At 40.7% G+C, this 144,179-nt stretch overlaps 5 protein-coding genes and 1 long non-coding RNA gene across 12 annotated transcripts in view; 3 read left to right on the top strand and 3 right to left on the bottom strand.

Moving 5' to 3' along the window:
• LOC134859159 (uncharacterized) overlaps positions 1 to 2,476 on the top strand; it is a 21,793-nt gene extending 19,317 nt beyond the window's left edge. The window contains exon 3 of the mRNA XM_063875495.1: positions 2,169 to 2,476. Coding sequence (XP_063731565.1) covers positions 2,169 to 2,476 — 308 coding nt within the window. The remainder of the gene's footprint in view (positions 1 to 2,168) is intronic.
• A 31,438-nt stretch (positions 2,477 to 33,914) lies between these two features.
• col13a1 (collagen, type XIII, alpha 1) lies at positions 33,915 to 87,791 on the top strand. Of its 7 annotated transcripts, none has more exons than XM_063875022.1 (35): positions 33,915 to 33,945; positions 35,869 to 35,895; positions 40,275 to 40,325; positions 42,596 to 42,631; positions 43,958 to 43,984; positions 44,244 to 44,270; positions 45,891 to 45,917; positions 46,032 to 46,058; positions 46,288 to 46,314; positions 48,820 to 48,861; positions 52,983 to 53,072; positions 54,000 to 54,041; positions 54,154 to 54,171; positions 54,672 to 54,698; positions 55,077 to 55,121; positions 57,734 to 57,760; positions 63,061 to 63,147; positions 63,251 to 63,277; positions 63,369 to 63,404; positions 63,487 to 63,543; positions 63,637 to 63,660; positions 63,748 to 63,801; positions 64,303 to 64,347; positions 64,530 to 64,664; positions 66,521 to 66,562; positions 66,789 to 66,839; positions 66,989 to 67,015; positions 67,163 to 67,249; positions 68,919 to 68,954; positions 70,661 to 70,714; positions 70,810 to 70,863; positions 71,895 to 71,930; positions 76,644 to 76,730; positions 80,142 to 80,180; positions 84,018 to 87,791. In XM_063875022.1, exons 1-35 carry the CDS (start codon positions 33,925 to 33,927, stop codon positions 84,048 to 84,050), a joined length of 1,572 nt encoding a protein of 523 aa, XP_063731092.1. In that variant the 5' UTR covers positions 33,915 to 33,924; the 3' UTR covers positions 84,051 to 87,791. The 7 variants fall into 7 exon arrangements, with proteins under 7 accessions (XP_063731092.1, XP_063731090.1, XP_063731091.1 ...); XM_063875020.1 differs by having other exon boundaries at positions 54,000 to 54,056; XM_063875021.1 differs by having other exon boundaries at positions 52,980 to 53,072.
• A 1,023-nt stretch (positions 87,792 to 88,814) lies between these two features.
• Positions 88,815 to 97,132, bottom strand: LOC134859156 (uncharacterized). Its single transcript, XM_063875492.1, has 7 exons — positions 96,290 to 97,132; positions 95,049 to 95,630; positions 94,838 to 94,945; positions 92,764 to 93,019; positions 91,715 to 92,175; positions 89,292 to 89,543; positions 88,815 to 88,934 (listed from the first exon to the last, which is right to left on the bottom strand). Exons 1-7 carry the CDS (start codon positions 97,061 to 97,063, stop codon positions 88,815 to 88,817), a joined length of 2,553 nt encoding a protein of 850 aa, XP_063731562.1. The 5' UTR covers positions 97,064 to 97,132.
• A 1,898-nt stretch (positions 97,133 to 99,030) lies between these two features.
• LOC134859100 (uncharacterized) lies at positions 99,031 to 101,580 on the bottom strand. The gene is made up of 3 exons (XR_010165044.1): positions 101,031 to 101,580; positions 99,931 to 100,690; positions 99,031 to 99,320 (listed from the first exon to the last, which is right to left on the bottom strand). It is a non-coding gene; the product is annotated as an uncharacterized LOC134859100 (long non-coding RNA).
• Positions 101,581 to 103,752: 2,172 nt separating this feature from the next.
• Positions 103,753 to 106,251, bottom strand: LOC134859155 (uncharacterized). The gene is made up of 5 exons (XM_063875491.1): positions 106,057 to 106,251; positions 105,022 to 105,216; positions 104,826 to 104,911; positions 103,947 to 104,529; positions 103,753 to 103,794 (listed from the first exon to the last, which is right to left on the bottom strand). Exons 1-5 carry the CDS (start codon positions 106,153 to 106,155, stop codon positions 103,753 to 103,755), a joined length of 1,005 nt encoding a protein of 334 aa, XP_063731561.1. The 5' UTR covers positions 106,156 to 106,251.
• A 6,505-nt stretch (positions 106,252 to 112,756) lies between these two features.
• LOC134858881 (cGMP-dependent protein kinase 2) lies at positions 112,757 to 132,687 on the top strand. Its single transcript, XM_063875079.1, has 20 exons — positions 112,757 to 112,840; positions 113,227 to 113,388; positions 115,149 to 115,511; positions 117,236 to 117,402; positions 119,557 to 119,670; positions 120,681 to 120,786; positions 121,498 to 121,561; positions 121,664 to 121,741; positions 122,257 to 122,351; positions 123,225 to 123,293; positions 124,829 to 124,927; positions 125,017 to 125,152; positions 125,549 to 125,685; positions 127,197 to 127,286; positions 128,280 to 128,421; positions 128,529 to 128,692; positions 129,001 to 129,123; positions 129,440 to 129,502; positions 129,804 to 129,870; positions 132,137 to 132,687. Exons 2-20 carry the CDS (start codon positions 113,267 to 113,269, stop codon positions 132,230 to 132,232), a joined length of 2,295 nt encoding a protein of 764 aa, XP_063731149.1. The 5' UTR covers positions 112,757 to 112,840; positions 113,227 to 113,266; the 3' UTR covers positions 132,233 to 132,687.
• The last annotated feature ends 11,492 nt before the right edge of the window (positions 132,688 to 144,179 follow it).

Below are 144,179 nucleotides of genomic sequence, written 5' to 3'. Positions count from 1 at the left end.
AGCAAAATCAATCAAATGTAGGTCAATTATTTTTGATGATTGAATATGCTTTACGAAAAAAAAAGCCTACATCACAGCTCTCCATAGGGTTTCATTTATCTTGTTAGCAGTTCATCCCTTAAAACAGAAGCCTCAGATTGCTCACAATAAGGGGAAATATGGAGGGTATATTTCAAGCGTGTTATGCAAATAAGTTATTGGGCTTTTTCTTATCAACTAAGATTTGGTTGAAAATCTTTTCAGAATGTAATTGGCTGAATTCATTTGAAAATCGGGCATATGTAATATATTTGTTGATATATTCAAGAAGTACAATATGAGAAAAATAACAAGTTTCAGGTGGGCCATATCCCATTATACTTTTAGAATCTGCTGAGGGCCAATTCAAAATGGAGCACGGGCCGCATTTTGAAATTACATGCTTGTTTGTATCTGTGATCTGCAGAACAAATATAACTTTTCATTTGTGTGAAATTACAAATTTGTAGGTGACCAACACCTAGTCCTTTCTTTGGCATTCAGCCACCATCCAGGTAAACACTGTGCTACTGTATGAGCGCTGTTCAGCTAATGAGAGTCATTAAGAAACATTTATTCAATAATAGCTGTTTACAGGAAACACAGAGCCAACACTGATATACTGTAAGTTGTTAAGAGAGTTAGCTATCCACAGCTCCCTGACCGAGATCCCCTGACACACACACACACACACACACACACACACACACACACACACACACACACACACACACACACACACACACACACACACACGCACACACACACAGTCTTTGAGGCATGTATTGCTTTGCTCCAGACATCCTGTGGGTATCAGAGTGATTTGGCAAACCCACAGGGAGCGTGCTCTTATGTTAACAGAGCTGGGCTGCCTGCCAACAACAGCACGTTTCAGAGGCAGCTTCAGGGACGCAGAGGAGAAACTGTTTCAGGGACGCAGAGGAGAAACTGTTTTTTTTCAGCGGGCTGGAGGAGGGCACAGGGAATGGTTAAAATTGCAGTAGCTCATTTGCAAAAGGTCATGTATCACTCCAGTGAGTTCAATTGTCATTATGGGCACACACACACACACACACACACACACACACACACACACACACACACACACACACACACACACACACACACACACACACACACACACGCACACACACACACAGCCCTCTTCCCATTATGGTGTACATAAACTGACGAAAAAGGGACTCATTAATCCTTAAAATGTCTGATAGAAAATCTAAAAGTATCACAAGCAATGCAGTGAAGACATTTATTAAAAGTACATCACTTTGATTTTAGAGCAAAGCTATAGATGGTAATTTAATCTTATTAATGTAATGATGGTTTCTTTATTATTATTGAGTAGCTGTTAATCAACTGCTAGATATCAATAAGGGAGGGACTAACTGCTTTGGATCACTACTTCTACTTGTCCAAAAGAACTGAAACCTTGAATAATATTATGGCGGCCTATAAAAGAAGTCTCTACATACTTTGGTCCAGGAACGGATTGTTTCCCGGTCTCTCTCCAGCTGTAACATCAGCAGTCAGTTCAGGAGGAAAAATTTATGTGGCGTGGTGACAAATGTTTCCCCTCTATGTGGGACAGTAGAACAGTTCTACAAAAGATGTTATTGCTTTGGATACATCTTTTCAGTAATGACACAGATCTAAATCAAATCTCATGTTTGGGAGGCTGTTTTGGGTTTGCTCAGGACTGATGTCTGTCTTTATGTTATTTTTGCACTCCAGTCCCCATATTTTGCTTTGAAAAAAGGTGGAATGTGGAAAGCTGAAACCTACAACCTGGCCTACAGGATGTGCCAAACATGCCTCCAATGTGCAGCACTCTCCTGAAAGGAGCTCTAGAAGTGGCAAGCTCCTTCCAGACAGGTGATCTTTTTATTTCCACAAACTTTTTCCACTTTATAGCAACAGCAGTTCAGAGTTTCCTTTTTTTAACCTCCTTTTTTCTTTAGTTGAGGCAAGTAACCTTTCCTTTATTGTATGCCTTCAATGCAAACAACCAAAGCTTTTACTCAATCCCAATCATAGGTTATGAAGAAAAATAGTTAACTGTACCTCAGTCACTTTTAACTTCTATTTCTAGGTTTACATTTGAATATTATTCATCTGACATAATATTTATTCAGATCAGAAGCTCAAGAATCACAACCAGTCTCAGGCCAGATTTGACCATGTGGTCAACCTCACAAAAGTCCTTTGGGCTGTGCCATGGGAGGCTGCAGTCGATGAAGCGTACGAGTGGAAACTTTTAAAGTACTCGGATATAGCAGCCGAGGAAGGACAGCGGGGAGGGAAAATACAGGTTCTCCCAGTGGAGGTCAGCTGCAGAGGCTTTGTAGCCAAATCCACCACCAAGCTTCTTAAAAGCATAGGTGTCCGAGGGCAGGCACTCCAACCAGCCATCAAGTCACTAACAGAAACTGCTGACCGTTGAAGCAACTGGCTGTGGCTGAAAAGGAGAGATTCCATCTGGGCTGCAAAGTAACCAGCAGGAGGGGTAAAAACGGAGTGGGGCTCACCTGGGACGTAGCCGTTGAGCCCTCTGCAGGTGTCGCGGGCCTATCAACCAAACACTGAGGGAAGGATGGTGCCCACCTGATGACCCCTATGATGTTATTACCCCTTCATCCTCTCAAGAACTCAAGAAGGTGCCAATTATTATTGGGGATTGTAAAATCAAGTCCTATGAGTTCAACTCAACTTAATGTCCTTTTGGAACTTAGGGCTTGATGTCTGGTGCTTCCACCTCTGTTAAAGTCCTTCATTAGGGAATGGAACACAACCTTCCCACCTGATTGTCCCAACCCTAACATTGTAACGATATCCCACATTGTATCATACTTGTGTGTGGCAACTACATTAGGCAACCTTAAAACTTGGTAATTATTAGCAAAATATCAGTATAAAGTTGAATAAAACTGCAAATAGTAATTGCAGGCGTGTGGCAGAATATTCTCCTGTTTGAAAATCAAAGACACACGGACCTTCTGCCACCATGACCTTCACACTTGTGCCTCTATTTACACTACGCTATATAAAGCATGCACTCCTTCCTGCATTGGACATGTATCATCAGGTGCAGAATTGTCCAATAGGAATGGCATTCCTAGGGATATTGGGCTTCATTATCCACACTTAGATCATGTCCTGACCTCAACCAGTTCAATTCAGTGATAAAGACACAAGATTTAGTTTCAAGCTAAAGAAAAGCTGATAAACGGACCTTGGGTTAGGATCATTTTCTCACATACCCTGACTCCATCTCTAGTTTTAAACATTTGTGCTCCATTATCTTTTCTTTTTGTATGTGGTTTATTAAAATGTATGGGAGTAAGAGTGCCAAGAAGTGTAGGTAATGCTGTTTGGACATCATAGAGAAGTCCTGCCTCTCATATTTCAAAAGTGGAATCAATGCGCTTATCAGTCACTGTGGATCAAACCCCTGCGTTTATGCTGCCCTTTATACTAACAAAGACTTTTCCAGATGCGCACAGTATGAGAGGCTTCACCCATGGATGGTTTACCTTTTGTGTCAGACATGCGGCTCTGATTTGTCCGAGGCTAGGCTTATTCCATTTTCCCTCACGCTCAATGGACTTTTCATATGAAGCCGTAAGCCACAGGGCTTGTGGGGCCACTTCATTCAGTAATTTGCTCTCACAGTGACAGGCAGAAATGCAGGCTTTTATTGCATTCAAATCAAACTTCAGACTTGAGATGAAGGCTCCATCAGTGCGACATTAAAACAGCTTGGCTAGTTTACCGACATCTCACACTTTCAGAACAAAACATTTCCTGTGTTACATACCACAAAATGAACCGGACATCAATACTAAACTCCCTTTTGCACTTAAGGGAACAATATCAATAAGGGAGTTGCTCCGCAAGAATTAAAAAGGGGGAACCAGATTTTGGGATATTGCCGGGTAAATATACACTTTAATGCTCAGTACACCAGAACACAAACACAAACAGCTTGGCTTCATGCCAGATCCTAACCTTTCTAGGTTGACAACTGTGGCCACCAATGGTGGGGTAAATTTTCTTGATCATCTGAGACTGACCACTTGAAAGAAATCATGCATCAATTTGGTGTGATGATTGATAATAACCTTTTTTTATTCATTTTTTTATCCAATTGGTGCAATTTTAGCCAACATTCTTATTGGGCAGCATTTTTTTACTTTGAGTGCAGGCTGTTCTCATACACTGGGTATACCCCAGGTAATGCAATTTTTGGCAGGGGATTGGGAAGCAGGAAGTATAATTAGAAGTAAAGTTAAGGCTTTGGTTCCAATTGGGATTCCCGATTGGAACCAAAACGCTAACCCTATAATTTTCACCTAAACCTCACTAGGTTATGTCCTGTGTTGTTTTGTCGTTGGACATTAATTGGAAAACCTACTAAACATATGGAATTCATTCTTGTTTAACATCATAGAAACCATTGTAAGCTAATATGTTGGGTCTTGACGATGAGTTACATAAAGACACAGCCAGCAAATTCGCTTTGCTAAATCAACCATGTGCCCTCTATCGACTCATCACTGGGTCTGTAGGGGGAAAGGACAGGAGCCAATCTTTCTACCCCTTTCACAGTTCTCAGGATCTTTTCAAAAATGGATATTGATGGAGCAGTGTGGCGGGTTGTGCAGAGTGGGAGGTGTGAATCAAAAGTGTTACATCGGAAGCCCCCTGCAGAGAGGGGGATCCGTTACAATCTGAAAAGACTCCGCAACTGGTCATTCTGACCCCTGACCCTCAACCTGTACCCACCCACTCTGGCCCTAAAATGATTTGTGATAATCTGGGAACAATATCAGTTACTATACCTGAGACATGGTGATGGACATGCACACATTGCACTGCCTCTGTCCCTGTCTTTCTTTAATTCCCAAGTCATAGTGCTGTTATTTAGCATTATACATTTTAGTAAACGTAAAGTAATACTGTCAATATTTCACAAATGCTGAGAGAAAAAGGATTTTTTTTTCGAGTCAGTGTTATATTACAGACATGTTTATTCATTTAATTTTCAAGAAGTCTGCCTATTTCCTTGTTGGAGATAACAAGACCTTACCGTCATAATTCTACAAGATGTATTTTTCCTTAATCACTCTCATCTCAGGTTTCTCTTGGATGAGATCTAGGAAGGAAAGCACGCCTCTCATTCTGTGACTTATTGATGCTGTGAAAACAAATAGTGAGGATTCCTGTCGACCGTGCTCTTCCTCCGGTTCTTAGTGTCGTGAGGTCACTTCTCTTTTCAGGATGCTTTGCTAAATGTTCCTATACATCACACAATTGAAAGGCTTTTAAAAAACAAAACCAAGAAACACAGTACCTCTCTGCCCTTTCTTTTTCCTGTTCAGTTATGCAATGCCATCCACTACGGAAATAATGCTCTTTGTCCAAAGGGAACACTGATAATTAAAGCTATTATGTCTACAAAATACATTAGGTTAATAATATTAATACTTAATATTATTGCTTTCAACTAACCTAATACAGTTATGTGAAATCTGTTGACATATTACAGAGATTCAGTGAATCTATTTGGTTGTATGAATTTGATTGTGGACCCAAAGTGCTTCAGATTCCTCTCAGTAGCCAGAGAATGTGCCTGCTCCCACGTAGGGGCTTCTTGTTGTCTTGTAAAGACGTTAGCGTGTTGGGTCTCTAAGGTGAGTTGAAGAATGCAACAGGAGCTCTATGGTTTTACCAGAGACGCTACGTCTTGCACAAGGCAGTGAAAAGCTTAAAACCCGGAGCAGTGGAGCCGAGGATGACTGGAGCATTGTATTGTGAAGAAGGAAAAGGCTGTATGGAAGCGCTCAGGTTGCATGTGACACTCCAGTAGCTGCAAAGATCTGATCCAGACGGATAGTCCAGCTGTGCTCTTACACAACCAACACTCTTGTCAACCCATCATTCAAAAACTTTGGTAAAGCCACCTTTGGTGTGGTCCTCCATATACCTCCTAATCTATCTAGCTCTCTCTAGTGCTGGTTTCAAACACATCAGCAAACTTAAAGCTTAAAGCTTCTACCAGCGAGTTCTGGTACCACACTTCATCTGATGCTGAAGTCAGGTTTTGTTTAAAACTGATACTTAACTTTCCTAAACTTCAACACACACAGTTGCAGTAAAAGCCCCCCCATCTAAGAATAGTTGAGTGTTTGTTGGGCAGTAGTCAGTCAGTCTGTGAAGCTGTGAGACTGACTGAGGTCCTCCCAGAGTCCTTCCATCAAAGCCACTTCAAAAGATGTCAACATGCCTGCTAGCCAGCCGGGGGTCAGCTTTAAAGAGAGTCACATTGGGAAAGCCATGTAAACCTATATGTGACTGATGTGAATAATAACTGAGCACTTTCAATAAAAGTATCTTACACCCAGGCATAGCGTGCTAAAGCGTTTGTATGTCAGACTGTGCTTTTCATAATTATAATTATAAAGAACAAGTTCAGTCCGTAAATTCATTAGCAGAATAAAGATTTTTGTTACACTATGACACCGAATTAGTAAGTCAAACATCTTGGATATTGTGTTCATCTTTACTATCATTATTCACTCTCTGTGGGTTTATAACTCACAATGGGGGATACGTACCATCTCAGGGAAAGCGTTATTAATGAGTATAATGTTGGTCATGTATGGGGATTACCTTTGCTAATAACATAGATAAATAAATTAAAATGGAAAATAATAACATAAGACAACTCACATAAATATCATCATTCACCTTATCTAAAGGAAAGGTCTGTAGCCTTATGAGAAGACTTCCTGAAGTAAAGGTTGATGTTGTAATTTGACTTCTATTTCCTTTTTCCTTGCCTAGAGGACAACATAAGTAAAAATTGGTTCCTATATGCCCCATATCTCCTGAATGCTCTCAGATATTTCACCTTTTCTTTTTTTTTTTGTTCATCAATACTTGTCGATCCCACAAGGCATGACCTTTGAAATGGAGGTGAATGTGCTTTGTTTTTGTGAAGTTTATTTGATTCGCTTAGCACTTTTCCCAAACTGCAAACACAGACTCTGTCCCGTGGTAAAGTGAAGAGTACTAATCCCTGCTTTTCAAACTGCCATCTCTGGTGGATGATGTGACAGGGCTACTGCTAATTGGAGGTGAAGTGATCTTATCAGGTCTGGCTCTGTAGTCAGCAGGCCTCTCATCTACAGGTCAGAGGTCAAACCTGTTGCTGGATCACCCCCGGGCTGTGTTTGTGTGTGTGTGTGTGTGTGTGTCTGTGTGTGTGTGTGTGTGTGTGTGTGTGTGTGTGTGTGTGTGTGTGTGTGTGTGTGTGTGTGTGTGTGTGTGTGTGTGTGTGTGTATGAAGGCAGATGATGACACCATGCATCTGTGCATGATGACTTCCCCAGCTGTAAATGACAGAGCGCTGTGTGGTAGTGAAGGGGGGAAAGGCGGAAGAGAAGGAGTGAAAGAGAGAGGTGGGGGGTTGAGGGGGGGAGGACAGTTGGTTTGCTCATCTAGCTGTTACCCGGCCGTTTGATGTCACCTACACAAACACACTCGCTCTTTACTACAACCTCCAAACCAACAACAACCCCCGGCAAGAGGGCCATCAGGCAAATGTATGTTTTAGTTGTTTACTCGGGGAAAGTTAAGTGCACACCATGCGGCTTCTGCTGCTTTCTGCGGATTCTTTGTGCAACGTTCTTCACATTCACACACACAGACAGTATGCATCCACAGCTCTCAGTCCCACAGCAGTCAGCATGTCGTTGTGTCCCTGGGCAAGACCCTTCACCCCAAACTGCTCCTGTGGGGACTACCAACAGCATTGAATGCGATACAGTCGCTTTGGATAAAAGCGTCTAACAAGTGACCTGTACTGTGAAAAAACAACAAAAAGAACCTGGTTGCATGACACAAATGTGTCAAGCAGTATACGTCTCTTTAGATGAGAAGTCGTCGTCCCCCTAAAAAAAAAAAAACCCTTGGAGCTCCAGTGCCAGGTCCTGGGGCCCCATGCTCATTAAAGTCTGCAGAAAGAACAGATCTGGCATCGGAGGCCTCACATCACAGCCACCACAACCTGATATCATTATAACTAGAGAGAGAGAGAGAGAGTGTGTGCGTGTGTGTGTGTGTGTGTGTGTGTGTGTGTGTGTGTGTGTGTGTGTGTGTGTGTGTGTGTGTGTGTGTGTGTGTGTGATAGAGAGAGAAAGAGAGGACGAGGGGGAGAGAGAGAGAGAGAGAGAGAGAGGCCATGAGGGGCAGTGTGTGTCAGTGTGTGTGAGTTGTTGTTATTATTCACCTTGTGTCAATATGGGGAGGGGGGATGGGGGGTGATGACTGAGACTCATTTAGAGGAGTTGAGCGCGAGAACACTACTGATGCTCCTTCTCCCATGGTGCACTACAGCCCGAGCAACCAAAGTACTGTAACACCTGCTGTGTGTGTGTGTGTGTGTGTGTGTGTGTGTGTGTGTGTGTGTGTGTGTGTGTGTGTGTGTGTGTGTGTGTGTGTGTGTGTGTGTGTGTGTGTGTGTGTGTGTGTGTGTGTGTGTGTGTGTGTGTGTGGTATTTTATGTTATAATGGTATTTTATTTATCCATTCATATTTTCAAATGTTAACACTGGTGCAGTGCGGTCTCTGTGACCTTGATGTGGATAGTACAAAGTGTCGCACCATAACCTGAATACACACATGAATATTATTCAAATGATTACAGAGGTTACATTGCGCTGTCCTAACCTTTACAGGACTTTACTGCATGAACAGACTGCTTGTTTTGTTTTGATTGTGTCACAGGACACATAAGGGTGAGAGCCTTGCATAAAGCACTGAAAATGTTAAGTGACTATTGATTGAACCTGCTGCTCTGTCAGAGCAGAGCTCACCAGTGTTGGGGGAAACGCGCTACAAAGTAACCTGTTACTGTAACGCAGGCATGTAACACGGTACTGCTGAAAACAGCAGTAATTACAGTACAGTTACTAAGAACAATGTTATCTTGTTACTAGCGTTACTTTAAGCTCTTCAACGGGAGGACAGAAAAAAAATCAAACATCCGAGTCTCATAGCAGAGGTAATCCGGCTTGTCGCAGCGTACATCGTGGAGGAAATGCTGCCTGTATTGACGGTGGAATCTTTCCTAATCATATCGAGCGTGATACAGGTAACGGGCCCCTGGACCAGAGTCATGATGGGAACTGAGCTAAAGACATGGCTGATGTTCAAACAGAGAGCAGGACAGAGGTCTGTGTACAGGGTTAGATTAAGGCTGGGTGCTGATCTGGGCATACATGAGGTTTAACTTTATATTGTTATTTATCTATTATTTATGGTGCATAGCAGAGTAGTCCAGAAGTAATGTTACTAGTAATGTGTCATGCGTTACTTTTCTTGAGTGACTACATCAACACTGGAGCTCACACACCTTTATTCTCCACCACTTCTTGTAAAAGAGCTTCTAATTTGCGGTGGCTCCTGAATTTACTGTCACGGTTGACCTCATGTGCCCGTTCACATGTGATGACATCGATATCCCAGATTATGAGGCGTATGGTACTACAGGGCTTTGGACAGCCAGTGTGTTGCCGCAGTGGCTCAGCCTCGCTCCAGCGAACAGCACAGCTCCCTGCCTGCATGGTGTCTGTGGTCCTGCAGGGAGAGCAGAGGCGTGTTTGCTCAGAGGTTCTACTCTGCTGATCTGAGACACAGAGGGAAACAGTGGCCTCTAGTTTTTGATCTCCAGGTGACAATTGAATAGCAGATGGTTGATCTGGACCTACATGGGGAGCTGTGAACAGAGGCTCCGAGCTCCCTCTGACTACACGTACCCCCATGGATTCTGCAGCAATTTAGGATTGGCAAATCGGATATTGTGGGAGGACTAAAGTCCATGCTGTGAAAGAGTTGAAGTTTATGCTGGGGGTGCAGGACCTTTGATCCTTGTATCAGATAGAATTGTAAAATCAGTTCACTTTTACCTTGTGTGTGATATCGCCTCCACTCTGCTCTTCAGTGGGGAAAGGGGGTTAGAGTTTTCCCAGCCAATGACAGACACCAACTCAACAGCCAAAATCTAATGTCATTTTAAGTCCAAACTAATGCGTAGTCATGCCAACACCCTGTTTTGCTGGGGTTTCAAGCAGAGGAACGTCAAACACACCAAAATGTCACATCATCTTGAGAAGACATGCCATCTATAAACGTGTTAATGAAGGGTGTCCTATCATATGCAAAGTTCGGGGCACAGCGTGACAACTGTTTGACAACATGTGCTGATTGGCTGATCCCTACTGAGATTACCACCACAGAGGGTTTTTTTGTAACTTCAACCTCAAGTGATTTTGTTATATTTCAATATGCATTTTACCATCACATGAGAGTGTATACATGCTCCAGTCTGCATCTAGTCTCTACTGTGCATACACTATTTTTGTGTGTGTGTAAAAACATTCCTGCATGGTGTGTCACATGTCAGCGCTACACCTTTACAAGCCTCACATGTGTGGTCCACATGAATATTTGTGCTTTATTTTGTGATCAGATTTGTTCTTTTCTGGATAGAGGGGTAGAAAACCAGGAAGTGCAGCAGGGGTCGCTGGTGGTGAGATGGAGGAATGTGAGAAAGGCCTGTCAGTCATAACTCTGCCAAGCTGGAGGTAAACTGACGTTTTTGTGGCCAGGCCTGTTTTTCTCATTATGGGCTGCTCCGTACGAAACCTGATCCTGTCGTGTGATTGAGCTTTTCATTTTGTTTGTCTTTGCAGTCGACATGCCATCCCTCATCAGCATTTACTGTTTATTTTGAGAGGCTGTTTGGGAAGGGGAATGAGACAATCCACTGAGCATTGACCTGAGGTTTACCGCAGGAATTAGAATGCCTCCCTATGTCAGATCCTCATTGACTACATGCTTGCTGGTGTTAAAGCCAATTTATGCTAAGTAAAGATGCAGTACACTCAATGTTGACATCTGAACATTGTCTTTATTTCATTTGACCATCCTCCTTCATCTGTGCTCCATACACACAGGGAAGCTCAATGTGAGTCCAACAGTCTAGAACCCAAAAGCTCACATAGTTTGGAGTCCAGCTGACTAATGTGTCCGATGACAGCTCCAATTCTGAGCCTGGCCATGTGACATTCAAGTGTACCGACTAATGACAAACAGCACACTTGTATGTTGATGGAGGCTTTTACTCTATGGAGGGCTGGAGGTTCTTGACTAACTCAAACTTAAGTGGAGACCTTCATGGGAGGGTTCAACCAAACTAACAAGGCAGTGATATGAGTCGATACTCAAGCTAACAAATAAGTGTTTCAATTCTTACTACATTTTGAAATGTCAGTCAATATTTAGATCATGTTATATTTGAAGTTTTCAGAAAAAGGAAAGTTCCAGAAACCGATGGCTAGTTGTGACATTCACAACATTAGACATGGACGGCAGCCCAGACCAGCCCTCAAGGAAAATGAATATGTCATTTAAAGTAAAGAGATAAAAGGCCATGGAGATAAAAAGGCCAACTCTAGTGGTGACTTTAACAGTGGTTGTGTATTGACGTAGTCCTAAAGTCTTGTTTTCTTGTGGTGATCAGTCAAATTATTGGATATAAGCGACTTTGACTTCCAAAACTCTATACATGTTTCATTTCAGGGCTTTGAAATAAATCACAGTCCAAATTCTTTTTATTTAGAGTTTGTTTTTCAGCCTGACTGAATGCATCTTCTGAAACACAGGGAATGCAAACTATATTCTGGCTTACGTCCAGATATGTTAGCAGGCACACTGGCCTCCAGAAAGGGTAATGGGGGGGCGGGGTGAATCTCAAGCTCATCTTTCAGCTTTGTGGAGCCTCAGAAACACTTCAAGGCCTTGGCTGTACATTGGTTGCCAAATATCATTAAAGGCTCAAAGAAGTCTTGGGGAGGTGCTGGTTTAGAAACTCAGGCCTAGATCTAATCTTTTCCATACATCATGCTATCTTAAAATGCTTCATAATTTGGGATTGTATTTTCCCCCATATTTTTCTTTCACTTCCTTCTCCACAGTTTGGGTTAACCCTCTCTGATTGGAGCCAGACCCCGCGGTCCTGAGGACCTGTGATGTTTATGTTGGTGGTTCTGCTTTTGTTATTAGTCTAACAGGGGAGGGCTATTAGAGTGAGACCCTTCGTTTTAACACTGAGAGTAGTGTGGAGCGTGAAACCCCTTCAGCACACATGGTAAAAGCATTCACTTTACCTCCATTTATTTCAGCAATCTCTCTCCCTCTCTCTCTGTGAGCTTCTGTTTTAATAGCTCGCATAGCGTAGTGTGTTGGCTACCAATTCTCCTGCCTGGTAACTCAGTTTAAGAATGAATCACCTCTTTAAATCCTCACTGCACCTCATTCTTAAAGTTGGCAGAAGAATGACTTGAAGAATGAAGTCACACAGGGTCCTGGGGTTCCAGCCTTGCAGGGGCCTCTCAGCGACATATTTCCCATTAGCGATGAGACGAAGCTGGACTACAAGTACTGGCCTCACACACCGCTGTAAGATGACAGATCAGAGTACACATCGGGGAACCTGAGGAGACCAAACCGGAGTGTTCGGGTTGATTTAAGACCGCAGGGTGTCAGGAAAGCGACTAATTGTCATGTTAAATTCATGCTTTGATTACATTTTTCGGAAAATCATGATGAATGCCAGCGGCCCCACGATGAATAACACTGATAAATTAACTCACAGGTGAAAAAGAAAAGTTAGCTCATAAAAATTCCTACAGCTCAGAGTATCTCTAAATGAGTTGGAGGTGTATTGAATCCATACTGTAAGGTCAATAAACAAGATTGTGGAGTGGAGACTTCAGAATTACATGACGCTAACACCTCTGAGTCTGACTAACATGCACCTGTCAGGTTCCAACGGTGTTCTTTCTGAATGTATTCAAGGAATTACTGTAAGTAATAATGTGAAGATAATAGTGGATTTTATATATTGTTTTAGTACAAACTTTAACATTAGTTTAAACTATTTTACTACGTTTGAGCTAATTGTTGCCGCTTGTTTTTTGTTTCATAATTTCCACAGTCTGGACCACATGATTGTTCAGCTCATACTGTTGTGTTATATTATGGACACACTTAAATCAGATTGTGAATTCCATTTGAAAAAATGACTTGATTATTTTTTTTATTGTGAGGCAGCTGCAGATGTAACCACTGGTCTAAACTGAACTCCAGTAGTAGTTGGGAGAATATCCAAAAATGCACTTATTATTTGTGTCTTTGTACTGGCCCACATCCCTCTGTGAAACACGAGGAAATGAACTGCAGCTTTCATCTCCATGTCACAACACATGGTCTCTTGCACAGATGGACAACTCTGTCAAACCCGACTTCAACGATAAACTACAGCCAAATTACAAAATAACACCTCAGTTAAACAAAGAATAAGGGATGGTTATGAATTAAGAGCAGAAGACTATGCCTGTAACTCACATCTCTACCTGTTGACTTGAATGAGTGGCTTGTTTATTTTAATAAAGCGTTGTATGCTCGACTTCTGGAACCCATAACTCTATTTAAAGTCCCAGAAGACTCTCTTTATCAATATATGGTGGTGAAATTTATGAAGGAAGGGCAACTGTACAATCTGCACAATGCTCTTACTGTTGTGTTAACCCATACGAAAAGCGCTCATGGGTTTACCTCTGCAAATTTGTTGATTTAACCTTTGCTAAGTCTCCATTTGTCTGGGCTAAGTGATGTGCGGCGGGTCAGGCAGAGGTGGGGTTTCCCCCCCATGACGGCCTCAGTCTCCTGTTAATGCGAGGCAGAGGAAGAGAGTGGCGCCTGCACACTGCAAGCATCAGAAGTGCAATGAACTCAGGCTATTATTGGAAACAGCATTCAAGAGATGATTGAGAATAATGATATCATGTCTCTCAGATGGACTGAGGGGAAGTGTTCCTGCATGGGGAGAGCCTGGAATATATTAGGGAATCAGATGTTATGTTTAAAAATCTTAATAGAAAGTAGAGTTGGACCATGTCATTTCACATTATCCAACATTGTGGATATAAGCGGCAAGATGTCTGTAAAAATCCATCATACTGAATAAAGAAAAATCTCTCCGGCAAGGATTAGTGAAGTGTAAAATGTACTTTCTGAAGTATTTGCTATCTTGCCAATAGATTAAAAGGAGTAAACTTCCTGAACAAAATACATGTCACACTTTCTAAAGCTCAGCAATTTATTTATGCATTACATTTTTTAATTAACTATTGGGCTGAAGAAAGAGGGGAGATGTGGGTAAAGACTCCCGCCACTGGGCGCCGCCTACATGTTGTGTTTCTATTTTAACATTCATAAACATACAGATGTGTGTCCGACCAATTCTGCTCCATGCTTAACCATCAACATCAAACACTTTCATTTTTAGCTTGCAGTAAGAAATTCCAAGTATATTTCCCAAAATGACTGTTAAAAAAACCCAAAAAACTGTTAAACGTGTCCATTCTATTATTTGACTCTTTCCAAGTGAATAACTTTGCATTTAGAAACAAATATAAATCAAGTAATACATTGTTATTGGTAAAGCAACACATTAGGAAGACATTTTATTGCGTGGCTTAAATGAACACTCAATTCTGATTGGTCAATTCAGAACATGTGACACGTTGTTAATCCAGTAGTACAGACCGCTGTCAAGGAATATGTCATTTGTTAAGGAGGATCAAGAAAGAGAAAGAAAAAGAGGTTAAAAGACGGAGAGCTGGACGTCAGATAAATCACAACAGGGTCTGGGCTCTGCAGGGTTTAAGGACTTGTTAGTGGATCAGAAGCTGTGAACATACTTGAACAGTGACAAAAAACCTCGACCAGTGCTGCTGTAGGGTTGTTGTTGTTGTTGTTGTTGTTGTTGTTGTTGTTGTCGCAGTTCCAGCCGTTGGTTCGCTGTGGAATGGAGGTTTTATTTTCATAGTGGAAGAAATACGATAATGTTTGAGTCAATAAACTAATATCAATTAATATTGAGAGTCGAGTCATTAGTTTTTTTAGCATCTGGCTGCGTAATAAGCGGGTTAATGTGCAACAAGGCATTCATTATGGGGAAAAGAACACCCAACAGGTTAAAGAACACTCAACAGTTTCAAAGAGTGCTGCACATTACCTCTTACTTAATAAACCCCATTTTTAAAGGGATCACTGCGTCACTGTTTACATTTGCTAGACAGTATATAATGTGAATGAAATGCCTGTCCTCTAGTCGTCTTCCTCTGGCACAGCTTCAGCCCATTAAAGCTTCTCCACCCCAGAGAGCTTTTCACTTCTCTCCTCAGACCTCCACCCGCCACACCCACAGCTTCAGGGGAACGACTCCAAAACCCACAGGATGCATTAGAAACACTCTTTCAAAAGCCAGATCAGATTAATTGCTGCTGCTGTCTCTCTGTTTCCACACTCCCTCTTCCTTTAGCTGGTGACACTAAGCAAAGGAAGCACGAGCTGGATGACATATTGCTTTTTATGACAGGGGCCCAAGGACTTAAGGAGGTTATTCAACAGCAAAGGGGCCCTCTTGGGTTACAGTGTGGGAGGTGAGCGCATCACAGTCAGAGGCGTTGAGAAGGAGCCTTTTTCCGGTGGCAGTGTTAGTGACATTCTTTGCTTCTTCCTTTTGTTCGATGTGTGAATATCCCAAAGTTTTTTCACACATACCCATTCACTAGAAGAGGTGTCATTCTTTCAGCATGTCTTCATTTGTCAGTGAATGATCCATCAGAATCCCTTATTTACAGAGGTGTAATGTAGGGAGGAAAGTGTACTTAAGTAACATTTTACGGTATTGTAATGTACTGTTTTTATTTATGCTACTTCATACTTCTACTCCAGTACGATTTGGAAGCCAATATTATACTTTTTACTCCACTTCATTTATTTCAAACAATTAGCTACTAGCTAGTTATTCCGATTAGCTAAATCAAAAAAAACAAACAAACTACTAAATAAACTCTGTTATATTATTATAGGTTACAATATTGAGTGGCAGTATATAAAGTAGCTAAATCAGCTTCACTGTGTGTGTGTGTGTGTGTGTGGGGGGGGGGTTACTGCACTGGTTGTGCAGTAAACCAGCTGACCTCTGTCTGTTTCCTGATCTGCTGACTTTTATCCGTTGTTTCACCTATCTGTTGTTTCCGGCTAATTCCTTCCCTGATGTCTCACAACTCACCCCTATGCAGGAAGGATAATTAAAACATCATCATTTTATACCATGTACAGTTTTTATTTTAATATAATTGAATCTAATTTAATTGAATCCATTATGATGTGCTATTAGTATTTAGTATTTAGTGTTTTTACTGAATGTGCAATATGACTTGTCACCATCACAGGCTACTACTTATTTTCTAAGTTTAATACATGTGTATACCACTTTGTATATTGCATATTTTCCATACATGCATCTGTGTTCTCTGTTTTGTAATTTTGGAGCAACCTGGCAAAACAAATTTGCATCGGGATGAATAAAGTTCTGTTTAATCTAATCTAATCTAATCTAATCTAATCTAATCTAATCTAATCTAATCTAATCTAATCTAATCTAATTTTATGGAGAGGGAGAAACTAAAACTATGGAGCAGTGAGTTCTCTAAAATCCACAGTATATTCCTGAATCCCTGCTGTCTCTTTTGTATTTAAAGTTTTGACATTAGCTAGTACAATCCAACTTCATGCTATGAATAAATAATGAGATGAGTACCATTTGTCACTGGTGTTGTAGTTCTCTGAAGTCTTTATTTACCTCTTTGGTTCGGCCTGGCCCGTAAGGGAAACTGTTAGCGCTGAAAGTCCTTTATGTGTGAAAATGTGAGTGTGTGAACATTGTGTAAAAAAGTACTTATTCTGATTGAAGTACAGGCCGTAATTTGAGAGAAAAAGTCAAAACAGAAGTACAATTTATAAGCCCTACTGCACCCCCACTCTGCCATGAACTGGATTAATAAGCATGTCTTCGGTCCAGACTGGATTGGATTTTCAGAGAATAGCCAGGTTAATAATAACTGGTCTGTAGAGAAAATATATATTTCTTTGTGGTTTATTGTTTCTTGTATTTATTTAATCCCTAGTTAAGTGTTGTTTTTTGTAGTAAAAGGCCGGTTGGAACATTTTCCAGTCACTCACTTTGGTACCAAGAAAAATAACTGCACTCATTCATTTGTTCCACTCTTGGATTGACAGAATGACGTGAAACAGCTGGGCAGGTTCTAATGAAATGAGATTCTGTTTGTATAATACTGGGCAGGTTATTTGGCCCCTAAATGATTTAATGCATCAGATATCCTGCACAACGGTTCCTTTACAGTCTGCACATGGAGATTTCATCAGTGCAAACGGTGTGTTGTTCCCAACCCTGAAACATATTGGCTCCACAGTCTGGGATCTGAGGGTGTCATATCCCACGCACCTATGGACGCTAACGTATTCCCTGTGTGACACCTTTTGGCTGCACAGCCCTCTTCTTTTCACTTAATGACATGTAGGAAATGTTGCTGAATAAGCACCCTCTGTCTGACAGCAAAAACGATATCAATCCCAGAGTTTACAAGCGGCTCTTGAGCAGTATTCAAAAAAATATTCCTTTCATGTTGGAATGCTACCTTTTTTAGATTTTCTTTTTGTTGCAATACATCAAATAAGTGTAGCCAAAGAACTCACAGACAGCTTTTAAAGTTTGACTTAATGTTTGACAAGGCAACAAATCTGTAAGGCTCCATAGGAATGGATGAGCCCTCTTTAATATGCAGTATGCAGAGGATGAGGATAGGGAAAGGGAGCCTTTGTCCTAACTCTGCTGCTCGGGACAGGCTTGAAGGAACAGGGAAATGCTCTTTGATGAACTGTTAGTTTGTCTCAATGAAGGTTTTTTTGTGGGAGACTCTGAACCCAATATCACCGCCGTTAAGGTTTATTGATCCCCCTAGGATGATGAAAAGTCCGTACAATTCGATTTTGAGTCCTCACACTTCACTTCTTTACAACGGCTGTCTATCCGCTCTCTCCATTGGGAAAGTGAAGGCCTTCTTGTCAGGCTTTTCTTTTCCCCGCGAGCGGGGTGCAAAAGTTCATTGAGTTTTATCCTTTGATAGTTACACACCCCTCAGAAAATCCACCCACTATTTGCAAAGCTGCAGCTGGAAATCCTTCAAGTGTGAAAGGGAATTAGCATAGCATAATATGTTTTTTTCCGATAAAACACACCTGTAAGTTTGAACTATGAAGAGCAAAGTGACTGTGAATGTGATTGGACATGCTCTGCTGACAAAGCAAACAGGCCTGTCACCGTCCACTCACCATTTCTAAATAACACCTTTGACTTTAGGCTGGATTGAGTTTTATAATCCCAAGCTCACCCCACACCACCTGTACAATTCATAATTCCAAGCCATCAGATTTACAATAAAAAATAGCAATGTGTCCAAGTTACGGGAGTGTTGCATTTCCGTTTCTACTGGCAAGTCATGTTTACTTCCGACTTGGACATTTCAAATAGAATGATGGATTTGAGACTCTCAAAGTCAGAGAACCATTAACCAAAACCTCAACATGTAGCTAATCTTGCTAAAAATGGCCTAAGAAAGATAATAAAGCTAGAATTTGGTTTCCAACTTGTTGTGCTGCACTGAAACAACTGAAACTTTGACTTTAATTAAATGTTTTATGTCATCAGATTTCACATAACTGTATTAGGTTAGTTGAAAGCAATAATATTATAGCAATAATAAAACGTAATATTGTTTGTATAAACCTTATATTATTGCTTTCAACTAACCTAATACAATTATGTGAAATCTGACGACATAATACATTTAATCAAAGTCAACGGTTCAGTTGTTTCAGTGTGGAACACTAGCCTCAAGTTACATTACTCTCTCTGCTGCTTACTGTCTGACTTCATACTTTGATCACATGGGTCATTTCACAATTCAACATTATACAACATCAAAATAAACTTGGCTGCAAACCTAAATCTTAGTATAATTAACTTAATATCTGTCTGTGTTCACTGTCAATTTGTCAGAGTTATTCAAGCCTGGTCAGTAGCTTTGTTACTCCGAACACAGAACCCTTTTATAGATCAAAGAAACTGTGACAGCATTCTATATGCAACTTTAAGAGTTTTATTATGGGGAAGCAGTACGGTGTAGTCCGATTTAAGAACTCATATGTCTCATTTTGGAAGGCAGCGATAAAAAACCTTGAACTCATATTGCTCAGGATCCCACTCTTCCACTAGTCTAAAGAAGAAAAAAAAAGTTCCACGCTGCCTGCATTAGCATCAGCACTCAACCCTTCACCGGTTCTCCACGTTTATTTTCCAGGACTAAAACTGTCTGCTTTCTGATTTCTTGTCTTACATTGGGGCACTCTCTCTGGTGCTCGCCAAAGCCTTGCACCCAAAACATGTGAGCGGCTGCTGCAGTGTGTTTTGGAGGGCAACTGGAGAAGCCGGGGAATCTGAGAGAGCACGGGTCAACGAGGCTGTGCTGGGTTTCTGGATCTGGATATTTTCAGAACTGAAATTCCACAGGTTATTCCTGGATCCATACACTGGAACAGAGATAATGTTAAGGTGGCAGCCAACTAGCTCACCACACCACTTTGCAATTTGTAACAGAAGAGGTAAAGAAAGGTAAATATAAAGGGGCCATAATGATGGTTGATTTAAAGGTTGGGTTTAATGCAGATACAGGGGTTAAAAGATTCCAGTAGAATCTGGGATCTTGTAGCTACTCATTTTGACTTTATATAATCAGAATCAGAAACAGGTTTATAAGTAGGTTTACACATACAAGGGATTTGCCTTGGTGTACACGGTGTAACACATTCATAAAAAAAATGTTAAAAAACAACCATTATACGTTAAGATATAGACAATGATTTACATAAAATCTGGATATACCAAAGAACTACATGCAGTATACTATTGGAAAAATACTCAAGTACTAGAATAATAAAATAAAATGTCTGCAGTATTGTTATGGAAAGAGGATGAGACGCTAAATATTTGGGGGATTGTGCAGAACTGGCAATACTTAAATGATATAAATAACAACAACATATTGTTTGCATGGTTTACATTAATGTAAAGCATGCAGTCCATAGAGTGGCTGAAATCAAGTGTCAGTGAGGGTCCAGAGCCTTGTTATGCTTATTATGTTATAATAACGACCTATGTAGAAATGTTCTAGCATGATTGCTCAAAAACATTCAATAGGAGTGTGGAGTAAACGACCGACTCCCTGGGAGCAGGTAAGAAGGCATGCAACATAAGATCTCCATATCCGGACACATCCAACTGCTGTTACATAAGCAGAGACAACAGGTGTTAGCGTCAGACAGCAGCTCAGGGAGGGAGTACACGACATCAATGCAGTCTAGCAAATTCGTTTCTGTGTGTGTGTGTGTGTGTGTGTGTGTGTGTGTGTGTGTGTGTGTGTGTGTGTGTGTGTGTGTGTGTGTTAATGAGTCTAAAGTTTGTTTCAAGTTGTGCCCACTGCTTGTTGCCCCCCCCCCCCCCCCGCCAGGCGCCACTTAAAACTCTATATTTGAACGGCCTCCCCCCCCCGGCCCCCAGTAGTGCCTTTGGATCAAGGTGCTCTGCAGTATGTCCCTTGGGTGAGGGATCCCAGCCAACAGGATGTGATGGCTGGCCCAGAATGCAACAGGAATCTGGCTTTCTCCAATCATGCAGAGAGAAGGTCTTAGCTTACCCTGAAGGGAGTGGAGAACAACTGCAGGACTTTTGCTTCTATGTGCAATGAAAAAACTGAAGCGTTGACTTTAATGAAATGTATTATGTCAACAGATTCCACATAACTGTATTAGGTTACTTGAAAGCAATAATATTACATTGAACCTTAGATTTGTTTTTAAATGTAATATTATTGCTTTCAAATAACCTAATACAGTTGAGTGAAATCTGTTGACGTAATACATTTAATTAAGTTAACGCTTCAGTTTTTCAGAGTGACCACACGTTCTGTAGTCAGTTTATTGAGTCATTCCTGCTGAGCCTCTCTTATAAACGTCTTTCCCTCGGTTTGAGGAAATTGAAGTACAATTTATGACCAACTCTTCGACTGTTATCCAACCCTGAGACTCTGAACCCCTACTTCACTTTAATCCCCACCGAGTTGTCTATAAATCCCTCCCTCGCCTAGACTAGTCTCTTTCCCTTTTTCCACCTGCTTTCCATTTTATGAGAGTACAAACAGAACAAATTGAGTTGACAGCAGGATGTGAGGCTGGGATGGACCGGTCTGCTGAGGAGATAGAGCAGGGATTTGTTCTGACCTTTCACACAACAGATTGTCATTAGTGATTTGTTCCCACCTTGCTGTGAGAGACGTAACTGCAGTCTGGATGGATGACCTGTCTGGATTCAGCAGTAATTGATTTTGTGGTCATGATAAGGTCAGGGGGAAGCTTAGTGTTTGTTTTTTTGTTTGTTTGGTTCTTAATAAAAACTCTATTTGACAGGGCTGACTGTTTTTGGGGGATATTCGAAAACCAACTGCTCAATAACTTCCCTTGACATTTGAACGTCTTTCAGACAGGATTTCACAAAAATGAAGCTGCTTCTGTATCTCATTTGTAACAACTAAAACTACAATATTCATGCAAATTATTGTAATAACTGATGGCTCACATCAATGCTACAGATGACCTCAAGATTAGCACAACAAAAGGAAAAATAATGTCCTCCATAAAAACTAAATCCAGTGTGTGAGCATTATAAACATCTTATTGCATTGTTTTCAATGAAAACTAAATGTAATATTTAGACTTCAAAAGAAACTAAAGGTCTGCACAAAAACACAGGAATGAGAAGAGAACCTGACTAAAACACAGACCTCATTGGACTGCATGTTGTGGAGTTTCTTCAGTAGCGATGCTGCTCTGTTGATCCCCGTCTCAGGCTACACATGGTGACGTATCCTCCAGCATTTCCTACGTGTTCTCTTTCCTTCCATCCCTCTCAGGATTGATTGGTAGTCAGACTATTTCCAAAGCTGCCGGGCGATGAAATGATTTCAGGTTTTACTGTGCAGCACCATGGGATCCCACATGGAGCCTTGTAGATACCCCTGACGTTTGAAAACATCGCATCGGCTTCCTGTGTGTGGGGGGGAAATCTTGTATTTTGTTTAAGAATAAGATAAAACATGTTAGTATGGCCCCGTCTCTGAAAGCTGCTAGTTGAACAGTGGTTTTTAAACTGTTAAGGTGTACATTTCTTCTTTCCTCTGATTATTTCTGAACCATTTTAGTGTGGCTTAGCTCAGGGTCTCAGCTGGATTAACAACCTGATACCTGCTCAACAGCATCAGGGACCCACAGTTCATTTTGGCCCGTTTCACCGTGGTTAACATGCTATGAACCGAACAGTTGATGTGTGCAGACTGTCTATATGTAATGTATGTTGTTTAATTATAAATATTTCTCTCTTTTCTTTTGTCTTTCAGGACCTCCAGTAAGTACCCGACCCCTGTGTGAGCTGTATGTGGTAAAGTGACTACTTATGTTTGCACTATGGTATCAGGTATTTGAACTGGAAAGTCTCCAGAGTGCACCTTTTATCTTGTCTGGATGCAGTGATAATGTGCAGGGCTTTTATATTATTATAATTAACAAACATAATTTAATTTGGTTTCTAATATGCTACACATTGTCCAAACATTTGTGATAGTTTCAAGTGATTGCAATTTTGTAATTTCCTGTGTGGATGTGGCCTCTCACAGACAGAGGTGTTTACAGCAGCGGGGGTTTCTGTGTGAACTTTCGATGTTCTGGGTGGGTTTCCTCCCAGATGAAGAACTCTAAAGGTGTGTATTTGACTTTGGACCGCTGTTGGTCAGTTAAGTGACAGACTACTGGCTGTCCGCCCCTGGCCAATGAATCCTGGGATAGGTTTCAGCCCCATGAACCTCTGCAGGCACAGGATAGTGAGTCAGATATAGTAAATAGTTTAAATGAAAGCTCTGGGTACAAGGAAAGCTCCTGACTCCTGCGCCTTGATGGCCGAACAGTTCCAGACATCTGGCCTCTATGAGTTTGACTTCTGTGGATTTGTGTCAGTTTGAAAATCACTTCTGCCAAATATCCCTCCCTGGAAAATGTGAGGGATAGTTTCTACAAAGGAAGTCTTAAGGTACATGAGGTCAGACAGCGAGGAGGCGGATTTTCCACTTCCATCTCCAAAGGACCTGAGAATTTCAAATTCCAAAAATAGCACAACAATAATAATTTTGATGCCGTGGTGCTAGAGCTTTCTGAAAGACTCTGTTGTTAACCCTGACTGCAACAAAGCAGCATGTCTTTTGGGGAGTATGGTTTAAAATGAGGTGAACCGATATCAGGTTCCCTAAAAGGTCAGCATTAAAAATCTACATAGCTGAACCTCCCCTTCGGAAATAAATCTGATGGCTACAGCAATCACATTGAAATTAAGCAAATATATGCTTGTGTTTTAACGGATAAAGCAGAGACGATGAGACTTTAAGGTCGGATTGATGTTAACCAGCCTTCTCAGTGAACTTTGGAGCTCTCATCAATGAAAAGATTTTAAAACAAAAGTATGTCCTGCTACCTTTTGGAATCCTGCCAGTTCAATCTAGCTAAACCTAACAAGGAAAGAGAATCACAGAAACCAGAGCAGGACCCTTATTCATTTGACACTTCATCGCTCAGTTTCTTTCTGGGTTTGTGTCCACGTGTTTCCAGTGTTATGGTAGCACCAAAGTCAGAAAAATAATACCGATAAGAATGAGTAAATCAAACCTATCTCCTTTACATCCCAACTCACTTCCTGAACAGGGAGCACCCCGGGGACCATATATTCCGCATACGTTGGCCAAATATACCCCCCACTCCAAGCCTCCCCATTCATTCAGCTGCACTTTGTCAAATGGGAGCCACATGTTGGAGGGTTACTGTGTAATTCAAGTGAAGGGTTCCTTCCGGCACTGGGAGACCTTTGCCCCCTACAGATGGCCCCTGGAGACCCAGTAGCTAACGGGCAAGCACTTACATGCAGCATGTTCACACTCAGCACCTGGACGTGCACCTCGGTGCGCTGCCCCCCGACTGCCAGCCTGAGTTAGTGGGAATAATATGGCCAGCCAAGCAGCAAGCCAATCACATTTTTATCACATGCACAAGAGGGTTTTTCAACAAATTGTGGCTTTTTCAACATTCTAAAACAATTACGCAGCCTACACATTGTTCCGTTGCGTTGACGCTTGCTGGTGGGCGTGTCTGGCGCTTGGGGTAAACGCGACCAACAACCAATCATATTAATTTCATGCCCCGGACACACATAGACGTGGTTTGATTGACTAGCGCTTGTACTGGCATATTTGTATACGCAGGACTTTATTGGCTGGCGCTTCCGTCGACGCTTGAAAAGTTGAACCTTTCTCAACTTTCACCGAGAGCAACGCAGGCAAAGCGAAGCAACGGAACCACAATGCAGTCCGGCAAAGCTTGACGTCACCCCATTCAAAGTGAATGGGAAGTTGCGTCAAGCATCAACGCAATGGAACCGTGTGTACGAGCCATTAGGGTCCCCAACACACTGGCTGTGTTACTGTCTCCAATATGTGTAGACACATTGATTTCCTACATGCTAAAGAGTGATACTGTACACAGCTACTGTTTGTTCACACATAGTGACATTAAACAAAAGAACAGTCTCTGTGCATTGGAAGTCTTAAAAAGAGGCTCTTCAAAAGTGTATAGCCATTTAACTATCACTTCACCAAGATTATAAAACCCTTAGAAGCATCCGCTACCCCACAAAATAACTAAATGTGCAACGTTCACCAAAGGCCAACCAGGCATAATGGGCGACTTCCTCATGGCCCAAGACCCTAGAGAGCCCCAGTCTCCAAAAGCCACTGTGTCTGTTTCATTTCAGTAATTCAGGTTTCATTTTCAGTAATTCATTGGAAAATTACAAAACACACAATCTGTGTGCTCCACCAGAGCTGATGTCAGTTAGAATGCTAAGGACTGGTACGGTGTGATCTGCATCATTACCTTCAAATGAGGCCATCTAGTAGAACAAGCATTATGGAAATTCAATTTTCTATAATGTCATCACACGTAGAACAGAGAAAGAGATTTTTATCAATATATAAATAAACATTTGTACTTGAACATCAACGGCAGTATCCATGAGCTGGATGTTTGACTTCCTTTCTATGCAGGACTACTAATGTGAGAGGAATGACTTCCCCTCTCTTACTGAGAGAGACACACACACACACACATACACACACACACACACACACACACACACACACACACACACACACACACACACACACACACACACACACACACACACACACACACACACACACACACACACACTCTCACCGGACTCCTCATGGAGGAATATTGATGACAAGCCAGCATTCTCCTCAGCAGAGCGTCAGCCGCTTTTTGGAAAATATCAAGAGTTCCTGTTTCTGACTTCCAACCAATTAGCATTTCAACCTTTCCTGAAGAGCTGCTCACAGAAGAATAATGAACCACAACACACACTTGACTTTTCACAATGAAGTCCTTCTTGTTCCTAGACCCGGCCCTTACTGAAAGCCGTTGTACTCTGACTCTTTGTGATTTATTTTAATGGAAGCCAACAGACTTGTATCCACATTAGCAAGTACTCAGAATGAGTGAGGGCAGTTTTGTAAGGTTATACAGTACATAGAAACTATCAGCATGCATTCTTTAAAACCAATCTTTGCATGAGTCTTTCTTGTGAAATTAAGTTTGTTTTTTGTGCCAAAAACAGCTTGTTTTGTGATGTTTTTAAATTATGAAATGCCTGTTGAGCAGAATGTATAGAAACATGTTATATGTCACTGAGCTGAGAAGGTCAAGATAAAAGACGCCCACATTCGGGCTGGTCCACACGTGCACAGGTGTTTTTGTAAGTCAAGGTTTTTACTTTCCTCCACACCCAAACAGTTTGTCCAGCTCTGAGTTCATCCAGCCAGGATTAATATTTTCAGAAACTCCATTCGCATTATAACGATAACATGCTTTTGGCTTGTCACGTTAAATACTCTTCCACATGTGAGGAACAGAGGCGACATAATGTGCTTACAGAGGTCACTTTGTGCATGTGTGTGTGTGTGTGTGTGTGTGTGTGTGTGTGTGTGTGTGTGTGTGTGTGTGTGTGTGTGTGTGTGTGTGTGTGTGTGTGTGTGTGTGTGTGTGTGTGTGTTTGTGTGTGTTTCCATTGTGTTTTAGCTTTCTTTATCTGCTCGGATATTTTCATTAAGCTGTGCTTATTCAGATTGTAATTTTCCATTGAAACATTACCCTGTTCACAAACAACTGTGTATGTGTGGATAGTTCCTACTTTTAGTTCTCCTATAGATTTTCTTCTGGCCTGGTTCAGTACAGCATATGTCGTATTGAGGACTGTATGTGTTAAATGTACTCTTTCCTTTTTGTACCAACTTTCTCTCACCCCTTTTTCAGGGTCCCCCTGGACGGTCAGGCTTTCCGGTAACAGTCTTTTTAACTTGTGTCTCTGTGTGGCTCTTGATCAGTGTTTGCATGAGTAAGGTGTTATCTCTGCAGCATTGATCACTCACTGCATCCACTGAGACCTGCTCTGATATTCCAGTGAAATATGTCAAAAGAACTACCGTCAGTTTTATCAGATGATAGCTATAGTTATAACTGCAACAGCTTACAATTTGTTATATACATTAAAATAAATGGATTCATTTAATATCTGTGAACAACATTTTATCCCATAGAATACATCTATATCTATAATACTCGTTTTTTTTGTTGTCTTTTGCAACAATATGCAACTGATATAATAACACAAACTCCATCTTTCAAAGGAAGGTTAAATTCAAGGACCGGTAGCTTCTTGTAGCTTATGTACAGCAAACTTGAGTTACATATTGCTTTGTAAAATGAAATCAGTTTGTCGTTCTTTGTAGTAAGACATAGGGAAACATTGATATAGCCCCTACACATTATAACAACACTACATAACATTGGCTGAGGCACTTAAGTATACTCCCAAGCTGTCGGGTAGACGGGATCAGAATCAGAATCCCTGTATTAGTCCCACAGCGTGTCCATGTGCACAGACATGGAGCAGTTTCTGTGAAGCCCCTCCTGGAGGCTGCTTGTGTATGAGTACACCCTCTGAGGATCAGGTTTCACACTCTCAGGTGGACCTGGTCTCAAACCGTAGCAAAAGTAAGACTTTGGCTTGATTCCGGTATCACAGGTACAGTAGCTTTTAAAGGCTGTTCAAGCACATTTTCGTTCTCTACTTGGGGTTCTGTTACACTCAGTCAGATATTTGAATAATTATTTGAACGGTGTTATGGGGTAGCAGCCTCTGATATAGCTGTAAATCTGCTTTTGGGATATCAGGATATAATCTGAAATTGCCACATCTAGAACACCAGTGTTGGAACAAGTACTCCTTACTTAAGTACAATTACAAATACAATGGCCTTAAAAAAAATAACTCCATTACAAGGGAAAGTCCTGATAGCAAAATGTAACTTTAGTTAGAGTTAAAAATAATCAACATCAAAATACACTTAAAGTAAAAAACGTAAAACTACTCAATCTGCCTATTTCAGAATACTATAAAATGCAGAAGTATTATCAGATAAATTTACTTCAATAATCAAAAGTAAAAGTACTTATTGTGCAGAATGGATCTTTCAAAGTTTAACATATTATGTTTATTATTTCACCCTGTTTTGTCCGTGTCAGAGCATTTCAGTTTGGGAATGTGGAGCAATTTAGATGTTAGAAATACTATGCAGATAAACAGTACAGTACTGCATTTAACATATCAGCATATCATGTGTTTTTATCTACAAAGTCAATGCTCTCTGTGTAGTGGAGTACAAAGCACAATATTTGCCTGAAAGGTAAAGTAGAAGTCTAAAGCACCAGCAAAAGGCAATACGCTATTGAAGTACAATTGTGTCAAAAAAGTACTTAAATACAATACTTACAATTAACTTAGTTAATTTCCACCACTGTATCACAACATACACAGCAAACATGGAGAACAAAGTCTCTCTCTGTGATAACCGCATACAAACACCATAGACCAGGGTCTGCATCAGTTTCAAACTGCTGAAACACCTCAGAAATAAAATGAATATTCTCATGTTTACTGGCACTAAAATGACTGATAATATTCTCTAGATGTGATTAATAAATGTTTTCTCCCTGATTGGACAGAAAAACGGCGATCTGTGCGACCTCACAGTCACAAATAAGTTATTAAAAAACAGGTTTGCATTAAACTTAATCCCTCCACACCATCCATCAAAGGCTCATTATAGAACTCATCCAGATAGCTTTTACGGTATAAGGAATCAAAATGACTCAAACGATCACTCCTCAGTTCAGGAACCTCAGAGATGTCAGTGCAGCAGTGAGTGCTCATAGCTTTAAAACCTAACACCATCCATAACAGGCTTCACTCATGTTCCTTTGGCTGTTTTCATTCAGATTCTGTCACTATTTCTCTTCCAGAGTTGTTTCTGTTTGACCCCCCATTTCTGTTCAGTCTAACACTGTCCTCCTCTTTCTGCTGAGCTAGCCGTCTCAACCCGTCAAATCCACATGGTTGCTATCATGACAACGAGTGGCCATCTAGTGTTTGACCTTTGTCCTGGGTAGCCACTCACAACCAACATACTACATGTGGTTCTGACAGACTCACAGGTCCATAAAACGGTCTCAAGCAGAGACTGGTCCCATGTTTTCTCCTGCACTCCTGACAGTTTGAGTCAAAGCAATTCCATAGAATGTGGAGATGTATGTCTTTATGACCAAGGAGGGTAGAGCCCACTGAGAGGATGATGGATCATAAACACATTGTTCCCTCCTCATCTTTCACACACACAGCTTATATTGGACAACATGCAGGTAGACCAAGCTAGCAGTGTGCAGTTTTCCTGTAATTACTACTAACTCAAATAATCTATCATTTAGTTTCCAAAAGATGCCTTCACATCTCTGCTTTCCTCTGCTGCAGCGCAGACCTGAGGAACAACACACTCTGAGGTCTCAGGGGTGTCTTTCTCTCAAGTAGTACTTATACTGGTGGTTAGCTGTGTGTGTGTGTGTGTGTGTGTGTGTGTGTGTGTGTGTGTGTGTGTGTGTGTGTGTGTGTGTGTGTGTGTGTGTGTGTGTGTGTGTGTGTGTGTGTGTGTGTGTGTGTGTGTGTGTGTGGTTTGCCTGAGTCTCGGGTCCAGCTGAGGCTCATTGAGGCAATAAATGTGTCTCATACCCCCCGACAATGCACCATTAAAGACATGCATAAATCCTATGGACTGCAATGGGTTTGTGTGTCTGACTGTGTAGGTATGTGTCTATGTGTGTCGGTGTGTGTAGGTGTGTGTGTAGGGGTGTGTGAAGGTGTGTGACTCCTATCTTTGCAGGAAAGGGTAAAATCACATATTGGACGTGCAGCAGGGGGAGCAGTGCTCAGGTTTCCATCTGTGGAATATTACGTAACACATGCACTGCAAGAGGTTTTACAAAACACTCTTTTGGTCTCATGGCTGTAAGACCTTCTTTACTGAAGGTTGTACTCTGTGGTCGCAGTTAATAATCAAGTGACGCACTGCAAAGCCCCCTGCTCTGGATCAAACCCTTCTAGGTGGTGGCAGAATCTCCCCAAGGTCTTGGTTTGAATCAGGACCTTGGACAGGGCTTTAAAGAGCCCAGCTGCAGCCTGGTGGTATTTGAAAACTTTCAAAAAATAAACCACGCACTAAAGAAAGAGACACCAGCACTCCTGGTGTTTCAGGACTGAAAACAGCTGGATCTACATGAATGTCTATGCAGACAAGATCAGGGCTGGTATGAGTTTGATTTGAGAGAAAAAGCCAGGTGTCATGACTTATCTTGAGGCCAGCCGGGCACCACCAGCCCTTGCCTTGCCATGACTCCATGGGTGTACTGCTACCGTAGAAGATTGACAGTTCATTTACATCAGGGGTGTCAAACAAACGGTCCACGGGCAAAAACCGGCCCGCCAGAGGGTCCAATATGGCCCACGAGATGACTTGTAAAATTTACGACATTGACTAATTTGTTTTCACAACTTTTATGTATTTTGTATGTATACATTTTATACATTTAGAAGGCAGGGGGACACCTTAACCTTCTTCATTAATGAATGATGGTGTGTCAGGATTACTACACACATGTGGAAATGAATGTAAAATAATTTCTGGATCTTGATAAGTTGTAGAAGAAAAATGTAAATACCATATACAGTGGGGCAAAAAAGTATTTAGTCAGCCACCAATTGTGCAAGTTCTCCCATTTAAAAAGATGAGAGAGGCCTGTAATTTTCATCATAGGTATACCTCAACTATGAGAGACAGAATGAGAAAAAAAAATCCAGAAAATCACATTGTAGGATTTTTAATGAATTTATTTTCACATTATTGTGGAAAATAAATATTTGGTCAATAACAAAAGTTCATCTCAATACTTTGTTATATACGCTTTGTTGGCAATGACAGAGGTCAAACGTTTTCTGTAAGTCTTCACAAGGTTTCCACACACTGTTGCTGGTATTTTGGCCCATTCCTCCATGCAGATCTCCTCTAAAGCAGTGATGTTTTGGGGCTGTCGCTGGGCAACACGGACTTTCAACTTCCTCCAAAGATTTTCTATGGGGTTGAGATCTGGAGACTGGCTAGGCCACTCCAGGACCTTGAAATGCTTCTTACGAAGCCACTCCTTCTTTGCCCTGGCGGTGTGTTTGGGATCATTGTCATGCTGAAAGACCCAGCCACGCTTCATCTTCAGTGCCCTTGCTGATGGAAGGAGGTTTTCATTCAAAATCTCACGATACATGGCCCCATTCATTCTTTCCTTTACACGGATCAGTCGTCCTGGTCCCTTTGCAGAAAAACAGCCCCAAAGCATGATGTTTCCACCCCCATGCTTCACAGTAGGTATGGTGTTCTTTGGATGCAACTCTGCATTCTTTCTCCTCCAAACACGACGAGTTGAGTTTTTACCAAAAAGTTCTATTTTGGTTTCATCTGACCATATGACATTCTCCCAATCCTCTTCTGGATCATCCAAATGCCCTCTAGCAAACTTCAGACGGGCCTGGACATGTACTGGCTTAAGCAGGGGGACACGTCTGGAACTGCAGGATTTAAGTCCCTGGCGGCGTAGTGTGTTACTGATGGTAGCCTCTGTTACTTTGGTCCCAGCTCTCTGCAGGTCATTCACTAGGTCCCCCCGTGTGGTTCTGGGATTTTTGCTCACCGTTCTTGTGATCATTTTGACCCCACGGGGTGAGATCTTGCGTGGAGCCCCAGATCGAGGGAGATTAGCAGTGGTCTTGTATGTCTTCCATTTTCTAATAATTGCTCCCACAGTTGATTTCTTCACACCAAGCTGCTTACCTATTGCAGATTCAGTTTTCCCAGCCTGGTGCAGGTCTATAATTTTGTCTCTGGTCTCCTTTGACAGCTCTTTGGTCTTGGCCATAGTGGAGTTTGGAGTATGACTGTTTGAGGTTGTGGACAGGTGTCTTTTATACTGATAACGAGTTCAAAAAGGTGCCATTAATACAGGTAACGAGTGGAGGACAGAAGAAGTTACAGGTCTGTGAGAGCCAGAAATCTTGCTTGTTTGTAGGTGACCAAATACTTATTTTACCGAGGAATTTACCAATTAATTCATTAAAAATCCTACAATATGATTTCCTGGATTGTTTCCCCCATTCTGTCTCTCATAGTTCAAGTGTACCTATGATGAAAATTACAGGCATCCCTCATCTTTTTAAATGGGAGAACTTGCACAATTGGTGGCTGACTAAAGACTTTTTTGCCCCACTGTAGTTCAGTTCCAGATACCGGTTACTAAATGTCTCTGTAGCTACACTGTGATCTGTAAGTTGGGATGCACATGTGTAAATGATAAACTGAGGCATATTATTGCTGAAATTTCACTTATTTATTTAAATAAATGTCAGGTTGTTCATAATGTCTTGTAAAAAGATAGTTCATGTGAACATTTTCAGAATGTACTTGTTTTGGCCTAAAACAAAGGGAAACATGTTGAGTTGTTATTGTAGTTATATGTAGTTGTAGGTTATTATGCTATAATTTGAAAGGTCTGGCCCACTTGGGATCAAATTTGTAACTAAAATTACTTTGACACGCCTGACCTACATGAACAGGTGTCTACTGCTCCTTTTGGCAGATACATGTGGCACATTGTGCAGACCTGTGGGATCAGCGTCCATCGTAACCCCGGGTCACCGAATCAGAGCCAAGCTTGCCCTAAAACACTTATCTGGGGAAGGTGTTTATTCAGACTCCACCTAACACCATCTGCTTAAGTTTAACATGATCCAGTCATTGATATTGAAGGCGCTGTAATAATGAACTTCCTGTAGTAAAATAACTTTGTTTGTGCATTCCTTTACACAAGGGACTACAGATATATCTAGGTACAGTTTGCATCAAATTAAGGAATGGATATTTTCTAACCCTAAATGGAACCTTTGAAATAAAATGACAGTTCAGGAAATTGAAGCATATTCCTAGAGCTGTAAGCTATTGTATGATAATATTGATCTTGAATGAACAAAATCTTCAAAATGTGCTGTGTAGTATATTACTTTTGGAAAAGCTGTGAATACCTTAGACATGGAGAGGGAGAGTTTATTCTCAGTGTCCTCAAACGCTCCCTAAAGTCTCCTCAGTCATGCAGGGTGTCCCGTTCCCCCCCCCCCCCCCCCCCCCCCACGATAACCCTCCTAACATTATAACCTCCTGCGGCCATGAGTCTTCAAACAGCTGACATCGGCAGTGCATTACTTCAGACACTGCTATAGCAGCCGAGGGCTTGATGAAGAAATTGTACACATGTTCGCAAAGCTTAAATGTCACTTATTATGCAAAATTATACATTAATATGTGACGCCAGTGTGTAGAAAGGATTTTTAAAGTTTCAGGAACAAACATTCTCTCTCTTTTTGACCTGATCCACCTACTTTAAAAACCTGTTTGAAAATGAGCTGATCAGATTTGGCCACTTTTTGAGGGGGTCCAACCAAGGTAACACCAGCCCACCTTATCACCTGAATCTCCTCCTAGAGCACGATCGTGTTTTTTTAAACAAATCATCTCTCAGAAGGGCGTGGCCAGCAGCAGCTCATTAGTATTTAAAGCTACAGACACAAAATCAGCACTCGGACGGATGTTGATTGCGTACATCTGTGACCTATATTGTTGTAAAGAGTGTACAGTAATAGGGGACCTTTAAGTGCAGAAATGTATTCTGAATGTGTAGTACTGGCCATCACCCATTCTAAATAACATAAGTAACATTATTCAAAAGATCTCAAATACATCAGGAGACATGGGGTCAGCTACATTAAAAGGATGTGTTTCCATCCCAGTAACAGAATGCTTGTCTCTAGTCTCAGCATTAGGCATGGCATGGATAGCATACTAACCTTTCTCATTACAAATGATTCTTTAAATGGATACTATAGCATGAGGACTTTAACACACCCATCATGAGCATGTTTCCCTCAGTGGTAGCAGCCTTTAGTTCAATGATTCATTCTCACAAAGTTAGCAGAGTGGGGCAACTGCTCCTCTTATAATGTGTTGTCCAATTTGTTTTAAATTAGGTGAGTTATTGTCGATGAGATTACATTAATGTACTGGAAAAAACCTAGTTTGAATGTCATGGTATCCCTTTAAATCTAAGTCTGCATTCTGACCTTGGTGTTGACCTTGTTCCTTCTGAATCTGCGTTGGTTATTAGGGGGACAAAGGCAGCATGGGGATTCCTGGGAGAATGGTGAGTGACCCGGGCTTGTAACAGTCACAATCATTATGACATGGCCAGGGACAAAAGCTAGAGTAGAGCTCTTCTCAGGTGTGTGAGTGTGTGTACAGACATCCTCAACTGTTGGAGTAGTACTCATCACACCTTCATTTTTTCCATCCGTTCAATGAGTCCTGACTTCTCGTAGATCCTTAACCCGGTACAAGTTTGGAAAATAACAGGTCTGTGTAGTGTGCAGTGGTGGAAGGTATCTAAGTGCATGTTCTCAATTACTGCACTTAAGTTCACATTTGAGGTACTTGTACTTTTTTATTCTACTATTACATACAGACAATTCTTGACTCCGTCAAACAAACTAAATGAGTAGAAGTGGGAGGGCAGAAAGCATAGCTTATATAAAGAGTAGCCCTCCCATTAGTCATCCAGTTGCAGGATTTAAAACAAAAAGAAAAGAGTAAATCAATAATATGCACACAAATAACTACTTTACCCAAGTATTTTAATTGTATACTCCTATTCATACTTCTGCTAGTTTTTGAAGCAAATATTGAACTTTTTAATCCACAACATTTAGTTTAAAGATTTATTTAGTAGTAGTAATCTTAAACCATCCAACATTATATGTAGAGTCAGTAAATATTCAAACATTTTGAATAATAAATAAAAGTGCACAATACACTACTTTTGAGTTTATTATTGAATGTTGCGCATAACAATGCGATATTCAAAATTGTAATTGTTGCCCAGCAACAGAATTAAATGTTAAATGAGCAATGAGTACTTTTACTCTTTTACTTACTCACATACCATTCTTTATGCAGTACTTTTACTTGACATTTTGAATTTTTACATTGTAGTATTATGACTTTAACTGAAGTATAGAGTCTGAATATTTTAAGTGCATGTGCAATGATAGTGTAACGTCCGAGGTGTTCAGGCTTCGAAGATACTTCTGCGTAACAGCAACTCAGGAACTTTAGAAGTTTGGAGCGTAACACACAGCGGCGAGTCCTCCTTCACAACCACTCCAGAACACACTGAACATGCTCAAATACAGGATCTCTCAAACCAACGCCTACAGTAGTTTAATAAGTTCCATCTCACAGAGCCAGTCTGCTACATCACAGACCCTTAAATCCAGTGTGATGTCAGGAAATATTCATTTAACTGGTAGGTGATCATAATACCTAATAATAAAAAAACTTAAACAATAAAGTATCAGTCGGCTGTGTGATGTATTGCTCAGGTCTCAGGTTATTTGAAGCAGCTGGTGTGGAAGTCTCTCAGCCCACCCAGGCTGTCGTTCTGAAACCATAGACTACAACCTGCTTCACTTTGATATTAGTTCCAGTCATTTCTGTGAAGTTAATGGCCCGTAATATAATTTACAGAGTTACAGCTCAATTCATTTAGTTAGTTTTGAATGTGACCATATTTCAAACGATTTAAGCACTGCCCCATGTGGGTCTGTTTCAAGTCTGGATATATATTACATATATGTCCTATACTGTGGTCTCTGCAGCTCACAGGCTTCCACTAGTCAATTCATTATCTGTTCCCCAAAATAGGGCTTAGCTGTATTCACAAAATCCTCCATCACATTTCATATCTCAATTAAAAATGTATATCATTATATATCAAATTGTGTAATTGGTGAAATTACCACATGGTAAAGCTTCTATGTCTACAGTGAATTACACACTTGTCTCAAGTACTTGTAAAAAAACTGATATCACTCTGTTTGAAGATCAATGTGGTGTTTTTTCCACTTAGCTCCCCATGACTTACACATACAGTAGCCTCCCCATCACTAGCCCCACAGGATGGTGCATGCCTCGGTCCCTCTCTTGTCTCTAACAATGGTTCCTCTCTTCTGTGTCTCTCTCCTCCCTTCATACCTGTTTGCATGCGATGTGTCTGCTGTGACTGACCCAGGGCTTAAAGGGACGAGCAGGGGAGCAGGTAAGTTTAGGACCATGTGCCATTAGAAGGATGAAGTCAATCATCTAGCATTTCAGCATCAGTCAAAGAGAAAATAAGATAATATATAGTGTTATTAACAGGCTGCTTTTGCTGAGACATTGTTATCATTGTTGTCTTGTTGGCAGGTTACGTGCAGAGCTGTGTGAACAGGTAGCATGTGATTTATATCAGGGGCGCAGGTCTGCATTTTCAATCATCATGAGGGTCCCTTTATGTTAATGGTTTCCCACCCTGGTTGGATTACCTGAACTCTTCACACCATGAAACTCAAACGTAACAATTTGTCACATAAGAGTCTGAAAGTTTCTATTTAATACTCCCCAAAGAAAGTGGAGAAATGTTTATTGACTCCATAGCAGAGTACATGAGGAGATTCTCAAAGAGTGCCTAACACGAACAGAGTTATATATTAAGATAAATAAATGTTGTTACTAGTGCGTTGCCCCATCATTAAATCTCAGCTCTCTGTCTAAGTTACCATGACTATAAGCTTCCAGTTGGAGGAGAAAAGATTGATATTGGCCTCAAGGTGGAAATTACATGTAAGACCAATTTTATAATACATTCTGATCATCTGATCTGATATCTCCCGCTGGACTTCAGGAATTGCAAAACTGTGTCAACAGAGAGGGTCAACATGCAGTAACTGTCAATGTCAGCAGCACAGGAACCTTAATGTCTAAATGATCCTTTTATTCACATCAAGGTATTGAACTCTAGCCATGAAGAGTATTTAATGTCTGCTGCGTTTCTTAAAGGTTCATTTTGAGTTTATCAATGAAAAGGAGCTAAGATATGGAACTGATTTGAAGTCAGATATGCAGCTGCTAACGAGTAATCACTTTAAAGCTGCAGAGCAAATCTCTTGTTTTGTTTGTTCTTCTGCATGCATATATGGACGTATATGAAGCAAACCAATGGTTAACCACTATTCAACTGATCAACAGGTGGCTGGGACATGACAAAGGCAGCACTCCTTAAAGTATAAGGGAAGAAGTGGACAGCTAGCTGAAACAAGTGGAAAACTTCTAAATCAGCTTTGCAAATGTTAAATGAACACTTCAATGGCCTGAAACATTCACACACGTGTCAGAAACACTGACAGTAGACATAAACATAAAGTACAATAACATTCTTTAGAGTGTCTTTAGCACTAGGTGAACATGCTCTCTGCCAATGTTTCCCAGCATGTTGAGCAATCTCTTTTCAGCTGCAGCCATAAATATTTTTCATTCTAACAATGACATTAACGCCACTCAATGGGACAATAATGGTGGTCTGTGTCCGCAGGTAATAAAGAGGACTTCATGTCCGCCATAGCAGGATGAAGTGTCCTCACTCTGTTTGACTGTCCCCAAGTGTGAAAAACAAACAAACCATGTTTAATGCCCCTTTAATAAGTGTCTCCCGTTTCACCTCAACATGTGGGGAATGCATTTCAACCCTCTTCCAATCGGGCTCTGCACAGTTGTTAAAGTAATCATAACATCTACCAATCAACCATATAAAAGCCAGAAACATCAGACTTCATCCCATCAAAAACTTGATTTGTAATGTGCAGGGCCGAGTGTGTGAGCGAAAGGGAAACACACAGCACATTCCTGACTGTCATGTCACAATGACAAGTGTGCTTAGAAGCCAAGCGCCTTAAATATTGTCGGTGAGGCAAAATAAAAAGCAGTTGTGGTCTCGGCCTGAGACAACTGAAATAGTTACCTGACAAGCAGACAATGTATTGGTGGCTTTTCAGATCGCTTTACAGATCCACAGCCAAAACCATCAATTGCTTTCCCCGGCAGGGAACTATTTGTAACGATCAGGTCCCATGTGTGGTTAGTCTCTGAGAGTAGTGGCTGAGAAGGTGAAGAAATACAGACGTTTTTCAAAACAGACATGGCTGGAGATCATCTAGATGAAGCATCTTCCCCAGGAAAGGGAGAGTGAAACAGGAAAAAACAGAATAAGGAAAAACGTTTCCAGCACATTGCAAACCAAACTTTTGAGGTGTTTGAGGCAAGGGACTGGCCAGAAACATAAAGTCATGAAGGGTCGGTTTTGCAAAAGAGCCACAGCGGTTGAAAACTGCACTCAATTTATGCCAGAGAACAATTAATTTACATTGAAATAAGATCCACATAGTGTTGTCTGCTTTTCATTCCACAGGATATGCATGGTTTTGTGGGTGTGTATTTGCTCTGAGGGGGGGCATGGTTTTAGTTGGTTTTAGATTTTAACTTTGCCTTGTTACCTTGGCCTCTTGCAACCAAAGTAATACAATCCCTGAACAAGTATGTCTGTAGATCTTCAGTCTTGTCTAATGTACTAAAGCTCTAGAAAACCAAGATGTACCTAAATGCTGCCTCAGATAATATGATCCCTCAGTTTCCATCATTACTTTTGGCGTTTAAGTCTAGCTGCCAGCTCACAGAATCCTATAGTGAACAGGGAAATGTCGAATACTTCAACATTTTCTGATGGAAATGTATAGTATGATCCCCAGCACATAGAAACTGCCGGATGCTAACTTCCATTTAGAATCAGAGGATTTACACAATTAGCATAAGTTTGCAAGAATTAACATTATAGCCTACTGTGTGGGTACTATAGTTAAAAATAGCTTGGCCAATCTGGACACTTTTGGAGTGGTTATGGGGATTATTGAGGATGCTGAGTCCATTTCTGACATATTCAGGATATAAATTGGCAGGTTTAACCAGAAAATGTCCATATTTGTACTCCCCGTGGGCTGATTTGTATTAATGTGTCATTCCATTTTGAAGATTAAGGGGATTCTGGATCATTGAGATTGGACAGATTGCTTATTGCTTTATTTACAAGACATTTTGAACTGTTGTTGACTGTTTGTTTTAATTTACACAATTAATGCCAATCGTGCAAATTGCCCATATGCAAGTTAGCATCCGGCAGTTTCTATGTACTAGGGACCTATGCTACACATTTTTATCTGCCATTACATCAAGAGTAAAAAAAACTCATTCTTGGCCTCTAAAGTGAAAATGTATTCAGAAATATTTAGAATCACGCTGTCGTTAATGGGTGACAGATATTAACAGATATTCCCTTTGGATAGGGTCAGGAGGGCAGAAGCTAGAAAGGGACGCTTCTGGAAACCTGAGTTTGCCAGCCTGGCCTCAGTGGTTAGTGGGATATTTGAGTGAGGGTCAGAAGGGCTGCTCAGACCGCCGCGGCCACAGCGAATTGACTGTTTGGTGCTGAATACAGAGCGTAGAGGCACTCCACTGGATCTACAGCAGGACTGCTTCCTTTTGAGTCAAACTGTCAAACTATGAGATTGAGAAAGTCTGTGATGGGTCATAGACGAGGGTCATTGATTATTATTGAGGCCTGATCATACATTCTTTTAAAAAGGCAAATATTTTTAGCAAAATCTTGGACTAAAGAAAAGAGAATAAAGAGCAAGAAAGGAATGAATCCCTGTTTTCATGTTGCTCTATCTCACTACTTTTACAAAACCCTGTTCTGCTGTTCTGGCATCTCCTGGAGAAGAGAGGGTGCAAATGTTTATCTTTGATAAACTCCTGAAGACAGTGCTCATGTGGCTCTGTAGTGAACCTTTATCACATTTGGGAACTTGAAAGACTAAGACAAGAGATATCTGAGCTATCCAGACTTTTATTCCTTTGTTTGGTTAAACTAAAATGTCAGGGGGATCATTTCCCATAATGCACTGTACAGTATAGCCTTGTTTTAGACTTACTGTGCCTGACAGAAGCCTATCTTTCAAATTCCATAACCTCCAGATTGAAACATTGGTTAATACCTTTGTAGTCTTTAATCCACAATTGAGAAAACCTGTATGACATCACTATGACATCATCTGGGTTATGTTCTTGAGCTTGAAGCCATTACACAGTCTCACAGAAGAAGTATTTCTTATGACGGACTGATTTTATTGTGTAAAACTGGTGGAGAGCCCCTTTAGCTCATTGTTTGGTAAGCAACAAAGCTAGCTGACTTGCTAATTGATGTTAAAAAGTAAACTATTTTTGAAAGCCAATGTGCAAAGTATTTTCCCGGCTTGCTAGCATGCTAGAAGTCATGTAGCTTGCTAGCTAAAGCAACTAATCCTGTAAATGGTGATGCAGCTAAGCTTCTAGCACTTCCTATTTCATGCAGATCAATTTGACTGTCAAACATTTCAGTATGACCAGAGCTTAACATGAGCATGTCCCCCACCTTTGACTGAAAGTTGGTATTTTTGAACTTGAACAGAAGCTCAAGGACAGATTTGCCTCTACTATATTTATCCATCTTCAAATGGCTGCAATTTCCATGATAATATATGTTTGTCTTCCCCTCTTTCTATCTGTCTATAGGGAGCACCAGGCGAGCCCGGTCTGTCCATCATTGGACCGAGAGGACCTCCTGTAAGTGTCTTCACCTCTCCTTACACATACTAAAGCTCTTATCTTCAATCAGAGCTGCCTGCCTGCATGCTAAGCTTTTTTTTACTAGCTACCATTTCAGTAGACCTCTGCTTAACACATTATGTTCTTAAACACCAACAGACTTTTGGCTTACATTGATTAAAGCAGGCGTTTGGAGAGACGTGATCTTTCCAGGCTCGTGGGGTACTGGCTCAGGTTTATGTTAGCTGAGCCAAGCATGAGAATGCACCACAAACTATTGAATAATGATATATAATTACAGACTGCGTAGATGCAGCAGCATTGTTTAAGGTACTGTGATTTGGCCATACATCGGATCATTAGTCATGCTTGCTTTATCAGAAAACAAAGCAAGAAATTCCATCCTGCTGCAGCTGGGGTCATTGTAAGTTATCCAGACACTAGGCCTTGTAAATTCTATTGACATGACCCCATTCTCTTTGGATGTGGACCATTAGATACCTTTTTCTTTTCCATCTCCTTTAAGTACAGGTGAACAATGTGGCCTGATAAATATAATATGCCTTAAAAAAAAAGATGGCCTGAGGGTCTAGCCAACTTAAGTGGAACACACATCTGCTCTTCTAATTGATGGTTCGTACAATCCATAGCTGTGTGCCCACTCCTCCCTGATGGTAATAGGCGTTCATAATGAATAACAGGCTGTGGAGGAAGTTCTGTGCAGTAGGAGACAAGTCCTGAACTTAGAAGGCCAGTCAGTCAGAAACACTTAGAAGCTAGTTTCCACAGCAGGTGAGACTGACATGAGAGACTCCAGTCCTGACCTTAGTTGGAACAAGGGACTTAATTCAACGGAGAGGTGAAGGAAAATGAGAGGGAGTGACAGCTGAGGCCGGCCTTAGTGCCTTCCCTTCTTCTCTTCTCTGTCATTTCAGCGGGTTAGATGATCAGTAGGGAGATACTTTCCACTGCAGGACAGCTTTCCAACCTCACAGATGGACTGTGGGCTGCCAAGTCATTTTGTAGTGAAATGCAATTGATGCATCATGGCATATGCAGAATGACTTCTGAAATGCACTGGAGGAGAAAACATTTTAAAGAAATGATTTGCATGAAAATGCACTTCCATGTTAGTGTGTGAGTGAGTGTGAAAGCTGGATCCACCAGAAACCACATCTCATGGTCTTCATAAACAGATATATCTCTCTCATTTTCCTTTAGTCTTAAAAGTAGTTTGTGACAGTTAGTTATTGACCTCAGGAAGAGTATTTTGACAATCCAAAATCAAACTTTAAGGTGGCTTGTAGTTAGAGGGAAATCTTTGGAGTCGTCTTTTTTCATGTTTGTACAACGTAAATGAAGGTCTGCTTCATCTCATGGTGTTCTTCTAAAAACAGAACAGAGGAGGCTAAACATGCATTCTATGGTCTTTGTCACCAGAAAGCTCATCTTTTTCATATATGCATACATTTTTGACATGTATATTTCTTCATAATCTTGTAAATTGAACTACATATTCTGGCTAAATATGTAAGAGCTTTCAACAGCACATCAGAGGCTTCATCAGGCGATAAATTGTCGGTATTAAAGTTGAGTGTAAGAGGTCATACTTGATCTTTGGAAAAGTACTTTGACTAAAATAATACCTAATTCATCTAAAGTATGAAAAAAGCAACAGTGTCCCTACCTTCTTTTCAGAACATGAAGCCACAGGGATGTTGGAGCTTGCTCACAAGACTTCAACATTTTCTGTTTCTTTATCAAATGATAAAATGCCGAATAAAAATCATTAAAATAATGGCCCCCAGAGACGATCACTCACATCATTTAGCACTTTATCTAACTAACGTCATCTGTTTCCAGACAATCTGTATCATTAGTCACTTTCACCTCTTCTCATTGTCTTTATTTACTGCTTTATTTTCTCTTCAGGATGATAAATGTCTTGTTAAAGTTTGACGGGAAGGTTATCAAAGCAGACTGGTGAATTGAAGTTGACCGTCACTTGCTAAGCTCTTTAACTCTTATAGTCATACATGTTTATTAAATCAAATTGATTGTCCTTTTGTCCAGTTTCCTCCTGAGTTGCGTAAAAGCATTAGTTTACACTCAATACATCCTGACAGTCTTCAGTATCACTCCTTGTGTCAAAATCAATTTGGGTCCTCCTAAAATACCTCAGTGCAGTATAAAGGGAAGTATCTGGGACAGGGGGAGTGACTTGTATCTTCTCTCACTGAGCTGCTGTCAGCTGTCCAACACCTGACTGAGTTTCTGTTTCTCTTCAGGGACAACCTGGAACAAGAGGATTCCCAGGATTTCCAGTAAGTAATAGCACTCTCAGTCAAGTTGACATTTAAAATAATGAATTTATCATTTGTGTAAAATATGGACATTTCTGATATCACTTTCTTTGGCAATGAATTGATAGGCAGCTTTTTTTTCTTTATCTTGTGACTTTGAAACAATGAAATAATGACACAACGGTGTTCGGATTGGTTGTCTACAGTATGAGCCTGGTTTTTACTCTGCATGTCCATCTGCCACTTGGTACGATATACAGCAATATAAAGGTCCCATTTACGGTACAAAGAAATGGCACCATTGTGCAACCAGGAAAGAGAACTTTCCACTAAATAAGCAAAAAATAGCATAGTGTAGTTACAGCACACACTGCTCACTTATACAGTAAATATGTAGATAACTCGTTTTTTGTAGCAGCTATTGAATATAAAATGATATGAGATGTGAGTGCTACTATGCTAATGGATGGTTAGTTTCTACCTCGGTACATCTTCATAATTAACTGTCTCTGATAAGATTGTCTTCAAAATGACACACTTTACTATTTATTAGTTCATTATAATATACCTAGCACTTGTGTTGTACACTGAAAAGACAAAAACATTAACTTGAGTTTTATGTGAACATTATTTTCATAATACTTTTAATGTGACAAAGATTCTGCTTATACATAGTTTCATCTATTAGATACATTTTTTAATTTTATTTGGAGTTCCTTTTTTGCTAACCATTATATCTTTATTATAATGTTCACCAAACACAAAGAAATCAAACAGCTTTAGCTTATTTCGACTTACAATCCGTTCTGGGTCAGAGCAACCAGGGGTAAAGAAATTGTCACTGTCACACACTGCTGGTCAGCCAGTCACAGATAATTCAGGGACTCATGCACACACTGACCGGTTAAGAATACAAACACACATGGCTGTAGGCTATCACAGGAAAAATCTGATATTATTTGCACTGCCATGTAAATAAGCCCTGCTCAACCACAGAATGGGTGGCTGAACATATGACTCACAGAACTAGCATACGCCATATAGTTTCCAACCAGAGTGGGAGCACAGAGGGCTGCTGAACTGCTCTCAATAAAACTTGACTTTGTTACACCTACTGAAGGTATCAGCTGATAGTTCTGAGTCCTGTGAACGGCCTCTGACATCAAAACCAAATGTCACTTTACTGCCAACATTATTAATGAATCATTACTCACTCTACCTCTGCATTTGACCTTTACTTCTATGTATTTAGCAAGCCTGTTTTTCTACCTAAAGAATAATGTCTCCAGCTGTTGGTGCAGTAATTTGTGATGAACTCTAACATTTCCTTCTCTTCTTTTATCCCAGGGTCCAATTGGGTTGGATGGCAAGTCTGTGAGTTTTCCTCAGTTCCTGTTATAAAGTGAAATAACCGACTAATTGAGTGTTTCTTAAGTAGCAATAACCAATCATGGGTCAGGATAATGAGCATAATTAGGATAAGAAAAATGATGGTCATTGCCGTAATAAAATGTCATTAGTGTTATTATAGGGTGGGGTAAAACATGCTATGGATATCTAAGAACTACAAGAAAAATGTGTTTGCATTGGTACCGTCACATCACCTGCACTGACTGCTTTAATGTTCACACAGGGACAGAACGGACCGAAGGGAGACATGGTAAGCATTCTTTACATTTTTCATCATCACCCTTTCACTCTAATACCATACCACCTGTCAAGCACTCATTTGAGCCAACAACATGATGATACATTTACAACAAGTCAAGGCAACTATTAAATAACTACACTGAATCTTGTTTTGCGGCTCAGTTTGACTTCAGCTTTGTGTTCATTTTGAGCCCACAGTTATTAGACAAACAGAGTGGTGCCTGATTTATTGGACAGTGGACAGTCACCTGGGGGCTGTTAGCCCACTCTGGCTTTCAATCAGGGTTAGTAGGCACATGTCTAACGACCTGGAATGGGCACTAAGGGATTGTAGACTAACCTTAACCCTGTTTTTACTGGGACACATATAATGCCCCCTTCACTAATAAGATTCTATATCCCAAAATGGCTTTATTATTTATAGGTCATACAATCAGAATCATGTTGCTGGTAATACAGGACTAGGTGTTTGAAATCATTCTGTTTGGATCGATGTTCTGAAAACGTCTTACTCTGGCTGGCTCTCAGCGTTTAGAGAGATAAAGCAAAGGGTGTGTATGAGCTTCCACGGTGTTATAAGGTTAGTGTTCAGGTTCAATTTCAATGCAGCAGTCTGTCCTGTTCAAGTACAAACTGAATATGTTGCGGTTGGAGTTTGTGTTCTGTCTTAACTTAACCACATACTTGATTTGTCTAACCCTAATGATGAAGTTTATTTTCCATAACTGTGCTCCAATCATACTTAAGACGGCATGTGAAGGTATGGTAAAGCAAAAGAAAAGAAAACAATAATGTGTGTCCTCTCTCCGACTCTTCGAGTCCATCTGGACATGTGTCCCTCCCATTTAGATCATTCTGTGGAATAATGTTAGGCTTTAAATCAGATTTGCAGTATAAAAGAGCTCTGTTCTAGTCCACTGATGGGGTGGTGTAGGGAATTTCAGTGTTGTCCACCTGATGCTAACGCTCTGGCTTGTATCATGCCCCCTGCTCACTGCAGTAGCTCCTCGCATGCCTTAGTTTGAACCCCATTACTCTTGGTCAGACAAGACAGAGGGTTTGTTTTTTGAGGCAGGGGGTCAGCTCCAGGGAATTCAATGCCAGGACAAACAACAATATTTCTAGGAGGCCAAGTGGGGTTGGATACTGCTGAAAAAGGTTTAATGTTAATTAATGACCCCATAATGAGCTCCTGTTTCTTAGTCTCCTTCCTGACGAATGTCAGGGAGTATTAAAAAGGGCTTCGAGGGGTTGCCTGGTAAATGTATAGAGATGCTGTTGCCTTCACAAAGTGGCTTTGGAGCAGCTGGGCTTGCGGGTTCACCAGCATGGGGTGCACTGGATGTGTCCTACCGGCCCCTCTCCCTGGGTTCATTAATCAACCAGACGCTGGGCTCTGACAGCTACTTACAACCCGGGGCACACCCCAGGGCTTGCTGGGAAGTGCCTTCAACCGTAACGAGTAATTGGAAGGGACTACTGAACAGCTTGTTCAGCAGACTGATTGATACCTCGGTATATTAGCTCATTTAATTCCTGTTGATTGGAGGGATCAGTCGTGTATGTTTTGAAGCTGAAGATCTACGCTTTGATCACATGAAAGACTGAGTGTGCTGCTGTTGTCTTGCAGGGTCAGCGTGGTGTTAAAGGACTCCAGGTAAGTTTCTGAAGTCTGATATCAGTTCTGACATACAGTATAATCTGCTAATATGTGCAGCTAACTGCTAAACTTCTCACTGATATCACTCACCGGTGTTGTTTCTGTTTCTAGGGGGAGCCAGGACCCAAGGGGGAGAAGGTGAGGCATGGTTTGCAGGAGTTGAAAAAGTATTCAGTACATTTACTAGCTAACAGTTAGTCCCTAGTTTTGGACAAGTTACCAACCCCTACACTTCTCATAGACAAATTACCTGTTTGTTTGTGTTAAACGTCTTTCAATGTTATTGCTTTTACTCTGATATAAATGTGCACTCTCCTAAAGGAAGTCGTCTTGTCTCCTCTAATTGACCTGTTTCTGTTGTTTCCAGGGTGTTTGTGGAGACTACTCACACCGGGTATGAAAACACTCACACATACACATATTTTCTACACATTAATTGTTTCACAGAAACCCATTTATCCTAAGTGGTTGTGTTAGAAATTAAATTGTGTTGGTTTGCCTAATCTATTGCAATTTACAGTATATGTTTATATTATGCCCAAAGTGAACCTGTTGTCCACCCTACAGCGAGTAAACCACCTCTCTCAAAGTTCAGCATTTGTGTACGGTTTAATAATGTTGGAGCAGAGTAGCAGTGAAGTTGAAACAGGAGAGTAACTCCTCCAGAAGCGGGACAGACAAATGGCTGCTAGTACAGTGATGGGGAGCACATGCTGAGCTCAGCATTTCTTTGGCCCTGGTCTCTTGGGTTTCGCTAGTTGAGAGAAAACAAGGCAATTACCGGCAGCCCGCTGGAGCGCTGTGTGATAAGAGCCTGTGTGTGTGGTGCCAAGAATAAGAGTCTCCTGTGTAAAGGGAGATGTTTCAGATAGCACAATCCATTTCCAGCATAATTAAACCTTTCAGTTATTAAACTGCTCCTGTTCACATGATCAAAGATGTTTGTTTGGCATGCCTTGACTTTTGCTACCTCAAAGTAAAAACAGTACAGAGCTTAAATAGTTATATGGAGCAGGAGAGTATTCTGGGTTTGATTTCTGGGTTACTGTAAGGGACAGCAGAATGTTCAGTGTTTGAAGAGTTTTAGGACAGAGCCAGCACTGTAAGAGAATGTTTAATTAACTAAAATGGATAATTAAAAATAAATAAATAAAATTATTATTATTATTATTGTTGTTATTGTTATTATTATTATTAATTAAAGTAATTTAATTACATTAAGGTAATATGCGTTTTAAAATATTGACATCAATCTCACGTCTTTGCGAGTACAAAACGGCATTCTAGAGGTGGTTGGACTGGAAATGGTGGTAAAAAGAAAGACAAACAGCAGATATAAAGCTCACTGCTGAACTTGTTCACAAACACAGTGGGGAGGGTACAAATTATTAACAGGCCATGAAGCTCAATATGTCATAAATTACTCTTAACATTTTTACATGAACGCTAAACGTAAAGGTTTGCCTCGTCCAGCATCTACCTGGAACCTCACTTTCTGAGAGCAGAGTATTAAATAATTCGAGCAGTCCTTTAAAACTGAAATATTTTTAAATTCTTCCCGAGACATGACTCCCTTTATGTGTGGTTGGATGGCTCTGTGCCACCCTGACCTGCCCTGACTGAGATGCTGTGTGCAGGGCCTGTTTGTGCAGGAGCTGCCTCTGAAAACCCTGGCTGCCTTGCGCTCCAGTCAGGCTCTGATGTTGAAGGTTTGTGGGTGCCATCAACACCCAGATAGATAACCCTCAGCAGGGGTGTCATCAAGTTGTGCCGCAAAGAGAGCCAGCGCCCTAGAGCCAAGGCCCCCCCACCTGTCTGCTCTCCACCCGAAGGGAGAAAGAAGATCAATGAGGGTGCTGCTGATTTTGTTCAACTGCTTTTTCTCTCAAAACTGTTATAATTCTAAAATGCCCGTAAAGCATAGGGATACTAATAATATAGAAATATATTTTATTTTCCATGTGTGTGCAGATCTATGACAAAAATAAATGCACATAGTCTGCATGGAAAATAAAGATTAAAGTTCAATTTGAATTCAATTCCATTTCCTTAATGGTAATGGAATGCAAGTTACATTTATGTTGCTATGTTATTATCACCCAAAACATTGTGATTAAAGAAAAATGCCAACAGCATGAAGGAAAAGGACTGTTGACAGATGGTGCAAGCAGAGAAATGTAAGATAATTGTTTAAATGAATGATCTATTGGCCCTTTGTGTCCACCCAGTTCATAATAAATGAAAACTATTTGAAGTATCTGAACTAAGGAGGAAAAAAGGCTAATGAGATTAAAATATATATATATCTATTTTGTAAAGGACTTTTACAATTTTCTCACTCCAAAAAAAAGGAAATGTAATTAGAAAATAATTTTCAAAAAACACAGTTGGGCGAAATTATTTCAATATCAATTTAGGAGTTTTTGCCAATTTAATATCGGCAGCTTTTGACTTCTTGACGTTCACCCCGCTGTGGTGGAGAGCAGGAATGGTGAGGGACAAAGCAGCACACTTGCCTACTTGCTACATTTATCCCCTACTTATTTTTAATCATAACATTCTGTATATATTTCCATAGAATTGGTACTCTTCTTATTTTGGGCCTTACTGTAATCTACTTGAAAATAGTTCGACAGACAACAAAATAAAGAAGTATGTTCCAAAGTAATGTTGGGTTATCTATGTACAAATATAGAATAGTACTGAATACTTCTTTGGGGGTTAAGGTATTGGGTAAAGGTAGTCTTACTTTAAAGGTTCTGCATAATGTTGGAAATATGTACACTGTGAAAAGTAGGCAAGTTGCATGCAGCTGGTTCTATTTTGTGTCAGCGGGGAAATGTAGCGATGAACCGTCCTGTCCTGAACGTGTATCTGATCATGCTGGTCGTCTCAACAGAAGCGACGTATTGTACAGCCCTGTGTGGGACAGTTGGCCGCAGTAAGTCTGGATGTTTCTCTGTAACTGTACTGCTGTACTCTCTTTGTGGCTACACTGGCACCCACCTCTGCTCCGCTGCGATCTGAGGGCCTGGCGACTGCTAACGGGGACACTGATGCACGTTAATCCTGAATTGGGGATGCTTAATGATTTGACACCATCAATCTGTCAGTATCCCAGAGATTTTAATTGTTCACATTCTTTGGACTTAAAGAAGCATCACGGTGTATCAACCATCCCCTTTGCCCCCCCAGGCCCATAGTTTGCTGTGCCGGTGCCTTTTGTCTTTTTTTACCTTGTTTCTTTTCTCCCTTTGCCCTTCCATTTACTTACTTTCCATTCTGATGTTCTATTTCTCTTTTTCTTCATATCCCTCCCCCCATGTTCCTCATCCTCCTTTCCTTTCTCTCGCCTCCTGGTGACCTTTGCCCTGTGACCTTTTTTCACCACTGGCCCACCTGTGCTTTGTGACTTCCCCCCCCGGCAGATGTTGCCCATCACCGTGCGCAACATGCCCTCAATAAGCCCTCTAATCCTAAAACGCCTCAAGGTACAATTCTCTCTGCCCCATACTTGCCCCCTCTTCCCCGCCAGCCCTGTGGATGCCACCCGCCATCATCCGTCGCAAACCCCTCCCCTCCTCCGCCGTCATGCTGTTATTAACATCCTCTGGCTGCTACCGCTTCATAATGTTTCGTCTTATTCAAGGTTTTTTCTGTCAAAGATGCTTGACCAGAAATAACAAAAAATGCTGCTGTTGTCCTGGTTTTAAAAAATCTATATTCTATTCACAACTTTATCTTATCTTAAATAAAAATGATTGTAGTTAAAACCAACTACTGTAGCCAATGGTAAAATATAAATCCAGAAAAAAGTAGATCCAACCAACAACCCTCAACAATCCCCTGATATGTCAATCAAATGAATAAATCACAATGTTAACTGGACCTCTTTTCAGTGGTCACTAAATCCTGCAATGGTGAAAGGCAGCAAAAATAGAAAAACAAATGTTCGTACAGACCTGCAGACGTTTCTGTAACAAATTCTTGTGTGTATTTTATATAAACTTAACACAAAAAGTAAGGATTTGTTTGGTAGATTATTTCTTTGATGTAGCGATGCTTCTTGGCAATAAATCTTATACCGTTGGAAAGTCTGTTTGCTTTGCTTTCAAATCGGGCCACAACAAAGAAACAAATAAAATAAATAAGCTACCAAACAAATGTTCTTACTTTTTGTGTTAAGTTTACATTAATGATCCAACGCCATTGACAATATCTCTTTTGACGTATTTATTTTCCCTTTACGTTTAAGTCACCAAGCTTTGCATGAAGTTGAAGGACCCAAAAGAGACTGTAAAAGAATTTGAAAAATGCCAGTCTCCATTTCCCACAATGAAACTTTTACAATTACTCCCAGTGATTTATGAGCTGACTTTTATTTGTGCCCTGTAAACCAGCTGGTTCTACCTCATTTAGAAAGGATGCAGTGGCCATGTGCAGATATAGAGAAATACAAAACACAAAGAGTGCAGATCAATTCAATGTGAACAGTTTGACAAATATAGATTGGAAAACTGCTAGAAACCTAGCTCTTCCCCTTAGTTTTTATCCCATGTCTTCCTGTATGGCAACGAATGTTGGCAATATATTCAAATGGTATTCACCATTAAGAAAAGAAAATATACAGAATATATCTCTAAATGTACCAGAATTATAATAAACTGCCTTAATTTGTTGAAAGGCTTAACAAATAATTCACTTTTTTTTCTTTTGGATAAAATAAAAATATATGTTGATTTATTACATTATAAAACAAGACCAAACTGTGAGGGAAGAAGCCTCATTTGGTACTCTGGCGCAGGTTGGCCTCTTGTTAGGACATCAGGGTGTCATATTTTGAAAACACAAGATTGTCTGATACCGTGTACAGTTCATATTGGTAGCTCATTCCTTAAAACACAACCCTCAGATTGCTTATAATAAGAGTAAATATGAAGGTTCAATTTCAAGTTTGTTACAGAAATAAGTTATTGGTTTTTTTTTTAATCAACTAAGATTTGTTAGAAATGTTTTTAAATTCTAAATGACTGAATTTATTTGAACATTGGGCTCATTAATATATTTTAACATATAAGCAATCAAAAGTGTAATTTGTGGACCATATTCCATTATACTTAGAATTTGCTGAGGGCTGATTGAAAATGGCCTGCGGGCCGCATTTGGCCCCCGGGCCGTAGTTTGTACACCTCTGCTGTAGACCATCTGATATCATGGGCTTTCCATCATGAGGAGAGCAGAGTTATGGCTGATTCCTTGCCTTTAAGATGTTCTTTCATGTGATTAAATTGTGTGGAACAGCACATTTTATTATCAGCTATTGGCAGCTGGGACCAGACCATAGCAGTGTGAGACATAATATCCTGACCGTTTTCTGCAGGAATGATAAAATGTCGATGTTATGCTTATGGATATGTTCCCCATTATCTTAGAACCAGAGGCTTGGCAGCACTCTGGTTCTAAGCTACTGTACATGTGGGTCCTCCTACCATAACACAGTGATTGCTGAGTGACTGAAGTGAGGCCAGCGCTTTGTGTTAGGAACTCCTCTAAGTTGAACCACATGTGCAAATAAATCATGTACTGCAGCATGATGCATCTATACATGCCATGCAAACCTGTTGCCCTCTATGATAATGCATATTTCCATATGCATATTTTATCTGTAAAATATTGACCTGTAGCAATCAGCAAATACAGGAAGTTATTTTACTGTGAAAGAAGCAAGAGCAGATTCAACACATGTAACAGCCAGGTTCATCTCAGCTGTTCAGCTCTATTTATTGTTTTCATATCCTGTGCTCTTTCCTTTATCTGATTTTGTTAAATCTCAGCTTTGGTTTGAAATCATTCCTAGGGTTCTAGCTTTCCGTTGGCAGTTTTCCGAATAAAGGTACACAGATCACAGCTGCAGTAAAGATAACGTCAAATGTACATGAATTATTTAAAATCCTCATTTAGTATTTTCTGTGGTCTATATCGGTATTTTCCTTCTAATTTATCTAATCTTGGAAAAGCTCCTGGTCAAGCAGAAGGAGAATCACATCAATTTCATGGATTATATTTCCCATCATATTGCTCTACGAACTCAGGTAGTTAGAGGAAAGGAGACTCTTAATGCTCTCACTAGATTTATAGTGGAACTTGCTCAGGTGTCACACTTTGATAACATGTCAAATCATGACCACTGTGTCTCTTCAGCAATGGATTCTGGTCTCAGATGTAACTGTCCTCCTTGATCTCTCTGCAGTCGTCCATTGCCTCCTGGTCAGTGACTCTGACCTCTTGTCATTGGCTGCTGTGATCAGTTTTGGTCCTTTAATGTTGTGACCAGTGTTCCGGCCTGTATCCAGGGTCTTAGGGGTACTTTGGGTACTCCGGTTTCTTTGAGCGTTATATAGATAATAGCTGAGAGTCAGTGGTGGCTGGATAAGGATCAAAACTGCCACTCCCTTTCAGTATCTTCCCCACATTCTACACCACATAACACATACATTTATTTCCACATTATTTCCACTGAAATAAATAGGTTTTTTTTATTTTAAAATGCTTTATCTGGAGTATATGCTCCTCCATGTACCCACGGTCTATGCCTATGTAGAGGGCCTGGACACTAGTTACAACTACGACTAGGAAGAGGTCAGATTTACCAACCAGGAGTCAGGAAAACCAAGTCCTTCTAGGTGATGCTGTGACTGGTTTCAGTCTCATATTTTTGACACGTCAGTTCTCCCCCTACTTACTGTGGGTACTTGTCACAAAGCACCTCGATGTCCTGACACCTGAGCGTGCTTATCTCCCTGAAGTCCTTTGAAGCCTTACGATAGAAGCCCCTTGAAAAGAAGTTTGGAACATTTGATCACAGATTCCTGTTACGAAGGTCAAGAATGAATCTTCTGGCTGCAGCATTTTAACCGCTTGCCTGGACCCCCCGCTAACCTTCGTCTCTGCAAACCCCCGCTGCATTTATTTGTGGTATTGCGTGAGGTTGTTGTGTTAGCATGACAAGTATGGCAAGGTATATTCCAGCTTGGCAGGTTGTAACTCAAGGTCTCCCAGCAGGGCGAACCTGGAGCGCAAGGACCCCCAGGTCCTCCAGGACCCCCCGGACCTTCAGGGGCCCCAGGCCTGAATGGCGCAACCGGCCCAGCAGTGAGTTCATTTCTGTTTTTCTCAGTCTGTCCATACCTGACTTGACTATGACTTACAGGAATGACTTTTCAATCGTCTGTTTTAAACTTGCAAAAAGAGGGTCTCAATAACAAACCCCCCCCAGGTTGCGGCCACACTGGCAAAAATGTAACAAGAGTTTAACAGTATCAGTGATAAAAAACTAACTCAACAACTTTATCGCTGTCTTGAGCATTATGAACCTTACAAGTAAAGAAAAGCTGAGCCTATTTTGATGTTTGGTAAGTTAATTATTTGAACACATTATTTTTACTTAATAGACCATAAACGGTGTTATACTTGTAAAAAGTATACTTGTTGGATATGGACTCAGAAGATTAGTTTGATTCAGCTGTTTCAAAACTGACATTAACTCAGCGCTTACAGCCTTAGAACATATGACCTGTGAACTTTTAACTAAGGCTATCAATAAAGCGGCTGTTGATCAATTTACTGAGAATATCGAATGGCGATTCTTAAGCCACGATACAATAGTATTGTGATTCTACGATATGCTAAGTGTTGCGTTACGATATATTGCGATATGGCGAATTTCTGATTTCTCTCTCCGCTGACTCCATCTTTATTTTGACTAACTTCCTGCCAATCCCAATGACTTTACCCATGGCCATGACCGCACAAGAAAAACCTCAGCACCATCTAGTCTAATTGTTACCAGAAACTTTCATTTGGCAATATGAAAAGTTTCTAGAATAAAATAGCAATACCTGCCATCCGCGTATCGATACAATATCACCAAGCAAAGTATCGAGATACTATGCTATATTGATTATTTCCCCGACCCCTAACAGAGAGGGAGGTATTACAACATGGGATGGATGTGACACATCATGGAGCTGGTGTTGGTAGTTTTGTTGATGAGTCGTTCACGTCTGCTCCTCTGTGCAGGGTAAGCCTGGTGAGCCAGGCAAACCTGGAAAAGACCCGAGGGTAAGCTTCGCTTCAGTGAGTCCTCCACCTTTATTTTTCCACATTCTTCACATTACTGAATCTTTGTTGGTGTAACATTAAACCTGTTGTTATTTCCTCATTGTTTCTGCAGCTTTTACCAGGACTAAAGGTAAACATATTTCTCTTCTTGACCCAACTGCAGAATCACATTTCTGAACAACATAATTAGCATCACTGTAAAAAGTCTTAGACAAACACACTGAGGCCCAAATAAAACAAGCCACAGAGCAGGGATCATTTTCTGTGCAGCTGCTCACCCAGCAGACCAGCCCCACCTTCACAACATAAACATCCCTGTGTTCCCTTTGGATTGGATGTTTTTTTCAACCCCAGATGATGCCTTAATCATCTGTATTACTTGGAAGGAACTATGTAGATTGTGAGGTCAAATAAATAGAGACTTATTAATGCGTCTTACTATGGAAACAGGCTGAATCTCACAGCAGGACTCTCATGTGTGATCAGCTTGAGCATGAGCAGTAAAGCTGATCACAGAGCAGCAGAGTATAAACATGATTTAAACCCCTAAAAACCAGCTTCAGCCAGCTGCTTTTCTGTTTATATTTAAATATGAAATACTAATTTATCTAATATCTTGTTACTCTCCAGGGTGAACCAGGTGTGCCTGGACAAAAGGTGAGCTATCTTCTGTGCTTAACTTTAACAAAAATAATAATTTCAGTAGTATCCAGGACGGTTGATTGGGTGTAATCACAAATATAAAGCAGGAAACATCTGTGTCCCTCCGTGATGGTGGACGTTCATGTAACATGTGTTTAAAGGCACCTGCACGGATAAATGCTGATGCAAAACGAAGGTGTAACAATCTGTAAGCTGGTATTTGAACGAAAAATAGACGTACAATATAGAAGTTCAGGGGACTTGAAAGCACCTCAGAGGGAAACGGTTTCAACAAATAAGTTGTCCCTTTGCTTGTGTTGAGTCCACACGTGTTTGATATTCATCAACTTTCTGTCAATCAGTGTCTGATATTGTCTTTGTGTCCCTACACAGGGGGATCGAGGGGATGCGGGCCCAGTAGGTCCTGAAGGCTCAAAGGTATTCCACTCTCTGCCTGTTTATAACTTGTATGTTTAGTTAAAGCATTTTTGCTCGTCATTCAATGGTTAATGAGAACAAAAGTATAAATCAAACTTTAAAGGATATGCTCAGATCTACTTAACATGTATGCACATTGAAATGAATCATGGGTTATCATGCCTCTCCTCCATTCTGGCCGTGAAGTGATCCTTTTTCTAATGCAATTGCCCTGTGAGAAGAAACCGCAGTAAGGAAGCAAGGTATCATTTTAATTGTGTTCTATTAGATAACTATCAGTAGTATCTATAAAGATATATTAGGTGTCAATCAATTGAAAAATGGTATTGCGTTAATCACAATAATAGTCTTTGATTAATCATGAGTAATAACAGTTTAAAATTTCACACATTTTTCCTCTCCTGGGACATGTCTCCATGCTTTAATGTTCAAAAAGCTCTTTATTCTTCTCATACTGCCTGTGCTGCAGCACCTCTTTTCACCCTCTGTCTGAAACCAGAGTCCAGCAGCTGCTCTGATTGGTTAGCTGGCCGACTCTGCAGTGATTGGTCAACCGCTTAGAGATGTCCCACCCCTTAGCCTATTACATACAATGTGTTGAAGCGCTAGCCAATAGAAGCAGAAGTGTTCCACAGTGATGTCACTATGTTGCTGAATTAACAGAGGACTCAAATGGAGGCATTTCAGGCGGGGGGTGGGGACAACTCCCTCTGGAGGGGACTCAGGGATTTGAGCCTTTGCAAACCATTTACTTGCACACAAACCTATAGAACACACTACAGGAAAGGCAAAACCAAAAACATAAGGAGGCTTCTTTATCTCATTCCGCTCCCCAATGAATCTTAAGCTGTACTGTATTCACATTGCTTCTATATGAAGTCATCAGTGTAGCTTCTGGATAAATGTCTTTTAGTTGAGTGGCCTAGGAGGTGCTGAATAGTTTGAGGTGTGGAGACCTCCCAGAACACAGTCAAATGCAGCGGAAGGGAAGCTGATGGTTTTTCATATCTTGTTTATGACCTCATACAAATATTTGCTTGCATGGGCGGATGATGAAAACACCCTCACATGGGCCCATGCAGCTATGTAGAATTATCATTTGAGACATTGTCAAAACCTGTGTATGTTCGCCTTGACTGGAACAGGGTGTGTCATTAAAATATCGATGTGTTTGATAACTCTCAGGCTAAAGCCCCATATCAGTGGATTGTGTCCCCTATCTGGTCCAAACAAGCACCACAGTAATTATTAATGAAGCTGTTTTTTAAGTATGGTAAAAATATGAAGCCCTGACCTCACAAAATGATGTAGGAACCATCTGCTGCCACATTTATGCTTTTGACATTTATTTAATGGGATGCATTTGTTGGGTTATTCATTGGTAGTCTCCTAAACACAGACTATATAGTAAAAAACAACGCTCACACACACATTTATGAACACACTGTGAAGATGGCAGATTAAAGAGTCTAATCTAGCTTTGAAGCTGTGAGTGATGCGCGCTTCACTCTCCACGTGTCATTTTCCATGGCTTGACACACTTCTGTTAGAGGACACAGGCAATAGCTAAGTACATGTGCACAGCCAACATTTGGTAATCCAATCTTTACATGATAACATAACGAACCTGCCTTTTTAGACTACCGTAAATAGTGATCACGTTGTTTTTTTCACTCAACCCAGATTGTATAAAAAAAACGACAGCCAGCTTAAATCGTACACCACGCCTTTCGATTTAGGAGCCAATTGGTTGCCAATGAAAGGCTTCAGTGAGTCTCGAGAATAAAGTCAGTTTGAAGCAGCGTCGCTACGGTAAACAGCTCGGGAGGCGAGTAAAGTGCCATGCGGTGGAAACACAGCTAAAGTCGCATGACATTACCTACATACAGCCTAGGGTTGAAATCAACATGATATATTTAAAATAACTAATATTAGAGAGTTGCAGATTCAAAATAAAATGATGTTTTTATGCCAAAAACCACTTTATGTTGATTGATTTCATTCATATTAAAAAACGATAATTCTTTCAATTCATGGAAAATGAATGTTATTTGTTTGTTATTTTCAATCATCAATAACTTCCCCCTCCACTAACCTCCACAGAGGCAAAGCATCTCAGTCATCTGGGTATCATCCAACAGTTTGGCTGCTGTCCCAAGAAAGCTCAGTTTATCCATTGCATCACTCTCTGGGAAAGTATCTTCCTGAAGCCCTCTGAAATGTTGGGGCTGGGTCTGCTGGAAGAACTTGGTTATTGTGAGCTTCTGTGCAGATTACAGCCTTGTAAAATTCAACCATTCTTCCGTCTCATTCTGTGTTCCCATGATTCTGTGTTCTGCCATGAGCATTATTAGCACATCAGGCGACTCAGTTGAGGGTCACTGAGAGGACAAAGGAGAGGCCTTTTTAGGAACTATTTCCAGGCAAATTTTCCCCCAAAGGTTGCACAACAACTACATAGATGAAATGCTCCTTCAGTCTGCACTCCCGCTCTGTGAGGCAGTGGACCCGTCCTCACTACTCGTCATGACGCTCACAGAGGGTCTCCTGCTCCATCTAGTGGACAGCTGTTACTGTTATCCATCTTACAGTGTCTCTGCTCTTCTTCACAGGGAATACAGGGAGACCTCGGGACAAAGGTAAGATTCATTACCTTTTCATTAACCATGTTCTGTTCAGGGTCTTTTTGGAATTTTGGTATTTGGAAATGCTTGACGTCCAATAACCCTCTATCCTGAGCCCATGATAGATTATTTTGTTAATCCTGTTTGTATTAATTTCTTCTTTTCTTTTGATTGAATCATTTTCTATAAGAGCCATCTTTAATAGCTAAAAAAAGACTTTACTTTTTATTTAAACTTAATATTATTGCTTCAAACTGATCTCATACAATTATGTGAAATGTGTTGACATAAAACACTGAATTAAAGTCATCTTTTCAGTTTTTTCAGTAAATGTTTGTGAATGGCAATTTTTGTTCCGATAAGCCTTTAACTGGAACCACTAGGGCCTACTGCCATTTCTGAACATTTAGATCACCTCCTGTCAGCTCCATGAAGGTGTACTCCTCTTCCCCCTGAGCCTTTGCTGCCATTTGATTTTCCCGTGGTTGAAAGGGTGTGTTTGTTTTTACTGCCCCACTGCTTCTCTGAGCTGCTGTTTTATCCACTCTGTAGGGAGGTGAAGGAAAGAGGGGTTTCCCAGGAGAGAGGGGAGAGAAGGTAGAGAGAAAGTCAAGCGTGTGTGTGGCATGTCAAGGTCTATTCATGCATGGCAAGATCCAGAGCGGGGCCACTGAAGTTTGGATGATTGAAACTGGGTTGCCATGTATCTCTCAGGGGACTGGCACTCCTGTCTTTGAACACACTCTACCTAAAATCTGTCATGGATTTAGACATTTGGGAGAACACATAGTTATACTTTATTGGTTTGACTAATATTAGATCATTTCATAGTTTCAGTGTTCAGTTGTGCTTTGAGGCTTTACTTGGCAATCAAGCACAACCGGCATTTGTTTTTACGATCTTTTAAATACTGGTTACTCGGCCACTGGTTCATCACGGTTCCTGTGGGTTCATTCTATTAAGTCCAATAGAAACATTCAGAGTGAATGAGATTTATTTGGTTGCTTGTTTTGAACTGTGTTCCTAAAGGGGCTCACTTTTTCCCCTTTTTATTCTTAATACTTCCATTTGGCCCGCTAACTAATTTATATAATAAATCAATGTCCACTTTTTTACGGATTAAACAGAGGAGTTTCAGTCCCAGCTGACCCGCAGCAGCTCATCTTTGGCCTCGGTAGCATGGCATTTGCAGTCACTGCCTGGTGTGTGTTTTCTCTATCAAGCCGAACAGATGGACAGGTTGGGGGAAGAGGAAGAAAAAATCCAAAATTGGAAAACTATAAGGAAAGCGCATATTCGTAGGTATCCACAGGAAAAGCTGTTCTGAGAAAAACTTTTTTTTAATCTAATAATAAGGAAAGAGTGCTTTTGCAGGCCAGTTCCTTAATGTGGGTTTGGTCACTAAAGGGGTTGGGCTTCCATCACCCCAGGGGAAATCTATAATCTTAACGAGCTGACTGCCGGTGCCCCTTGCCAGACTGAAAATAATGGCCAGATAGAAAAAACAAGATCTGAATGGTGCTAACCACAAATGATGACTTCTCTAAAGCACATGTCTCGATATGAAGGAAGCTAACAAAACTACCAACCCAAGTCCCATCTGTCTGCCTGGGGAAGCATTCTGCTACTCTGCTGTAGACTTGTGTAATAAGCTCTGTCTTTGATTTTACTTTACCTGTGGGAACAGAAACAGACTACATCAGAGAGAATGGATTTTATGACGAAAGAGTCGGTGCCAACTGTCGCACTTCTTTGAGCAAATGAAAAGCTAGCTCCCTTTTTTCCTTTCACTGCAAATGAGAAGCAATGAGCTACCCAGCTGGATGAATATGAGCAAAGGGTAACACGACACTTGAGTTTTCCAATCACCAACCATGTTGGGTTGTTCTTCTCAGTGACCGTACATCTGCAACACTTCTTGTTCGGCTCTATATGGAAATGAAGAAATTAGCAAACTGAATTTTGACATTGAATGGATCAATGTCTATTTTTAACTGAAATTGTCTAAAAATCATAGCATTATTAATATGTGGTCCTCATTTTTATCAAGTAGGCCTATGCTTCATTGAAGCATTCTGTTTGGTACTTGAACTGTCGTACTAGCATTTTCAGGCCACGCTTCATAATAACTATAATTATATATTCACAGGTGTGCAGTTCATGATTGCAAGAACTCTTTAGGGGATTTAAGGAGAGCAAGATGAAATGCAATCTGTCCATGGACAGGCGGGAGGAAAGAGGAGCTTAATGCAGAAACCAAGGCAGAGCAGATTAGGTAACTGCACTTGTACTATATAAAATCAATCGACTGGTTTAATGGCTGAAAAAGCATCATAACAAACACTGATGACAACAGCTAGACATGACATGAAGGGAACAGTCATACTGAAAGGACAAAAGGTCCCAAACAAAGACTAAGGTCTTATCCTGTAGTTCCAGGGCTAAATTAGACATTCATAAGTAACAGTTGGTACGAAATTACATGTAGCGATATCATTCATTATTTATATATTTGACAGTGAAGTATTTTTTTAGTTAGATAAACTTAGGCCATATATCTTATGTCTTAAGTGATACTTGCCTTAAGCAAAGGTCTGGCCGTGAGTAGCTGCGTATCCATGTCCCCCCTCTGAAACTGAGTTGGCTGCCGTACAAACAGAATGAAAACAGAAAGAAAGTGCTGCATCCCCAAAAGATGATTTCACTCCTGTTTCAAACTCCTCTCTCAATACTTCCCCTTTGAAGTGGGAAACCTGTGTCTGCACGGCTTCAATGAAGAGATTAGCATATTGATCAATTATGACATGGAATGTGAAAGTGACATTTAGGCCTGCACACACTCGATGTCATGGAAAGAGAGATGTTTAAATAGTTCCAAGTTCAAACTTTCCAGAGGAATGCTACAGGCAGATCAAAGAGGGATACTGCTTCCTGGTTGGGTCAGCTGATTGTTGGGGAGCCGCTCTAATGAACCCTCTGTGCATTTTAAGCCATCACCACTCAGGTCCTTCTGGGGGTTTGGAGATCAAGCTATGCTTTCATCTGAACACAAACTAATGTGCACCAGTGGAAATTCTGTTGCGGTGTGGTCACTCCTACCAAATCCTTCTTGAGACAGACACTTACAGCTCTGATGGCACTATTATACCATACTCTGATGATGTGTGGTTAGAATTGGAGAGAAGATATGTTTCCAAGGATACAGTTATAATAATAATAATAATAATAATAATAATAATAATAATAATAATAATAATAATAATAATAATAATAATAATAATAATAATAAAAATAATAACAATAATAATAATAATAATAATAATAATAATAATAATATCAGAAAACGGATGCTTGTTATATTTTCTTAATGGTTGCTGGGCAGTAGAAGACCCTGGAGAGATAGCAATGCTCTGAGTAACCGTACCAGTCAATAAATACACTGTGTGGCTGCATGATTCTGGTCATTAATTATAAATATAGTAGTTTAAATATGCTGGTCTACTGTGTTTTCTGTTAAGAAGAAGTAAGGGATAATAAAAAAACAACGACTTGACCCACAACAATAATAATTGCAAATGATTTTTCTTGACTTGAATAAAATACAAATAAGTTTAATAAGTTTTAATAACCCATGGATGCAAATAAATGCTATTTCTTGCATAGTTATCATATGTTAATCAAGTAAAAGCAGGTAAAACTGTGCAGTACTGTCCAAATAATTATAAGAAATTAAATTCAAATATCACCAGACACAAAGTTGTCGACATATTGATTCCACTGGGCTGAACTGGGCTGAAGAACTCCCACCACCACCAGCTATGTCTGTGGGTGTGTGGTCACAGCTGTGACTGTTCATCATCTTTAACCCATCTACTCATTAATCTGAAAGAGTTACAGAGATGAACCAAAAGGCTCAAGTACATTTCCCTTTCTATTTTTATCAACCACTTAGAGAGTTCCTCATGCTGTGGCTGCCATTTGGCATGTAATCAGCTAAGGTTTTTAATTGTACTGTATACTTTAACATTGTAAGATACAATGGGTTCCTAGCCCCCCAACCCACTTACAAAAACAACCACACTGAAGGAAACAGTCTTTGGAAATGTTTTGCAGTTATTTTGCAGTTCTACAGAGACACACACCCAGCTCAGATGTGACTTGTAGGCTTTGTGTGCCTCTTTGCATTTCTTTGGAGTGGTTTTGCATGGTGTGTACTCATTGGATTGCACTCTTTTCCTGTACCTAACTTGTCCCTTATTATTAATTCATGGTATGACAACTGCTCTCTACATGTGTCTGCTAGAAGAGCAATATCAACTGTTTTTATTTTCTTCGTTTTCCACCATCTTTGACCTTTGTGCCGTCCTGGCCGTGGTAGGGAGAACCAGGAATCCCAGGCATTCCTGGGTTCAAGGTGAAGTCAATTTTCAGCTGTGTGGCAGTTATTCAGACCCATTGAGCTCAGTGGGTCATAATTGTGTTTCTTCCGCTGCAAAGGGCCAGGCTGGCGTCCATGGTACCCCTGGCATTCCTGGCAAGAGGGGCTACAGGGTAGGCCTTGAATGGAATGGCAACCCTAACTCTCTGTTGTGCTTCTGTCAGATACTCATCACATCAGTGCTTTGTGTGTTGTTGACTGACCAAAGCTCCCTGTGTTCTGTTTTACATTTTTGTGCCGCTGGCCATGTTTCCATTACGTGGAGTTCTTTGGTCTTTTTAGTGGATGGTATAATTCGTATAACTAACTCTATTGTTGACCTCATCATACCATTTGTCAGTCAGTTGTGATTGGACGCTACACATTATCATATGTTTAAAAGATTTGCCTAAAAGTAATATTGACACAAAGATATCATTAACAGGATTGAGAGTGTTTAACTGGACCAGTCAAATAGTTTTTTAATGTATTTTCGGAAAGCATTCTAATTTATGAACAGTATTTGTAGTATTTACCAACTACCTGTAACAGGGCTTTGGTTGGAAGCAGCTAAACAGTCTGTGTGGAGCCCAAAGAATGCAAGAATGCAATCTCAGAGCCCATCAGCTAGCTTTCACAACTTTATTTTTTATCATTTTGGCTAATTGGCTAATTGGCATGACATCTTTTCTTAACTCCAACTGTAACTATGACCTCACACAAAAGAGGAACTCTTGGACTGGATATCTGCTGGCTACCCCGGAAACCCAGAGATAATATTTGAAGCCCCCGGAGTCTAAATGCATGTCAGAGTGATGTCCGATGGGCCCAGAGATTGGGTTGATGGTAATAAGTGGTTCTGTGTTCAACCAAGACTTTTGTTCTGTATGTAATGCAGGGTGACAAGGGAGAGCCAAGCATCGCTGCCACAGGAACTAAAGGAGAACCGGGTTCACCGGGACTACCAGGCCAGTTGGGACCCAAGGTAAAGGGAAACAGTTTGGCAGTTGATACCAATCACAGGTTATTCAATAGCACTTCAACAAATATACTGCGCTTGGAAGTCACAATATGTATTCGTCTTACAGGGTGACACAGGCAACAAGGGAGACAAGGTAAGACGGCAGCATCAGAATTTCCAAATACTATCACAGAATGAGACTGTCGATGGAAGATCTAAGTGTAATCCCTTCATTTAACCTCTAGGGGGAAGCAGGACCTGAAGGCTCAGTTGGACCAAGAGTAAGTCAACCTATATATCGATACATACTAATATTATTTCCTAATCAATATGTTCATGATTATTGTCTTTCTCTCTTCATAGGGTCTCCCAGGCCCAACTGGGGAGCCAGGAAAGGCTGAAATCCACAACAATGAAAATGTATGTAACTCATCTTAAGTTGCACTTTTCTGACATGTTTAAAACATTAATAATAAAATAAAGATTAATTCAACAAATTGTGTTACTTCACAGGATATTCGCAACATCCCTCTGATGGTAAGAACTTCATAGCATGTTCATGATATCTGCAGGCAGTACAGTGGAAAAGATCTGTATGAATGACAACATGTATACTCCTCTTAGGGCCCCCCTGGGTTACCTGGACCTTCAGGGCCCCCTGGAGTCCCTGGCAACAAGGTATGGAAAACTATTTTATGAACCATTTTGTATTTTTTCCACCACAGGATTATTCTGGTAGGAGGCGCCCAGGCAAATATTGTTGGCCCCTATAAACGATTCCTGGTTTTTAATGTCAGTTTCTAATGATTTTGTGATTGAATACAAATGTATTTAGGGTTATGTACCATCAGGGTTGGGAGGGTTACTTTCAAAATGTATCCCGTTACAATTACCAGTTACCTGTTAAAAAAAAAGTAATCAGTAATGTAAATCTGAGTATTGCAATATAAAAGTAATGTCTTTGTGTTACTTTTGGATTTTCTAAAAATCAAAAACAAAGCAAATAAAGAAAAGAGAAAGAAATATCAATAAGATGTTTTCATTTCGCGATTTTTGTTTGAATGCCTGCAATACATTTGTTACTAATTGACATAGTGAAGAGGGGGGGCTCTTAGTGTCTCTAGCCTTCAAACCAGTTGCTTGCTTTGCCTTGTGGGTAATAAAGCCTCTGTGTTTCAGGGTGAAGTTGGTCTGCCGGGTGCTCCAGGTCTCGACGGAGATAAGGTAATGCCAAGCAGTTGAATAGTTACACAATGCTGAACACAGGGTGGTTAAACTGATCAGCTGTGATGACACATGAAGAGGAAGGGCGATTCAAGTTCCCGTTTGAAAATCCATGTAAACGATGTCTGTCTTCACATGGATTCTTTCAGGCACATTAAGTGACGCAACCCCTTGTGTTTCAGGGACCCAGAGGGAAACCTGGAGATATTGGTCCTGCAGGCCTATCCGGTCCTGAAGGTCCCAGAGGGGAGAGTGGTGTCATGGGCTTCCCGGGACCCAAAGGAGACAGGGGCGACATGGGTCCATCTGGATCACCTGTGAGTGACTGTGTTAACCACACCCCCCCACACACGCATCACTCACTGCCTGAGGTTCCCTGACCAAAGCCCAACCCCACATCTGTCATTACCCAGAGGGAAGATTTTGGTTTTCCAGCTGCCCTCTCATTTTCTAATTAGAGACTCACTAACTTGGAAGGGGCCAACCGATGATGCTATGTTCATCTTTTGATTCACTGAGGCATTGATCCCAAATGTGCCCAGTATTGAGGGCTATGCTATTTGTAGCCTGGTGTTACTTTGAGGGATCGCAGTTCCTCAAAACGTGTAGGGGTTTTGATGCAGTGGCCTCCAACACATTATATTTTATTTTTCGAGATGTTTATTCACCCGACTATCCTGTATTTCTGAAAGTTTGACAGATACACTGTAACATTTAATAAGTTGGCTCAACTTAAAAAAAGTATTCAAACACATTGCCTCCCAAAAAGTAGGTTGAGTAAACTGAGTATGGTGAGTAGGTGTAACTTGTTTATTCTAAGTTTACTTTAATTCATTTGAGAATTACAATTTACAAAAACGTTTTAGATTAAGATACTTTAAAACAAAGCTTATTTATTATATTCTGTGTGCAATGCTTAATACTAGTTGCACCCTACCTCAGTTGATGAATGACCTCAGCTTAACCCTTTAAGTTCTACTTACTCATCATTTCTTATAGTTACGCAATTCAATACAACAAACTAATTCCTTTGAAATTAGAACATTCTAGAACAAATATAATTCAACAACAACAATAAATACAATAAACACATCTTGTTAACTAATAATCCCCTTAAGTACAATGAGTAATAATTGAGAGCACTCATTGGGTTCATTCAGCTGCATTACATTTATTTTCAATCAGCTTACACTAGTTATTGTGTCAGATACCTAAATTGTTGGTATTTACTGTACATCTTGCTTTGTTTGTTTGTGATTCTTTTTTGTTGTGAAGTTGACAGCAGTGAATGAATATGAAAATAAAACAAGAGCAAATCATTTAAATAAATCAGGCCCTTACACCATATGGTTTATACAATTAATTTAATGCTCCTAATTATTCAGTTGGATGCTAAAATATCTTCCATCCTATCATCCCAACTTTGCTTGGACTGCACAGTCCCTATACTGCTGGCAGTATAACAGGTTGCATGGGTTGCATGGCCCCTCTTAACTGCTGTTTGAACCTTGAACCTTGAAACCTTGAAACCTTGAAACCTTGTTTAACAGCAGGTTAATGCTGTTTATTTACCCCTTAAACTTTAGTGGAGTCGAAGTATACAGTACATTAGCGCAAAATGGAAAGGCTTGAGTAAGAAAGTACTTCAAACAGATGGAAGAATGAAAAACTGCTTTAAACTGAGAAGCATGTCATACATTTGTTACACCATACAGCGCACGTAAGGCCTCTGCTAAACATTGACTGTTTCAACAGCATTAAAATTAAGGTTTCACATGCACTGACTAAATAAAACAAATTAATTAAAAAAAGCAATTTCAACAATCTTTCATTTAAAAAAATATGCCTTTTATGCTTTGTGGAGTTAGATTCATCAGATGCTGATCCCAAATGCTCTGCGGTTGTCGTGATGTCCATTTCCCCTTTGTTATTCTGTAGGGTTTAGATGGCCCTACGGGTGAAAAAGGGGCCACAGGGGCCCTTGGCCCTATTGGATTACCTGGCTCAATGGTACGCAGTGGGGCCCCTCAGTCTGCTTCTTGCTGGATGCAAAATATGACCTGGCAAGGGGGGAACTGTAGAAATGTTTTGTATTCCTCAATGCTGCTGTGTGTTCACACGTGTTTATCTGATGAAGAATAGTGTGATGACCTGCTGTCTCCCATCCTCACAGGGTCCTAAAGGAGAACCTGGAGAAGGGGTCAGGTCAGAAATGGTAAGGGTCATTTCCCTCCAGTGTGATTAGTGCACCTCATGGTGAATGAGAGCACTAAACTTGCCTGTGTTTGTGTGTGTGTGTGTGTGTGTGTGTGTGTGTGTGTGTGTGTGTGTGTGTGTGTGTGTGTGTGTGTGTGTGTGTGTGTGTGTGTGTGTGTGTGTGTGTGTGTGTGTGTGTGTGTGTCTGTGTGTCTGTGTGTCTGTGTGTGTGTGTCTGTGTGTAGATGTACTGTCCTCCAGGGCCCCCGGGACCTCCAGGACCAGTTGGGCCATTGGTGAGTCCACTCCTTAAACTTAACGGCAAAAAAAGCAATGAAATAAATTAGGTTACATTAAATAGAAATGGTGCTACAAACCGCAGCAGTGGGAAGCGATGACTGACAGACAGACTGTCAGTAATGCTGCTGCTTTTTCTTCCATCCAGGGAACTCAAGGATTTTCAGGGCCTAAGGTGAGATAATGTTCTTATAAATTCATATGTAACAGCTGCTCATTATATTAAATCTGCCTCCATTTATAGTGTCTGTTGTCTACATTGTACTGTAGCCATTCAGAGCAGGGAAGATAACTGATTGATCTGTACCATGTTTTCTCTCAGGGGGAACCAGGCATAGGCATCCGGGGAGAAAAGGGAGCGACGGGCCTCAAGGGTGACAAGGGGGACAGAGGCCATCTCGGACTTCCTGTAAGTACCCTCTACATCCTGTCTGTTCATAAGTCTCAGAATTCCTTGACTTCTATTTTTAATATGTGTTATAGAAAGATGTTTTAAAAGTTGTAACGCGTTGTTTAGTATTTTAGGGATTATATCAGTGCTTCAGTACAGAAATGTTAGCATTACTCAGTGTTAACCTTACACAGCCGTATTGTTTTAACCATAGTTTATGCATTTGTTACTGACTGACTCATATCTCAGATGTTTGCTTCTATGTCGTCATAATCCTGTTCAAATGTTGCATGGGGGCGCAGATTGTGTCCAACAGAAGAAAAATAATCAACAGAAAACTCTTTTATTGCATTTTATTGCTTTTATTTTACTTTTTTATTCCAAATGTTTTTAAAATACTGTTAGGGATGTTTTATATTTTCTTTTATACACTTTAAAATGGTGTCTGTCACTTTGGGTTTCTATTCTTAGTCTTTGTTTACACTCACATTCAGAAATCCTTTATGTAGACTGCATACCCCAGGGAATCTATCTTATAAATCCTCAGCTTTTTCAATAGGATTGACTCTGTTGAATTTGTTCATTCAAGGAAGTTGTAAAATAACAGCAATCATCTTAGCTTTAACGTTCTGACTGTGTGAATGTATTAGGATTATTAAGTAAGATACATTCTGTAGCTTTTGAACAAACCTCACTGTCATCATCACAGCAGATAGTCTGCTTAGTTTCCTCACGGATGAACACCATGCTAATTCAATAAAATAAAACCCGATTGTGGACAACTGATTTCCTTTAAGGTCAAGTGAAAGGACAGTGAAAATTGTAAATCGTGTGGAAAGTCTCCTGGGTTTATCTTGACTCGAACACACCATCCTGCTGCCCCACAGACTCACTACAGCACTTTCTGTAGCGTAATCCACCTGATATCAGACCCGCACAGGTGCAGAACTCCCTCCTGTTTGAGTATCATTAGGGACTAGCTGGAAATTACTAGCCAACAGATGTGGGAAAGAAGTCATATTCGTTACTTAACTAAAAGTTATAATAACACGCTGTTTATAATACTCCATTACAGTTAGAAATGTTACTTAAGTACTTTAGGTTCTATCACCTAATAGTTCTCAAGTATCAAAAGTAAAAGTACTGATTGTGCAGGATGGCTTTTCTAGAAGGTTTTATTATTAAAGAATATGTTATTATTCTATTATCATTAGAAAATGTTAGAGTTTTATAATGATGTCATTGTGAGGCAAATGTTGGATTATTTGTGTACTCCTGAGTAGATTAGTTGTATATATACCATATAAATAAAAGTTGTTTTTCATGTAAAAAGTACCTAGTAACTAAATTAATCAATTCAATAAATGTACAAGTACAATATTTGAGAATTAGTGGAACAGAAGTATGCTCAATACTCAAGAAAAGTACAAGTTCCACAAACTGTACTTAAGTAGAGTACTTGAGTAAATGTACTTAGTTACTTTGCACCACTACTAGCCAATCTGTTACTCACTTCACCTTCACCGCCACCACCTCCACCACCCTTCATTTGTCATCATCTGAATGTGTTTTTGATGTCACTTGAGTCACAGCTTCACTCACCTTCCCATCCCCACCCCCCACCCCACCTTCCTCCCACCATCTGCCCCACCATCTCTGCTCTCTAACTGTGTACGACGCTATACAGGGGGCTCATGGGTTAGACGGCAGACCGGGTCCAGTGGTGAGTGGCGCAAGTCCTGTTCCAGCCGCCCCCACCCTTTCCTCCTTCTCTTCCTCCTCCTCCAACCCCCTGCTACAGCTTGCTTGTGTCTGCTTGTCTTGTCCGCTTGCTTTCCTGCTTCCCATGCTCGTCCTGTCTCTTTTCCTTCCTGAAGTGTCTCTGTGAGGACAGGCGGTTCAGGGCTGGGTTCTGAGGGTGCACTGGCATGATGACTGTTGTTCAGAGACACAGGGCAACTCCAAACATGTACATGTTGACAGTGAAAGATAACAAATGAAATAACAGATCAAGATATCACAAATGAATTAATAAAGATTCTTCTATGCTAAATTAATTCTAGTCCTCTATACAGCATTGTTTCAGTTGCTGCTAAGCCTTTTCCTTCGCAGATGTTCCACATCCTTCTGGTGGTTCAATGAGCATTCTGCGACCCTCACAATCTGAATCAGAAACCCTTTATCCAACAGTGGCAGGATTTACATTAGGTCATCTTAATCATTCTGATTTCTGATGTTAAGGTAGGCTGATGTTACGTTAACACAAGTTGAAGGAGTATTGAGATTATTTACTTGAGTAAAAGTACCAATACATTATGCTCAACATACTTTATTACAAGTAAAAGTCTTCCATTCAAAATCTTGCTGAAGTAAAAGTACCAAAGTACTATCAGCAAAAAGTACTTAAAGCATTGAAAGTACTCATTGTGCAGAAAAAATTGCTTTTATGTGTGTAAATAATAATAATAATAATAATATATATATATATATATATACATAAGTGACAATTCTAGATAACCTTGTTGCATCAAGTAGCATTTTACTGCAGTAGACAAAGATTCTGATTCACTTAAACTTTAAATAATTTTGTGACTTAAAGAGTTACTAGTTTTATTTTGGAGATGCATATGTTATAGGTAGTTAGAGCTGTTAAATAAATGTAGTGAAGTAAAATGTTCCCTTTTAAATGTAGTGGAATGGAAGTATAAAGCAGAAATAAATGGAAATACTCAAGTAAAGTTCCTCAAAATTGTATTTCCGTATAGTACTCCCACCTCTGATCTTTAATTTCAAGTTTTAAAAACAAACCAAATGCATTTTATGAAAACAATAAGACAGAAATATGACTGAACTAGTATTATTTTAAATGAGAGCACTCAGGGAACATCCCTAATCTAGTGGTATCTTCCACCACTGTTGCAATTTTCCATTTTGTCTGACAGCGTACATCATATCAGTGTAAACGTCAGTCCTCAATCCTGCCTCGATGACTCTGTCCTCCAGGTCCTGTATCAGCCGCAGGCTGCACAGCTGCCATGCTCAGAAACTATCCAGAAGGAGCATGCAGAGATGCTGCATGTTGACATGTCACTCAGTCTATCTGGACAGCCATACATCAGGGCAGACGTGGATATGCCTGAGATGCTGGGTCTTCCTCCACCGTCCTGACTGCTGCTTAGACAGACAACTGCAGCTGTTGACATCTGAATCCTTTCCCTTCAGTTTAACAGCAGTTTGGTCAGGAGTTCAACAAGCTTGCTCTGTAAATGAAAAAATCCAAATGGTCCATGACTTTGTCTTTTGTGACATCTTTTCATTTACACCAGAAAGCTTCTTGATTTACTGACATGAGGGTTTATTGAGGATATTTCCCTTGTGCTATATGTGTTTCTGCTAAAATGTATTTATCTCCCATTTTCTGTTTTAAAGGGGCTAATAGGACCAGCAGGTGTTTCAGGACCCGCAGGACCAAAGGGAGAGAGAGTGAGTATCTTTGGTGTGTTTTTCATATGAATATATTTTTAGATAAATACAGTTATAGGAAATGACATGCCTGGGATTTTTTCTCGTCACTTCAGGCTGAGAAGGGAGATGCAGGATTACCAGGACCAATCGGGCCTCAAGGCATCCCTGTAAGTCTGAAGTTACTTTTAAAAAGTCTATCACAGCATCATACCCAGAAACCGGGACCTGCTGGAGTTCCAGACCATCAGTCTTCATCACTGCACTTACTGCTGGACGGAAATCTCCCTAAGAGCTCTATCAAACTCACTGAGTAACAACAATTTCACTAAAAGCTATAGACCTCACTTTGAGGAACTTTGAGGTGTGGGAATTATATGTTTTCCTTTCATGTCTTACATCACATTTTGGTTTAAACAATAATCAATATAAGTTATGAATATACTGGAAATGCTTGCAAATAGAGGCAAAGTTTGTCCTGCGCTCCAGCTGCTCTAACACTCAGGCTGTTTCTCGCCGACTGTATATATTCAATCTATTGGATCTGCTCAAAGATTTCTCCTCTGCTCTAGGATCAGTGTATTAATAATGCATAACCCTTGCAAAAGTCCTCCACCAATAGAATACCAGGTTTACTGTTGACCGATGAAAGTATTCCTTGCTTTTTGGCCACATTGTAAAGTAAAATGACTGGTGCTGATACCAAATACACGTTATATATCATAACTAAAACCTTTAAGGCGGAGGTGGGTGAATGAACCTGGTGGAAGAGTAGCCACCCGCCAGGGCTGCTCTAAAACTAGATTAAACACACTCTCTAAAAAAACTTGTTATAACATTTGATTATAGATTTGTTTTAGATTTCTGTAAAAGAAAAAATGAATCTGTGTGAATCAGAAATATATTTGTGAACCTTTTATTATGTGATTTTTTTCAATTCTTGTATTATAATGACTAGGTTTGTGTGCATTTCAATTAACTTTCCGGTCAATTTGTATATTTAACTTGCAAAAAACATTTCCCAATCCTTCTGGGCGCAGTTTGTAATATTGAAACTGGTCTGGCTTTGCTTTATTTTTCTGTGTTGCCGAATTGAATGAGAGCAGTTAACTTTTCATTCAGCAACGGCAAGCAAGTATATTTCCCAATATGTGGCAAATATTCACAGCCACTAATCTGTTGTCTCATTTAATTTTTACAGGGTTTAGTAGGACCACAAGGACTCAAAGGGAACCGGGTAAGATACCACCTATAATATTTTGCTAGTTATCAGGATAGTTGATCATTCTTGAATTAGATTTCATCTGTGGAATACACACAAAACAGGTCACTTAACTGCTTTCACTTTAAAGCTCTCCTATTATGTTATATTTGAACAATATACTGTAGGGCCATATCCATACAAAACATATCTGTGAAGTGTTTTGCTCAAAATACCAAACAGATCCCCCATTGGAGCATGCCTCTTCCCCCTCTATTTCAGCCCTGTTCCTGAAATACTGATTATGTGACTGTAGCTTTAAATGAACTAGCTGCTGCTGGCCACGACCCTTTGGAGCGTCATGACCTGTCCTCTGAAGAGAGTTTTCTACCGGGAGAAACTCAGCTAAACGCTGCCGTGATTAAACGCCATATTATGTTCCAAACCACATCCAGCATTATTTCTGAAACAGTATGGAGCTCAAAAGTTTCTCTCTCGCAGCTTTACCACAAGGACAGGACCTTTGATATTTCACATAGTCTCTCCAGAACAGCGTTAGCTCTGAGTGTTAGTGATGCTTGCTAATGTAGTAATAATTACTAATATTACTTCCAGAATAGAGTGGTTTCAGCTCGCTGACTGTATATATTGAGGATGATAGGTTGGGAGGTGGGTGGGACGTTGCCAGGAGTTCAATGTAAAGCCAGCCCACATTTCGGTTATTACGTCATAAGAACGGCAAATCTGGATCAGCTTGTTTGTACCCCCGTTTTTACAGATGTGGGTAAGGAGGAAAAGAGAGAGGGTTGTAATTTCTGACACTTTGTGAGTCTCCTTACACACCGGGGACACATTTATGTATAAAAGACATCAAAAAGTGTGCTTTGCATAAAAGAGGACCTTGAATGCTTATTTAGTAATTAAATAAAACTCTATATCCATCGTATTAAACCAGCCAGGCTGGTATTTGCATCCACAACATTAAACCTGGTTCTTGGAGCTGCTCTGTGGAGGTCACCTGAGCTCAGTGGTGACGGCTTCAAAGGCGCTCTCAAGCAGGAAAGGTGAATTACGAAGCTCAACATTAATACATTGGATATTCTCTTTGATATCAAGCATGAAAAGAAAGCCACCTGAGTCAGATATTTTGCTTTGATTTTTTATTGATCCTGAATAATTCATTTGGAAATGTTTGTTTGCCCTCCTGAGGCTAATGTGTGTGCAGTGGCAGATCAAATGATAATTAAATTATAATTATTCTTTAAAAGAATATTATTTGTTTATCAAGAAAATGTATACTATGATTTGGTAATGAATAATATAATAAATAATAAAGTGTCCTCAGAAAAAGCTTTGTCACCCTTCAACATTTCTCCTGTGTTGGATTTGACATTATCACGATTCAGTTTGGACTTCAAATGGAGAGATGAATATAAGTTTCACAACTGTGCATTTAAACATTTGTAACCAATATTTGCTGGATACTGGATCAGTAGTTGTTAGATCTTTGAGTGGATGCACCTCCCCAGTATTTCTTTGTGGTAACTCTATGTTAAAACAATATCCAATGATAAATACCAGAATTGGTAAGAATAGATAAGTGAAATTGAGATTAGCCAACTGTGTCCTGAAAGTCTGTGTGTGACTTTCAGGACACAGTTGGCTAATCTCAATTTCACATATCTATTCTGTCATGTCAAACTAACATGCTAATGTTATGACTCAGTGGCCTTAGCATGTTGGTGTTGGTAAAGGTTCTGCTTCACAGAGATGTATCACCAGCTCTGGACGTTCTACAGAGGATTTTAATACATAATGTCGCTGCTCACCCCAGTTTCCTAAGACAAACCATCCTGAGTGCAGCTGTATATCTTACAAACAGAAAGAGATTTATATCTATCTTCTAACTCTTTAAAATAAAGCAGATGCGCATATTTCAAATACGAACAAATCCTTCAATTGGCACTAAATATTAAAACCACCCTGCATAATGATATGTAAAATGAGTATTTCCTCTGCACTATAGCCCAGGATCTGTTTTTAATGTCCACAACCCTTCTTTTAAAAGAATGTTTCTGTTTCCTTCCCATTAACCTGTGACTCTTTAATATTTACACTCCCATCTTGTAAGTCTTCACATGTCATTAGCTCTCTCAGCACATTCAACTGGCCTCTCAGATATTCCTGAAGTCCCTCCATGTGACACAGAGTGGAGTGTGACAGTCCAGTTGAACGTGTTGAAGACAGAGCTGTGGGATGGTGTTGGTGTTTTTACTCTTTGTCCTATTTTCCTCTGTTTCTGCAGGTCTTCCTATCCCCTTTTCCTTCCCTCCACCTTGCTCTGTGGCCCGTGGCTCTTTTTTTTGCCGGGGTTGCCCTCTCTCCCTCTCACAAACCCTGGCCTCCTGCTCTTCCTCCTCCTGCATTCTAATGTATTCCTGGTTTAATCTTCATCCTCTTACACCTCCTCTCTACCCCTCCAACTCCTACTTAACAGTACCTCTTCCCTGCAAGCCTCCATGTAGTCCCTCCCCCCCTTGACCCCTTCCCCTAAATTGGCAAGCAGTGCTCTCCCATCACAGTCAAAATGTCTGCTACATTTTGATGCTAGCACACCAAACATGCTGCATGTTTCTGGTGCTTCTTAGTATAATTACTGTGTTAGAGTTACAGTATGTACAGTACACTATGTAACTCTAATAAGACTTCCTATACACTGCTCCTTTAAATAGAATACTGCAAATAATACTTCAGTGGCAGTATTTGTAGTTCTGACATGAACTACAAATACTGCTGTTACAAGTAAAACAAAATCTTACTTAAGTAAAAGTCCAGAAGAACTTAAAGTACCAACATTTCTTTTGTATTGTATATTAAGTCACATTTTAAAATAATATATTTTAAGTTACTGGACTATTATTCATCAGGCATGAATGTGTTCATCACAGCTGGTAAATGTAAAGCTAAATGAATTACTTAACATACTGCTGCTCGATATTTGAACTTATAATCATAGTTTATGTATTAGTAGATCTATATTTTGTATAAGTTTATAATCTGAAGAGGTAAAGTAACTAGGAACTGATTTGTTTAAATACATGTAGTGGATTAAAAGTACAATATTGGCTTCTAATTTGTAGTAGAGTAGAAGTATAAAGTAGCATAAAATATAAACACTCATGTAAACTACAAATACCCTAAAATCATGCTTGAGTACAGTACTTGAGTAATTGTACTTCACAACATTACACCACTGCTCAGTCTCACACACACGCTGAGACGTCACTGGGAGGACACTGCAACAGGCAGTGTTCTGATCCCCATGTTTTCCCTGAGCATCTTCTGATCTGACCCCTGACAGCCTATGGTGTTGGTGAGCAGGTGTTGATGCTTGGTGATGGAACAGTACTCCAGACTGGATTGATGGAACCAAAACAGAATTATTTTCTTTTTAATCACATGTTTATCTATTGTCCAAACCTGAGACCTATAATGCAACTCAGATATCTGTGGGTTAGGGTTAGGGTTAGGGTTGGATCTGTTTCGAACTTTTGTTAAATAGAAAATCCCTGAGCTGCACCCCATCACATTATGAACAAACACATAGCCTCAAATGTTGTTAAAACATAGCACAATAACTTTTATTAGGGGCCGTACACATAACAGACATTCCCAATATAACAATCCAAATCACGATTCAACACCATCATACAGTTACACACAAATAGCAACACACTTTGTCAAGTGCTTTAGTATAAGAGTATAATTAATTTAAGGAATATATAAATAAATAAAAAATATATACAGAAACCATTAGCATTAGGAATGATTTTATGTCAGAGCTCCACCTACATCTCTCAGATGAGGCTGTCTTTTGCCTCATGTGTTTTTCAGGGGGGCCCCACTCCTCAGAGCTCCTATATCAAACACCGGCCCCACCTCATACTGACTGTAGTGACTTCAGCAGCTTCCTCTGGAGACACAAACCATTTTTACATTTCACATATGCAGTAGAGCTCCCAAGATATGTGAACCGATGGTAAAGTGTAAAATTCTTTCAGGAAGGTCTTTGTTGATCGCCGACAGAATGATCAACAAAGACCTCATTGTTAAAACATGTTTTAGTCATTCACATGGTTAAGGTTTTATAAAACAACATAAACGGCAGTCCTTTATGTCAAACCAATCTATTCACGTCAAACTTGTTATCGTCACAATGAGACTGGTTGTGGACTGTGCTGTGTCAGATTATATGAAGGCATTCCCATACTTCAATCTCTGACTTTATTTTCAATTAATCATATTTTAATATAATGTGCAATGGGTGGAAAAGAATTGTTCCAAGTGTATTCCTGCAACAGCCAGGCTCCTAACACCAGCAGATTTTCCTCCATGATAAAATGAAAATATCAGAGTATATGTAGCAATTTGTCACTTCTCTCTTCTTCCAGAACCTACTTTTACTGAAGGTCTTATAGTCCTAAAAGCTGACACCTGCTCACCAACCGCCCTGGCTTTAATCTGTCCTCCCTAACTCCCTCTACTTACCTTCCCTTTACTCTAAATCTACATTACAAAGTCATACTGTCTTTTGAAAATAGCAGAAGGCAAGCTCATTATTTGATTAGGATAACTCTATTCTCATATTGTATAAATAACATGTTTACCTGATGAACACAACTTTGCTTCATGTGTGGCTGAATGATGTAGGACTAAAGTTTGTCTTTCTTAATACGCTGTTGTTTACAGGGAGAGAGGGGCAAGAAAGGCAACAGGGGGGCCAAAGGGGATAAGGGAGACCAAGGAGCACCTGGATTAGATGCCCCCTGTCCGTTGGTATGTCAGTAGTGCAATGTGTAACTAAGAGGCAAAAGGAAGGAGCACTCAGAATACGATACGGATCCTCAGGATGTGTCAGCTTCCTTCTGCCTCTTGTCTTCTCTGCTTCTAATCAACCTCAGTGAGGGTTGGGTCCAAGTGTCCACTGAGCCTGGCAGAGATATGGGGAGATATGGGACTGTTGAAGTTGGGGAAACTGATGCAGTTTGATCCATGAAGAAAGTTTCATTAGGGGTTAGAGCCTGCAGGTGAAAATGACTTGGACCACAACTTTGCCTGAGGAACATCTTTTCTTCAGGAATGAGACGGACAGGAACCTGGCAGCCAATGATGATTAGCATCAACAGACAAACTGTTGTGTCTCAATTCATCCTGCAGCACTGCAACCCTGAACAGAGGATAGGTTGGAGTTCTGACCTGAACCCTGCCAAACTATGCCTTTTATATCCGGCCCAAATAAATGCAAATGGTACTGCAATGCAACGAGAAGTTGCATTTAAAATAATCTAACCCCAACCTGACCCATGATTCTACCCCTTTTCAGCTATGTATCTATGACTGGGTCACAGTGGCAGCAGGCTGACCACAGGGCCTCAGGGTTTCTTCTATTTATCATGTTTAACCTGAGACCTTAAAGGCATCCAGGTGGCACCGTGAGAACATGCCTGCACCACATCAATGGCTTCTTTAGAGTAGTAGTGAAAACCAACCTTGAAACTAAATCTGTATTCTTGGTAGGGTTCTGGTTGGCATCAGAACTCTAGATCCTATTCTTTGAGAATTAACCGAAACATAACGATCACAGATTATACCTCTCAAAGTCATCTCAGTGAGCCTATTTCCTGTCCGTCCCGGGTTTCCTGCATGCTCAGGAAAACAGCATCCATTCACCCAGTGGACAGAAGTGGAGATCTTCTCACTGTCGAGTAGTAGAGGTCCAACCATCCTCTGCTGCACAAAAGCTGCAGAACTGGCTTTTAAATGGTTGATTTCGCAAACAGGGTTTCCGCGGCTTTAAAGGGGAGAAAGGTGAACCGGGCTCACCTGGCCTGGACGGGCTGGATGCCCCTTGCCCTGTGGTATGGTGCTCTTTCCCTTCCTTTTTCTAAAGCATGCCTCTATTCCTAACCACAACCCTGGCTTTCCATGCATGGACGTTTCCTTCTACTTATTTGAGTCGACTCAACCTGCAATAGGCCAGCCCTTTCCCCACTGACCTCCTTTAGAGTTAATGTGAAATAAACTTTCTCTAAAAACTGAATTTGATTTAACCCAGACTTTCAACTCCAACTTCCAGCTGCTCATGTTAACTCCCCATCTATAATTGTGAATAATATTACCAATAATATAACAATAGAATCTACATTCTAAATCCTTAAAATGGCTGTTTAAGTATCCTGGACCCTCTCACCATAACACTGTGTTTCCCACACCGTCTCTTGCATGGAGCACCAGTTTTTCCTTCTTTAAGGCACCAGAGTACCACAGGTGGTGAGCAGCAGTACGAGACCAATGTTTTTGGTCAGAGCAAACCGGAGTGATATTATTAGCATGGAAAGCATTGCAGCATGTTTTATATTCTGTTTTTAATAGACTCTTAGCCTAACAAAGCCATCCTGTCGATTTAGTTTCTCAACTCTCAGATTAGATACCCTTTTGTTTCCACTCTTCTTCTACTCATTTGGAGATTGGTTCGTTTAATCAAATTTGGAAACCACTCAGAGGGTTATACTAAACTCACCATGTTCTACGTATTATCACAGTGTCAGCACAAACCAGAAACACTTCAGGTCACACAGCTTTATACAAGTGGTGAGAGTTTTGTGGGACAGCCAGTCATGTCCTTTTTGAAACACTCCCCGTCTCCTGCTTATTAATCCAACAGTAGTTATCCTCAGTAGGTCTCCAAAACAAACAAACTAAACTAGGTTTGGCTTTGCAAGGCTAATGGATTCTAAGTGGTTCCATTTGGTATTAGAAGATAACTTGATAAGGGTTCATAAATCTGCTAAAGGAGAAGGATCATATAAGACTATTTATGTCTGATTGTACACAGGTAAGTTTGTCTTTACACATCATCATGTCTTTGTAAATGGTAGTGTGGATCCGCTGCATTATTACTGAAATGCATGAAATCATTTTTCAAAATATTGGTGGTCTGCTGCACCGAATCGGCAGCCTGGTGTTTAAATTCGAGTGTGTGTGTGCCTTTTATTGTCCTCGTCGGTGGTGACAACAAATGACACATAAACACAAGTGGTGAGGAAAAACATGATAAAGGGATTTCTCATGGGTCAAAGAATTCAAATACATTTTAAATACAGAGACTACTAGTGTTTTTAATTATGGTTTCATTGGTTAATTGTATTTATTCTCACAGTCATGAATTCTTTATAGAGTTGCGAAGTTCTGAAAGTCCTTTTAACCAACACAACGGTTTCTTTCAATGAAATCTTGTTCCTTAAGAGAAACACACTTCTCCCAATTTAATCCTATAATCTGTGAAATTAAGTCTTTATTCTATCAGTTTAATGTGGCAAATAGCTGAACCGTACAATAAATATATAACTGGTTGTTATTGCAATTTAGAATAAAACATGGCACCATAGTCACAAACTTCATTCGTCAGCTGGTTTTAAATTAGAAATATATCATCCAGGTTTAACAAATAGTTACTTTTATCATTAGCCAAGCGTGCTGTAGAGTGCTAAATGAAACGTAAACTATTACGATAAATACTTTAATAAACACTCAACTTTAAAATTCACCTTTACACATAAAAATGTGAACAGTGACATAATGTGTTACACAGTTTACGACAAATAAAAAGTAAGATAATGTGAATGACGGAAGAATGAACACTGATTTTGACTACCATGAGTAGTGTTGCTACCACTACATATAGAGAGCGCAAGATGGAAATGATAACATCGACTGTGGACGATTTTTTTTCAAATAAATAAATAGGCAACCTGTCCAATCCAAATGATCCCTGAAATCTTGAAAATCGACCCAAAATGTATCAAAATCAGCCCAGAAAGGGAACAGATATTGGCCTTTTCTGGTTAAAACTGTTGTTTTGCGCCTGAAAAAATCACAACATTTCCGTGTTCACTATAGGACTATATGAGCTTGCAACTAGACTAAAAAGTGATTTTTGAAGAAAAAACTTCTTAGCAGAAAGAGCCACTAGAACATCAGAACATATGTCCCTGAAGAGAAGAGAACTTTCCTACAGAACCTGGATGACCCAAATAATACATTTCAGCACTTTGCTACTTTATAAAAGGAATACTGATGTTTGTTGCATCAATGTAAGCTGCTCTTGTATGCATTGTTGCTTCAGGCATGCAGACACTTCATTTCTGCAGCGCTTGTTGTTCACTTCCTCTGTTTGTCTTTGTTCAGGGAGACGATGGCTTACCTGTACCAGGATGTTGGAATAAAGTAAGTTTAAGATATACTCATCACTGTCTGCTGACTCCACCGTGAACTGAGTTTGAACTAACAAGTAATATGTTGCATTTTTGCTTTCTCCTTGCAGTGACGATAACTTTGGAATGGCTTGTGTGATTGTACATAGGATATTTATTTTTTTACTTTTCCCTACTCTGTTATACAAGGAAAAAAATAATTGAATCCTAAAAATATATGGCATCATTTTTGTATAGATTGTTTATTTTAATACGTATGACAGTGTTTATGTATTGGATTTTTATATCTATGTGTTATTTTAATACCGGATTGGATAAGGAAGGATAAGAATGTGTCAACAGATGCATGATATTTGTGCATAATGTGAAGTGGATAATGCTTATTAACTTATTGTATTTTGTTGTTTTGCTGTAATAGACCATGCTGCACTGAGTTGTGGGGCTGGAAAGATTCTGTTTTATTATTCTGAAAGTCTTAGCTGAGCTCTCCTCTGTGTGATGAAGTGTACCAAACAATCAGTTTCAGTTAGGACATATGTTCACACAGTGGCAGAAAGATTAAGATATAAAAAGCATCAGGAACAGCAACAGTTTTATAACCAAAGGATGCTGAGGTGGTCCAAATCATCTGCATAAATATGTTGGTTTGGATCCTAAAGAAACTGATAACGGTATAGTGGACCATAACAACAGATTTAATTTAACACTGATGATGTAAACCTGTCTTTAATGGAAAGAAAACCAACCATGAACCATAACACCATTTTTATAATATTACACATTGTGCTTATAATAACTAAACATAGTTAGCTACCAAATGTTACTTATGGGATTCGTATGATGGTGGGACCCATCAGTTCCAAACGCAACGTATAAACACCATTATCAGAGGATCTTTTTTAAGTCCTAAATATAATATCAGGGAAGCTGGCCGGCTGTATACACAATCACACATTACCAGTTACATTACACACACAACATATATTTACATTATGGGCAGGTTTATTGTTTATTACATTAACACATCATTTCCTGAAGATCATTCTGAACAATTGTAGTAACTTATGGATTCCTGGTCTAAAACAATCAATGATTCAACATTTTTGGGACAGGAGTTTATTCCAAAAATGACCCAAGACATTTGCATCAGATATAAATGATATGATTTTAAATGTTAAAGACCATCAGTTTAACATGTTCAAAGACAGCACTTGCTTCCCGGAGGAGAGTGTCAACCAAGATCTTTGAATCATCTGAAGTTTTAAAGTTCAGGCCTTAAACATCCTGAGCAGTAAAGCTTTCCTTCTGATTTCACTTCATTGTAAATAGCTCTGCCAAATGTCATGGACAGCCACTTCCTGCTTTTTGATTGTCATGCTCTGTGTTTGACTGCAGTGTCTGTAATGTGTGTGTGTGTCTTCTAATCTGAGGCACAGTATAAACTGAAAAAACAAAAACGTTGACTTTAATTAAATGTATTATGTCAACACATTTCACATAACTGTATTAAGTTAGTTGAAAGCAATAATATTAAGCGGAACCTAATCTTTTGCTTTCAACTAACCTAATACAGTAATACATTTTATGAAATAAAACGTTTGAGTTTCTTCAGTGTACAGTCCGTATTGTTGGGGGGAAATGTTGCTGCTCATCAAAGGCATGCTGCTGCAATCATCACATGTATGACATCACTTTATGAAGAAGCTGTAACCCTTCCTGTTTATTTAAATCAGCTGTTGAACATGTATTCAGCAGTATGTGTTCTGCAGTAGCTGTGTTCATTAAGCTAACCTCATTAACTCCACCGAGTGACTCAGTGTTGAAGAACTGGACGGAGAGGACCTGATCCAGTGTGTGCTGCTGCTCCCTCACAGCGCTCTGTGTGTGTCTGCCTGGTTTGATGTTGCTATGAGATCGTTGTTGGGTCCGTTCCAGCAATAACATATTCACAGTGTCCTGTTGTTGCACCGTACCTCGCATTAACCCACAGCCAGGTCCCTAGCTGGCCTTCATTTACCTGTCATACTGATCATAAATACTGATATGTTCTGAAATGTTCAAAGTATTGAGTCTGTTCAGCATGACCGTCATAATTAAATATACATTTCTGAGGATTTTGGCTTTGTTTCTAAAACATTTCTCACACTAAATAAACTATTTTCCTTTCCTGTACGGGTCCAAGCACTTCAGAAAAGGGATTTCTGAAGTGCATCATTTCAGATTATGAGGCTGTTGCTCTGCTATTATCTTAGTTGCAGTTCAATGTTTCAGGCGTGTTTAAACCTTTGTTGTCTTGACAGAACCATGTAGTCTCTTAAATTGCACCTGTGGTTCAGCCTTAACCAGTGAGTCAAACCTACCACTGAGCTGGTTTAACTCCATTTTAATGTCAAACAAGACCTTTTATTACATATTGGCTGGTGGGGAAAGCACATCTAAATGCAGGCATAAAACCGGGACCCAGAAACTGAGGCAGATAATCTGAATTCACTTCTCATTCATTCTTGTTTCATATCTGTGGTTTTCCGACTGAGACATGTCTAATTTTCTGTTCAGAAAGTCTTGTAGCCGGCAACCTCAAGAGATGTATTCACTAATGCAGCTGTAGGATGGGGAGAATTTATAGAAGTCTGCCACATGAGTTATTCAGGTCACTAAAATGATAAGGCTTTTCAAAATATTACATTTTTAACTCTTATTTAACATTAACATACTGAATATTGTAGAGCCCGACACTTGAGAGAACAGATGAAGTTACTCAGAGGTGCATTAGACTGATCAAAGACAAACTGGAGCAGAGCTTCAGAGCCAACTGTAATGTGAAGGAAGGCCTTCTGCCTTTAGAGTTTATTCTTACTGTACACTCTAAAGAGTCACATGACTGCTACCATAATCCTGACCCTGCCTATACATTATCTCAAAGACTGCCTGTCCCTCACAGCATGGATTGTGTGGTGTGGTTTTGTTTCAGCGTTTTAATGATGATAACATTAACGGTATGAAGAGTACCAAAACATGCATTCATGAAAAGCTAAGATACACTTTTATAAATAGCTGTCCGGATGTCCAGTGCAAACCAGAGGTTTTTTTTTGACAACACTGATCACATTGACACACTTTATCCAGCAGACGTGACACCTACAGGTGAGGGAGGAGTGACATCACATCCTGTTAAGTCTGAGTGTAAATGAACAGCTGGAGACTGTGACAGTATTCCTCAGAGCAGGGGTCAACAAGGTCATGGGACACAAACCGTACATTGTGATCTCAAGCAGGCGGCCCGGACCGTTAACACAATTTCATAATGACCTGTACATTATAACATCCCAACTGTTTCCTTTACTTTACAAAGTAAGCTAGAGTCTGAAAACATTTACTACTAATCTACCTATTTACAGAGCAGAGGACTCTCTGATCTTTTGGCTACCACTAAAAACACACTGCTGTTCCCTCACACCTGCCAACATCTTTTCTCAGTTGTCTTGCAAGTTACAATGTGGAGGTCGCATTAAATCACAAGATCTGAAACTGCACTGTGGCTCTTTTAACTTCCTGACATAACCAGGTCACATCAGATGTTTAAAAAACATTTTCATATCAGACAGTAGAGTGGAGAGGGTTCTGGGGTTCTGCCATCAGGTCGCATGAGGTCAAAGGACAAATGGGTTAAAAACTGTGAAAAAAGTTAAAATGTCAGTCAGGAAATTATACTCAAATAAACTCTGGGAAGGCACTGGTCATTAGAGGCTAAAACCGAATAACATGTGATGGAAAAGTCATTATAATATCCCTGATTGATGTTGCCTGTGCTTCTGAAGTGCTTAAACCGTGTTCACACATGTGTTTAAAGGGTCAACATCCTTTCCAACTGGCTAAGAAGTAGTCCTTCCAGACACTGTCTCCATGACGCCACACAAAGAAGACTTCAACACTTTTGGAGATATCTTTGAGTTTTTACCCAAACCTGGAGTTGGCATTTCAGCGTGTTCCCAGGGGGTCGGACACAGGGCCAGTTCCGACAGAAGCTCCGGTGGCAGTGGTGAGCTCATTCACTTCAATAGACTGGGGAGTAGAGGCCATCTTTAGGTACTGATTGAAGGCTCAGTGGACAGCATCTCAGCCGCAGGGAAACACTGTCCCTACTCATGTGTTTCTTTACTGCATACACTTTGATCTATTTAACTGCTAGTGGAGCGCCACGTGGACACTTTAGCACATGCTATTTGTTGTGTTTGATGTGACATCAGTACTGTAACTGTGATAAAGATTCAGAGCAGCTCACAGAGCAGGTGGATGTCTTTCCAAGAAAAAGTTAAGGGAGACCCTCATGATGATTCCTTCTTCATATTATCTGACTCACTGCCTTTTCAAAAATCCCTTTTCTTGCAGCTATGACATTGTGTGTGAATGATTGGGCTGTATAGGAAGTACTTTGAAACCAGCATCACACATCATGCTGGGTCACATTGATGATAATCCTTTCTTTTTTTTTATCTATTGAGGTGTTTCCATGATTTAATGCTGTAAAAGTATTGTACAATATAAGACGAATAATTGTATGTATAGGTAAAGGTATTCTTTGTAAATAGATTGCATTGATGAAACGTATGTATGATTTTCCGTACAAAATAAGCATCAACATTTTAAAAGGGTCATTTTCTTTTGCTGAATATGTACAGATGATTGTGACAAAAAACGTCCATTTGCATGCTCCATAAATCCCGTTTCTTTGCAGAAAAAGTATATTGCATGCGTATACAGTATTATTAATTTATCAAATTAGTTTATTACAATTATTTATTCTTTTGTCACTCTGAATATATATGGGTATCCATTAAAAAAAGAAAACAAAAAACACAATTATCTGAATATTTGAACAGCGGTTATTGTACATAGTAATGCAAATATCTAAAAATGCCCTTTGTCAGTGTGTCACACTTTGCTGTTTCATTGAAAATTAAATGTACAGAAGCATTCCTTAAGTCATATTGACAGCTGACCTGTAAACAGACCTGGGTCAAAATGGTGATTTTCAATAATTGTTGTTTTTCCAGTTTTTAAAAGGAATAGATTAACATTTAAATAAATGTTTTATTGGGTGCAAGTGAACCCATATTTAGAGAGTTGGATGCATCAAGTGTTCTTTTAAGATGTTATTTAATGAAATAGCTTAAATAACGCTTTTAGTTTTGTAATTCTGATATCCATTTTGGAAAAGAAAACTTTAAATACAAAAAGCATAGTGAAGTTGAGAAACCACCAGCCAAAAGTCAAACAGGAGGAAAGAAATAAGATATTCCTGTTTGTCCATCAGCTTGCGTTTTATCTGCTAATTCTAAAGAAGCAATGCTCTGAGCTCTCTGAGTGGTAACTGATTTTATTGAACAATTCCGGTAGAATTGAATAATTTATTGTGGTTTTTACCAATGTTTCTGTCAGGCAATATAGAAATCACCAAATCATTTATTTCAAAAGGTACACTTTTTATTTTAATAACTCAACGACCCTCTCCATTCCATCCCTATTCCATCGGAGGAGAAGGGAGAGGAGGGTGAGGGTGTCCTGAAACTAAATGGCATCTTTATCATGTGTATCTGATGTTTCGGTGATTTCTGTATTAACCTTCACATTTCTATTTTGCACAAATATGGAAACTAACACAAAGCCACTTGTTCTTTTGCTTTATTTCCTTGGTTTGCTCTTTTCTATATTTCTATATAGCTGATTGTAACAGTGTGCTCATGTGTAATACAATGCAAACAAAGCAGGAATCACCCGATGTTGTGCATGGATTTTGGTTTCCAAATATACGTTTTATGTAAGTTAGTTTTGATTAACCTTGTGCAACAGGTTGTGAATCAGTGAATAATAGCAAAGGCATTATTAGTCTTGTTTCACATACAAGTGCACTGTGTATATCCTTCACTTGAGGAGTTCTTCAGGTATGCCAAAACACACACAGGTACTAAAAAAAAATAGTCAAAGATGAAGTGAGGGCCATATGTCTGAAGACTAGGTTTGTGCTGATTTCTGTCTTCAACATTCAGAGCATTAGAATATAAGCAAACCACTAGCTCCCCTACAAGAGCTTTTATGACATCCCATTCCAAATTCTGAGCATTAATATGAAGTTGGTCCCCCCCATGCTAACACTGTTAGCACCCTGTCGGCTTGTTCAGAGTTTTGTGGAGGCAATCACACTGCTCTATATTTGTTATTAAGAACCTTTAAGTGGCATTAGTTTTTATTTCCTCTTACCAGAAGGGATGTAGTCATTTCCCTGAATTTCAGTTAAAAAAAGGTCCCGCCGAAAACGACATGCTACGTTTTGCTTTCGCGGTGCTGATTGGCTCTTCATTTCCGTCTACATTTACATGGAGTTTTTCCAAGAGCGCCCTGAATGCCTCAAGTTGAAAAAGATTGAACTGAGCGTGAAAAAAAGTCGGACATATAGTGATTTTTTTTCAATTATCTAACCAGAAGAATTGAGAGGTGGGACTTCTTCGCAGCTATAGGACTTTACTGACTGCAGTTATCTCAACCTTAACAGAAATCAGCGTCAGGGGAAATTATTGCGGTGGCCAAATTAAACATTTGTTTTTATCAAAATATGTGGCTGTTATAAGCATGTAATATTAGATTAAAAAAGACGCAGCAACAAATAAAAGCTGTCTGATGAGGACTTCCATCCTGTAAAGGTCTGATTGGAGGATTCATTCTCCTAAATGTCTGTTTCGAACCTTTTCCACAGGAAATGTGGGTGTTAACAAAGAGGTCTGTCCAGATGGCCATTTCTTTTACAGTGGAGCATCTCAAGAGTGCATCATTGTGCTTCAACCATTGTGTACTCAAACCATTGTAGCATTGCAAGCCAACATTAATGACATTTTATTCAAAAAGCTTTAAATGACTTGACCAAGCCTGACAGTGCTCTTCAAGTGAAGAGTAAACTCATTCTGCATGTTATTTATAGCTGCAGTCTTTTATTGAGGTCACGCTGTTTGCATTTCAATTTGGAATATATATATATATATATATATATATATATATATATATATTTATTTATTTATTTTTTGTAACATGCTAATAAAGGCAGTTAACCTGCTTCATGTTGATCAAAGTTGTGATGTTGTATTGATGTACAATATGTTTCAGTTTGATATCATTTTCTTGTCAGATTCAAACTATAACTCAGAATGGATAAGAGGGCATTATAGAGAATTTGCATGCTATTTTTTCATCTTTTTCCTATATCGGTTATAGAACATAGATACTTTACATTTCATGACATTTCGCACAGAAGGAATCTGCAGAGTGAGGCCTGTGTGCACATGCAACCACAGCCTTCAGTTGAGATGTATCAGTTTGTTTTCCAAGATTCAATGTGACTTCCAGTCCCCGGTGGTGCTCACCGAGACATGCTGAGTGGCTGTTAGTCAACAGGATGTTTGTACGGTTATGGTATTGTTTTTGTTTTTGTTTTTCAAAATAATTTATTTTTACTTTTTATAATCAAATGACTGGCAGCTGTCCTCACTGATTGCCAAACAGATTCACTTTTCAGTACATGTACACTTTTTAGGCAATTTGTCTCCAACTCAGAATAAAGAAACTATTTTAAATGGAACAAGAAGTTGTGTTGTGTTGCTGTTTCTGTGTATGCATATGTTTTGTGGTTCAGTGCAATGTGTTTCTTTTTTTTAAACAATGCTTTTGACAATCTGACGCAAAACTGCCATACAAAATGTTAGAACTTTACAATTCAAACAATCCTGGTTGAAAGTGTTTTTAACATCCTGTGGCAACATGTTGAAATGTTCTTTTTTGTTAAGACCATGTTCATTACTTTACAGCAAAGGCAACAATGATTGCGGCCACAGTAATAACATGTTGGTTTCTTTATAATCATTTAGTTTTTGGTTCACCTGAAACATCCAGCCTGCCTTAGAATAGCTCTGTAATATCTGTTTTACACACAATCAACAGATGTCTCTCAAATCCTTGGACATGTGTATTTCACCTACCTGGTGTGTAAATACAGCTGGATACTTCACCAATTGAAGTTCTCAAAAAATGTGAATATTATCTTAAATTCTGAGGGAGATGGTTTTGAGATCTCTCATCATTTCCTCTCACAGAACATTTACCTTTTGATTTTCTTTCTTTCTTTCAAAATAATAAAAACATGCTTATTTATCACAGAAAAGAAAAACATTTTTACAATAACAAAATCATCCATCCATCCATCCATCTTCTCCTGCTTTTCCGTCAGGGTCGCGGAAGTAACGGCCCCCAAACGTTCCTTTTCCTGGCCACATCGACCAGCTCTGACTGGGGGATTCCAAGGCACTCCCAGGCCAGCGAAGAGATATAATCCCTCCACCTGGTCCTAGGTCTACCACCTCCCTAGGGAGGTGCCCAGGTGGCATCCTCACTAGGTGCCTGAACCACCTCAACTGGCTCCTTTCAACGCGAAGAAGCAGCGGTTCTACTCCGAGTCCCTCCCGGATGACTGAACTTCTCACCTTATCCCTAAGGGAGATGCCAGCTACCCTGTGAAGAAATCCCATTTCGGCCGCTTGTATCCGCATTCGGTCATGACCCATCCTTCATGACCATATGTGAAGGTAAGAACGAAAATGGCCCACTAGACAGAGAGCTTTGCCTTCTGGCTCAGCTCTCTTTTCGCCACAACAGCGCAGTAAAGCGACTGCAGTACCGCTCTCGCTGCTCCGATACTCCGGCCCATCTCACGCTCCATTGTTCCCTCACTCGAGAACAAGACCCCGAGATACTTGAACTCCTTCACTTGGGGTAAGGCTTCATTCCCTACCTGGAGTGGACAGTCCATCGGTTTTCTGCTGAGAACCATGGCCTCAGATTTGGAGGTGCTGATCCTCATCCCTGCCGCTTCACACTCGGCCGCGAACCGATCCAGTGAGTGCTGAAGGTCACAGACCGGTGAAGCCATTAGGACCACATCATCTGCAAAAAGCAGTGGTGCAATCCTTAGCCCACTGAACTGCAGACCCCCTCCCCCACGACTACGCCTCGAAATCCTGTCCATAAATATCACTAACAGGATTGGTGACAAAGCGCAGCCCTGGCGGAGGCCAACCCTCACCGGAAATCGGTCCGACGTGCTACCGAGAACCCGGACACAGCTCTCGCTTTGGGAGTAGAGAGATTGGATGACCCTGAGTAGAGACCCCCTCACCTCATACTCCCGCAGCACCTCCCACAGCATCTCCAAATCCACAAAGCACATGTAGACCGGATGAGCGTACTCCCAGGCCCCCTCCAGGATCCTTGCGAGAGTAAAAAGCTGGCCCGTCGTTCCAAGACCAGGACGAGATCCGCATTGTTCCTCCTCAATCTGAGGTTTGACAATCAACCACAATTTTAAAAGTCATATTTTTTCAAAATTACTGGTTCTTTCTACGACGCTGTAGACAGCTAACCACTCGAAAGTGGACTGTGGACCAGTTAAATAGGAGAAGACCTCGGCTGAGCATCCATTGTGAACTTGTTATATCATTGTATTAATAAATCCTGTTAAATTTAGATGAGAAGTCTCTTGGATTCTTTTAGCCTATTCCTACTATAGTACTTAACCTTACAGTACCTGTATGTGCGCCCATAGAGTCTGCGCAGTTGAGTGTCCCCTTAAGCCCCGTGCTCGATCTCCCGCTCTCTGCTCAGTAGAATGAATGGAGAGAGAAAATAAATCTGAATTCAGCTTTTAGTGCATTTTACAGCTTTAAGGACCTAATGTTTTCAATAAGGGCTATAAAAGGGTTCATACTGGGTTGTTTAATTATTTTATTTTTTTATTATCCACCCATTTACAAATGTCTCTTTCCCAATGTAAGTCAATGGGAAAAAGTCCTTCTGGGCTGGGTGACGTCAGTACCCGGAGTTTGGCTTATGAGTGCTTGTATAAAATTTCACAAAAAAAATTGAAATGCAATTCGGAAAATAGAACAGGTATTTATTTAAAACAACCATGCAAATCCAGCAATTTGAGTGCTTGTATAACATTTACACACACAAAAAAGTACTAACTTAAAACAACCACCCCAAATATAAATAGTAATTACAGTGGGGAGAACAAGTATTTGATACACTGCCGATTTTCCAGGTTTTCCCACTTACAAATCATGCAGAGGTCTGTATTTTTTTATCATAGGTACTCTTCAACTGTGAGTGACGGAATCTAAAACTAAAATCCAGAAAATCAAATTGTATGATTTTAAATAATTAATTTGCATTTTATTGCATGACTTAAGTATTTGATCATCTACCAACCAGTAAGAATTCTGGCTCTCACAGACCTGCTAGTTTTTCTTTAAGAAGCCCTCCTGTTCTCCACTCATTACTTGTATTAACTGCACCTGTTTGAACTTGTTACCTGTATAAAAGAGACCTGTCCACACACTCAAACAGACTCCAACCTCTCCACAATGGCCAAGACTAGAGAGCTGTGTAAGGACATCAGGGATAAAAATGTAGACCTGCACAAGGCTGGGATGGGCTACAGGACAATAGGCAAGCAGCGTGGTGAGAAGGCAACAACTGTTGGCGCAATTTTTAGAAAATGGAAGAAGTTCAAGATGAAGGTCAATTTCCCTCGGTCTGGGGCTCCATGCAAGATATCGACTCTTGGGGCATCAATGATCATGAGGAAGGTGAGCAGGGTATATACAGAGATTCTTAAGTTGAATTTACTACCTTTTACTACCTCTTTTACTACCTTCAATTTTTTTTTTACTACCAGCACGACTTCAAGCTGCAACTGTAGCAGCGTAAAGTGTGAAGTAAAGTGACGCGTAAAGTAATGAAATATCTTTCCAAAACGAATTAATAACATATTTCATCACAATTTAACAGGGTAATTATAACTTCCACCACTGGACACAACAACTGGCCAACACACACACACACACACACACACACACACACACACACACACACACACATAGAGAGAGAGAGCGAGAGACTCTGTAGGTGTATGTGAGTGTCTGTTTGTTTGAGCAAGCTAGTGAGCTACATTTAAGTAAGAAGGAACTCTACCATAGGAGTTGGATTAATCAAGATGACACAACAGGCCTTGGTCCATAGTTTTTACTCAAAATGTCAAAAAGTAACAATTGCATAACAAAAACTAATTTCAAGTGGTTAAATTAGGGCCTTGAAAAAAAGAATAAACTAGATAATAATAAAGTGCAACTTTCACTGTAATTACAATATCTTATTAACAAAGAAATAACTTTAACTTCAACTGGACGCAAAAACTGTCCGAGACAGAGAGAGAGAGAGAACTTAAACAACAGTTAGCCAGCAGGGTCACAAGTGCCTCAACTGTGTGGCCTTTTCTTCAATCATTTTATCCACTTGGAGAAGTTCTGCTTTTTTTTCCCTGTGTCTTCTCCGAAAAGTGTTTGATTTTGTGATGAGCTCAGCCATCTTTGTTCCTGCCTTTCCCTCGGCCATCTCTGCATATTTGTCGGCGTCATTTTGGAGTGAATGGCACACACTGTGGAGTACCTGCCGCCGGTTCCGGAGGTCCTCCAGCTCTTTCTCTGCTGCTTTCCTCTTCAGCTCCTGTGTGGCATTCTCCTTTTTTTCCCGCTCACTATCAAGGTATAGCCTGTATTGTGACCTCGATGAAGCAGCAGAGGCCAGGAGCTCCTTGGTCAGAGGAACTTTCAGAACGCCGCCACAGACAATTACCTTATCGCAGATTAATCTGAGGGCTTCGAGAGATTCATCACGGAGGTTGCACGTTTCTACCTCCTTATTTACTGAGAAGCCTCTCTCCACTGTGGCTTGTCCATGGGACAGGAGGAGAGCACTTTGGCAGAACTTTAGCAGGTCAGGGTGGGACGTGCAGAGTTTAGAGTGGAGAAAGACATCCAGACGCTGCCTCAGGGGTTGGAAGGAAACAAATTCTTCTTCTCTGCCCACGACCGAGAGAAAGGATGTGAATTGCTGAATGATGACATCACCTGCAACATTGATACGAAAATTAAGATATATTAATTTCATTAACACATTCCAGTCAACTGCTTCACCATCCATTCGACAAAAGTACATACAGTACATCGTAGATACACATAATAGTATCTGTAGCAGTGGTTCTCAACCTGGGGGCACGGAGGTCTTGTCTAAATTACAAATTGATACAATTGCGCGTCGGTGACTTGTTTAGCTGAATCTGCTTGCAAGGTGCCAAAACACCTTCTACATCAAACAGATAGAGTAAAATCACATAACTCACAAGAACACTGGATGTGGCTATCAAAAAAGAAAAGAAAAGTAGAATAATTTGAGTGCTTGAAATCATGCATTGACATCAAGGTTGGTGGGGGGGGACAATATTCTAACCTTTGAAAGGGGGGCTCAACTTGCAAAAGGTTGAGAACCCCTGATATAGAGAGCTATGAGAGCATAAAGTTTAATTTTGTAAAAGCAAGACACTTTCACACCTGTCACAGTAAAAAAGCAGAAAACCACAAAAGAGATTCCACGCACAAGACCTTAATCAATTTGAATAACTTATCCACTTCTACTGTCCCTATAAAATACGTTCTTACCAGCTGCAATGCCACCTGCCAGCTGCTGCCCCTGGATGAAAGCCTGCACTAATGACTTCATCTGTAGGATGCACCACTCTGGATCCCTGGCCATCCTTGTGGGATCCAAACAGGTGATCTGCCTAACTATGGGGAATTTCAATGGCGATTTCTCCTGCAGTTTCTTTACGATCTTAATCAGACCCTGCAAACACTCTTTTCTGAGGTGGAGTACAGAGAGTTCACCTATCTTTGATCCTGGTTTGCCCAGGAGTGCCTATTAAGGAACATTAAGGAACATTCATGTCAATGCTTTCTTTGAAAGGAAATGTTTACATAACTTATTGTAATGATAATATTAATACTGAACAAATTGTATTTGCTAGTCGATTTGTGCAAGCATCATAATTCACAAATTCACCCCGCAAAACAAATAAACAACAATAAAATTACCTTGATGGCAGATTCAGCCCCCAAGCCTATACAGTGGGGCAAAAAAGTATTTAGTCAGCCACTAATTGTGCAAGTTCTCCCATTTAAAAAGATGAGAGAGGCCTGTAATTTTTATCATAGGTATACCTCAACTATGAGAGACAGAATGAGAAAAAAAATTCCAGGAAATCACATTGTAGGATTTTTAAAGAATTAATTTTCAAATGATTGTGGAAAATAAGTATTTGGTCAATAACAAAAGTTCATCTCAATACTTTGTTATATACCCTTTGTTGGCATTGAGAGAGGTCAAACATTTTCTGTAAGTCTTCACAAGGTTTTCACACACTGTTGCTGGTATTTTGGCCCATTCCTCCATGCAGATCTCCTCTAAAGCAGTGATGTTTTGGGGCTGTCGCTGGGCAACACGGACTTTCAACTCCCTCCAAAGATTTTCTATGGGGTTGGGATCTGGAGACTGGCTAGGCCACTCCAGGACCTTGAAATGCTTCTTACGAAGCCACTCCTTCGTTGCCCTGGCGGTGTGTTTGGGATCATTGTCATGCTGAAAGACCCAGCCACGCTTCATCTTCAGTGCCCTTGCTGATGGAAGGAGGTTTTCACTCAAAATCTCACGATACATGGCCCCATTCATTCTTTCCTTTACACGGATCAGTCGTCCTGGTCCCTTTGCAGAAAAACAGCCCCAAAGCATGATGTTTCCACCCCCATGCTTCACAGTAGGTATGGTGTTCTTTGGATGCAACTCTGCATTCTTTCTCCTCCAACCACGATGAGTTGAGTTTTTACCAAAAAGTTCTATTTTGGTTTCATCTGACCATATGTCATTCTCCCAATCCTCTTCTGGATCATCCAAATGCCCTCTAGCAAACTTCAGACGGGCCTGGACATGTACTGGCTTAAGCAGGGGGACACGTCTGGAACTGCAGGATTTAAGTCCCTGGCGGCGTAGTGTGTTACTGATGGTAGCCTCTGTTACTTTGGTCCCAGCTCTCTGCAGGTCATTCACTAGGTCCCCCCGTGTGATTCTGGGATTTTTGCTCACCGTTCTTGTGATCATTTTGACCCCACGGGGTGAGATCTTGCGTGGAGCCCCAGATCGAGGGAGATTAGCAGTGGTCTTGTATTTCTTCCATTTTCTAATAATTGCTCCCACAGTTGATTTCTTCACACCAAGCTGCTTACCTATTGCAGATTCAGTTTTCCCAGCCTGGTGCAGGTCTACAATTTTGTCTCTGGTCTCCTTTGACAGCTCTTTGGTCTTGGCCATAGTGGAGTTTGGAATATGACTGTTTGAGGTTGTGGACAGGTATCTTTTATGCTGATAACAAGTTCAAAAAGGTGCCATTAATACCGGTAACGAGTGGAGGACAGAGGAGCCTCTTAAAGAAGAAGTTACAGGTCTGTGAGAGCCAGAAATCTTGCTTGTTTGTAGGTGACCAAATACTTATTTTACCGAGGAATTTACCAATTAATTCATTAAAAATCCTACAATGTGATTTCCTGGATTTTTTCCCCCATTTTGTCTCTCATAGTTGAGGTATACCTATGATGAAAATTAAAGGCCTCTCTCATCTTTTTAAATGGGAGAACTTGCACAATTGGTGGCTGACTAAATACTTTTTTGCCCCACTGTATCTACCCTTTTGAGGGAGACCCAGTTCTTCTCCTCAGAGATGTCCAATTTAATCAGCTGCAGGGGGGTTTGGTCCTGTAGGAGTTCCCTTTTGATGAACCGCCGCAGTAAACTCTGATGATGACAACAACAAGAAGATAGTTACCCAGACATTCATATACATTAATATAGGTTTACATTCAAATTAATGAATCAAAATCTTTACAGTGATACTTACCAACAGGAGCTCAGTTAAATCTTCTGCCAAAAAAGGCAACACTGGCTCGTCTGTTTGGTACTTCTTGAGAAATGGGTTAAAACTTCTCGCAATGGCGAGGAAGAATTGAAGCTTTGGGATTAAGAGTGGATCCCCTTGTGCTGCCAGGATGGCATCATAAGAGGCCGTGTTTGGTTTTGTGACCTTCTTATCCTCAACAGCATTGACAAACTTCTGAATCATGGTCCAAACTTCCAGGACTCTCTCTGCAACCGGCACATTTTCCACCCATCTGTGGCCGCAGAAAGAGAGGGGAAAGCAGGACGACCCGGTGATGTTGGTGTAGTCCTCTCTCCGGGCAGGAACGTTGTGGAAGAGGTAATGGAGAGCGCGCAGGAGTTTGTCAATTTGCCAGCCTGTAAAGCCTGCCTTCATGGCATTGTGGAGGGTATGGAGTCCACAGCTCCCAACCATCAGGACTTGAGCACCTCCATGCAGCTCAGCATGTTCCTTTTGAAGGAGATCCAGGAGTTTGAAATTTACATTTGGGCCATCCATTCCTACTGAGAGAAGCTGCCTCATGTTGAGTTTTGCAACACATTCCTGTGAATTGTCACACAGAAGTTAATGTATTGCTTAAGTAAACCACATTCAATACACATCAGAAGGTAATACTGTATATGCTTCAAATCAAACATTTAGCTTTATTATCCTAAAGTAAAACATGAGTCAGGTCTTGGGATACATTTCACAGTGATAGATATTAGGCCTATGTCAAGGACTGCTTTGTCAAAGTTAGATCATTGGTTCTCCAAATGTGGCTCACTATAATAAACTAAATCCCTATAATATAGGTTTGGCTTTATCAGAGCCATGCTCAACCTTCAGATTAAGGGTGCGTTCGTAAATTGCCACTCCGAGCACACTCTGAAACATTTTAACAGTTCGGAAATTCACGGCCAGAAGAACGCTCGTCTTTTTCAAACTCAGAGCGCGATTCTATTTTTCAGAGCGTCAGATTGAATTTACGAACGAACGAACGAATTTAAGCATAACGGCTAACACTTTGACCTACAGTCTTGTGACGTCTGGTCACCCTAAGCTTTGTTGGCTGATACATCTTTTTAATTGCATACATTTTACAATATTATATTACAGAAATTCAACAGTAAGCTAAATAAATACAATTATCAAAAATCCATGAAAATGTGCAAACAATCTCCCCTATGTAACCAATAAGTATAATAGGAAAATAAACTTACTTTGATGTGCTGCAACAGATCGTCAGCTCTCCCATGTCCCAGGAATTGTGAGCCAAAATACCTCGAGCGTACACAACCATCCTCCAAAAAACGAATGTGTATGTCCATTTGTTTTTTCTTTGACGATTGATTGAGGCTCTCATCGAACATAAGGACGTACGGTCCGGCATTATTTATGGCCTCAACCAGTTGCCTCTTAAAATAGGGTGCGATGCCAAATTTTATTATGTACCCGGTTTTATCCTTGCCCAAAGCGAAGGATTTGGCGATTTCGGAGTCCGGGAACATATTTCTGAACAGCTCTCCTATGCCTTCGTTCGAGTTGAACGAGTGGTGTTTCATTGCTACATCTAAACACCACAGTACCTCAGCCTGCAAGGTAGAGGTGGTAGTGCCTAGCGTCTGCTTCTGACCGTCTGTCGTGCACCTGTTGCTGGTGGTAGGACTACTGGCAGGGTATTGCAGGGGGAGAGCAAGCGAGGTTGAGGGAGCAGTGGAGGTTGAAGGAGCAGTTGAGGTTGAGGGCGTCGATGTAGCCGTTGTGCCAGTGTAAAACAGTGACAGCGGTAGCTGAGCATTACGTCCACGCATCCTAGCTTGGTGGCTACTTGATAGCATGTGCGATTTCACCGCCTTCACCCCCATCCAGGTAATGCTTATCGTCTTCTTGCAGACGTTGCAATAAGCCTCTTGGCTGTTGCCAACTACTGGCCTAAGCCATTCTTTAAACAACGATTCCTCCAGCCAGAGGTCCGAAAATTTGCATTTGCCCATGTCTTAACTGGCGAACTCGCGAAGAGGTTTGACAGCAAGCTAGCCGGGTACCTAAAATGATTTTTTTTTTTTTTTTTTTTTAAATCAATATGTTTATATTGGATTATCTCCGTTAATATTGGTAGTAAATGAAGTAGCGTAATTGGAAGTTAGTCTTAACTAAGTTTGTTGTAGAACAGATAACAAGAATAAGAAACTCGAACAAGATCGGAATAATACTGTAGGTTATATAAGGAAAGACCCATTGCTTGAGGCATTTAGTGTCTTAGAGTCCCTCCAGATTTCTCAGTCATCAGCCACCGGACCAGGGCGGGCTGCAGTCACTACAGGATATCCTCTAACCACGGCCAGCATGTCTTCAATGTCCGTACGCTCTTCATCGGTTCGCCCGGTGGCCAAGTTGGGTCCTTCATGCGCCTCAATATATCCCTGTATCGTACCTAAAATGATTGAGGGAGTGCGCGAGGTACATGTGACATCATTGAATAGCCGCGAAAATGTTGTTGGACTTAGCAACAATAACTAAGGGGGGCGTGGCTTGGCGAACTTCAGCACCCCCTGCTCAAAATTACTTCCCGCGGCCCTGCTACTTGCAACATGAAAATAAATCCACGCAAGTTTAGTAATTTAAGGAGATAGGCCTGCACGTAAATTACACAAATAGAAAAAATCATACGCCCAGCTGGATTGGTGTTCGAAAATTTACTACCTCGTCAGATGACGTTTACTACTTTTCACTACTTTTTACCGGCCTTAATTCGGCCTAATTTCATTTACTACCTTTTACTACCTTTCACTACCCCGCGGCAACCCTGGTGAGGGATCAGCCCAGAACTACACGGCAGGACCTGGTCAATGACCTGAAGAGAGCTGGGACCACAGTCTCAAAGAAAACCATTAGTAACACACTACACCGTCATGGATTAAAATCCTGCAGCGCACGCAAGGTCCCCCTGCTCAAGCCAGTGCATGTCCTGGCCCGTCTGAAGTTTTCCAATGACTATCTGGATGATCCAGAGGAGGAATGGGAGAAGGTTATGTGGTCTGATGAGACAAAAATAGAGCTTTTTGGTCTGAACTCCACTCGCCATGTTTGGAGGAAGATAAGGATGAGTACAACCCCAAGAACACCATCCCAACCATGAAGCATAGAGGTGGAAACATCATTCTTTGGGGATGCTTTTCTGCAAGGGGACAGGATGACTGCACTGTATTGAGGGGAGGATGGATGGGGCCATGTAGTGAGATCTTGGCCAACAACCTCCTTCCCTCAGTAAGAGCATTGAAGATGGGTTGCGGCTTGGTCTTTCAGCATGACAACGACCCAAAACACACAGCCAGGGCAACTAAGGAGTGGCTCTGTAAGAAGCATCTCAAGGTCCTGGAGTGGCCTAGCGAGTCTCCAGACCTGAACCCAATAGAAAAATCTTTGGAGGGAGCTGAAAGTCTGTATTGCCCAGTGAAAGCCCGAAACCTGAAGGATCTGGAGAAGATCTGTATGGAGGAATGGGCCAAAATCCCTGCTGCAGTGTGTGCAAACCTGGTCAAGAACTACAGGAAATGTCTGCTCTCTGTAATTGCAAACAAAGGTTTCTGTACCAAATATTAAGTTCTGTTTTTCTGATGTATCAAATACTTGTCATGCAGTAAAATGCAAATTAATTACTTAAAAATCATACAATGTGATTTTCTGGATTTTAGTTTTACATTCCGTCACTCACAGTTGAAGAGTACCTATGATAAAAAAATACAGACCTCTGCATGCTTTGTAAGTGGGAAAACCTGCAAAATCGGCAGTGTATCAAATACTTGTTCTCCCCACTGTATATACACTAACAGCTCAACATGAACCAGACACCGCAGCAAACATGAACCAAAACAGCTGGTGGGTTGGTAAATCTGACGGAGGAGACGGTGGTGGTGATGGTGATTCATTCGAACTTTGTTTCTCGCATTAAGGACATTTATTGAATTGAAGTAGCAATACATTTCTCTATTTTTTCTGTGTTTACTGGTTTTAATACATATATTTGCATTTCTACCCCCTTACCCAAGGCTCTGTTTGTGGGGAGTCATCAGAAACTGCACTGTTCAGATCAATCATTTCAATGCAGTTGGTGCCCTACATCTAGCCAATGTGAATTGTGTTCATGTCTGTTGGGGTTGAATGTGAGCAATGTGATTTTCTTGGACCTTCTGCAGTCTCAGAGGTTGCTCTTTGTTTTTTCGATCTTGGTTGTATCTGGAAATGCAGATTCTGCAACAAATAGAAAATGTTTTGCTGTCAGCAGTCATTTGTAATAATGGCAGGGAGAAAAACATGTTTCACAATTAATATTAAACGTTGTGCAAAAAAATACATATGACTCAAAGAAACTCCACATAAGCCTATTAAGAATAAAAGACATTGTGCAATATTTTTTAGATATTCTTCAATCTTTCTTCAGAGTCTCAGGCACATTGGCAGCAAACATATACATACAGTATATAAGTGGTATTTTTCAAAACATTCAAAATAAATGTATGAAATTGCAAAAAAATATGCAACAAAAAAAATGTATGCGTCTGTCCACACGTCAACAACAAAGTCCAGGAAAAAATGAAACATAGAGGCGAAAGTATGTTGGTAACGCCTTGGACAAAAGCGTGTGCTAAATAGGCCTGCCATAACTATAACTATGTATATACAGAAAGTTGCTGACACACACTTTGGTGACTGATGGCACACAATGGAACCTTTCTGTTTTATGAAATCCATATACATTATTTTTTTATTAAGTTATTACCTGAAGTTTAATCTTCAAGCACTATCACTTTGCATCTGTCCCTGTAGTTAAAGTTAGTTTATATTTCCTACTGCCACAAACCTGTTCGCTATTGTCGCTGTCAGATGAATTTCCAAGCTCGGGCAGATCTGTAATCAATTCATCTGCATCAACAGATCCATGTGTAGTCAACGGTGAGTCTGCTCCCTCAGTGATGTCTAATGAATCTACAGATAAGGAAACTTCACTGTTTTTCTACCTCAGATGAGGATTGATCTGCTGAGTGGGCTTCTTCGTTTGTGGATATGTAAAATTTAAGCAGCTTCAGGTTGATTTGTTCATAAAGTCTGCCAACAGTGTCATTTAAAGGGATCTGGTTTCTTTTAAAATCACAGACATCAAAGGTGAAGTCTTCAACTGGCCCTTGTGTTGAGTGGCCATCTGGGAAAAATAGCTTCTTTCCCATTTCCAAAAGTTGAGCAACAGTTGTTGTTTTTTCCACCGTTGCATGTCTTGTTCCTCCGCCATTGCTGGTCCTCACTTGTTGGTATTCCTTGTTGTTAAAATGAAGCCATCCAATTTCAATCTTCCTGGAAGTCTTTTCTGCTGCATTATTTCCTTTTCTTGACATGCCTTCACCTTCCTTTTGGAACACACCTGATGCACCACACAATGCTCCTTTTGTCTTTGATCTACTTTCCCGTGCTCATATTTTATCTCTTAATTTCTGTAGAAGAGTCTCTTTATCTGTGCTGCACTTTGTTTGTTGACAGAAGGAGAGGACAGGTACTTGGTCACCATATGAAGTGATATATGTTGCCATTTGTTCATCAGTCATGATGGTTAGCACTGCCTTGTCAACCTGCAAAAATAAAATCGATAATATATTACGAACAACCATTATTTTTCACCACAAATCAGCATGTTTAGCTAGGTAGCCAGCTAGTTACTACACACTAGTACTGACGTTACCCCGCCTAACAGTAGCTTCCCAAATTCCGAAGTTTAAACGTTGTATTAAAGTCTTTTTTTTAAAACTGCACGGTACATGATGAGAAAAACACAGTTTACTGTGTCACGTTCGTATTAAGGTTAACTAAGCTGCCATGCTAGCTCCGTATTACTTATAAAGTGTTTGACTTTTCCGGACTCTGTGTTGTTACGGTAACTTATTGCGTGAATTGACTGAATGTTCTGCCCACCTTGTCACTTTGAATGTTCATGATGTCCTCTTGTGGGACCTCTCTGGAGCGAAGAAACCTTGCCAAATCCTCCTCCACGACTATTCCATGGGTTACAAGCTGCCTCAGAGTGCTGCAGTAGGTTGCCGAACTGCCCCAGAAGTACATTGACTTTTGCATGTCCGCTAGGGGGCTCCGTAGAATTGAAATAAAAAAGGAAAGTGAGACTGATGCTTGTCACCCTCACCCTCCGGTCCACAGGTATTAACCCACATGAATCCCAATACGATTATATGATGCCTTTCTTTCAGCCTCGGACAGTATCTCGGCTCCGAACCGTAGTTGGGATGCTCACTGGCCTTTGAATGTCTGAACTTGGCTCGTTGTCAGGCCGGTAACCAGCCGCCCAGGCTATTTTTACCATAACAAAATGATGAGGAGGCGTTTGGGTGCCGTTGAAACATCCGCCACTTTATTTTACACAGAACGTGATAAAATTGGACACTTTTTCCCTCTCTACACTACACATGTGCACCTCACCGCGGTCGTCGCCATTACACAGCCGGACAGTTCTCTTTCCCACAACCCCCAGGTGCACACGTCACACACATACCTCCCGGACAGGCCAAGCATGTAACATATATGACATATTTTAAAATAAATACAAATGTGTTTATTATAAACTAGTTATGCCTTAACCTATCACTTTGTATATCACAATTCAAACATGTTTTAAAAACCCCACACAGTTCAGTAAACACTGAAATGTGGACTTTATTTGATCATTTCAGACAAAAAAGTAACGTTCATATTTCTCCTTTTGCAGTGTTGAACGTTCAAAACAAAGCACTTTAGCAATTAGGGTATACGTTTTAAATTGCTTAATAAGCGCCGTAACTTTCGTGAAACGCATTTATACGTCATAATCGGGTGTTTCCGTGAACGGCCGAATATAGCCTCGTTGCACGGTAACTGTAAATTCTACTTCCGCTGTTACTTGTATGCGCGTCTAAACTTCCGGTCGAACACTTCCGTGTTATGATAGCGTTTGACAGCTGGATACCGGTAACCGGCTTTTACTATTTAGAAGTGTACAATGAGTGTGTTCACAATAAAAGAAAGACGACTGACCTTTCAAAGGGTGGGGACATCGACACTGCACTGTTGTGTACCTCAGTGTACGAATTCTTCGAGGTACAATAAGCTACTTTCCTTTCATTCATTTCCCGTTGACCCGGCGGTACGGGCCGAGTGGCTGAGGAGAATCCGAAGGGATAATTTCAGTCCGACGAAACATTCAAAGGTCTGTAGTAGGCACTTTAAAAGCACAGATTTTGTCGTGACAGCCGGGGGACTAAGAAAACTCCAAAAGGGATCAGTCCCTGTTCTGTTTTCTTGGAACGGGTTTGAGCTATCGGCACCTAGACCGAGTGTTTGGGAGAGGCGCCCGCGGCCAGATGTGGAGAGTCCCGATGTCTCTGACAACGAGATGGAAATCGCGGCTGTAGCTACTGACCACGACTACTCGGTGTTGCCACAAACGGTGATACGAGCAAGTGACTTGGTTGAGGACAACGAAGCCTTGCGTCGGAGGATTTTGGAGCTGGAACAGCAGATCGAGGGGCTACACCTGCCATTATACTGCAAATGTTGTAATGAGATGTGTGCATATTTTGAGTATGTAATAATATATTATTAATGTATTAAATTACATTCCTATGAATATTATCCATTGTGTATTTTTGAGGTGGTAAGATCCTTTGTCATTTGACTGTATCTATCAAAAGTGGTGTAAAACAAGAAAACAAGTACTTTCCTGACTTGAAATTAAAATGATGACGCACAGAGATGACATTACAACATGTAGAATTTAATAAGTAAATCTTGAACAACCCTTATTCAATAATCAAATATCAACAAATTAACACACACTAGGAGTAACAAAATACTTAATTTAATAAGGAAATACTGCAAATGAACAATACAGTATGGTCTCAGGTAATTTAAAGACATAAAGTAGCAATACATTAGTTAAGATTTTGTATAGATTTGTAAAAATGAACAAACAATGAAACCAGAACAAAATACTGATTTGCGTTTTTGTATAGATTTGTAAAAATGAACAATGAAACCAGAACAAAATACTGATTTGCGTTTTTGTATAGATTTGTAAAAATGAACAATGAAACCAGAACAAAATACTGATTTGCGTTTTTGTATAGATTTGTAATGAACACTGAAACCAGAACACTGATTTGCGTTTTTGTATAGATTTGTAAAAATGAACAATGAAACCAGAACAAAATACTGATTTGCGTTTTTGTATAGATTTGTAATGAACACTGAAACCAGAACACTGATTTGCGTTTTTGTATAGATTTGTAAAAATGAACAATGAAACCAGAACACTGATTTGCGTTATTGTATAGATTTGTAAAAATGAACAATGAAACCAGAATGAAAAAACTGATCTGTGTTTTTGTAAAGATGAACTATTAAAGTGAACAATAAGATCCAAACAAAAACATGTAACAACTGATTGAATGAACCACGGACTTTAAAACATCAGCCCAAGTAAAAATAAAAAAAGAAATAATCCCCCCTCTCCCGTATCACCCTTGCCACCTCAGGATCCCTATGGATACGCTGTACGAGAATGTCCTCCTCAGCAAAAACAATGAAATCGCACCATTCCATCCCAGTGAGTAACAGTTGACCTTGTACCTGCCAGTAGTAGCTGTGGCTATGTTTTAGTTTTAATGTGCCGCTCTGCATTTGCATATAGCTACAGTCCACATAACTGTTAACGTTGGGGCACTTGATCTCGACCAATCCAAATGGTGGGCTCTCAGTTGGATCGAACACCACACCATCGGGAGAGGATCCGAGCCAGGTTGCATCTGGGTGTATCACAAAGCCACATGGCCAGTAACTTACATTCTGGATTCTGCTATACTCCTGGATAGCAACTGGCTCCAGCGCCAGCCCCCTCTTCATTAAAGTGGTCTGAACCCCACCTTTGCGAATCCTCTCTGCCAGGTTCTCAGCAGAACTGTGCCCTCTCACATGGCACACCTCCCTGAACCTGGAAGATGTAAGCCTTGGTTTCCTGACATGGTACCACTCTACACTGTTGCTCTGCTCCCTCGTTGCAACTTCTATTTTCCTTGCCATATCCAAGGTTATGGCAAGGGACGTCAGCTGGTTCTGTTGTTGGTGGCTGCAAACAAAGTTACAGGTGGTTGGATCCAGCCTGTATCCATCCAAAGGCAGAGCTGGTGGAGTAGGGGTGTCCTGGTGACGAACTACTACCCGACTCAGTGGCACTGGATGTTGGTAGGAGATGGGGCTACCTTCCTGGACTGGTCCGTAGGCCGAATCAACAAGTGGAACATCGCTGCTTATTGCCATGGTGGTGATGAGTGGAGCAATGTCTGCAGTGAAGTCCTTGTATGCCTCATCTACTTTCAGGACATCTGGGTCTGGCAAGTCCCCTCGCACAGCCTTGTAGCGCTTACTCCTTAGGAAAATAAAGTTCATAGTTAAGAGAAGAAACAAATAACGCGCTGAAAACAAAACAAAAGGAAACATAGACAGCAGTAAACAAAGTTTTATACAACAATTAGGTACTAATTATCACTCCGCATTTTCCATAGAGAGAATTTCCAAGCCGTTGATTAACTGTTGCCTTTGTCTTCGTGCCTGTGGCTGAACCACACCCATGAATGAGGATATCCAAGAAAAACCTCACTTCCAAACCTCACACCTCACTCCCACTCATTTTATGTTGCTTAAACATATGACAGTAGATACTACCTTACACCATCTGCTACCGTGTACTGCCTGGACTTTGGCCGTGTTGAAATGATGACCATGTCACCTACTCTGCCTGGTTTCACACCCTGAAAACCATAACAAAATTATTAATTTAAGTAATTAAAACATAATTAACAAATATCATAGATTAACAAAGAAGGCTATCAATGTATGATTAGGTTCTAAGCATACTTACCATTGTTCTTGGTTTGTGCCATTGCTGCTCCGTTTCTGTGCAGCTAAGGACAGGAGGCACTGCCTTAAGATTGAGTGTGGAGTAGTGCGCCGTTTGATATAACAGCGCCACATTATGGTTACAGAGTGCTGTTCCGGCCACACAGGAACACTCTGCCACAGCAATCTGAACAGGTGAGCTGTTCTCAAAAGTCATCTATAAATCAAAAGAAAATGGCTTTAATGTCACATTTAAATCATTAAACTTAAATGTCTACTGTATAACAAAACCAAAAATGAGAAAGATGAGGGCAGGCTGACTTTTCAGGCTAGAGTAGGTCTGCAAAAAGTGCAACCTTTTTAGTTTATTACAGTACCTAAATTAAACACTTTAACAACGATTAACATTTGGTCTGAGCACATTCAAACAAGTAAGCCTGTCTCACGAATCTCTTAGATGGTTTTCCTTAAACTATACTATTAAATCAACGGTGTTAACATAGAACAGCTGATTATAGCCTAGGTTTACAGGTACAAAATCAGCTCTCACCTCATACTGACTGATGTACCCACCGTAGGTCTACACTTAGCCTAAACGCTCCAAAGAACAGGAGCAACAGCAACCCGTTTCTGGGGTAGTCATGAAAGCTACGCATGGGGTTGTGCACTTATTTTCGTCTACATACAGCTTACCAAATCTAGCCACATAAATACCCCAGAATTGGACATGAACAGATGAGTTAAGACCATAGGTTAAGACACTTTTTCTCCCTACTCTGAGGTCGTGAGGCTTATCGTTTTTCCTCATCGACCTGAAACAAACAGCCCTGACGCTCACTCTCCCTGCTGGATCTTTATTTGAAACTGTGGGAATTCAACATCATACATGTTATTTTATACAAAACAATAATCTTATATCTTTCTAACATTGAAAAGTCGAGCAAAGACCACGTTAAATTATAAAAGTAAGTAAAGCTATTACCACAGTAATATCACTATGTAAGCGCTAATGTTAGCTATGTAGCTACAATAATATTGTGCCATAGTTACAACTTACCTTCATAATTGTCGATATAACTGGATAGGTACATTTTGTATCCCTTATCACGTTTGCTCTTCGGTGTAGAACTGCCCATCCGAACAAGTCGGTGGACATCTGAGATGGAAATGTTTGGGAGATCCTGCAGGCATCTAGTGTAGAAACTCGCCATGTTTGACGTTCACCGATATCACACCGGAAGTTTAGAAGCGCATACAGTAACAGCGGAAGTAGAATTTACGGTTACCGTGCAACGAGGCTATTGTGACACGGCAAATGTTGCGGCCGCAAGGCATTCGCGGACAGCATTTTATCCTTTCCGTTCGTAAAGGAAGATCCAGTGTTTCCTAAGCTAAAGGAGATTTTAAAGGAAGTTTCAGAGCTTCTTTCCTATCATCTAGAGAATTGGAACAATAGGTTTAGCCAAACATTGTGAGAAGGTGTCATCTTATGAAGGAGAGGGAAATTAGCTGCAGTAACCATCTTTGTTCAGAAGGTGGGAGTGTCACAGTCAGCCTCTTTCAGTGCAAGGTTCTCCTGGAGGTCAATCAACTCACGGACGCGCCTTTTCTGTAACGGTTGACCAAGAGCCGAGAGGAGTCATATCAGATTGTCTTTGCTTGGACAAGGTTGCGCTGAACCTGTTGAGTAAGTGTATTGATTTATTGATATATTGCGACATTCAAAGTAAACATTGGCCTTTGTGATTTAATCATCATGTATATATATAGCCTATATTAATGATTGTAATGACGTTGTTTGATATTGTATTAGGAGGACTAGCCTTTTAGAACTATACATTGGGGCAACCTTTTGTGCCCATTCAGTTTAACTTTCAGCCCATCTTACTGGCTTATTTGAATACTCTGTACAATTGTGCATGCTTTAGTCCATGTTATTACTTTTTTGTTGATGAATAAATACCCATTCTCTTTCTTTCTACATTAAGTATGCCATTTTATCTGGTTGAATTCCAGGCCAGCAAGGACATTGCTGTGGTTCCTGTGGATTGGCATGATGACGGCATGGTGTACTGGCCCAGGTACAAAAGCACCGAACGTCTGAAAAGGGCAGCTGCAAACTCCGAGGAGCATGAGCCAAACTGGCTCAAATATGACGTCAAACTCGTCCGAACTTATGGTATGCCAATTCTTAAAAGTCTTGTTTAAAAATGATTTCATGTTTGCTGCTCCTTCTTCTTGGAATAACCTATTTTCTCTATATTCTGAAAATGCGCCTGAGGTTGTCCTTGCCTTACTGTTTAAGATGTTCCATTTATATCTAGCTATTCTTGGCCAGGTCTCTCTTGTAAGAGATATTTTGGGTTCTCAATGAGACTAACCTGGTTAAATAAAGATAATAATCATCATAATCATCTGTGCAGCTCTACAGCTACTTTGAAACTCATATTCATTTTTACATATTCAATTTTAGACAACTACAAAGACGCCAAATGCTTCAGGGGCAATATCAGGACGGCTGCAATACCTCTGAGCTACAGTCTGATGCAGAGCAGGAGGGTGTGCTGCCAAAGGAAAGAAGCAGGAGGCCAGCGTAAGTGTGACTTTACCAGTGTAACTGTGATTTACCAGTGTAAGTGTTATATCCCGTAGCATTCAAAAATAGACCGGGGATGCTTGTATGTATATTTTGGCAATTTTGGGGTTGCAAAAAACATAGTTATATGGTTACTTAACAGCCATCGTTTGGGGGACACTGATGAGAGTGATGAAGAGAACGATCTGCCAGATGAAACTAGTCCGATTTCCAACTCGTCTGGTCTATCAGCCGAAGCCTCAGACCCTAGCCAATTACACTGGCTGAGTAAGGAATAATCTCTTTACATAAAAATAACAAAATAGTAATATCAATAGAGATATGGTTAACATTCTTAGTGCTAAAGATATTCCCCTCTCCTTTATCCATTCCTCCAGCTCCATCATCTCACCGAGTGCTAGGCAGCAGAGTCTCTACTCCTCAACCTGGAGAAAACTATCTAGGTAAAGACTGATCTCCGAAATAATATTTAATACATTGGCCCCATCTGTATTATCACAGCAATGGTCATTCTGTGCCAAATCAACAGATTGCATCTGCATGACCATCTCAGATTTTGTGCATACTCTAATAACAACTTTCAAAATATTAAAATCTCAGCCAAATTTCTCTCCCTCAGCACCTCACCATGGGGCAGGACCTGCAGTCCTGCAACACCCTTCACCACCTCTACTCCCCTTACCCGCATTTAACGTGCAGAGAGTTCCTCAAGGTAGGGACTGATTTTTGAGATATTATTGAATAGAGAGGTCCCATGGTTAACAGATGACTACCATTTCATAGAAATGTATCCCCCTCTTGTACACCGCCCACAGGAACGGCAGTCCCTCCTCAACTCTGTCCACCCCCTGCACCAGCCCTCAACATGCAGCAAATAGAGGAGCCCTGTTCAAGCCAGGCCTACAGACCAACATGGCGTGGGGGAAGAATCAACGACAGCATTCCCTGCTCTGGTGAGCAACACCTGACAACTACTAGAGGGTCATTCTGAGCCAGATTTTGGAGAAAAGAAATCACACATTTTCTTCAAATAACATGTCAATTAACTTTTGTCATTAAATAATGTCAATAATGTCAATAATGTCATTGTACCTAATAACAACCATGCCAAGTTATAGCCTTGTATCTTTAACTCCAAAATATGCTGTAAAAATTGGTCTTCTGGTGCTGAAAAATTACTAATGAGGATAAACACTGAAACATGATATATTTTATACACCACATTTAAGCTATATTTCATGTTTTTCAACAGCCGTTGAAGTCCATATCCTTAGTCTGCTGGAAAATATCAAGCAGCAACAGGACCAGCTCGTTGCTAAGGTCAATTACCTGACCAGTAGACTGAACTACACCCCGGGGCCAGATGTAGAAATGCCCAACAACATCCAGCTCCCCCTGGAACATTTGGAGACAGTGGAGGCCTTTGAATTGTTTTTGAAGGAACCTTCAAATGGCCCAGCTCGACAGAGAGGGGTGAGTTTTCTTGCTTTCTAATTTGAATGGTGCCATTATGTTCATTGATTGCCCATGATTATTGCAAACATTCTATTAACTATCTGGTCTTGAAGCATCCCTGAACAAGCCTGCCCTGAACCGCCTTGTCCCAGTGGTCAGATCAGGGTTCCCACTCAATGTCAAAAGTAAAATTCCATAACTTTTCCAAGACTTTCCCTGACCAAAAATCTAAATTTCCATGACCTACTATACAAAGACTGGCTAGGTATATATAACTTAATATAACCTCATGTGGGGTACGTGTTCCTTCGTAGCTGCCGAGGGCACCTCCTCCCAGGTTTGACTGGCAATTATTAGTTTTTTGGAATTGTAATGTTTGCAACACACACCAACAGAAATTTCCCTGATATTCCCGACTTTGCCTGTATTTTTGAAGCATTTCTGGAAGCTTTCAACTGGAACAATACATTTCACCTTGACAATAAATTCACCCTGAAATGCAACTTAAGCTTAGAAATGTGTACCTTGCTGGCTATTTAATAAAAAAAATGTCTTTGCCTTTTCGATTTCTTCTTTGGCCACCATTGGGGGCCAGGATATCAAGAGGGTGACCTGGAACATCCTGGGCAGGCTCTTCACTGGTGAGGTGTCCTGTCAAATTAATTGGAAGGGCGTAAACAACAAGCATCCTTTCAGCAGGATGGCAACAAGAACATTGCTTTTCTGTAAGTAGATCATCAAAGTAAAATTGAATAGCCTACATTCAAAGTCAATAGTTTTAAAATGTTGGGGGAGCCTGAACAAATCATACCAATATGGCCATGTATCCATAGCCCGATCGACCATATAGACCATCGGCTTACTGTACCATTAGCCTTATAATACAAGATTACCTTTCAGTGATGTTATTTTATGTCTCCCAGAGTAAAGCATTATAAGCTTTAAAAAACTGAACCATTTTGATAACTTTGAGGCATAGGCAAGCAAATGCCAATGGCCATAATCATTCACCTAGGCTTCTTATTAACGTTCTGTATCCGCCACTGTAGAACACATTTCTGTAATAAAAGTTTAGGGTACTCAACATTTCTGGGTTCAAGAAATTACTACACACACACACTTTTGTTTTTTTAACTTCTATTTTGTTGGCCTTATGTGTGTGGTTGTAAATGCGAGTTGTATTTTAAGTTGCTTTTGGAATGGTTTTATAACTGCTTTGCGTAGGCCTAAGTCATTTTTTTTAAATTATTTAATTTAGCCTTAATACCTACCTATATTGTATAATACCTATTGTATTGTAAGCATTTGGCTTTGAATGCTACACCATAAAGATAAAGATCAAGATAAACATACAATCTGTCTGTTTGATTACAGGTGCTGTGAGGAAAAACACCTTAACCAAGCAGCCACGGACGCGGAGATCGCAAAGCACGCCATCAGGTGGTTCAACCTGGCGGCGGATCGGGGCACGTCCACGTCTACAAGACAACAATTAAATCATTGTTTTTATTGCACTTCTTGTCATTCGTCAGTATTCATTTTCTGATATTTAAATTGTGCATAGTTTATGGATAGAATATAGAATGCAAATGGAAGAAGTAGGCCTGTAGAGGCATCTCCATTTGTAGCGCAACATTTCAATTGAAGTTGTAGGCCTAGCTATTTTATGTTTGCAATGACATAGGCCTATAGACTATAGTAGGCCTATAGCACTAAACTAGGCTATTTCAATGTTGTTTGATGCATTAGCTTAATATAAACCAATATTCCTACTTTCATTGCTATCTGATGTCAGCCTAAATGAGAGGTTTTGACATAGGCCTAATCTCAAAATGAATGTACAAAACAAAAACGAAATCATAGCCTAAAACTTTCCATTCATGTAAATATACATTTTATATTGGTATAGTAAGATATTACTTTTGTACAGTAGACCCTAAACGGGAACCTAATGAACAGGTCCAAAACGGACCCTGACCGGATGAGCCTTTTGATTTTTGAGTCCGTTGCGAGCCCGTGGTGGATGCATGTGTGAGTTAAGGTTTTGAGGGCAGATCGAGTACAGCGCAGAGCCACGGCGGATCCGCAATCCGCCTTCGTAGCGGATCCGTCACGCCGGACAAGTGGACGCCGATACGGGTCCGTTTTGCGGGTCCGTTCCGGTGGCCGTGAAACCTCCGCAGCGAGTCCTTTTGCTGTATGGGAACCCGCATTCCGCGAAGACCCGCCCTACTGTGCCTCTGATTCGCAGACTGTTGGTGGGGGACAAAAAAGCTGACGGAATGCTGAATGTGATTGGACCAAAGTGTTGACAGACACACACGGACAGTGGCGGAACAGTCGGACATGCATTGCAGAGCGCTGTTTGCAGTGGACATAGTGGATAATTTTGACTCATTGCATTGTGGCGATGTCTCGCAGATACTACAGATAATAGGCTACATATGAAAAGTATAATTTGCTCAGAGTCCAGAGACAGTTGTGGTTCGGTCCGGATCCGGACCGGAGTCTGGACTTTGATGATGAGGATGATCCATGAAGATGTGCAAATGAATGAAGAGCTGAACTGTGGATCACATCGTTGGCTGTTTGACATGCAAAAGAAAGGGATGAACTGAAGGAAGGCAACCTATAGTGCGCACTGCTGCTTCCATTTAGATTTAGAATTACATTTACAGATATAGATTTAGAGGACAGACGCTTTTGTTTGCTGAAAGGATTTCTAAACCCATGAGTATGAGGTAAATGAGTGATGTGATATTGGTATGGATAATATTGAGTATTCAGTAATATCTGATCTGAAGAAAGACCCGTACAAATGTAACATGGGTGTCTATGAGGAAGCTGGGTGGACCTGTTGTCACTCTGATCACTATTGGGTCAGAATGGTGGATCAGTTTGATAAAATGAAGGCACTGAGGCAAGCAAGACTAATATTGACACTGAAATCTTTTGAAATTATTTAAATAGTGTGTATATTTTGTGTCTGAGAGCAGTTTTAAAATATTTTTTAAAGAAGATTTTAAAGACCAACCCAATTTTCTTTTGAGAAGAATGCCTCTTTAAAGGATAAACAGGTAAACATTAAAAAAACAAAAACATATTTGCATGTTAATAAGTCCATTCGAATAGCTAATTTCAATTGTTTCTGGCCAATCTAATTTTTGACAAAATCAATGTGAAATGCATTGTAAGGTTTAACTGAGGCTTACAAGAAGGAGCATGGGACAAATACAGAGGGGATCTTTTTAAAGTACCTGATAGGCAAGAAAACATTTTTCAGTGAATTTCATTAAAAAAAAAATGTCATCTCATTTTATAGTTTATAAAAGGTAGGTTTATAGTCAGAAAAAAAATACAGTTACGTTTTCTTAATGAAAATTATTCACAATGGAAAAACATGAAATAAATATTATTTAATATTTTCTATAGAGGTCAATTCAATGTGAAAGGGCATTCAAGTTGATCACCTTCATATTACCCCTCTCTGCACATTTTTTGAGTAGGTTATTATTTAGCCAGTTCCTCTACAAATTTTAATTATGATTTCAGTGGTCTCCCTCTCTCACACTCTGAGCATGTGAAACACTAGAAGCCCACTAGGGGCTGTACACTCTTCAGCAGCAGATCTTCAGAGTGGTGAGAGAGCCTGTAGCTTCCCGGCACAGATGGTGTCATTGTGTTCATGGACGGCAACCAGAGAGGACACAACTGGATTCTAGAGAGAGCATGAAACTCTGACCATAGTGTTTCAGAGCATCAGGATTATCATATTCAACACTCAGTCTCTGTAAGTAAATCATGCAACTTGTTCTCTTTCTTGATAAGTAGACTATGCACTGAAAAAACTGAACATTGACTTTAATTAAATGTAATATGTCAACAAATATAAAAATAATTCAGTGTACAGACATTAGTAGAAATTCAAGGCTGCATGGTTCTTAAACCTGATTATTTGTTTGGGGATAAACAGCAGATAGTAGCAGGTGTAAGCTTTGTTTGAAGTATTTAACAGCGGAATGAATAATATTGTTCACCTGAGCAGAAGTAGAAGGTGTAAATCCTGGGTCAGCATGGTTTGGGGCAGTGTTTTTGTCACCCTGAAAAATACATTTGAGTTTTCATTCCATATAAAGAATCACTTTGTATTGACTGATATATGTGCGCCCACTGCAGCTTCCTCTCAGACACACAGCGAAGAGACTCAGGGCTTCCTATGGTGGCCAGCCAATGCCTGGCCATGGGCAACGGTTCCATAAAAGTCCCGAGGGCTGAGGAGAACAGCTTCCTGGCCTCCATCCACACAGACCCCCCATGCCTGGACACAGACATCCTCAGGTCAGAATAAAACCTCATGGATATATCAGGTCTATCATGAAAACCTATTGTTGGATTAGCTGTTGCATTATTGTTGGATTAGAGCAGGATGACCTCTGAATTCTGAATGTGGCCCAGGTAATTTTACCTCTGGAATTGGTAAGAGGTTGCTACAATCTACTATGTTACTTACTAATATATTTTAGCAACATAAATGCCTTACATATATACATATATACAGAGGAACACTTATGTGAGAATGCTGTTCATTGACTACAGTTCAGCATTCAACACCATTGTGCCCTCCAAGCTCATCATTAAGCTCAGGGACCTTGGGCTCAACAGCGCCCTCTGTGACTGGATCATGAGCTTCCTGACGGGCAGATCCCAGGCAGTGCGGATGGGGAACATCACATCCTCCACCTTGACCCTCAACACCGGAGCCCCTCAGGGTAGTGTGCTCAGCCCTCTCCTCTACTCCCTGTTCACCCACGACTGCGTGGCCACACACAGCTCCAACACCATCATCAAGTTTGCTGACGACACGACCATCATCGGCCTGATCACAGACGGCGACGAGACGGCGTACAGAGAGGAGGTTAGAGCCCTGACATCTTGGTGCCAGGACAACAACCTCCATCTCAACGTCAGCAAAACAAAGGAGCTGATTGTGGACTACAGGAAGAGGCAGAGAGAGGCACACACACCCATCACCATCGACGGGACTCCTGTGGAGAGAGTCAGCAGCTTCAGGTTCCTCGGGGTAAACATCAGTGAGGACCTGACATGGACACATCACACCAGGGTCATATCCAAGACAGCTCGACAGCGGCTCTTCTTCCTCCGCAGGCTGCGGAAGTTCAACATGGACTCCAGGATACTCTGCAACTTCTATAGGTGCACCATCGAGAGTATCCTGACTGGCTGCATCACCACCTGGTATGGCAGTTGCACCGCCCTCAACCGTAAGACTCTACAGAGGGTGGTGTAAACTGCTCAGCACATCACCAGGACGGAGCTGCCATCCATGGAGGACCTCTACACCCAGCGGTGTAGGAAGAAGGCCGGTAGGATATTAAAGGACCCCCATCACCCCAGCAACAATCTGTTCTGTCTGCTGCTGTCTGGCAGACGGTACCGCACCATCCGGACCAAGACCACCAGACTCAGAGACAGTTTTATACCACAGGCTATAAGACTGCTGAACTCCTGAGCTCTGTGAATGTCTACTCACATCTGTTTATAGTACACACATACATATATATATATATATGTTATACACATCTGCCATACATATCTGTTTATAGTGCACATATATATATTATACATATCTGCCATATACATCTGTTATACGTAATATATGCATCTGTCCATACCTCCTCATTCAACAGTGTAAAGTATTTAAATACTCTCAATGTATTCCACAAATGTATATATTTCACATCCTTAAATCTTTATTGTTGATATTGAAAATATTCTTCTCTATTTTTGCACTATTTTATTTATCTTATTTGCACCATGTATGTTGACTTGTAGGAGGAGCATGGGACATAAGATTTTCATTGCCAACATATACGTTGTATATGCTGTGCATATGACCAATAAAACCTTGAAACCTTGAAACCTTGAAACATGTACCATGTGTATCATCCCCTAATATATAGTCACTTTTCCGACATGCACGGTCCAGCTAAGCATTTGGTCTTTGTAGTGTAGATGGTGTACAGTAGTGTTGATGATGTTCATGTGTATTCAGTGATCGAACCAATATTGCTCTTCAGGTTGCGGGTAACTCAGCTAGAGGAGGAGCTGGCACGTCGGGACCAAGAGTTCCGGGCCCAGGAGCTTCAGTTACAGTACCTCCAGAGTGAGCTGGAGGCCAAGGTCTCCCAGATCGACAAGCTCCAGGATGCTATTGGCTACAACAACAGCCTGGGCTGCTCTCCGCAGGCCCTGCGCCACCACAGCCACCGCCGCTTCAGTGTCATCAACCAGGGCCCCAGCCGCTTCCATAGGGTGGCTGTGGAGGTGCACCGCCGGCTCAAAGCTAAAGAGGGCGTCTCTGCAGAACCAACCTCAAACTTCTGCGGGGGGTTCAGAGCTGCTCACACCCCCACTGCAAAGTCTGTCCGCAAAGACTCACAGTAAGTTAAAAGGGGCACTCCACTGATATGAGCAATCTGTCCAACACACATGATCCTGTGAACCTCTGAAACTTCAAAATCAAACCCAAAATCAGCCCACCTGGAGTACAAATATGCTAATTTTGGTTGAGAATGCCATTTTGGATCCTGAAAATGTCTGTAATGCAATAACTCCCAAAACCACTCAGAAATGGTCCAAATCTGCCAATCCTATTGTCTACATAGGCTATAATGCTATTTAATGCTAATAACGTTATTGCAAATGAGTTAGCATCTGGCAGTTTCTATGTGCTGGGCACTACTACTATATATTTCTAACAACACATGTTGGGGTAGTCGATATTTCCGGGTTCACTAAGCTGGCAACTAGAATATATGTTTCAAAGTTCAATTTTATAAGATATATTAAAATATGTAGCAACAACACCCTAAAGTCAATCTAGGACTATAGTGTTTCCTGGTGGGTGGTAAAACAGCTACTGTGACTATAGAAAATGTCTCACAATATCACTACTTACTACTATAAATCTAGAAAATTATTTATTACGTCATCAACAAGCTTGTACTCCAAAAACAGTCTTGTTGTCATATAAATGTGATCAACCAAAACAGAAGACCATTGGTAGGAGAGTGTGACACACACACACACACACACACACACACACACACACACACACACACACACACACACACACACACACACACACACACACACACACACACACACACACACACACACACACACACACATCTCAAAGGCTGTATTACCATGGCAGGCTAATAGAAAGACATGGAGGGAAACAAAAGGCCACTGAATCTAGATGCAGGATCTGGGTCATTATGGGCTTCAATTACACAACCTACGCTGCCTACTGCTCTCAGATCTATTCAGATTCTCATTTCCACTGAACGCACCGCACATCATCTGTGTGATGTGCTAATCAGAGACGCACACAAACACCCACTCAGGGAAATCTGCTGAATAAATTCAAACTGCACACATTAATGCAGTGGTTTGGAACCAGGACCCATAATTGCAAGATTTTAATGTAGCATGTATGTTTAGATCACATTTGGTTTTGTAAATAAATAAATAAAATGCGAGAATATAAAAGTATCACCTATCATCGGTAGTGGCATCTGTTAGCGCTTACCATGCATCCTGGACTAACATGAAGACATCACTTTAGAATTAGAAATAGAATGAAGATCCACATTTTACTACTCATTTTTGAAGATCAGTGGAACCCTTTATGCAAGTTACATAGCAAACTCAGCTTTGAGTAATTCAGAGAGGAATCCTCTCCTGTGGATGAACCATGAAGATGTGCAAATAAATGAACTATTTTACAGAAGTCAGCCCTTACATGATACAATACAGCAGAATATAATTCAAAATAGTACATGTAGCGACATGTTTTTATTCTCTATTTCGTGCCAGCTAGTTTTAAAGTTGAAGCGATGTTTTCATTAGCTGTGGATCACATCGTTGGCTGTTTGACATGCAAAAGAAAGGGATGAACTGAAGGAAGGCAACCCATAGTGCTCACTGCTGCTTCCATTTAGATCTAGAATTAGATTTATAGATATAGATTTAGATGACAGACGCTTTTGTATGCTGAAAGGATTTTTAAACCAATGATTATGAGATAAATGAGTGATGTGATATTGGTATGGATAATATACTTTTGCACGGTTGATCTCTGCTTCTTCCTGAATACCAGAACCAAGAAACTCATCAACAGTGCCATCATGAACAACGACTTTCTGAAGAAGCTGGAGCCGCAGCACATGAGAGAGATGGTGGACTGCATGTACGAGAAGGTTTACACCGAGGGACAGCTGGTCATCCAGGAGGGGGAACCTGGAAACTACCTCTATGTCCTGGCAGGTTAGCTCTGCAGAGCATCTGATGCAACTAACACTGACACACTGAATGTTAGAGAGGCTGGGGGATCAGGGGATGATGAGTCCTTTTAAATGTAATGTGTTTTTGGGAATTCATCAATTGGATATGTTTGTTTACCATTATTACATGGCTTGGTTGAATACTCGATTGTGGATGTTCAATTTGGAGGTTATTATTACTTGATAAACATCATCGTTATTAAGGAGGATCAAGGGAGAGAAGGGAAGAGGTTAAAAGACAAGCGCTGGACTTCAGATAAATCATCAGAAGATGGCAAGAGGAAGCAGTGGTGTCAAGTAACTAAGTAAATTTACTTAAGTACTGTGCTTAAGTGCAATTCTGAGGTATTTTTACTTTACTTGAGTATTTCAATTTTTTATCCCCTAAAATTCAGTGTACTTTTTCCACTACATTTATTTAATACCTGTAGTTGCCGACCAATCGAACAATGACTACTTTTACTGTCGCTACTTTAAGTACATTTTGATGAGAATACTTTCTACTTTTACTTGAGGAACATTTTGAATGCAGGACTTGTACTGTAACAGAGCATTCCAACACTCTGGTACTTCCCCTTTACTCAAGTACAAGATCTGAGTACTTCTACTTTTACACAAGTACAACATCTGAGAACTTCTTCCACGATTGACAGGAAGTAAACACTAACAGGAACACGGTATTCGCTCTGTCGTGTTTAAGGACTTGTTAGTGGAACAGAACAGACTTGGACAGTTACAGAAAATCTTGATGAGAGCTGCTTTCATTTTAAGTAAAAAAAAATGTCTAGCAGTTCCAGATGTTGGTATGCCATGGAACAGGGTTATATATTTTTTTGCAGAAGCAATATGAACATTTTTTAATCAATAAAATAATTTTAATTAATATTGGCCGTCAAGTCGTTAGTTTGTTAAGTGGCCGTGTAATGAGCGGGATAATATGCTGCATAGATGCACATTATCCCTTACTTAACATGAGAACTGTATCAAAAAGTTGGTTAAGCTTGTTTTTTTCTTTCAAAAATAAAACTATTTACATTGTATGTGAAGTTTCAGAATGTCTTTTGATTTGTTTTCTTGAGTAAGGCTGTTAGTCTATTTATAGATGTCACAAAGTAGATACTTCACAGGTAATTTAAATACACTTGTTTTGAATCACACAGAGACAAGTTCTTTGGTTTTAAAAATGTATTTAATAATTTATAGAAACATGCAGTAGTAAAAATACACATTGAATTTCTTCCAATTGAATACTAAAAAAAGGTCACAATAAAATAGTCCAAAGATTGAAGCAAGTAAAACGGCATCAGGGCTTTACCCAGCTACAGGCCATAGGCGAGGAGCGAGAGAGAGAAGCGGGGTCTGTGTGCCCCTCCAGGTACCAGCATGCCCTTCCTGGTCGAGAAGTATGGTGGGGATGAAGATACACGTGCTCATTATTGAAAGCATTAGATCCAACAGCTCCGTCGTTCCTTTTCCAAGCAGTCATGTCGTCTTTAACGCCCACGTCTCTCTGCTTTTCAACGTCTGTCCTCCAATCTCCCTCACGCCCGCACCCCGTCGGTTCCATGTCTCGTCTCGTTCCCCTTTCCCTCTCTCCTTTGCCAGGAGTCCTTTATTTGATCGGTCCTAATTACGGGATCCACTTCAGGTGCGTCCTCAGGTGCATCATTAGTGAAACACACAGAAAACCAAAACAAAAGAACCGCACTCCAATAACAAGACAAGACACACAACACTACAATTCATATTGGTATATTATAAATAAACATGCATAAAGCGGTTTTCTGGCTGACCTTTGTGACATCGACATGAATCATGATGCCTTGTTAATTTATTAAACGTGTCATCTACATCAACAAGGTTGACTATACATATGAAACGAGAGCCACACAAGTACAACAATGCACACAATCATTATGATTGTGAAGATTGAAACGTGTATTTATTTATTTTTAAATGCTATTTAACTGAGTACATCTCCCTTCAGAGTTTGCTGGATAGTTGAAAGGGATGACAAAGATGATAGGGATTGTAGCTGTTAGGGATGGTAGAGATAATAAATGGCCAGGCCTTCTAAAATATATCCGTAACAGAACTGTGGATGAGTTTAACTGTATGGTGTGTTTGCTCTGTGCAGATGGCCTGCTGGAGGTCTTTCAGAATGGGAAGCTGCTGGGGGAGATGCGTCCTGGCACTGCATTTGGAGAGCTGGCCATACTGTATAACTGTAAGAGAACAGCCACCGTCAAAGGTGAGGGCCTGCAGCGTTTCCTTTACATAAAACCAGTCCTGTTCCTTTATGCGTGTCGCCTTTGGGATCACACACACTCCCTGGTGCTTCAGTGTGTATGTTTTTTTTTTGTGTGTTGACAACCATATCCAAATCATATAAGACACCTCCCTCTCACTGGGAGTTATTAAATATACCTCAAAACTGCTCATCCATGTGTCACCATCTACATATATGATACTATTATCATGCTTATAAGCTTTAACTGTACACCCAATATGTTTGAATTTGCATGGGATGGAAAATGATTTGTCAATTCAACAGGAACATTTTAGATAAACAGGTAAACATTGAGCCTGCCTGTGTTAAATTAACATCATTTCAGTCATCAGTTTGAATAAATTAATTTACATTTAAATGAGGCCTTAATAACGTCTTTTGAATAATTCAGTGCTTTCAGTATGGCTTGATATGATGACTTGATAGTTGAATTGTCTTTATCTTAGCTTAGCCTTTGATTTGTTCTTGTTAAATAATCACAATATAAATATTATTTTGGGAGCCCAGTAAAATCAGCTGGAGAACGTATAACACATGAAAAAATAAATGTTGCTATGAAATGTTTACTGTTATATTTGTGCTATCAAATGCAGCCGATGAAAGAAACCTGAAGGTTAGCTGTCTGAAATCTAATCAAGGATAATTCCTCATTTGGTTTTTGGAATATTTGCACACATTATCTTAAAGAAATAGTTGATCAAAGTTTAGTTGGAATGTTCTGCCTGTGTTAAATGAAAATAAGAATGCTTGAGAAAACACCTAGCCTGGCTCTTTTCAGATAACACATTTATACAAAATGTTCGAGGACATGACACAATGGCAGTCTTCTTGTCTGGCTCAGAAATACAGGACACAATCTTCCAGCATGATCATAATATTCATTACAGTACATCCGGAGCCTGTTGTAGGATTAAATACTGCATAAAATAAAAAGAACAAACTGATATGGTTAATGGTTCATTCCCCTCCAGCTGTGTCCCAGTCTCACATCTGGGCTCTGGACCGCCAGACTTTCCAGACCATCATGATGCAGAGCACACAGGCGCGCCATGATGAGTACTTCAGCTTCCTGTGCAGGTAACACACAGCTCTCTGGCTCTGGAACACTCCCAATGAAGAACCCCAAGTCCATACCCCCCTACTTCGCGCCCCTTTCTACAGGCTGGGTTTGACCCCAGTCCGCAGTCAACATGTGGAGTTTTCTTGAGTAAAAATAGTAAAACCACATTATACAAATACTCGCTTTCTGGTAAAAGTACTGCATTGAGAATGACACTTCAAAAGTATGATTATGAAATGTACTTGAAGTATTATGAGTAAAAGTGCTCATTGCAGAAAAAACTCAACATTTTCTGGGGGGATTTGTTTGTCAAAATCTGAATGTATAAAGTAATTAGTAAATACATATGAACAAAAATAAAGTGGAATAAATAGTAAAACATCCAAAATGTAGTAGAAGTAGAAGTATAAAGTAGCAGAGACTGAGAATACTCAGGTACTGTGCAAGTACATTAAATGTGCACTTGAGTAAATGTACTTAGTTACTTCCCACCACTGTACACATGTACAGGTTTAAGACGGCCTTTTGTTCATAATGAGGACATTGACTCCAAGTTTATCATTATTAAATCATCCCAAAATCCTGCATCATAAACCAAATACCAAGTCTTAAAGATCAGTTTCAGTTGCGGACATTTCCTACATTTCTACATGACTGTTATTTTGCGGTTTCACTGTATATGATGAATCCCAACATCCGTAACTATAATTTGTATTTGTCTCTGTCAGTGTATCCCTGCTCCGAGGACTGCCTGAGGAGAAGTTAGCCAAGGTGGTGGATTGTCTTGAAGTGGTGAGTATTTCCCACTTATAGCATATTTCCACACTTCCATCAAGTTCCATACAGTGTCTGTTTGAGACTCAAAAGAGGTTGACTGACCTTCTGTCTTCTCAGGACTATTTTCAGAAAGGGGAATATATCATTCGAGAGGGTGAAGAAGGAAACACTTTCTTTATCATTGCAAAAGGAGAGGTGAGATATCTGCACATGTCAAACTGTCATGCCTCGATATCTAATTTATTCAAGTTCATTTGCAGCATTTGACGCAAACAAATTAAATGTTATCAATATAATATATATATATCAATTTATTTATACGCAGCAAAGAAATTCTGCAGTAGTTACAATACACAGAGGGCAATTCTTAAAAAAAAAAAAAACCTATCCACAGTTACCTTTTAAGAATCAAAGCTGCTCATAACTCACGCTGATTCTATGTGACATATGAATGAGGCATAAAGCTTGCATGTAGAATATGAATCTCAAGTATAGGAATTCATATATGTTTAATATAAAATGTCCAGTTATGCATTATTATGTATGATTTAAGCTGAACATCAGGTCCCATATACTGTATATTGTCTCTACAGCTTGTATACTGACTGCCATTAGTGAAAGAATGATTGTCTCAGTTGTATATTGCTAATGATGAAACAAAACGGACTCTGGTTGTTTCTGCTCCTCATCCTCATTTGGTTGGTCTGTAGGTGATAGTCACTCAGAGCACAGAGGGGCTGGCTGAACCACAGGAAATCAAGACGTTGGGAGTTGGAGATTACTTTGGAGAAAAAGCTCTGATCAGGTACAGACAGGACTGAGGACTGTGAAACCCAACACATTACAGACCCTCAAACCTTACATATCACAGTCAGTAAGCAGCGCCTCTCTGAAGCTCGGGCTCCTGATGCTGTTCCTTTTTTTTCTGGCAGCCATCAATGCTCATGTGTTAACATATTACCAATTGACCAGTGAACCCATGAAGATAAGAACACTGCTTTTAAGTAGCCTACCTGTCCACTGTAGTGAGCAGTTTGAGTATTTTTTTACTCCACTACATTTATTACAACACTCCAGGTTAGTTCATTTGTACATATTAAAACACATGATATTCTGATATGGTATAACTTCAACACTTAAAGGCTCTTACATGGATAAAACAATAATATAATAACCAAAATAAATAATAATTTGAAGAGATCTGTTTTCATACTCTTACTTTTGACACTTGAACTACATTTAGCTGATAATATGTCTGTATTTTATATTATTATCAAATGGGTCATTGTGCAGAGTTACTTTTTGTGCTATAGGTGTATTTTGATGTTAATACTTTTGTACTTTAAATAAAGTACCATTTTGAAATCAGGACTTTAACTTGTATTGGAGTATTTTAAAGCTGTAGTATTTGTACGTTTACTTAAGTAATGGATCTAAATACTTCTTCCAACACTGCATGTTATAATATTACCAACTAACCAGTGAACCCTGGAAGATAATAAGACTGCTTTTAAGTAGCCTCCACAGTAGTGAGCAATTTGGGCCAATTCCCTTTGTCTGGAACAACTATGTGATTACAATCAGAAGAGACAAATTATTTTGCTCTTCTAAATAACGTAAGACTCGTCAGAGAGCTGCTCCACAGAATGACTGTGTGTGTGTGTGTGTTTGTTTACAGTGAGGATGTTCGCTCAGCCAACATTATCTGCAATGAGAACGACACACACTGCCTGGTTGTGGACAGAGAGTGAGTACAGCTGGAAACATAGCTCATATTAAATGTCATTTTAATATAGACGAAAATTTAAAGAACAGTAATATATCTTCAACTGTGAATATGAATATTTGCAATATCATAAACTGTGTTTTATTGCTGCTGTTTACTCTTTCATTGCTGAAACCAGTCACTACTAAGGATGGATTTAGGAGAATGGTGGTTTCTAATGCTAGCCACTAGTGGTTTATTTTGAACTATATTTAGTTCAAGGTTATGAATTTGTCAACCATGGGTAAACTGTCAGTGAAATCTTTTTTTGCTAATATGTTCTGCTATTGAGGTTGAATTGAAAAACCTTGACATCAAGTTTGGCAATAAGAGGTCCTTGACACCAAACGCTGCAGGAACAAAAAGTAGACCAAGCAATGTTTGCAAGTGAATGCACTGGTGTAGACAGGAAGGAGCTAATCAGGGAATGGGGAACCAGTGAGTAGAGCTACTGACAGAAGAGCCGGACTGAACACTAACAAGCTCACTCAATTATTATTATTATAAAATAAAAAGTCAAACCAAAGACAGTTAGTAGCCTGCCCTTGTGGTTTGAGGTTCAAGGTCGCTACAGTGTAGTTGTGACATTGAAAATCTTAGGTCCCGCACTCCTCCAACAGTGCCACATGTCATAAAAGGACATAAGACAAAATAATAATAACATAGAAATAGAATAGTAAAATAAAATTAAAAAGTAGTGTAAAATGCATAGTGAATAGAATATAGACACAATAAGCTAAATTATGCTTGACATGAAAATGAAAGTGATCAACTATATGCAGGATTCCATGTACATGTAGTAGAATTAAATGTACAATAACAGTATGTAAGATTTAAGATTAGATATTGTACTATGAAGTATAATTACATACAGTTTGTAATTAAATAAACAGTGCGATGCAACCAGATACATTTTTTGTGTTGTGGAGGCACTTCACAGAGCTCAGGCGTTAAGCAGTCTTATTGCCTGTGGAAAGAAACTGTCTCTGAGTCTGGTGGTTTTGGTCCTGATGCTGCAGTACCGCCTGCCAGACGGCAGCAGACAGATGGGGGTCTTTGATAATCCTGTGGGCTTTCTTCCTGAGCCGCTGGGAGTAGAGGCCCTCCATGGATGGCAGCTCCGTCCTGGTGATGTGATTGTGGGACAATGTGCTGTGCTTTCCAATTCAGTCCATTTGTACTCTCATCATTTGAAGTAGCTTTATCAGAACATGAGGTTCAACAACAACCTGCTGTACAGAGTGAGGTGGCAGTTAAAAGTAATATTGTTTTTATAGATAGTATTGCACACACACACACACACACACACACACACACACACACACACACACACACACACACACACACACACACACACACACACACACACACCCACACACACACACACGCACACACACACACACACACACACACACACACACACACACACACACACACACACACACACACACACACACACACACACACACACACACACTAAACTGAAGGTGTTCATGTCCCCCTGTCACCCCCTCTAGCAATTTCAACCAAATGGTGGGAACCTATGAGGAGCTTCAGGCGTACCTGAAAGAATATGTGGATGAGCTTTCCAGGAGTGATGAGAGGAGAAATGCCCTGTGAGTGCACCTTAGACAGAGTCAGTGTGGGCCTAAAAGCAAATGGGGGCCCAAATGTGACCGTATGTCCCCCGTTGTTCCTCTCTTAGGCCCCACTCCCCTCATATTGACTCTGCAGAGGCCCAGGAGCTGAGGAGGCTGAGGGAGAAGATTTCCCTCCTGCCTTTCCAGGATCTGGAGGTCATAGCGACTCTAGGCATGGGAGGATTTGGACGAGTGGAGCTGGTTAGCTTCAGTAACACTACTATTCCCTATACTGTGATTTATTTAGCTGGATAATGTTTGGACTGCAAACCCTGTTTTCGTTATTTATTAAAACTCAAGTACCTAAAGTAAGAATATTATTAAAATATATCAGTCAAATTAAAGGGGCAGGGTTTGTGAGCTCATGGCAGGTTGAGTCAGAGGATACGACAGGGTGAGTAATAAAACACCTTATCTACTTTATGGAAAAAGATCAATTATTCAGGTGAAATGTAGCATTAAGCCATTCTAGATAACTATCAGAAAGACTTGAGATTTCCTGAGTCTCTTCACTGTACTCAAAGTATTTTTCCTCAGGAGGCTGTTACAGAGACAGTCTTTATGACTGAAGGTCTGCTGCTCTCTGTTGCCTCTCAGGTAAAGCTGAAGGACGAGGACACCACGTTTGCTCTGAAGTGCATTAAGAAGAAGCACATTGTAGACACCAGACAGCAGGAGCACATCTACTCTGAGAAAAACATCCTTCAGCAGACCAACTCCGCGTTCATCATCAGGTGAGACCCACACATCCACCTGAACCTTGAAACCTTGAAACCTTGATGCAGGTGTCTCTGGTAACCACAGCGTTTGTAAAGATGTGCAGTTGTTGTCTGCTATCTGAGCTGGGGGAAGCACAGTAAGGTTCAAGAGAAGAGGCTGGAGGATTTTAGGCAACACAAACCTCCTGTATATTGAAAGGAGAAGATCTAATGGGGGGGGGGGGGGGGGGGGGGTGAGCTTCTCTGTGGAGTTGCTAAGAAACCTGCTGCGAGAATGCTGCTGACCCGGGTCCATGTACTGCACTGAGATTTATCTGGACTATGACCTCACAGAACAAAGGCTTGTGTGAGCAGTGTGTTGACTGTCATTCAGAGGAAAGTTCAGCCATCATGTGACGTTCACTCTGCTGCACTAATACAACACTCCTCCTTACTCCTATTCTATCAGTCCAGATTTTTTCATTATCAGTGAAATTTAAAGGTCCCCTATCACTCAAAATGCTCTTTTTGATGTCTTGTATACATACAGTAAATATGTGTCCCCAGTGTGTAAGGAGACTCACAAAGCGTCAGAAAATACAACCTTCTCTCTTTTCCTCCTTACCCAACTTTAAATCTCTAAAAACGGGGGTCCCGCCCACGTGACACTTCCCAACCTATCGTCCCCCATATACAGTTGCGAGCTAAATCCCCTCCGCAGCACCTCTGTGTGTCTGTGTATTCAGCAGGATGCCTGCAGGCGGGACTTAGAGTTGTTGTATAATACATATAATGTCTCTGTTCTAGTGGTAAACACTGATAAGTGTTTCAGAAATAATGCTGGATGTGTTTTGAACATAATATGGGGTTTAATCACGGCAGCGTTTAGCTGAGTTTCTCCGTTAGAAACTTCTCTCTTTAGACAGAGATCATGATGCTCAAAAGGGGCGTGGCCAGCAGCAACATTTAAAGCTACAGTCACAGAATCAGCACTTCAGGAACAGGGCTGAAATAGAGGGGGATGAGGCATGCTACAATGGGGAATCTGTTTGGTATTTTGAGCAAAACACTTCACAGACAAGTTTTGTATAGATATGGTCAATAATATATTGTTCAAATATAGCATAATAGGAGACCTTTAAAGTCTGTCTTCATGTCTTGTAAAGTTCATAGAACAACAATTATCTGAAGAGCTGCAGTAGCAGTATTTGTGGTCTGCATCCTCCCTCTGTAACCCCTCGTAAGTCATTACAGGTGAATCAGAGGCATGTCCTGGGTTTATGACATCCATTATTTATCAATATTATTATTTGGATTTGCATTACCAATACAAGACATCAATACTAATACAAAGCATGGATGCAGCTTTGACTAAATGTGCACCTTAAATGTACAGAATATTAACAGGGACTATACTTTTTTATATTTTGGTGCCTCATTTCTGTTCGCTTATTAATTAATGTTTACTTATTGTTGATCAGCTAGCTGGTGAGGGATGTTTTTAACGAGAACAGGAGTTAACAAAGAGTCTGTTGGCTGTATTTCAGCTTGTTCCGAACCTTTCGGGACGATAAGTTTGTCTACATGCTGCTGGAAGTGTGTCTTGGTGGAGAGCTGTGGACCGTGTTGCGGGACATGTGAGTGTATGTTCTTTTGCTACATGATCAACCACTTCAAATGAAAATATGCAGATTTTTCTTGAAGGTGTAACTTAAAGGATTAGTTTTCTCAAAAACAATAGAAGTAATAAGTCAATTTAATTTGAATGTTTAGGAGAGCGGAGCATCTGTATGCATGCACACAAAACAAATGCCTCCACAAAATTATTGGGAAGTAGGGAAAATTGTTTCGTACTTTCTGAGATTTGCTGTCTTCTGGTCAGCCTCAGGGGAATTTTGTTTACAGCGACATGCTTCATATTTCTGGTGCTCTACTCACACTGTAATAGAATACTTAACTGGGAACATGAGACCACAAGTAGATGAGTACTATAGACAGTTTTGGGGGCGAAAACAGGCTGTGTCTCAGGCTGTTGCTCCAATAGACTATAGTTGCACACCCGTCACACAGTGTACTGACACCCCCCGGAGAACATCCTGGCATGACTGCAAGGTGAGAATTGAACCCAAAAACTGAGGGGTTGGTTTGGGAATGCACCTTAAATGAGTTGCTATATATTTCTCCACATGTACCTACATCTGGAGGCCAGACAGTGTTACATTTCAGATTAATTTCATGGACCTCAATTTCCCTCGGGATAAATAAAGCTTCTTGAATCTTGAATCTTGATCAGTGATGACATTGAATTTGGCAGAGATTAAAAAGATGCATCAGACAGGTTCGCAAAATAGCAAAAACCAGCCTACTAATTCTCACCACAACTGTTTGAATGTTCTCTGATGCAACCGTGATGCACTTGGAGTTGTAAATAACAAACTATACACAACATAACATTATGTTTGGAAGAAGACTATTGCCCTGTGCTTCTGCTATGTGATCTTATATATATTTCCTGGGGAGCAGCGTGTAGGGCTTCAGAAGCAGAACACAAGTCCCTGGTAGTTTTCCTAACGGTCCCTTATGTGTTTACTCGATTCCATACATGCATTGTTCTTTTCTTAACCTACCAGGAGTTATTTTGATGCGCCAACAGCCAGGTTCTGTACTGGTTGTGTCTTAGAGGCTTTTGATTACCTCCACACTTTGGGCATCATCTACAGAGACCTGAAACCTGAAAACCTTCTGCTGGATGCTGAGGGTTATGTCAAAATGGTAAGCCACTTGTTTTAAATATGTTTGAATAATGTCACATAAAGAGTGTTAGGCAATGTGTATCTAAATAATTAACATATATTCTAACTTCCTCTGTGTTTCCTCAGGCAGATTTTGGCTTTGCTAAAAAGATCGGTCTTGGAAAGAAGACCTGGACATTCTGTGGGACTCCGGAGTATGTGGCCCCCGAAGTCATTATGAACAAAGGTCATGACTTCGGAGCTGATTGCTGGTCCTTAGGAATCCTCATATTTGAACTTCTCACTGGCAAGTAAGTCAGTCAGGCAGGTAGAGTAGCCTATGGGACTTCTTGGCGCAGAAAAGCTTTAAATATTAACATTAAAACATTAAATATAAGTCTCAGGATTTCATTAGCTTGGCTTGGAAACAGCTTCCCTGGCTCTGTTTAAAGTGTAAAAACATGCATGTTACCTGAGATGAATTTAGTTCTCATACCCTCTTAGAAAGAAAGAAAAACAAACATGTTTACCGAAATGTTAAACTCATTCTTTTCTTAGTGTAATGATAACTTGACTTTCCAATAAACAGAAAATCAGTTTCTTTTGGTTTTTTTTCCAGCCCCCCCTTTGCAGGCACAGACCCAATAATGATCTACACCATGGTCCTCCATGGCATTGAGAAGGTTGACTTCCCTAAAAGAATAGGGAAGCATCCAGACGACCTTATCAGGAGACTCTGCAAGTACGGTGAATCAAGAAACACTGTCTGATATCAGGACGATACGGCTCTGTCATTTAAACAGACAATTAGAAACCACTGTGTAGCTGCTGGGGGGAGACAAGGCAATATCATTCAGAATATTACCTGTCTCACCTTTCTAGCAAATGTTCTTGCAGCTTGTATGTTTTTGATGCTGCTGATTAAGACAAATGTTATACAAATGTTATCATATAAGTGCGTTAGAGTTCCTGGAAGTATCTTTCTTTTAAATAGAGAATCCCCAGGGTTAATAAATTGGACATTAGGCTAATATAAAGTGTCTTTCTCTTCCTATTAGGCTAAACCCAGTCGAGAGGCTGGGAAACAAAAAGAATGGCATCATTGACATTAAAAAAAACAAGTAAGAAGCTTCCACTTGATTGCTCATAATTGAATTAAGTTTTGTATAAATTAAAAACTGTGATGTTAAGTTGATTTAATTGTTTTATCAGCTATATTGCAGAAAAATATAGAGTGGAAGATGAATAAAGACTGAAAACAAAAGCATAAAATCATGATTAGGTTATAACCTCTGGTTGAAACTAGTAGGTGTATTATGTGGTTTCTAATTATATTCCAACCATTAATAATGGGGTTTCAGGTAACAGTCTGTTTTATTTAAAACAAACCCTGAGGTTCTTTTTGTTCTATCTGTCTTAAAGGTGGTTCCAGGGCTTCAACTGGGAAGGTTTGAGGCGTCACAAGCTGCTGTCCCCATTGAAGAGAGAGGTGAGATCATGAGCTGTGTTATCTAATGTGGAAGAGCACTGACAGACTGTTCTGGAACAATCTGAGAAAACCACCTGCCATTCAATAGAATTTACAAGAATGTGATCAACCATGCTGTTAACAATATTATGTGTGACCGATAATGTAAAATTGAGATTAAATGAAGGTGAGGATGCTGATATGTATGGAACGTACAAAGTGCAAGACTCTGACACATTGTCTCTAGACTTACTTTACCCTTTGATACACAAGCTATGCATACCCCGTCTAAATGACCCGTATTGACCTACAATGTTATTTCATGCATGGCTGAGGGTTTTCTTTGTTATAATTTTGGAAATCAATGTATTTAATCATTTAATATTCCAATTATTCATTAAATATCTTGTTTATGATTAACATAAATCATTATTTTCCTTGTCCCTTTCTAATTTATGAACTGAAACAGTTTTTGTATCACTACATCAGGTTTACACACATGGGTCAAAAATCATCCATGTGTGCCAAGTGCGATAAAAATGAAAAAAATGCCTACTATAAAAAATAATTTTGTTAAAAAGAATTGATTGAGCAGTGATTTGGACCAAGAACCTTTGATTTGTAAATGTTTACTGTTGACTGCTTTCCACAAGCATAGCTCAGAATGGGGATTCAGTGGCAACATGACCATGGTGAGCTATGTGGGAAGGGGAAGGCTGTTTCTCCTGAGCACAATGCATGATGACAGAGCAGTGGATTACAACAGTGTGAAGAAGAAACCAGAAGTGATCCAGTACTATCACAAAATGACCATCACAGTGCACACATGCCTCACGAATGACAATCACTTGCCCTCCATGTGCCTTTTCATGTGTGGCATGACAAGCTCTTTGCCCAGCTCCTTGATGAACACTCAATGCTTCATGGGAACAGAATTTATCCCACAGACTGGTTTGGAAAATCAGTTTAATAGCTATTCCAATTCTGTCCGAACCGAAAGGCTACCATAGTGGCAGATCTGCATCAGTGTAAGCATAATCCAGTTGCGTCAGTGGTTGTGTCTTCCACGGTGGGTAACATCCAGCACATTGGTCCACCTCCTTGCTCTCTGTTTACATGTGTAGGTGCGAACCATCTGATCCATTGTTTCTACTCCTGATTTTGTTCATCGATGAATTGTTTAAGTACTGGATCACTTCTGGTTTCTTCTTCACGCTGTTGGCATCCACTGCTCTGTCATCATGCATGGTGCTCAGGAGGACAACAGCCTCCCCTTCTTCGACACATACAGTAGGTCACGTTGCCACTGAATCCACATTCTGAGCTATACTTCTCCCTCAATTTGGAGGGTCAAGAAAGATCAAATAATCTTCAAATATTAAGTACAGTTATTTTTCACAATATATTAAATAGTTTTCTTAGGTAAAAAAAAAGGATACAATAAGACTTATATGAATCAGAAGTGCAAAAGCAGCCTGTTGAGTTGTGACATGGCATGAAGTGTGGTATGTGAAAAGTAGTACACAGGAAACATGTTCCTAACCGCAAACATTTATAAATCAAAAGTTCTTGATCCAAACCACTGCTCAATCAATTATTTTTAACAAAATGATTATTATAGTATGTATTTTTTATTGTTATTGCACTTGGCACACAAAAACTGTTTCAGTTCATAAATTAAGAAAGGGACAATGAAAATAATGATTTATGTTAATCAGAAACAAGGCATTTAATGAATAATTGGAATATTAAATGATGAAATACATTGATTTCCAGAAATACAGCAAAGAAACCCTCAGCCATGCATGAAATAACATTGTAGGTCAATACGGATCATTTTTTACCCATATTGTCCCTTAGAGGGGTAGTGATACAAAAGTGACTTTTGTTTAGAAAAGTAAGAAAGTAGAAATGAAAATAAGGCATTGTGATGACCAAAAACAAGTCAATTGAGGAATACCTGGAATTCTGAATTATTCAAGTAATTCATTGCAAAGATATTTACAATTAAAACTCACTCAGGTCACTTTTGACCCATGTTGTGTATCAAAGGGTTAAGGTACTGAGTTACAGTCATGGCTGCATGAAAGAAATCAAACTGTCCCTCCCGTGTGACTTATAAATATGCATTTTAAGGAAAACTGTGAGTATGCAAACTGAACTAGCCACATTTCCTTGATAAGGGTGTGTTGACTGAAGGGATTCAGCTCTACCAATGAGGACACTGTGACTGAACCGGCGCTGACAAAATGCACTGACCTTATGACTTCCTCTCTTGGTTCCACAGCTGAAAGGGCCGATGGATCACAGTCACTTCGACATGTTTCCTCCTGACACAGAGGAACCTCCTGATGAGCTGTCTGGTTGGGATAAGGACTTCTGATGGTACAGGATCTAAGTAACAGCAGTGGTTTTGACTGATCATACATCCTAAAGATTATTTTGGGATCTATCTCTCATAACAGCTTAATACCTGGAGCCCATGCTGTGAGGAAGTACATGTTACAGGTTCTGCCTAACCTTAACTCTTTAATACACATACTCATGATTTACTAATCATGAGGGGACTATGTTGGTGTATAAATGTTTTTAAAAACCTTAAACTGCTGCAGGAATATTGTACTCTCCATGTCCTGATCAAATGGTAGATGGACTGTACTTATCTCTTTATCAGGTCTTTGCGACCCATCAAAGCACTTCACAGATTTACAAGTCATTCACCCCTCCCTCATACAGAGCAGTGCACTTACTCTAGGAACTAACATTCACACACACTCACACACTGTTGGCCGGGGAGCAACTCGGGGTTCAGTATCTTGCCTGAGGACACATCCACATGTTGACGGCCCAGGCTGGGATCGAACCCACAACTCTCTGGTTCAAAGACGACAGCACTCCCCCGCAGACACGGTCGCCCTCATTTAATTTAAACAAGAAGGAACTCCCTTGTGTTTTTACTGTATTTACAAACCGAAACATTTCAGATATGTAAGCACTCAAAGGCTATGGCACTGTAGGACCAAAAATGACATTTTTATGTGTTGAAGTAATCAATCTGGCTAATATGCCACAGAACAACCGGTTTAAGCACATTCAACTCTCCGCTGTGTGAATTGTGATCATTTTATTTTATTTTATAATTGTATTGCTGCGCAGTTTTGCAGTGTGTATCACAAATATATTTGCTTGAACACATCTGACCCCGGCTTTCTCTGATTCGCCTCCATTCCCCAAATACTAATGAGGGCATAGACATGCTGGTTTGTTAAACAAGCGTCCCTCACAGTTTATTTTCTATTATTTTTTAACTATTGATTGTACTGGTTGATTCAGATCCATAATTAAAAAGGTGGTTACTTTGGTTGTGTTTTTATATTCACCTCTGACACATCTGCATATCTGCTTACAGCACTGCTAGCATCTCCTGAGTGTATCTGGAAGTTGCAAGTGAGCAGAAGCTAGGACAGTGGCTAAATGTTCCATTTCATGTGAAAAAGGGCTAATTGTTACAACACGTGACTGTACTGTATTACTGAATGGTAAAAAGAAAAGAAAAAGAAAAAATATGTCTGATTATCATCTACAGGTTTTTTTTAATTTAATGTAACCTCATTTATTCCATCCTCCCTAACCCAGACATTCAATGATGATCAAATGTTGCTGAAAGCATTGGATTATACCCGAGTCATGATGTAATAGAACTATACTGTCTTCCCTTAAGTAACAATAAAAGCTTTGGTACAACTTTAACATACACCCTGCGCTTTACTGTACATGTTGTATGAATCAAGAGGCAAAAAAATAAGGTAGTCCAGAAGATTTGATGAAGGTTCTGGTGTCTGCAGCACCGTATGGCAAAAGGAAAAGGATACAGTGAACACATGAAGCATCGGTTACACACTACTAATTGGATGTATGAATCAAGTAATAAAATAATAAGTTCATAATTGTACTTTGTTGGTACAAAGGGAGAATGAAACAATGTTGGGAACAAGAGATTAACAACTTGATACTAAGTAGTAAACTCAGGCAACGGACTCAACAGCAAAACTCAAAAGTATTTACTTAGCAAAAGGTCGGTACACAGTGGATCCAACAGACAGGCTCCCAAAACAGATGAGGAGTAGGCAAAGATGGGCCAGGAAGCATAGCAAGGTCAGGAACACGATAAATCACTATGAAAAAACATCTGGAACGCTCAACAGGAGGGACAACAACGAACTGGCAACAAGGGGAATGGGGACACACACATAGGGAGGGATGACAGTGGGGCACAGGTGAGAATGATTGGGATGATTACACAGGTGGAACAATCAGGGGAAGGAAGAGGTGACTGTGATGAGAGGAGATGTGACTTACCGGAGAAGGTCGTACAATAGATCCATATTCATCACATAAAAACTGTTTCATAATGTTTGTACAGCGTGAACATTGATAACATTATGAAAATTGATAACATCAACAAAATGTATGTCCTTTTGGAGGACAAGAACAATTATCGAAGGTGCGGTTATGTAATTATCTCAATGTATGTTGTTGTTTTTATGTGAATGTCTGTGAAAAACAATAAAGTAAAAAAAACAAAAAAACTTGTAATATTATTATCCTTAACTATTGTAATTACCACAGTAAGTACAATTAGGTGTGTATGTATGTGTGTGTGTGTGTGTGTGTGTGTGTGTGTGTGTGTGTGTGTGTGTGTGTGTGTGTGTGTGTGTGTGTGTGTGTGTGTGTGTGTGTGTGTGTCTGTCTGTCTGTCTGTCTGTCTGTCTGTCTGTCTGTCTGTCTGTCTGTCTGTCTGTCTGTCTGTCTGTCTGTCTGTCTGTCTGTCTGTCTGTACGTACGTATGTATGTATGTATGTATGTATTGAGATGGAGTGTAGAGGGTGAAATGAAAGGCACCAGAACCATTCTCTTTGCCCGTTCCTAGAAATTTGTTGTCATTGTCATTTAGCAACAATAAGTTCACCTAGTCATTGAAAGCCTGTTTGTGAATAACGAATATGCTGCTTGTCTGCCCGGTCACTGGGAGCAGAGCATTCAGCCACTCTGCTCCCCGTCTCTGGAACTCATTACCACCCCAACTCAGAAACATGGATTCATTCCCCCATTTCAAAACACAGCTCAAAACACATCTGTTCCAAACTGCTTATTCCACTTGATATCAATTCCTCTGTCACCGTCTATTGTTTTTATTTTTTCCTTGCATTGTTGATTCCTTTTATTGTCTTTGTGTGTGTATCATGTACGGTGTCCTTGAGTGCCGAGAAAGCCACCTTCAAATAAAATGTATTATTATTATTATTATTAGATAGATCACCTATTAGCTTAAAACGATAGCTCAGATTTTTACAGCATATTGAGTTCCATGATGGCAGGATATGTACAGCAGAGTGTCGAGTGGTTACTGCTTTATGTTTGAAGATATTCTTTAGGTTAACGATGTCTTCTTTGGTTTTTCTGAAGCTGTACGATTTCGGGGACTGGGGGAGTAAAAAAGCAAGGCTTTAAACTCCGACCGCTCCACTGACAGTGCTCCGTGGCGAGCTCCTCAGTCTGTGGGTGTGATGGGCAGTTTATGTCTAACAGCACTGAAAATCTGAAACCTTGACTTTGATTAAATGTAATAGCTCAACACATTTCACATAACTGTATCAGGTTAGTTGAAAGCAATAATAATTACTTCAAATACAAATAATAGGTTCAATGTCATATTATTGCTTTCAACTAACCGGATACAGTTATGTGAAATGTGTTGACATAAGACATTTAATCAAAGTCAACGTTGCAGTATGTGATCAAGCCTTCTTTCAGGAACTCTTCTAAATAAATAAAGGTTAAAGGGTAACAGATTTAAAACAGAAGTATAACTTCATGTTTCAAAGCTTGTACAGAGGATCATTGTAACTCAGAGAACACTGTGCCTTACTCTCGGAATGTGCTGCAGTGGGTGTAATATCGCAGTTCTTCGTGGGTGAACACATTAAATGCATCTCACACACATTTTTATCTTGAATTCTTGTGGGGGAGGAATCTCCATAACAGTGGGCTCATTGTTTCTAATGTTTAAAGATTCAAGAGTTTTTGACATTACACAATAACAGGATTGCACAATGAAATGAAGTTGTAGAGAAAACTGCATGAGCAAATAATCAAATCATTTAAACATGAGTTAATGGAAGCAAAGAAAGCAATATCAGCAAAGCGCTGTGGCTGCATTGCTCCAAATCCAGTAAGCAATCCTTAAGGAGAGGAAACATGTTGACTGTTTTGGTTGCATTACTCTTTGTGACCACCTGGGGCCAGTCAAGGCTGACGTCATTTCTGTGAACCTCAATTTCCCAACAAAATCAGCATTTCTGTAACACTTGGTATGCATGCCGCTTTGTGTGAAACTGACACAAACGTGAAAGTAGCTTTAGTTGTATGTTTGATTTGACAGAAACAGCACAGCTGTCAACAGGGCTGGACTGGCATCTGAAAAGGGCCCGGGCACTTTTGATCACCCAAGGGCCAAGCGCCATTTTTTATATATATATATATATATATATATACACAGAGAGAGAGAGAGAGAGAGAGAGAGAGAGAGAGAGAGAGAGAGAGAGAGAGAGAGAGAGAGAGAGAGAGAGAGAGAGAGAGAGAGAGAGAGAGAGAGAGAGAGAGATATGCAAAGACAGGCAAAGGAAAGAAAGAGAACTGCAATTGGTGTCTGGAAGCATATACTAAAGAAGATTGTATGTTTGTGCAGTTTCAACAATTGAAATGAAGTGCATCAGCCTACATTAAAGAGCCCACATGAAAAAATTCACTACTCACAAAAACCTTCTTCTTGGGGGAGATGGTCACCGTGTCAAAATGTCAGTTTCATGAAGTGTTTGACAAAGAAACGCTGCTAGAGATGTCTTTTTTATGGTTTATTGAAATATATACTATATACACAATTAGAAATAAGACTTATGGTGTGAGAGAGAGAGAGAGAGAGAGAGAGAGAGAGAGAGAGAGAGAGAGAGAGAGAGAGAGGGAGAGAGATTTTGATTTTTCAAACCACTTTTATTCACAAATAAATTAAACACTCCACGTTAGAAACAAAAAACAAAAAAAACAAAAAAAACAATTCAAAACAACTTCAATTCAGGAATTGATTGAAAACCAGCTCATCATTCTCCACTGAAACCAAAGCATTTTTTAAGCACCACATATTCTGAAACTCCCCCACATTTTCTGTCAGACGAAAATAATTGAAATCAGTTTTGACCCTCGCTCTCACCATGCATTTAAAAATCAGCACAGCATTACAGGCCATCGACTCCCCAACTTTATTTCTCCTGCTGAGGTAGATGGCCATTTTGGCCTGGCCCAACAAAAAGTTCAGGAGCTGACATTTACCCTTTTGTCTCTGGGTGTACCTGTAACCAAGGATGAACACTTGAGGGGAAAAAACCTCACCAAACAAAACAAACATCTGGGTCAGTAACTGAAAGAGACAAAGGAGTCGATCACATTCTGAGAAACAGTGGAAGATGGTTTCCCTTTGGTCACAGAACGGACAGGTGTCAGAAACAGCCGGGTTGATCACTGAGACAAAGGCATTGACAGCAACCGCGCCGTGCAGAATCCTCCACTGTAGATCCCCCAGCCTCTTTGTCAGCGGGGGCTTGTAAAGCGCTCTCCACTCAGGCCTCTGAGTCTCAGTCAGGGCCAGGTGGGCTCTCCACCGGGTGTCCACTCGGCCCTGCAGTCTGCTCTGGTTTAGCACTTTTGTCATTAAATAATACATCCTTTTGTTGGACATGGTGCTAAACTTAAAATCAGTGACATTATTAAACCTTCACACGTGACATGTGACGTCAGGAACACAAAGTATCTCTGGAAAAGAGTCATTTTCATTTGGTTCAGTAAGTCCGTTACAGAAAGCAACAGCCAGTGCCAGTTCTGGGTCGCTGAGCTGCTGTTTCCACCCACTCAGCAGGAGGCCGGTCACTCGGACTGACCTGATGCCCAAACGTGCCGCCAGGCCCGCAGCGTTGTCCAGGCGAGGGCCACACATCTCCAGCACATGTCCCAGTGTGAGGATCTTCTCTTCACAGAGTCTCTGCTGTAGAGAAGGCCCTATTCCACACAGAAAACGAGTCCCGTGGACCACCGGCTCTTTGAGGAGCCAGAATAAAGAGGCACAGTTCTCCGTTCTCTCTTTCCGGAAAAGCCCCCACACCTTGAAAAGTCCCTTGTAGAAGCATGAGAGGTTGTCCAAGTGTAATCCTTTAAGGTCCATTAGGAACAGCGACTCAGCCAGGCCCAGCCCTCCACAGCGCTCCAGTACAGCACGAGCCACGGGTCTCCATACCAGGTCAGCAGGTCCAGTCAGGAACCTCTGGACGAAACGGAGCCTGAACGCAGCCCCTCTGCTTGCCAGGTGAACCAGTCCATGTCCCCCTTCTTCCTTTGGCAGGAAAAGGACGCTCTGCGGGACCCAGTGCATGCGGTCCCAGAAGAAATCCACCATTAGCGCCTGCACCCTGGACAGCAGGTTTACAGGTGGGTCTGAACATGCCAACCGGTGAGCCAGCATGGAGGACACAAGGTTATTCAAAATCAAAATACGCCCCTTAAAAGAAAGTTTTGGAAGGATCCACTTCCACTTCTTTAATCGGCCTTCCACCTTTTCCACAAGCCCGTCCCAGTTTTGTAAACAAAAGGTCTCGTCACCGAGATAAACACCCAGGTACTTCAACCCTCCCCTCTTCCAAACAAGGCCCCCAGGTAAAACTAGACCATGAAAGTGGCCTGCCCCTACTGCTAAGGCCTCACTCTTCCCCCAGTTTACCCTAGCAGAAGACAACTTGCTAAACACACCCACAGTATCTGTTAAAGCATTGATATCCTGTTGAGTTTTTACAATGACAATTACATCGTCTGCATACGCAGACAATTTAAGAATGTGATCGCAGCCAGGAAAAGAAAACCCATGTAGTTTGGACCTAAGGTTGTGTAGGAGAGGCTCTATGGCCAGGGAGTACAGCATCCCAGACAAAGAGCAGCCCTGTCTGACTCCTCTCTCGGCTTTAAAAGGAGCACATAAACTACCGTTAATCTTCAGTACACTCTCAATGTCCCTGTACAAGACCTGGATCTTGGCTATCAGACCAGAGCTGAACCCAAAAGCCTCCAGCGTCTGCCACAAGTACTGGTGCTCAACTCGGTCAAAAGCCTTTTCTTGGTCCAGAGAAATCAGACCAAGCTTACAGCCCAATGAACTGGAGAGGTCCAAAACATCTCGAATCAGAGTAACGTTGTCAGTTATCAACCTGCTGGGTACACAGTATGTCTGGTCTACATGAATGACATGCTCCATCACTTTCCTCAGCCTCGTCGCCAACACTTTGGAGAGCAGTTTGTAGTCGGTACAGAGAAGGGATACAGGACGCCAGTTCCCAAGCTCCTGCAGGTCTCCTTTCTTGGGGAGGAGAGTGAGCACCGCCCTCCTGCAGCTCAGAGGCAACCTCCCCTTACTGAGACTGTCCCTGAGGACATCCAGCAGGTCATCACCCATGACAGGCCAGAAAACCTTATAGAAGTCTGCAGGCAGGCCGTCTATGCCAGGAGCCTTCCCACTCTGCAGAGCCTCCTGCAGCTCCTGGGCAGAGAGCTCAGATTCTAGGTCTGAGCTGTCCCCCTCAGGGACCTTAGGAAGGCCTTCAAAGAAGGACAGCACTGCCTCTGGTTCTGCCGGGTAATCTGACCTGTAGAGCTCTTTATAAAACCTGACAGCACAGTGTTGAATGTCAGCCGACTCCTGAAGCAGCTGCCCAGTGTCTGACCGCAGGGAGTGCATTAGCCTCCTCTGACCGTTCCTGCGCTCGAGACCGAAGAAAAAGTGAGAGGGAGCATCCATTTTCACGATGTTCTGAAACCGGGATCTGACCAGAGCACCCTGAGCAGAAAACCCCAGCAGGTCGGACAGAGCTGCATTTCTACTTTTGAAAACCTCAACATGTTCTCGCTCTCCTGTGGAGTCTGCCAATCCCTGCAGCTCCACCACTTCCCTCTCCAGAGCCCTCAGAGATCTAGCCATGTGCTTGGTGACATTGAGAGTGTACTGCAGGCAAAGCTGTTTGATTTGGACTTTCCCCACATCCCACCACTGCTGAAGACTACTGTACCCACTCTTACAATTACGGTAGTTTTGCCAAAAAAATTTGAAGACTGTTTTAAAATGATTATCAGCCAACAGAGAAACATTGAAGTGCCAATACGCACTATTGCACTTCACATAATTAATAAAAACTGAAACCTGAACAAGGGAATGGTCAGAGAACCCAACAGGACTGATGGAGCAGCTCCTGCTTGTGTTCATGTGGTGGTTAAAGCAGTACACTCGGTCCAGTCTGGCTAGAGACAACAGATTGTCCCTACAGTGCACCCAGGTGTACTGCCGCTGGCCCGGGTAAAGATGCCTCCAAATGTCACAGAGCTCGAAAGACTCTGTGATCCTCATTAAAGCACTCCTAGAGGCAGCATGCGGTTCCAAGTGGTTCCTGTCCAGCACAGGGTTTTCTGTGCAGTTAAAGTCACCACCCAGGAACAGATACTCCTCACTACTGCAGGTGCTAAGGGCATGCTTCAACTGCTCAAAAAATAAAAGCCTTTCAGAGCCCACACTGGGAGCATAAATATTAATAAAACATATTTTAACCTTCTCGAAAACAGCATTTAATTTCAACAAGTGACCTGGAATGACGTCCTCAACAGTGCAGGAAAAGGGTGTGAAACCTCTGGCAAAGAGAATAGCAACCCCTCCACTATTGCTGCATTTATGGCTGAAGAAGCCCTCCCCACTCCATGCCCTCCTCCAGTCACTCTCATTGTCCAGCAAGTGCTGTGATATCTCTGAGACACGTCACATTTAGACTCTTACTCTCATCAAAGAAACAAAGATGCTCTCTTGGCATCCTCTGCACCGTTTAATATTCAGAGAGCCAGCTTTAATTCACCCTAAGAAAGTAAGTCTGCAATCCTAAACAAGCAAAACGATTACTATGAACAATAAGGAAAGGAGAGAAAAGAACAAACAAGGTTGTACATTAATAATGACTTTCATAGTTTCTTTCTGAGATCTTCAACAGTATTTTCCTCAGCCTGTAAGATCTCCTGTTCGCTAAAAGAAGCTGCCCAAGGCTTGTTGGCCGCATGAGAGCCTACATAGTCATGAAAATCAAGCTGTCAACAAAAATCCTGCATCCTCTTGCCGCCTCCTCCTTTAGTATCCATCAGGATGCCTTGTCCTCTGGAGGAATCACTCCTACCGTGTCTACCTGATCTTTCCTGAAGCCTCCTGTCACGTCACTGTCTCCGAGTCATCTGAGAGTCCCTTGCTAGAACACAGCGACTTGTCTTCACTGCTAGATGGCGCCGTGTGTGTGGCGTCTACTCTGCTACCTTTTAAGTGTAATGTCCTTTTATCGCTTTACCCAACAGGTCTCGCTACTGTGTATGATCGCCCTGAGTCCTAAAAACTCCAACATCTGGGAAATCCACCGATCCAGTGATTGTAACGACAAGGAACAGACCCACCACTGCCACCTGTCCTGGCTCTTTAATCCTCTACCTATGCGTACAACCTGGCGGTTACCACGCAACAGCCTTCGCAGAGACGGGAAAGAGAGGGGAGAATACAGCCGACTGAAACACCTGGCCTTGTCCTCACGTACATGCGCCATCCCTGTGGTCCACTCTAAGACGGCGCGCTATGGCACCGAGCTCCGTGGTTTTAACCGAGCATGCTGAGTGCGAGGAGGCGGCAACTTGCCCTGCGCAACAATGTATCGACCACTGAACACCAGAACAGCCGTAACGTCGGCTCAGATTGAAAGTTGGTGTCGGCAATGAAGCTTATGCAGAGTAAGAAAACTGTCACAACTTGCCTGGTATTTCAATTGTGATTTTTATTGTTGTGTTTATTATTGGTAATGATCATTGTAAAAATCTGTCAAAATGACGGACGGCCTTCAGATTTTTCCGTCATAGCTAAAAAATATCCGTCAATGACGGACATTTGTCGGTTAACGCGACCTCTGGTCAGCAGTGCTGTGAGTCTCCTGGAGAAACGTCACATTTAGACTCTTACTCTCTATCAAAGAAAACAAAGATGCTCTCTTGGCATCCCCTCGAGCACCGTTAATATTCAGAGAGCCCAGCTTTATGTCACCCATAATGAAAGTATAGCTGCATCCTAAACAAGTCAAAACGATAACTGAAAAAAAGGAAAGGAGAGAAAAGACAAACAAGGTGTACTTAATCATGACTTTCAGCAGTTTCTTCTCGTATCTTCAACAGTATTTTCCTCAGCCTGTAGATCTCCTGTTCGCTAAAAGTAAGCTGCCCAAGGCCTGCTGTGCGCCGCATGAGAGCCCTAGCAGAGTCATGAAACATCAGCTGATCAACAAAAAAATCCTGCACCCTTACCGCCTTCCTCCCTTTAGTATCCTTCAGGAAGCCTCTGATCCTCTGGAAGGAATACTCCTCACCCCTGTCTACCTGCATACTTTCACTGAAAGCCTCCCTGTCACTGTCACTGTCCTCCGAGTCATCTGAGAGTCCCTCTGGCTGAGAGGAACACAGCGACTCTGTCTTCAACTGGCTAGATGGCGCCGTTGTGTGTGGCTGGCCGTCTACCTCTGCTACCTTTTATGTGTATTGTCCTGTTTTTATCGCTTTTATCCCACAAAGTGTCATCGCTACTGGTGTATGATCGCCTGAGTCTCCTAAAAATCCACGATTCTGTGGATAGACCACCGATCCAGGATTTTAACGACCAGACAAAGCCACTGCCACCTGTCCTGGCGTCTTTACCCTCTTACCTATGGCGTCTACCTGTGCGGTTACCACGCAACAGCCGTCGCAGAAGACGGGGAAAGAGAGGTGGAGTAATACGCCGGCTGAAAGCTCACCTGGCCTTGTCCTCCACGTACAGTGCTCGCCATCCGCTGTTTGGTCCCTCTAAGGACGGCGCCGGCTATGGCATCCGAGGCTCCGTGGATTACTCCTACCGATGGCTGCTGCCAGCCGTACCGGAGGCCGGGCACCCACTTCCCTGCCGCCGACACGTGAGAATCCGCAGACGGGGCTGCGCGCTGGAGAATCTCCGTCTTGTCAACCGGGCCTCCCAACAGACGGATCGGCGTTTGGTCCGCATGGCTCTCATCAACACCAGATCGGTCGTGAACAAGACTTTTATCTTAAATGACTTTTTTACTTCGTATTCCTTGGATTTCCTCCTGTTGACGGAAACCTGGCTGAAACCAGGTGAAAACAGCGCATTTTCTGAGCTCCTCCCACCCAGCTGTTCTTTCTTCAGCTCCCCGCGAGTGTCGGGGCGAGGGGGGGGGCTTGCTGCTGTGTTCAATGACAGTTTTAAATGTCGGCTTCTTCCCACAGGTCCATACTCCTCGTTTGAACTGCAATTGTTTGTAGTGGAGTTTGCAAGTCCTGTGTTGTGTGCAGTTGTCTATCGCCCTCCGAAATATAATAAGGGCTTTATTCAAGAGTTCTCTGAGTTTCTGGCTGATACTCTCCCAAAATATGACAAGCTCCTGATCTGTGGGGATTTTAATGTTCACGTCTGTTGCCCATCTGACAAATTTGCCACTGACTTTAAAACCCTATTGGCAACTTTTAATTTAATTCAATCCGTGGATAAACCAACGCACCATCTTGGGCACACATTGGATCTTGTTATTTCATTTGGGCTCTCAGTTTCCCTCAAAGAGATTTCTGAGACTGCAATCTCAGATCACCTACCTGTTGTTTTTGAACTGATGGCGCCCCAACCAGTCAGCAAACCTCTTGATCCATCCCGTCAGCGGCGGATCATCACTCCCTCCACGGCCGATGAATTTTCTGCTGCCTTCAAGGACTCTCAGTTCTTTGCCATGAACGGATTGGCTTCCCCTCTCTGTCCTGACCTTTTTCTCTCCTCCTTCCATTCCACCTGTGCTGGGATTCTGGACACTATTGCCCCTTTTAGGCGAAAATCTTCTAAACCAAGAACGGATCCCTGGTTGAACGACACCACCCGTGCCACTAGGCAACGTTGTAGGCAGGCGGAACGCAGATGGAAGGGGGACAAACTGCATGTGTCTCTGCAAATATTAAGGGACTGTCTCGCTGATTATCAGAGAGTTGTGCGTGAAGCAAAATCTCAGTACCTCTCTAATATTATTTCTTCCAGCAGTCACTGTCCCAAGGTGTTATTTGATACAATTAATGCTGTTGTTAATCCATGCACTTCTGCAGTGACTGATGTTTCAATAGCCACTTGTGAGAATTTTCTT

This window comes from Eleginops maclovinus, chromosome 22 (assembly GCF_036324505.1).
Source record: "Eleginops maclovinus isolate JMC-PN-2008 ecotype Puerto Natales chromosome 22, JC_Emac_rtc_rv5, whole genome shotgun sequence".
Taxonomy (NCBI): Eukaryota; Metazoa; Chordata; class Actinopteri; order Perciformes; family Eleginopidae; genus Eleginops; species Eleginops maclovinus.
Note: the sequence above shows the minus strand (reverse complement) of the source record. Positions and strands in the feature narration are given on the sequence as shown.

Excerpts from the sequence above, each read along its gene's own strand:
- LOC134859156 (XM_063875492.1), bottom strand. The coding sequence starts at position 97,063 with ATGGGCAAATGCAAATTTTCGGACCTCTGGCTGGAGGAATCGTTGTTT. Across the intron at positions 95,631-96,289 it reads ATCTGTTGCAGCACATCAAA|GAATGTGTTGCAAAACTCAA; the intron begins GTAAGTTTATTT and ends GACAATTCACAG. Across the intron at positions 94,946-95,048 it reads ATTTAACTGAGCTCCTGTTG|AGTTTACTGCGGCGGTTCAT; the intron begins GTAAGTATCACT and ends TGTCATCATCAG.
- col13a1 (XM_063875019.1), top strand. The coding sequence starts at position 33,925 with ATGGGGATTCCTGGGAGAATG. Across the intron at positions 55,122-57,733 it reads TAGGTCCTGAAGGCTCAAAG|GGAATACAGGGAGACCTCGG; the intron begins GTATTCCACTCT and ends TCTTCTTCACAG. Across the intron at positions 63,278-63,368 it reads CAGGCAACAAGGGAGACAAG|GGGGAAGCAGGACCTGAAGG; the intron begins GTAAGACGGCAG and ends TTTAACCTCTAG.
- LOC134858881 (XM_063875079.1), top strand. The coding sequence starts at position 113,267 with ATGGTGGCCAGCCAATGCCTGGCCATGGGCAACGGTTCCATAAAAGTC. Across the intron at positions 121,562-121,663 it reads TGGTGGATTGTCTTGAAGTG|GACTATTTTCAGAAAGGGGA; the intron begins GTGAGTATTTCC and ends CTGTCTTCTCAG. Across the intron at positions 122,352-123,224 it reads GGAGAAAAAGCTCTGATCAG|TGAGGATGTTCGCTCAGCCA; the intron begins GTACAGACAGGA and ends GTTTGTTTACAG.
- LOC134859155 (XM_063875491.1), bottom strand. The coding sequence starts at position 106,155 with ATGTCCACCGACTTGTTCGGATGGGCAGTTCTACACCGAAGAGCAAAC. Across the intron at positions 105,217-106,056 it reads TTATATCGACAATTATGAAG|ATGACTTTTGAGAACAGCTC; the intron begins GTAAGTTGTAAC and ends TTTGATTTATAG. Across the intron at positions 104,912-105,021 it reads GGCACAAACCAAGAACAATG|GGTGTGAAACCAGGCAGAGT; the intron begins GTAAGTATGCTT and ends TATGGTTTTCAG.